Raw genomic sequence first — 144,179 nt, 5'->3', positions numbered from 1 at the left:
AATTTTTTGAAAATGCTTTTTCTAGGTATAACAATCAAGGTTCTCAAACTTTTTTCGACTTTGTTGCTTCAAAATTCCCCCATAAATCCATGGAGGAAATGAAAAACGACTACATAAACCTCTTCAAAGAAGTTGAAATGGAGAATTCTTCGAAAAACAAAGACGTTGTTGTTGTTGATGCTGTTGATGATCATCACCAAGTGTCACAGGAAGATAACTCATCAGACAAGCCGCCTCAAGTCGAAAACACTCGTTCACGTCGTCGCCGAAGGGGAATTCCATGGACTGAAGGAGAACACCAGTAATTAAATTCTATTTTTTCATCATTTTTTTTAAAGTTATGACTAGCTTATACATATACTTCTTTACAACCTTATTTCTATGTTTTCACACATTTTTACATTTTTCTTTTCTGCATGTTATATTTGATTTTATTATTTTTGAGTTCCGTTGTTGCTTCTTGCATGGTGAGGTTTTAATTCATTTGAGTTCTGAAGGCTTTTTGTTCTCGAAACAAAAAAATTGATTAAAAGAAAAATCTTCTCAGCGCGCATGGGCACTCACATATATATATATATATATATATATATATATATATATATATATATATATATATATATATATTCAAAACAACTATTTTTTTTCGTCAAGAATTTTGTTTGTTATTTTGCGATTGATTTCATTTACTTCTAGTGTCTTCGTGTACATATCATTAATTAATACTTTCAATTTAGATATAGCAAAAATCTAATCTTTGATCATTTTAAATGAATATCTTGAATAAAAATTAGTGACCTACTGCACAACATGTATAACTGAGTTATTTTGTTGGTGCATATAAACTTAAATTTTTTAAATTAATTTTTTTGTTATAAACTTTATTCCAATTTATTATTTTTTCAACAATAATTGTCATGGTATATGTAGGTTGTTTCTTATGGGACTGAACAAATTTGGGAAAGGAGATTGGAAGAGCATCTCAAGGTACTACGTTGTTTCGAAGACAGCGACTCAAGTGGCTAGTCATGCTCAAAAGTATTTCTGTCGTAGGACTAGTAGAACTCCAGTGGAGCGTCGTCGCGCTAGCATCAATGACATTCAAACTGTCACCCTTACTCCTAGGAGGACAACTACTGTGACAACAACTCCAACTCCTATGATCAATAATAACATACTTGCTTATAACAACAATTATCAAGTTGGCTCTTCATCAATGCCTTTTCACTATTCTAATAACATTTTTGGTGGTACCAACAGCTCCAATGAAAAGTTTGGGAGATTTCATCGGGGTGAAGCATCTGGCAGCAACTCGTTTGTTATGGGACAAAACAACAATCTCCCAAGGCCAGTGTCACCTCGCCCTTTTCTTTCCATGTACTCGCGGGGTGATAAACCCCAAGTCTAAACAAAATTGGGCATCCATTGTGTTCTAGTTTTAGAGTAAGCAAAAGTAGGTATTAAGTTTTTGCGTGTTTGAAGGTTTGGGAGACTCAATGTTACCTTCTTATATGTTGTCAAGACATATAGTGTATGACCCCTTTTAATACTATGAATAAAATATGATAATTGTTCCAAGAAAAAATGAGCTTACTCCGTTGATTGTGATATCTATACCCACTATATCAAAAAATTTATCGAGATGGTGACATTGCGGTGCAGAGCAAGGATATGTCAGTTGAAATTGTGTCATCACAACAATTGATTTTGATGTGATTATGGGTATGAACTGGCGAGTATCATGTCCAAAGGAGAATGCAGAGTGTGGTATACCGGGTTCATATATGAACCTAATACGTTCAACACGTAAAATACACATTTGTGGAAAAAAATCTATTAAAATTAATAGTAAATAAGAATACATAACTTTAAAAATACAATAGATTCAATGCTAATAACCTTAAAACGTGAACCATAAAACTTAAATCTCGGATGTCATGTTACACTTATCATATCATACAATGATGTTTGCGTTTGGGCGACATGATATAATTTGTGCTTACGAGCAAAATCATATTGTTTGTGAAATAAAAGTTCAAAAGATGAATCAACAAGGAGATATTTGCTTGCGTTGAAGGAAATATCTAATTGGAGGCCTTATCGACAGATAGCTGGATTAGTAAAATATCATGCCAGGGCCCAGGTAGTAGGATGGTAATTTACTATATTACGATTGTAATTGTCATAGTTAGGGAAAAATTCTCACCTAAAAAAACAACGTTTGCCAATTAAGAGGTATAAGCCGTCGAGTATAGCAGTCCGAGCCCAAAATGCATTTGGATATGAGAGAATATTCCCGCGCTTAATCAAAATTAGTGTATATACCTAAAGGGAAACCCTTGTATTTAGCCGCAAGATTATACTTTTAGGATCCACTGTCAAAGTTTATCCAACGGTTAATATTTTACAAAACGAACTTACCATAAACTTAAAACGAGATTAATAGCAACTGGTAAAGTTGCTACCATGTAATCAGGAAGTCACAAATTCAAGCCTGAAAATAATAACTAGCAGAAATGAAAGATAAGGCTACTTACAATATCTGCGATCTCTCTGTTTTGTTTGTTACATACACTTAAAACTCCTTCGATTTGATAAAAAAAAAAGGCCGGAATTGTTGTTGTTTTCGATTTCAATAAGACGATCATCGACTTGGACAGAGATACTGATTTGTTTAATCGACTTCTTCCTACCATGCCATGGAACTCTGTTATGGTTAGTTTTCGTTTACCTACTTAATTCTATTACCTCTAATTAATAATTAAATCACTTGATTTAACATCGATTTTAAACAAATTACAGGACAGGATGATGAAGAAACTTCATGAACAAGGCAAAACAATTAAGGACATTGAACAAGTACTGAAACGAGCACCTGTAATTCCCCGGGTTGTTCCCGCCATTACAGCTGCTCATGCTTTAGGGTACGTATATGTATTTATATTGTAAGTTCCTCTGTTTTTTCATTTTGTAAAATCGGATTTACTCAAATTAAATGTGTGTTATTATTTCAGGTGTGATTTGAGGATCATCGAGACGATTTTGAAACATCTAGCTAGGAATACATGATTGATGAGGAAGGGAAACTTAGAATGTACCCCGGATTCTAAGTTTCTCTTTCTTTAGTTCCTTCATACTCATTAGTCATTACTAACTCGAAGAGCATCTCTATTTGAAAGAAACATTCGTTAAGAGGCAATGAGTGTACTCTTTCACCAAGTAATTTTTGGTTCCTTCGATGAAAATTTTCTCAACTATAAAAAAATACACTCAAACCTTGTTATAATAATTAATAATCATTCATTATAATAGCGTTTCGGTATAACAACATGGTTTTAAAAAAAATAAATTAAAGTGTTATATATTATCTCTCTGTAACAACAATTACATTCATTATAGCAGTAAACTTTTTGTAAGATTATCTTCCTAATAACAATCATAGCCAAATATTGTGAAATAATATTTTATAAGAAATATATTATATAAAAAATTAGATATTAAAATATTTATAATGCTCATTAGGGGTGTTCACCATTTGGGTAAAAATCGATCCAAATTTAAAAAACCAAACCAAACCGATTAAATAAAATAATTTTTTATTTGATTTAGTTTTACATTTTTAAAAAACAATAATCTTTGGTTTGATTTTGGTTTTGTTAAAAAAAACGAAGAAATAACCAAATTGAACACTTTTTTATACAAATATTATAGCACACTAATTTAAAATAGTAAGGTATAATACTTCACTATTTGTACAACCATATTATTAGCTCATCCATCATTCAGTAAGTTTATGTTGTTTAATACATTGGACTAGCCAATAATATAAGCAGATAGTTAAATATAATTAAAATTACGATATAAGAAATATATGATCCAAAATGGCACGAAGACAATTTATTTATTTTGAATGAATTATTGTCTTTTCTTCTCTTTTGAATGAGTCTTTTCTTTTATTTTTGTGTATGGTTAATAATCGAATAACCGAACCAACACAAACCGAAACTGATAACAACCAAACCGATGGATGTATATTTTAATTGGTTTGGTTTTAATAATTTTAAAACCGATTAAATTGGTTTGATTTTGATTTTGACCAATAACCGACCCATGAACACCCATTATGCTCATCATTGATATCATGCACATAGCAAATTTCAAGTACGAATATCTAAAAGAAAAAAATTATATTTAAATGATGTCCATGTTATGGCCACAACTGGATAAATTGGTTAACTAATACATTCCTTCTTCTTTGATACACAAAATTATAAACTGATTATTTGCGTACTTTTGTTTCTAGCGACTAAACAAGATCTAAAGGTCAAATGTCGTTATTAGGGGTGTACATGGACCGGGTTGGTTCGGATTTTTTACAAATCAAACCAAACCATTTGTGTCGGGTTATTAAATCTATAAACCAAACCAAACCAATAAAAGTCGGGTTTTTCGATATCAATTTTTCTCGAGTTTTTCGGGTTTTTCGGATTTCTCGGGTTTTTTTGGGTTTTTTCGGATTTTTTTGGGTTTCTCATTGTATCAAATAAAAAGCACAGAGCAGTGCTTCTTAAAAAGAGTTCTAGTACAAAATATCAACATATAAGATGGAGGCACAACACTGTTTGAAGTTTTAACTTTATAATATAACTTTATAAGATAAGTTTTTTTTGTCTATTATTTAGATGGGCTACTCAAGTCCAAATCTAAATGTAAGAAAGAAAACAAAAATTATGAAAAAATTTAAAAAATATTTATAAATTACATTTTAATAAATATTTTTATGTATAACATAATTTAAAATTGGTATATCTATAATCGGGTCGGTTTGGGTTCGGTTTGACTTTTTTTAGTTAAAACCAAACCAACCCTATAATGGTCGAGTTTTTTTTTCAAACACCAAACCAAGTCAAACCAAACCACTAGTCGGGTTTTTTTTCCGGTTTGGTTCGGTTTATCGGTTTGGTGCGGTTTATCGATTTGTCCTGTACAGCTCTAGTCGTTATACATATATAACATCACTTCATTATAGCAGCCATGATATTTTCAGACAAACATCGCCACTATAACTAGATCGAGATTTAACTGTACTAGAAAAAAAAATAGAATAGAGAAACTAACACTACCCTAAGAACTTCCTATAATCATCTAAAATGAGTTCCTACCCCGTCTCCATGATTATTATATCAAATTAATAAGGACTGACGCTATAATTATCATTCTAATCCTTAGATTTCAATAATCAAATTCAAGAGCGATTGAAAGAAACTTTTTCGGGAATTTTCACGAGATAAGTCCCTTGATTAATTATTGTGATTAGAGGGTTAACTGAATTTGTGCAGCCTATTGAAGGGCGTCATTAACAATGGGTGATTCTTGAATTTGTCAAAAACATAAACTTTGACCTAAAACCCTAGTTTTCTCAAAAAGAGTGAAAAATTATGAGATATGATCAAAGTTCTAAACTTTATTATTAAAATTGATTGTAGTGTCATTGTTGAGTGTTGTTGAAACACGTTTGAAGTGTTTTAATGAGATTTGAGGTATGTCTCCATTAAAACATAATATAAAAGTGATTTGAACTGTGGCTTTATGTATGTGACGGATAAGCTAACATCGAGCCATCATAATTTAATTCTACATGATATATAGTATATGTATTTGAACGTTTTTGCCATATGAATGAGATTTGCTGAACTTCCTTTCTAAAGTGATAATTCTCTAAAGACATTTCATCCTATGAATGGGTTATTAATTATAAAGTTGACTTTAATTTTTTAACACGTTTTTCTGAATTAATTTATGACTTAGAAATTGTTAAATAATGTTGAAGTAGTTAAATGCTGAGCTGAAAAGTTAGTTGGAGATTACTGAGTTGGAAGTTAGTTACAAATTAGACTTTGAGTTTGTTAGTTTTTTATACCAGAAATCAGTTACAAAGTTAGCTTGAAAAACAAGTTAACAGTGTTCTATATAAGAGCATGTTTAATGCATTGTGTACACACAGAAAAAATAAAACTCTATTCTCTCTACTGCTGCTTCTTCTCTTCTTCATCTTCTTTACTTGGTAGATAGTTGGTTGCAGATTGATAAAAATTAACATGGTATCAGAGCGTCGATCGTTGTAGTTAAAGCTCAACAGTTGAAGCCATGGATAGTTCAGAGGAGTCGCAGGAAGAAACCACTCAGATTTCATAAATAAACTACACTCATCCACTATTTTTACAGCCTTCAGATACACCAAGGGCTACATTGATTAGTTTAAAGTTGACGGGGTCAGAAAATTATACATTATGGAGTAGATAAATGGCACTAGCTTTGCTGGGAAAGAATAAGATAGGTCTGATTGATGGAAGCTGCACTCGAAGCATGTACAAGGGAGAATTGGCAAAATAATGAGATAGATGTAATGCTCTAGTCCTCTCATGGATCAGTGGAGTGGTTTTGCCAGAGTTAATCTCTAGTATAGTATTTGCCTCGACTGCAAAGAAAGTGTGGGATGAGTTTAAAGAGAGATTTTACAAATCAAACCTTACTAGGATATATCAATTGTGGAAAGAAATTTTCATGATGACACAAGGTACAAATTCAATCACTGTCTATTACTCTAAGTTAAAGGATTGCTGGGATGAACTAGAGCTATTAGCACCTCAGTCTTCTATTTGTGAGGGTACAGAATCAGGTGAATACATATTGCATTTGAATAATCAAAGATTGCTACAATTCCTAATGGGATTAAATGAGACTTACAGCCATGTAAGGAGTGATATTCTTCTTAAAACACCAATTTTAAGTGTGAATCAAGCATACTCTGTAGTGGTATAGGAAGAGAGTCAAAGGAAATTAGGAGTAGTTGATCTCACTCGAGATTTCTTGAGTTTGCTAGTTGCGAGTAGAGATGGTAATTTTAGATCTAAAAAACCTATGAGTGGTGGAACTATATGTACTATTCCTGGTACTATATGTGATCACTATGGATATAAAGGTCATTTAAAGAAGAATTGTTATAGGTTAGTTGGCTATCCTCTTGATTTTAAAAGTAAGAAACATCTAGCAACATAAGGAGGAAATAATACAAGGACCAAGTAATCCAGGAAGGAACTATCCACAAGTACATCATGCTGCTATAACTGAAGCTGGAGGTGAAACAAGCTTTTGATCATCAGGTGGAGGTCATTATCTTTCACAGGAGCAATATCAGCACTACATGAACTTGAAAGGAAAAACACAGGAACAACAGTCACAAGATCACACAGGTGAATATCATTGAAATTTTGCAGGTATATCATCTTTGTTATCACAAGTACAATAGTGTGAATGGATTGTAGACTCAGAAGCTTCTCATCATATGATACCACTTAGGAGAGTGTTGAATAATCTTAAAGCTGTTGACAGACAACAAAATAATACAGTTCAGGTTCTTACAGAAGATAAGTGTAATATAACACACACAGGAAAAACAATTATTTTTAAAAACCACAAACTTAAAGATATCTTATATGTGCCTAATTTCAAGTTCAACTTGTTATTAATATCTAAGATAACTAAGGAGCTTTGTTGTTCACTCAACTTTTATCCAGAATTTTGCATATTTTAGGATCTCTACAGTGGTAAGGTGTTGGAGATTGGTAGAGACTATGATGGATTGTACTGGCTGAAGAAGGAAGAATCAATCACAGCAGGAGCAGCAATAAAGGATCAGTCAGACTCAACCTTATGGCGTAACAGACTTGGCTATCCTTCTATGGAGGTATTCAATAGCATTGGTGACTTAGAAATAAAAATATGTAAAGAACAGCAATAGCTTTGCATAGTAAGTCATATGTCTAAACAAAGTAGGCTCATATTTCCCCTCAATACATCTAAAACTATTGGTTGTTTCCATCTATTACATGTTGATGTATGGGGACCTTTCAAGTTCTCACCTATGATAGGAAGCACTATTTTATGACTATTGTAGATGACTTCAGTAGATACACTTGGATTTGTTTAATACAATCTAAATGTGAAGTGATTGTTGTGTTGAAAGATTTCTTGTATAAAGTGAAAAATCAGTATGCTGTCAATGTCAAAATTCTGAGAGCTGATAATGGGAAAGAGTTCATCAATTCCAGTTGTCATGAATTATTTTCCTCTTTAGGGATTGTGCATCAAAGTAGTTGCCCGTATACCCCTCAGCAAAATAAACTTGTGGAAAGAAAACACAGACATATTTTTTAGGTTGCAAGAGCCTTAAAGTTTCAAAGTGGGATCCCCCATAGGTTTTTGGGTGATTGTGTAAAAATAGTTGTTTATCTTATCAACAAGTTACCATCCAATGTCCTGCAAGGAAAGTTACCATTTGAGGTCCTGCATGGTAAACCTGCAATCTTAGATCATCTTAGGGTCTTTGGTTGTTTTTGTTTTGCTACAATGTTGCCTAGAGGGAACAAGTTTGATTCTAGAGTAAGAAAGACTGTCCTACTTGGGTATGAAGAAACACAAAAAGGTTATAGACTTTTTGACATGAAAGCTGATACTTTTCTGGTTAGTAGGGATGTCAGCTTTAGGGAATCTATATTTCCTTTTAAGGGGGCTAATACAGATCTTGATGACATCTTTTATCCTGCCCCTGCACAAGATATACATGAGCATGCTTTGTCAATTGCAACTGATAGAGAATAGGCTACGCAAGAGGAGACTAATAAGACTTTGTCAGTAGAAAAAGTAAATGTTGTTGAATCTTCAATAGCAGAGCTAACTGAAGTTGTGATAGAGGGTCAGACAATACTGAAAATGTGATAGATGATACCACATTTCCAGAAGAGGTTATAGGAGCAGGTCCTCTTCATGGCATACCAACAAAACCAGAAGTAAGAAGAATCAGTACTAGGACAACCAAACCTCCTATATGGATGCAAAATTATGTAGTATCTAAGAAAACAGCCAGTCAGGCATCTGTGTTTTCCATTTCTGATTTCATCTCCTATACCAATTTATCTCCTAACTATCAAACATACTTAAGTGCATTTTCAGTTGCACTTGAACCTCAATCATTCCAAGAGGCTTCTAAAGATCAGAGGTGGGTTGAAGCAATGGAGTAAGAGATACAGGCCTTGGAAGGGAATCATACTTGGAATATTGTTGATCTTCCAGCTGATAATCAAGCTATAGGTTCTAAATGGGTATACAAAATTAAGTACAAGTCTAATGGTGAAATTGAGAGGTTTAAAGCTAGACTAGTGGCCAAAGAATACAACCAAAATGAAGGGTTGGATTTTCATGATATTTTTTCACCAGTGGCAAAGATGGTGTCTGTTAGAACTGTGATTAGTTTGGTTGCATCTAAGCATTGTCTTATCTCACAAATGGATGTTAGCAATACATTCTTTCAAGGGGAATTATATGAAAATGTCTACATGCATATGCCACAAGAATTCTGTAAAAAGGGAGACAAGAAAGTCTGCAAGCTTGTCAAATCTCTATATGGATTGAAACAAGCCTTAAGGCAGTGGAATATCAAACTTACAGATGCACTAGTCAATGCAGGGTATTCACAAAGTGCATATGACCATTCTCTATTTATAAAGAAGGTAGGGGTGGACATTGCTATTACACTAGTATATGTGGACGATTTTTTGATAACAGGTAGCACACCTGAACTGATAGAAGATGCTAAAAGGACCTTGGATGCTCACTTCAAAGTTAAGGACTTAGGAACTTTAAGGTACTTTCTTGGCATTGACGTTAGGAGGTCTGGGAAAGGAATACTCCTCAATCAAATGAAGTATTGCTTGGAGTTAATTTCAGAAGTAGGACTCAGTGGTGCAAGACCAACTTCTACACCATTAGAAGCAAATCACAAGCTCACAACAGTAGATTATGATGCTCATGTGGAAAACAAAGTTGATCCTGAAGTTGAAGACTTAGTTGGATATCAAAAATTGATTGAAAAATTAATCTATCTCACTATCACTAGGCCAGACATATGTTTTGCTGTCCAGGTACTTAGTCAGTTCAAGCAAAGGCCTAAACAATCTCATTTAGATGCAGTTATGAGAATAGTGAGATATTTGGAAGGATCACCAGGTCTTGGTCTATTCTTCCCATCCAATACAACATCAGAGTTAGCTATATATTTAGTGAGCCTGCATTCTTGTCGTGGGACTCCAATAATTGACTTTAATAATTTATTATATTTTTGAGTTGCGTCTTAAGTTACTTGATCTCGCATGGAGGCTCCATAAATACCATATATGTATCATGTTTTTACATTGGTTGACTTATTTGTGTGCACTACTATATTAGATGGTAGACAATTTATCACATCATTTAGCTTATTTTTTATTTTCTTACGTTAAGTACTTGTGATGGACAACTATATGAACTATCATATCTATTAAGGTGTTTTTTGACGTGGTCATCTACATCAAATGCGTATTGCATCGGAATCGAATTTGAAGTGTGATAGTATATGAATCCTTAATATTGTAGAAGATATTAATTAAAGCAAATTTCACTTCCTGGTGTAACCCAAAAAATAAAATATTGACAATATAAATCCTCAATACCATATACACTTTTTTTTTAATTTCCCCAAAAATAAAACTTGCTTACTAAATTGAAAAAATTATCTAAATACACAATTTATTTTATCATATTCGTTAAAATTCTCTATCATTTGAAAAAATTACAAAAATTCCTACTCTTTCCTATTTTCTAATATATCATTGTGCGCGATGTATCGGTCCGAATATATGTATCAAGACGTCAGATACATCACTTTACACAATGTATCGGTCGGATACATGATGTATCAGGACGTCGGATACATCACTTTATGTGCATATATCCGGATTCCACCGAATAGAAGGGATTTTGAGTAATTTTTAAAAGAATAGGGATAGAGTATAATTGAGAAGAATCACTATGAGATTTTGACAAAATTTACTAAAAAATTCCAGAAGCGTCCATACAAGGATTGTATAATGAGTGTAATCTTTTGTCCAGCTCGGACAACAACCTTATTTTCAAAATTCATTTGAATATTTATAACTGAATGTAATCTTTTCACCATTGAGAATTTGATTTTTTGTCTGCTAATCCAAAATTCTCAGCTATAAAAGAACACAATTATTTTAATTCTTACACAATAATTGATTGTACAAAAAGAAGCAGATATGGAGGTCACTCTCAATGGCACACCACAATCTCAAGTTGAAAACAACCGTCCACGTCGACGACGGGTGATTCCATGGACTGAAGAGGAACACCAGTAAATTCTACTTTATTTATTTTTTCAGATATAAATAACTTACACATAAATCATTTTCTAATTTTATTTTTATTTTTATGGTTTATCACACATTTTTACATGTTAGATATCTCTTTCTTTTTAGGAAAAATTACGTGAATTGACAAACATTATTAGTTTATTATTTAATATAGCTATGATTTCATATAATTACGAATTGAGACTACAGTTTAATGAAATTTGCTATTATACAAATCTAGAAGAAGCAAATTTATATTTTCTTTTTGTATTTATATATTTCGGGGCTCATATACAAATGTGTGGGGGGGCTCATATACAAATATATAAAGGTTTGTATTTGTATACAAAGCGAATTTAGTGGCTCATATACAAATCACTAAAACAAATTTGTATTTGTATATACAATATCTTTGAAAGCCCAATTTGTATAATGCAGCAAGATATACAAACTGAAAAACCGAATTTATATAATGCAGCGAGATACATAAACGAAAAATTGGCATAGCAACTCAATCTATAGCTATAAAACGTAATTAGACAAACTGTAGTTAAGGAACCTAATTATATTTCAAGTCTTTGCTATTTTTGAAACTTCCTCTTAATTTTTATGAGTTTGAGTTTATTATTACTCTTTATACAGTAAGTTTTAAATTCATTTAGTTTTTTTTTTTTGATACTGATAGATCATAAATTGAAACTCATTAAATTAATTATATGTTAGAAACTCTATTTCAGTTTCCATTTTTAATTATGTGGTATTTATATATAGGTTATTTCTCATGGGACTAAAGAATCTTGGAAAAGGAAATTGGAAGAATATCTCAAAGTACTATGTTGTTTCGAAGACCGCGATTCAAGTGGCAAGTCATGCTCAAAAATATTTCTCTCGTAGGAAGTGTACGACTCCAGTGGAGCGGCGTCGCTCTAGCATCAATGATATTCAGACTGTCACCTTTAACCCTGTGACACCAATAACTGTGCCCATAGATCATCAGGTCAATAATGACATACTTGCTTATAACAACAATCATCAAATTGCCTCTTTAACACTGCCATTTCCTTACGCTTACACCTTTGGTGGTCCAAATTTAAACAACGATAACTTTGGGAGATTCAATCAAGCTGGAGCATTTGACAATAACTCGTTCGTTATGGAGCAGAACCTCAACAATAATAATAATTTCAACATGTATTTTGAGAGATTTAATCAGGCGGAATTATCTGATAACAACACATTCGTTATGGAGCAGAACCCCAATAACAATAATTTCAACTTAGATTTTGGGAGATTCAACCATGCTGAAGCATTTGACAACAACACATTTGTTATGGAGCAGATGCCCGATAACAACTTCAACATAAACTTTGAGAGATTCGACCAGGCTGAAGAATCTGACAACAACACATTCGTTATGGAGCAGAACCCCAATAACAATAATTTCAACATAAACTTTGGAAGATTTAATCAGGCTGAAGCATCTGACAACATGAATACATTCGCTATGGAGCAAAACCCCAATAACAACATAGGTTTTGAGAGATTCAACCAGGCTGAAGTAGTTGACAACAACACATTCGTTATGGAGCAGAACCCCAATAACAATAATTTCAACATGAATTTTGGGAGATTCAATCAGGCTGAAGCATCCAACAACAACACATTCCTTATGGAGCAGAACCCCAATAACAACAACAATCTACTTAGGCCAGTGTCACCTCGTTCATTCCTTTCGATGTGCTTGTCTTCTCCTAGGATGAATAACAGTGGACACTAATCAAATAGGGCATTTATTTAGACATATTTGTTGGATGAAATAAATTATAAGTTGTGTTGTAGTTTTGGGTGAGAAATAAATTTTCAAGGGTTTGAAGAGGGGGGACTATTTGATAGTCAAGGCATAATATATGAGTTTGTTTGATATATTATGAATAAAGTATGAAATTGACAAATTTGGTGTTGCTCTCACAAGTCATTAAAGACCAAAGGATATTCCAAGAAAAAAAAAGGTGTTTTCTCTCCTGATTGTTATCTATACCCATTATATTATCTAATCAATTTGAAATGTCTACATTAATCAATTTTGACCATAGTATTTGAGCAAGTTTCATTCATCAATATCATTTTAAAACTTTAACCGAATATAATTTGTCCAATTCAATATTTTTCTAACCCCATCCAAATTAAAAATCAAAATATTTTCAATTTTTTGTAAATCTCTTTGTTTATTACATTCATACTCTTTGCCTATGCAGACAACATCAATATTTGAAAGAATCTATCAAAGAAAAAAAAAAGGCAACGAGTGAATATATATTGTTTTTCTATTATAGATAAGAAAATAAATATTGAATTGGACATATATATTCTATTAAGTTGTAGTATGTTATTGAATATAACTAAACTTGGACAAAATTGATGAATGTAGATATGTAATTTCTAATTGATTCGATAAATATTTCATACATGCAGAAATACTAATAAAAGAAATTATAAATAAAATTCTCAAATGCATTTAACACATAAGCACTTGAAAATAGGATAACATAATTAACATTTTACCAGTAGATCAACATTTGTGCATTCACAAGTAAAATTAAGTGCAGCAGATCAAACTAGATCTAAACCATAAAAACACTTTAAAAAAGAACATGCAACATAACTCAAATGTAACCACAGACAACTTCAACAATTAGGATTCTTCGTCAAAAAGTAAATATCATTAGGAATAATTGCACATATATACTAACTATCAAATTCAGTAAATACAGATATTTTTAACCCAAGGACACGACTGTAAATATTTCATTCTATTGGTCTTATTATTGGCCTTCTCTTAAGATCACATGTAAAGCAAATAAGAAAAGAACAACAATATATCCAGCGTGATTCTATAAGTGAAGTCTGGAGCTAGGACAAATTTATAGGCAAAAACTGGAACAATGGTCCACAAAATTAGATATTTTAGTTATATATTTTCATTTTTCTAAACTTGATATATTATTATATGTTGGCACTCATAATACAAGAAGACTAAATGATTCGGTTGAAGAGTTATATACTTTAAAGACTAGAGATCAGTTCCCTCTCTATATGCATGTATATGTATTTTATTTTTAAAGAATATAAATAAGTGAGCATAAAATATAATATACAATCTTTATTGCATATCGATCCAATTTTAAAATTGACTGAATTAAATGGATCAAAATAAACAGAGTTAATAATATAATAAGCGGCTTAACCTTTTCAAACCTAAACGAATTGGAGGAGTGTTAAAACCACACGAGTTTACAGGCAGTTTTTGGACCTTTGGTTTTTGCTTACACGTAATTGTACTATCAAACATTTTTGTTGTGTTTTCAACTAAAATTGAAGAGTCTAATGGAATGGCCTGAAGTTATACGACTTTCTCGTATTAATTATTCCTTTTTTTTTTTTGATAATTAAAAAGTTTCATGTATCATAATTATGGTTTTAATGAACCACCCTACTACCGTTACATGTTTAAGCTGTGACCAAAGTTCCAAGAAGTGGACGATAACACAACAACAACGACGACGACCCAGTGAAATCCCACAACATGGGGTCTGGGGAGGGTAGAGTGTACGCAGACCTGACTCCTACCAAGGTAGGACGACTGTTTCCGAGAGACCCTCGGCTCAGTAAAATCAAATAAGAAAGAAGATATATAAGAATACGGAGTTCAAAGCGATATAGAAAAGCAAGATAGGGCAATCAAAGTACAGAAAATAATGAAAGTAATAAATGATAATAGATATCAGACCATAGGGAATTATAGTGCGCTAATACGCCTACTAATAAGAGTGAATAACCAGACTATGAACTAGCCTTCTACCCTAATGTGGGTCCTCCACACCCTCCTATCTAAGGTCATGTCCTCGGTAAGTTGTAACTACGTCATGTCCTGTCTAATCACCTCTCCCCAATATTTCTTCGGCCTACCCCTACTTCTTCTGAAACCATCCAAGTAGACGATAATGCGTTAATATATTATTGGTTTGGGTGTGTGTGAACAATGTCTCACTATAATAGTTAAAAACAAAACAATTAAAATGGTATGAGATTTTTTAGAAAAAATTGCACAATTATGAGTTAAAACACATAATATTATCGTTGAATTATTTTAACCGAACAATTGGTTGGTTTGAGATTATCATAAAAGGCTTCTCTCTCATTCTAGATGAAAAAGGGAGGTGTCATTGTTTTGCTGACTCCCACGGACCTACTAATCTGGGAAGGATACCATTAATTACTATAATTGTTTTAAAAGCATAATTAGTGTCAATATTATGATACTTTACTCTGAACAAAGTACTCAGCAACCATCATTATATTGATTTCCAACGTAAGTAGACCTGTTTAACTATCCACCGGGAATATGACCAATAATTATGTCATCACCCCTAACCTGAAAAGCTACATTTTTACTTCTCCGTTCTTAAATACATCTCTTAAGAAATAATAAATAAGATAATAATTTTATCAAATCTTCTTTTAAACATAATAAATTGAATATTTAAAAAATATATTGAGAAATGACTATAGTTAATGATATGGATAAATTAAAAATCAAATGATGAATTATCAAGATTGAACAAGTAAAAATGAATATTTATTTTTTTAGTATAGTAGACAAGTAAACACGGATGGAAAGAGTAATCCTTACATTCAATATTTAATTTTTTTTTAAATCAATTATTTTTTCCTTGTTTGACTTTCAACATTGATAACTTATTCCCCAATTTTTTTAAGACCTACAATTATACATCAACTAATTAATATTGTGCAAAAAAGTCTAGAGATTGTTGCTCAAATGGTAAGCACCCCCTCACTTTCAACTTGAAGGTTATGAGTTTGAGTCATCAAGAGAGCAAAAAAGTGGAAGGTCCTACGGAGGGATAAAAAAAATAAAAATTGTGCAAAATACTTATATTAATCATTTTTCTTAATTATCCAAAAAAAATTATTTACTTTTTAAGAAATATGCAAAATTTAAAATAAATAAATAAAAATGAACGATGAAAGTCTGTGCCGTTTGATTTATTAAATTATACATAGGGTAAAGAAATCCTCGCAAAAGAGGCAGGTTCTGATAGTAGGGGGCAAATTTAGAGTGTCAATTACGAGTTTACGTAAATTTAATTTTATATATATATATATTAAAAATTAATAAATATTTAATTGTGAATCCAATTATTAATATATATTTTCTCTGTCCATATTTACTTGTCCACTATATTAAAAATAGATGTCTAATAGTATTTGTCCAATTTATGAAATCAAGAGATAATTTTACACTTAATTCCTAATTTACCCTCATCATTAATTATAGTCATTTCCCTATTATATTTTTCAAGACATTATACTCACTCCGTCCCATTTTTTAGTTGTCATGATAAGGTTTTACACAATCCTTAAGAAAATATTAATTAGGAGCGTTATTTGACTAACATACCCCTTATTAATTTTGTAATTTTTATCTATCTATATGCCTCTTAATTCTAGAATAATTAATACTAACGATAAAGTTGGAAAAATATAATTAATTCTGTATTGATTGTTGATAATTATTTTTGAGATAACTATTTTACGTATACATGACAATTAATATAGAATGAAGGGAGTATTTATTACTATATTTAAAGGATAATATGATAAAATTATCTATTTATTTATAATTTTTTTAAAAATGTGTAAAATTAAAAGTGGACAAATATTGTTTAATAGAGGAAGTATTAATTTGAGATTTGAAAGTATAAATTCTGAATTCGTGAAACAATTAACAGCCAATGAGTTGAACTACAATACTCCACCCCCCGGCCCCCACCTCCAATTGGATTTAAATAAAGTCGCCGGCGTAACGTGCTCCTTTTGATTGAAATAAAGAGGCCTTTCCGTTTAATGGAAGTAAGATCAACCACTTTTTAATTAAAGCATTTGTCTCGAGAAATAATAATTACTAATAGAAAATACTACTACTGTACTAATAGAAAATGATTGAATAATAGAACCAGCAAAGAAATGGCTGCTACACTTAAATAGAAATCTCACCAAAAATGTAAATAAATGGGTGAAATGTATTTGGTACAAAATATAAAGGCCGCCAACACTGCGTGCTCATTTCCAAACAAATTCGCCGTCGAGTATTGGATAATGACAAATTAATTCAGGCTGACTTTTTCAATGTCATTCAATATATAGAAAGTCAAATAAGATAAGATTTTACATTTTTTTTTTTACATAATCGAGGAAAAGTTTACAGCAGAAATGCATTAAAAGAATTATTAGATGAAATGAGAATTAAAAAAACACGTGGCAGTGGTTTAGAGCCTATCTGGAACAACAAGAAAGTTGATTGAATTTAGCTGGCAAAATTGGTTGAATTCAACTGAAAATTTGCAGCTCTCGTCCAGCCAAATCACAGCTCATTTCCCTACAATGGATAACACAGAGAGCATGTGAGCCGTTACCCTTACAACCCTACATTTCATTATTCTAATTCCCATTTACTAATAATTAAAAATAGTAGTTTGAACAACTATCTCTCCTCTAGGAAGCTGCAAATAAGAAACCATAATTCATGACCAACGAAAATATAAGCATACCAGATTTGAATGGAAGCTGCAGCACATCAAGTATTAACGTAGTCCATACTGCCATTGCGCTGACGTTTGTTGGAACTTGAAAAGCAGCATATTTGAGCCCATGATTTCTTCTTCTTCTTCACGGGCTGAGTCTTCAAATGCCTATTGGCAACCATATCAGCCATGTATCGAACAACGGCCTGACCATCAGAGCAACTAAACATTAGTGATCGATCCAATCATCATAAAACAACAAAAATAGTTACTAATAAATATTCAGAAGACACAATATATAGTAAAATGAAACAAAAAATTAAACCTGTGCTCCCTTCTCAACGATGTTTCCTGGTGGGACTTCCAAAGGATTTCCATCGGTTTTAAGGATCCGCAAACTTGAGAGCATCCTAAATGAGTCTGGAAGAACTCGTATCTGGTTGTTACTCATGTCCAATTCTTCAAGCAATTCAAGGTTCCCAATGGACCTTGGTAGTGATCTCAGGTCTGCAAAATTGTTGCTTATGTTCAGCTTTACCAGTGAAGTAGCAAAACACAAGCTCTCAGGCACTGATTCGATTTCGTTGAAACTAACATTGAGCTCTTTCAAGTTTGTAAGGGATGACATAGTTGTAGGCAATAACCTGATGTTATTGTACCGCGCAGTCAGAATCTCCAAAGACTCAATTCGTCCCACTGCTTCAGGAAGAGCTTTAAGATGATTATAGTCTACACGAAGCTCTTTGAGAGAAGTACATTGACCAATAGTGTGAGGAAGTTCCTCAAGGTCATTAGTTTCCACAATCAATTTCCTAAGACTTACTAAGGAGCCAATTGTCTCAGGGAGTACTGATAGCATGTTAGAGCTCAAATCAAGTTCTTGAAGGTGAGCTAACCTAGCAAAACTCGCGGGCAACACCTTCAAGTTATTTCCATTGAGGTCAAGATAGACCAAGTTAAGAAGATCTCCAATGCAATCAGGCAGTTCAATAATTCTGTTTGAGTGCAAATCTAGCTTTTGCAATGATAAGAGCCCCCCTATGGTGGTGGGTAGGACAGTAATTCGATTCTCAGACAGATCCAAAGTGATCAAACTTGATAGCTTCCCTATAGAATCTGGAAGCCATTCAACCTGGTCCGACAACTTATTCCGAAGAATAAGCTCTCGACTTCCTTTCTTGGATGACACTTCAATCATACTGGCAAGCTTAACCAAACTTAATTTCTCACCTTCTTGACCTACAACAAACAAAGTAACCAAGGTCTTCTTAATCAAAAATACGAACTTCGAATCAACACAACAAAACAACTTCTTGTATAATCAAATTCTAGAAAACCAAATTCACTAGAAATACATAACCAAATATGGTGCAGCAAATAGATGTAACATACCACTAGTTGCCGGCTTTAAGGTGGAATCAACAATTTTAGGCCCTGATGAAGCATCCCCAGATCGAAGCCCAACACCAATTCCATCCACGAGAAACGTGGCGTTTGCCTTATTCAAGTAACTATCATCTCTACTATACAGTTCAGACGCTTTAATAGGCTCTTTTGCGTTATAAAAGTTGGACGATGAAGTAGTCGCAGTTGTGGTTGTCGGAGGATTTAAACTGCTGCTGGCGGACAAGGAAACTGAACTTGCCAAAGATAAACCATTCGAATCCATTGAAGAAGAAGACGGTGCATTAGCCTGAGAATTAGAAGGCAAACATTTCGTAGCTCTCTGAATCAAATCGTCGAACACAGTGTGAATGTTTTCGAGATCTAAAAGTTTCAACGCCTCCTTCTTCTGTTCTTTACTCTGAAAAAGAACAGCGTTTCTCTGCATCTCTTGCAAAATTTTGAACAGCTCTTCCGGAACACCTTTCCTTTTATTTTGCCTCATGATAGCATCTATTTTCAACTGATCCTCTTTCTCTAGGTTTCCAATTAAAGCTCTTGCAGCTTCAACCTCATCAATCGATGGCCTTGTCGGTAGAGATCCATGAATTCGCATAATTTCTTGCACAATTTCGTCATTCGACATTCCTGACGACCCCATTTCAATAATTTTCTGAAATTACTCGAAAATAAGAAACACCCAGATGAATTTAATTCAACATAAATACAACTCCGGCAAAACAAAAATTAGACTCGACTACCCTTTTTTCTCCTTCTGTATGTATTATTCAAAGCAAAAAACAAAGACGAATTTTGCTTTCTCGAAACCAATCAACAGATCAAGAAAAATGAAAACCGCAGCTCAGTTTTGTTTCTACAAGTTTCTAGAAAGCGCCAATCAACGACGACAACAAATTCAAACCTTTACCCACATGAATACATGCACAGTAAAGCTTATTTTTCGCCGTATTTTCCTATATGGAAAACAACTGTTTTGAAAACACGGAAAAAACACTCATAAAAAAATAAAAATAAAAACTTTCCACTAACAAAACTCCAAAAACTACTTAAGGAAAGAAACTGACAGACACTATTTAGTGGGTTTTCTGTCCAAGGTACAATCAACAATGTTTCTGAAATTGTATGTGAAATGTGGAGAACAGAGAGAAGAAGAAATGGAAGAGAAAGGATGAGTTATCTAAGAGAAAAATGTGTCTTGTTCGGTTCTGTGGAAAATCCAACGACATCCATCGTGGGATGGCAATTTATTTATATACCTACAAAAAATGCCACATACCCTTACCACAATTCTCATAAATCTATTACGATAAATTATCTTAAATGTAATGCCTCTTTTTTTTTAATAATTCATTAATTTTAATAGATTTACATATTTTAAATTTAAAATTAATTTATTTTTATTTTTAAATATCATATCAAGTCAAATTGAAGTGGAGTAAATATTTTAAAAAATTACTAATTGAATAAATAAAAAATAATTGGGTAGCTAATGATAAGACAATTATTTGATTCAATTTAAAACTACTGTAGACTCAATTATGATTGGACGGTTATTAAACGGAAATGCACTTATATTAGAGCATAAGGGAGAGATTTCCGGAAATGTCCTTAGGTGAATGTTGACATCGCGAAACTAGGGATGGTAATGGGGCGGGGTGGGTTTAGAGCTAGGCTGGGTGGGGTGAATGAGGGGCGGATTAAAGTAATTATTATTAAAATTAATGTGGGGCGGGGAGGGTTGCGGGTTTAAGGTGTCAAATAGAAATCGAAGAAAATTAAATCTTTGTAATTATTAAAAATCAAAGATATAAACTTTTTATATTAAACTTTAATTTTAACTTTTTTTAAAAAAAATAATTAAACTAGACAAATGTTCACTAGAGTTAATTAACGATTAAGAAACAATTGTTGAGATGTTAACAAAAAATAATTAATTAGCCGAGATGTTAATTAGCGAAAAATGAAACTTTTTTTATGAATTTTATTTTTCATATTAAACTCAAGTAAAAAAAAAAACATAAAAATTTATGCGGGGAAAATTTATGCAAGGCGGATTTATATAAGACGGGACGGAGCAAATTAAAAATAAAAAAAAATAATATACAAAATAGAGCAGAACAATATAAAAAATTTACGAATTAAGCTCAACCCGCTCCACATTCGTCCAGCCTCATTGCCATACCCAGGCGAAATTGACCCCATTTCTTCTAGGATTCTCTCGGGCGGCTGGTGAAACCTTTTTTAGGAGAAATAGTGCCAGTGATGGATGATGATATTGATGTAAGTGACTGCACTGACACCCTTTTGATTTGATCTCACATTTCATCCTCCCACCAAAAAATTTCGGAGAATTAATTTTATAGGTTATTTATAAATTTTTTAAAAAGAAGATTTTTATTTTTTATACGTAAATTTTTAAATATATATATATTTATTTTTTATTTAATTTGTAAATAGCCAAGTTATCTCATTTTCTCCATCAATTTAAATTTTAAGGTTCCTTGATATGTTATAAACATCATTTTTTAAAAAAAATATCTTTATAGAAGACCGTAGGTCCAAGAGTTAGTTGGTAAGGTTGAAATGGTCCTTGATGAAGGAACTTGCCAAAATTTCATCAAGGAAAAAAATCTTTATAGAAGACCTAATTCGTCAAGGAAACTTAATTCTTTACCCAATGATGATCCTTTAACACATTGTTTCTTTTTTAAAAAAAAAATATTTATAGAAGACCGTAGGTCCAAGAGTTAGTTGATCAACCGCACATGGCTCATATTATATGTTTATCGGACAAATTACAACAATAACATATCCAGTGAAATTCCACACGTGAGGTCTGGAGATGGTAGGGTGTATGAAGACCATTGAGATAGAGAAGCTGTTTTCGAAAAAAAAATATCAATTCCAAGAAAAAGAGAGCAACAATATATATATTTCATATCAGCTAAAACGCGAAGCGATGCAAATTCTACAAGATAAGAACAATATCAATAACAAAATAAAGTGATAATCAAAGGGCAATACCAATACAACTATACTCGTACGCTTAGACCTAATACCAATCCTAAACCGTCACAGGACAAGACAACACCTTGCTAGCCTTCTACCATAATATGCGACCTTCACTACTTTCTATCTAAGGTCATGTCCTCGGTGATATGAAGTTGTGTCATACCCTGTCTAATCACTTCTCCCCAATACTTTTTCGATTTATCCCTACCCCTCCGTATAGCTTCCAAATCCAATCGCTCGCACCTCCTAACTAGTGCATCGACACACCTTCTCTTACACATGTTCAAACTATTATTTAGTATAATTATAATTTTTACGATAAATCGTTAAGCGTAAATATCCAATTGAATCGATTGATAAGCATTCCTAGATTGATAAATACATCAACAATATCAAATATAGTTTTATGAGTTTGAAAAAATAGAGTGTATGCAAACATAAAACATGTATATTGTCTTTTCATGGATGGTCTGTTATTAACTAGGGCAACAAGAAGCAAAAAAAACTTTATATTATACCAAGTGTTTATCCAACTGTATTCACTAATGGAATATTTTACTTACGCGCCATTTTAAAAGCTAACACGAACAAAATGTGTTGTTAATTGTTATAGTGAAAACACATCATCATCTTATGTATGAACTTTTTTTCTTTTTCTTTTTACAATTTCATATGAACTATGTGAAATTTGTTTGTACTTATCGCAAATTCAGAAACTTTGACATCTTTCCTCTTAAAACTACTCTCTCCGTTCAATTCACTTATCTAATAGTATTGATGTAATTTATTTTATTTTGAACAAATAAAAATAAATGTTTATTTTTTTTATAAAAAAAAAACTCATCGAAGTAGAGACTTGTGAAAATGTGGAGGCAGTGGCGGAGCCACTTTGAGTTTAGGGTTCAATGGCCGACCCCTTTGAAAAATTATATTATTTATATATAATTAAAATAATTTTTTATTTATATATAGTAAATATTGAATCATTTCGATTAGTTTGTATCTCTACTCTTTAAATTTTAAATCTCATTAATGAAAATTCAGATTGTACCTATGTGGAGGACAGAGAACCAAGAAGGATCATCCTAACTAGTCACAGCCTCACAGGACATTCATATTTTCTACTAAAGCCGCAGGAATCACGAAAAGATTATAAAGTTCAAACCCCATGAATCTTTTTCAGCATTCATGAATTCAACTTTTTTTTAAAATAAAAATAAAAACAATTTGTGGAAAAAAGTATGTTGTCCTTTTTATCTACGTTGCAGATTCACCTAACAATTCCGTATTATTATATATTAATTAATTAATTAATATAGCTATAGTTTAATTAAATTATCATTCGCTATTAACTTATCATTATAATTATATGGTCTACGTCCAAAATTCATATAATTCGCCTCTCAATTGTATAAATCCAAGATTTGAATAATTCGGTTCCTAATTGTATAAATATAAAATTTTTCAAATTGTATAAATTCAGAATTTGTATATGCTTACTCTAACTTGTATATAATTATCTTGTTGATACATTTGATTTGCATAAGTTCTGAAAAATTTCTAAATGTATAAATGCAGAATTTGTACATACTTATCATGTTTGTATATTGGTAACGAATTATACAAACGGAAATACCCAGAGAAGAAACTATAATTATGGAGCGTAATTAGGCAAACTGTAGCTAAGAAGCATAATTAAAATATTTATAGTAGCTATTTGTGAAATCTTCTCTTATTATAATGTCACCATAACTAATCAAATACTGTATATTATTTTTAATACAGCAATCAAATAATATATTATATTATATTTAACATTTTTTTTATACACCCTATCAAACAATCCCTAAAATAAAAGTAAAATAATAGTGAACTCGAAGAGACGTGGTATGCATTCATTAAAGTGAGGTAAATAACAGGTAGTTAATTTTATCCACAATTTGTGGAGTGTGTTAAAATAAGGCATTTTATTTTAGTTTAGGTGATTGAGCGTTGTTTAGTTCTTTTAAGTTATATATTTTTATTTGCCATACTTTGTTTCATGAGAGTCAATTAATATTCAGAGCTAGAATAGATTAATTCATATTTAAGATTTAGATATTTGAAAACTATAAGGAAAATATTACAAGTTACAAATCCTTCTTATATTAAAATATTAAAAAAAAAACAGTTTGGTGCACTAAAGCTCCCGCTATGCGCAGGATTCGGAGAAGGGATCCTTCTTATATTAATGCAATGAAAAAAAATGCATCTTTAAATTTTGATAAAAATTTATGCAGTTTATCTCTCGAGAAGCGAAACATTACAGTAAAAGTGAACGAAAGGATATTACTTATCTCTTATCCTATTCTTGGATTTTGATATTATGACATATTGTTCCCTTTGCTTCATTACCGTATCACACTAAATATATTATTGTTGTATAATTATTGAATTAGTCTGACTTTCTCTACCATTCTTGTTGTCATTACTTTTTTTTTTTTGAGAAAATTTCATATATGTCAAATCTTTTAAGCACAAGAATTCCATATACGTATAGTTTTCTTAATTACTTATAATGATAATTTTTTGTTTGTCATTATAAAAATGATGTGCACGAATTGTATACCGAAATATACAAACATTGTGAATTGTATAGCGAATTATACAAACGTTGTACATGAATAGTAGCGAAATATACAAACGCTATACAAACACTACGAATTATATAGCGAATTATACAAATGTTGTACACGAATTGTATAGTGAAATATACAAGCGCTAAGCAAAAACTGTGAATTGTATAGCGAATTATACAAACGTTATACCCACGAATTATTTGTATACCAAAATATACAAAAACTGTGAATTGTATAGCGAATTATACAAATATTGTACACGAATTATATAGCGAAATATACAAACGAATTATAACAAATCTTAGCAAAATATATCCACGAATGGTAATAAAATAAAACTATACCCATATAGAGTAATAAACTAGTAATGTTTGCCATCTCGTATAATTTTCCATACTTTTTTCCCTTTGTTGTTTTCATCGCACTTTTTTACTTGTGTTTTTCTTCAATCGGGTTTGAAAAATTCTTTACTTGAGTTGAGGTAAATTTTTTTACAAATAATATTTTCAACTTTCTTCAAACCCCACTTGTAAAATTACGCATATGTTTATATTGTGTGTCATTTTATGGATTTTAATAGGATGAATTATCCATTCTAGGAAAAAAATGGACTCTCTATAAAATAACATCCAGATGTCCTGGTCTGAGGGAGTGAAACATCTTTGATGATAGCAGAGACGGATCCAGAATTTTGAATCTCTGGGTGCCACACTGCTTTGAATAGTAAACTATGGCAAAAACTTCAGTGTAGAGCAAGATAATACTTAATATTTATTAGCAAATTTGCATACAAAATTTAGACTTGTTCTGTTAGTTTAGTTAAGATTTTACTTACAAGAGGTCAAGGCTCTAATCTACTTTTTCCCAAGGTTCAAACTTGCATCCTTACAGCGGTAAAACTGAGTTTTAACCACTGGCACCACAAGGCTCATTATTTCTAAGGGTGCCAAGTTTAATATTATACTTTTCTTATAAATATATATACAAATATACATGTGTAGACATATTTTCAATTAAGATCACGAGGTGGCGTGGCACCCCCTCCGTGCAACATAAATCCACCCCTGGATAATAGCTATGTACATACGTATGTAGCTGCTTTTTTCTATTTCCTTTTTTTTTTGAGTAATATCGAGAAAATTACACAAATATATACTAGTTAATTAGTTAATATAGCTATATTTTAGCTAATTTACAATTTGTCACTAACATTCATCGTTAATTACGGTGGCATCATGAAATCCATGTACATTAAGACTAAACAAAGGTGGAATAGCTCCAACTAGAGCAGATAGCGTTGAGTTTGCAAACCTTGCACTCGGCATATGGAATTGAATTCATCATGTCGGAGATAGTCCATATCTACAGCTGGAGAGGCTTAGGAATATTGCTCTTAACCGAGATCTTGGATCAGAATTACCATCCTAGATGTAGGAGGTTGGAAAGTATACATGCCTGCTTTGTTGACGATTTATTAATGTATTGCAGGGTTGATCTGATATATGTCAAAACTATTACATGAAGCATTTATGAGGTTTTAGAGCTTGAGGACTTCAAGTCTATGCAGACAAGAACTTTTTGTACATTGTTGGAGTAGCAAACCACATTAAACAGAAGTTGCTGAATGAACTGGGCTTCACTGAGGGCACTATGTCATTCAGATACTTGGGAGTTTCATTGGCTTCCAAAAAGCTTAGTGTCAAATCAGTTTATGCCCTTAATTGGAAAGATCAGTATCAAAATAACATGTTGGTCATCTAGACTGGTGTGTATGCAAGTAGAGTTCAATTGATCAAATCAGTGATTTTTGGGCTCCAGGCCTATTGGGCACAAGTATTTCTTCTCCTAAGAAGGTCTTAAAGGTTAAGAGTACAAATCTGCAGGACTTTCTTATGGACAAGGACAATATTTATATCCAAGAAAGCCTTAGTGTTCTGGGAAACAATATGCAAACCAAATGTTGCAGGTGGATTTAATATCATTGAGCTTAAGCTATGGAACAAGATAGTAACACTCAAAACAATTATGAAATGTAGCAAGGAAAAAAGACTGTCTATTAATCCAATGGATACACAGTTACTTCATAAAGAACAGAGAGCTTGAAACGGTACATATACCTACAACTGCATCTTGGATAGTAAGAAAGATATTGGGTTCTAAAGATGTATTACTACAAAGACAAGCTGGACAGGGGAATTTGATGGCTGAGTTTGCCAAGATACAGAGGGGTGGGAAGTATTTTACTCAGAAGATGTATACCTATGTGATGCCAATATTTCCAAGAGTTAAGTGGAAGAGCATTACTTTGCAACATGGAGTACACCCTAGGTTCAAGTTTATTATGTGGTTGGTTGTCCAAAAAAGACTTAACAACAATAGATAGGCTCGAAAAATTAGGCATACAAGTGTCTCCTGACTTGTGTTTTGTGGTACAACAAAAGAAACCTTTGAACATCTTTACTTTGGATGCTAAGAGTAGGACTTTATGGGGTCGACTATGCAACTGGCTAGGATTTTAGAGGGGCATTTCTGACTGAAGAACAAAATTAACTTGGATCAGTACTATTGCTAAGAAGACTGTAGGACAAGCTGAAATTTCTACTAGTATGTTTGTCATGATAGTCTATGTTATATGGAGAAAAAGGAATAAGATTAGACTTCAGCGAGGAAGATTGTGCACAGACCATGTTCATAGGGAGGTCGTAATGCATATCCATATCAGAGGTCAGCACAAGGCAAAAGGGCAACCAGTACTTCAGTCCCTGATACAACCCAGGGAGAACCACACCCTCAAAGTTAGCTATTAAGGTGGGAGAGCCCAAGGTTACATAAGTCACATATCAGCTTTCCATTTAACAGATATAGTATTTTTGACATTAGAATTATAACAAACCACCACGCTTCGCATCCGTCGTCCTCGACGGCTCCACTCTTAGCTTTTACTTTACCACAAGTAGGTAGCTCTTTCCCAGGTATTCTGTGGCACGATGGGCACGAAGGGTGATGGTTGACACTGATACCAATGATACACAATCAATATCCTTCGAGTATAGGCATTTTTTGTAATGCAATAACTTAGATTGCTTGCTTTGTATGTCGTATGAGTAGGAAAATAGATGGATAGAATGAAATAGCAATTAGTCTCATTACTGCTTTGTTTTGTTACGAACTATTTTGGTTATAAATGAAAAATCTCAATTAACAAAAAAATAAATAAAAATCAAACAATCAATAAAAAATAAAACCAAGACAACTGATCTTAACATAACTTGTCTTCAAACCAAACTACCCAAGTCTAAAACAATTCATTAAAGAAAAAACAGTCAATTATAAACGAGGGATTTTAGTCGGATTAGTGAATTAATAATTTGACGATTTTAAATGTATTGTCATGTGGAGAACTGTCGTAAGGTGGCAAACCTATATTAATAATTTAACAGAGGAAAAAACCACAGCTTATACAATGTAAAATCATTTATTTTTTTTACTGCATCAACCAAATTGTAAAACAAGCAACATCAAAAAGTTACAGTTTCTCCCTCGGACAAATTCTTTTTTCCAATTTTCTTAAATACAAAATATGAAGTAAACATAGGTTATTTCTCACTAACCTAAAAGAAAATACAGTCGAACTCCTAATGGCTAATGCAATACGCCACATATAACATATTTCTTAAATTAGATAGAGGCTTTTTACATCAACTCCTGCCTAAAGTCTTAAAATTTTAGGCAACCATATCCTCTTTGGCACAAATTAAATTTGACTTTCTAAAGCTCTTAAACGTGATGTAGTAGCATGTAGCATAGCAATTTTTAACTTTTTATAGTTTGGGGATCAAGAAGATATACCCTTCTTGTCACTTACGTGGTTTCTGTTTAAAAAAAAAAAAAAAAAACTGAAAACGAAGCAAGGTCAAGGACACGCAGCTTCAGATTTCATTGCCAATTTTGACTGCTTTTACAAGTTTAACTCCCTTCTCTCATCACATTCATCCTTTTTTCCTTTTCCTTGCTATACCAGTTTCACCATTGTTGTCGACCATAAAATAAACACAACTGAAAAGATCTAGTCTACGGAGAGAAGTCGTGACATTGTTTCACGTATAAACTCGAAGGTAGACAAATAAAGGTACCCTCCTACAGCAACAAACATACTAGCTGCCGAAGGGACTATCACATCCTTCTTGTTGGCCAAAGCTGTAAACAACCAGAGCATAATTCTCTCGCGTGCATCTTCACTCTGGCAAAATAATGTCCTGAATCGTCGTCACCCATGTTAAGTTACCAGCTCAACTCTGCTTTGTGATGAGCTCAATGTCGGCTCCAACTTCAGCAATCTTTGTGTCTTTAGATGCCTTTGCTGCTTTTGCAATATTAGCAACGTCAAAGTCCATTGCAATTCTTTTAACACCACCCTCAAGCATCTGTTAATGAGGTATTATGAATTAAATAACGGGCAAATAAACAGATTTTAGGATTGAGGCATATTTCCTTACTTAGAATTCAAGAAAAGAGCTATGAGAACATACCAGTGATCCTATGGCAACTAAAGCCCGAAATTTTGCATCAGCTTCAACACTTGCCTCTTCTGCAATCTGCAGGTAGAAAAGATATTCCCACCCAAAGTGCATTAATACTCTGTTTCTCAGAAGTAGACAGTGAAATGCACGGGAGGGGGGAGACAGAATTCGGAAGGGGAAGGGGAAGGCAGAAGCAATCACTAAATGGTAAAAACCTCAAGTGCAGCCGAAAGAACTTGAGACTGTCCCTCTTCATCCTTCTTTTCAATTAAGAGTACAGCATAGCTACAAATTCAATAAATTACTGGGTTAGAACAAGAACACGAAAGAACTTGTGGAAGCTGGATAATATGAGAATAAGAGCATGCAGAAATAGGTATATATAACCATCTGCAGAATTACTTCTGCTCCAATGCATATCAAGTCCGAAACATCGTATGACCCATTTTATAACCTTAGTTAGTAGTACACAAGTGAAAATAGCTAAAAAGAAAAAGCAAAAGGATTAGATTATAACCAATTCATCCCCCAGAAGCCTAAATGCAATACAAAATTTCCGTGCATGTTCTACCTAATAAAAGGATGAATTTATAAGGAGGCCATCCAGCATTTCACTATGACTGCTTGGTCTAGCAGCAAATCTGGAGAAATCAAATATTTTTATAGCTGGTGTTGATGATATAAAGAATAGCTTTTGGATTTGACTGGTTTTTCCCTGGCATCTTTCCCTATAAGATACCTGAGCTTACCATTGTCTCCAAAGAAATGGAGTAAACTGGAGTGTAACCACTGCTAAAGTTATGTTCAGCCTCTGCTAGGCATTTATCATATGTTAGAAGGCTACATGTTATCAACTCAGTCCTTTTTTCACTACACAACTACTGGGCTCAGTATTCATCTTACCCTAGAGTGTGTTAAAGACAGTAGATCGGAATGCAGGGAGTACCTATGGGGGGTATGGGGGACTGAAAATAAGGGATAAGAAGAAGACTGCTCTGGTAGCCTGGGAGAGGGTCTGTCTTCCCAAGAAGTTAGGTGGTCTCAACATCAGGGATTGTAAGCTACGGAACATTGCTTCTGTGTTTAAACTTATGCGGCTGTTAAATGAGAAGAAAGATGTGCTTTGGGTGAAATGGGTGCATGGAGTAAATATGAAACATAATGAAGATATGCAGATCCCTTCCTGTGGATTGCAGTTGGTACAGAAAAACCTTGCACAAACTTAATGGTGATATGGTGAACTCATACATTGATAGGAAGTACTCCTTGGCTGCTATGGCAAGTACTCAGTACTGAGTAGCTTTGCTTGAAACTAGGTCTGTTTGGAATCTGGCAAGGTGGATATGGGGTGCAGTGACAATTCCTAAACACAGATTCATTCTCTGATTGGAAGTGCAGGGACGAGGCTTCTAACTAAAGATAGACTGCTGAAGATGGGAATTCATTGAGAAACTGATACCTGCTGCTTATGTGACTGACACCATGGAATCTGCTCATCACCTGTTTGCTTGAAAGTGATTGGACTACTACATTAAGGGACGACTTCACCTGATAGTTTGGGTTGGCTCTACAACAGCATGATGTTGCAACATCTCAACTCAAACTAAAGAGCAAGCATTAAAGGAGAATGAACAAAGATATTGTAGCTGCTGAGCTGGGAGCTTTAGTATACCACACTTGGATAGCTAGAAAATGGAAGACGTAATGGGACCATACTGTGCATAGAGATACTATCATATAGCAAATACAACTAGAACATAGAGAAAGGATTGACATGTTCAGAACATCAAAAAGAGTTAAGAAATATAGTTTTTCATTGACAAAATATGTAACTGGTTTTGTTTTTTGAGGCCTCACTTCTGTGATAGCCCTTCCTGGAAGGAAGTCAAGGAGTGGGGTGTGCTTTAGATGTAATTATTTGTTTTTGTCTATGGTAATATTGCAGAGTTATTATCAAAAAAAGGATGAATTTACAGATTAAGAAAAAAAAAATGCAGAATAAGCTCCTTTTTCTCAGAATTTTTTTTACCTAATCAACTCTGACTACACTTTCATGGGGTCTAGCAGAAAAAAGAAGAAGCTGCTCTTAATATATAAATGTAGACAACAAACAGAAACAGAGATGAGCTAAATGCACAACAAAATCAAAAAAAACTAAATTCTATATTTCTGGATAGCGTCTTGTTTGTGGGGGAAATTCTGAGATGGTTTGGAATTGAGTGGGTGATGCAAGGCACTGTGAAAGAAACAATGTTTAGCTGGCTGGACCTTTAGAAGAAGAAAGAGAAGACGAAGGGACGGAATGTTGCTCCGTACTAATGTGGACCATATGGAGAGGAGAGGAATAAGAGAGCTTTTGATAGAGTAGAGAAAGATTTTGTTCACTTGAGAAAATTCTTTTTCCCTTGTTTTCTTTTGGTGCACCCATGAGGTTCCTAGTTGAATAAAAGATTGGGCGACTTTCATAGAAAACCATGTCCTTTTGCAAGGTGTTCTACGTGCCCTTCTTATAATGAATTAGTTAAACTAAAAAAAAGATAGGATACTACAAGTTCACATTAAAGGGAAAGACTTGGAATTTTTAAGTGTAAAACTAAACTATAACAATAAATACGAATGAAGCAACAGCAGACATGAATATCCTCAAGGATACAGAAAAACTTTATCATAGATGGTTAAACCTCGGACAGATATTTATTGAGCTACTTACTTGAGTATCAATGTTGAATAAGCCAACTGAACATTTTTATTGGAAGATAAGTAACAAGTGGAATAGGCATCCAGAACCTACAAGGACAGCAAAAGAAAAACAAACACACAACTCACTGTTATAACCTGTACAAGTCACATAAAAGCCCCAAAAAATTGCACAAAGCAAAAAATGGTAAAGGAATATTATCCACATATTCAGAGCAAGAAAATAAGGAAGCTAACAATCAGGTTTTCAAGTTGAGCAGAAGAGATCAATTCAGCCTGGGCACAAGAAATCCCGGAGGATCTACATCAAACAGGAAGCAGCAAAGATTTTTTATTTTAGATTGGTGGGAAATAATCAAAAAGACATCTACGCCAGTGTCCTCAATCCAATAACCTCAAGCATTTACCAGCGACCACCACAGAAATACAAGGAAAACACAAAGGAAATATTCTCAAAAATAATTAGATATCATATTCCTTTATCAAAATATTCTCAAAAATAATGCACTCTGAACAAATTAAACTTTCACTGACAGAATTCCTATCAAGTATGGTCGCCATAGCATTCAACATGGAAAAATCACTACCTCTCCACGATGCTTTAACAGCCAATCATGATAGGATCCATTCTTAAAGAAGTTGGTCAAAGCACGAACACTCGTAAGAAGATTTGCAGGAAGTGGAGGACTGGTTGTAACCTTCTTGATCAACTCCATAAGCACATCTACGTAAATTAGAGAACAAATCACTATGAAACCCACATGGTACTAAAATTGGTAATCACCACCATGCAAAATTATTTAGAAGATCTGGCATTTCAACTGGCTAAATTAACAAGGGAAACTCAAGATTCACCCCTCCCCCTTTGCATGTTAGGCAAGGGGCAGAAGACAGCATTCACCATTAATAACTCACTCACAGCTACAGACTAATAAAAAGATTTCAAGCTGCGATCATATTGTAAAGAAGGAGATCACTTTCCAATTACAACCATGAAAGACTTGCACAAAACCTTTTGTTAAAGTAGTTCATGACTCTAATAACACTTCCACAAAAATAACAAGCATGGTAGTCATAAAGAGAGCAAATTCAGTACCATTGGCATTGTTGGCATGCTTGGAAAGTACAGCAGCACCATCAGCGTGCAGTATGATCATCCTCAAAATATCGATTACTGCCAACGAAAATGAACAAATATCAGAACAATAAGATTAGAAGACAACCTTGATTAAGAATAATCAAGTTAGGATTTGCACAATCGCAACCATGTTTGAGTTCCTTCATAGTGAAGGACTAGCAATCTAGCATAGCATCAACCACTTTATAGGAACAAGTGAACAACTTTAATATCCTATATATAGCAACTGGAAAAATATTGAAACTTCCACAATCTCTTTTGAATTGCTTCTCCTCAACAACTTCCATTTCTATGATCAAAGACGGAAGAATTTACATGATACGGTTTGAATAATCCATTATGGATTCAATAAATCTAAGTAAATTGTAGTTTTATTTTCCACTAATTCTTTATTTTTTCTCCCATCAATACTTTTTAAGTAAACACAAATTTTAGTAAATAAGAAACACTTTGAACACATAAGAAAATCAAATACAAGCAATCCAAACCCAAAGGTTTTTGCTTATGAACTAAACTAATCTGTTTACTCTGGTAGAGATGAAATCTGATTATCTCCTGTTTAAAAGGATGATGGAGCATACAAGAAAAAAGAGAAAAAGAAGCTGAAATATAAGAGTACAATTTTTACTTATGTCATCTGACAACCACCTGAAATTGCTTAGTTTTGGCACCTACAACTCCTTACTGGATGAACCATGCCAAAAAGAATGCTACGGGTTAGAAGGAATTGATTATCAATTTCAAGGCCTGTTCTGTTGGAATCTTATACCTGCTTTAATTTGAATCTCCTGGTTTAATAATATTCATAATGAAAAGTGGTGTTTAACTGATGAACATCATTTCCATAATTTAGACGAAACAGGATGTCCGTGCAGCTAGTTTTTGGAACCAACTTTTGGTTTGTTGTGGGTTCATTATTTTGAAATTTATAGCAATTTCAGATATTGCTAACAATATCAATAGTATATTTCAGAAAAAATGGTCACCTGGAAATAGCATCGTCAGCGGCCAAGATTCTAGCACCTTCAGCACCATTACAACATCATCGTCTGAGAATTTACTGCTATGGTAGTGTGATGTGTCCTTCAAAACATGAATGATAGAAGCCAGTCTGGACATATCAGCCTCAGTCAATACCATATGTTTTTGCTCCTTCAGGATGATTTATTGAACAAACGTGAGTAATGAAAGAAGAAAAAGAAAAACTGACCCTTCTCAAATCTCATATTTTGAACTTTATAGCAAAAAAAGGTATATTGACATTTCAGTGATCATAAGGACTTCAAACACTATTTACAGCAAATTAACACTTGGTCAATAAATAGTAAGAAGATGAGCCAGTCATCTCAAAATGCTAGTTTTTTTTATTGTTTTTATAATGTTAGTTAAAATTTTTATCACAGTGCAATAATAGTTGCCTAAACAGGGTATAGAATTATATACATCTTGTGAATGACAGGACAAGAAACAGTTTGTACCGATTACAAACACAACTTACTGAGGCAGATAGTAAAGTATTATTGAACTCTGAAACTTTCTTGAAGATACCATCAAATTGTGCTGCATCAAAGACAAGCATTCCTTTCTGGAAAGAAAATGAAAGAAAAATCCTGGTATCAGCAAAACAAAACAAAAATATCTTCTGTGTTTTAAAGTAGCAAAGTGCTCTTTCATCAGTTCAATACTTCATACAAGCAAGTTCAATTTTTCATAGTTTTGCATGCAAAATAATTGACTAAATGGTGTGGTTGGTCTCTTTTCTGAAATGAAATACTATAAATAGCCAAACATATGACGATTGCTTCATATTATTTTGACACTATTCATTTCTCCACACTAATCTTCAGAGAACCACAACAGGGGAAAACCCATTCCATATGTTTGTATCATTAAATTCATCCATATATAACAGACTGATAGTGTACAATAAGCCCTTTTGTAGTGTATGATAAGTTTACACCAGCATAATGCATAAACCTTTTATCATCTACTAGAACAGCCAACAATCCTGACCGAAAGACGAACTGAATTGTGCTAATGTGATCACTGAATACGACAGCGAGTCAAATAAATCTATTAGCTATTTCCTATCATAAAAGATCTACAACTTATATGTGCAGCACTAAAACCGCATATACTAACTGTATCACACAGAACATACGAATTCTACATAGATCATCTTTAATACGTTTTGCTGCACTTGTGCCTACAGTTTTATAACTGGATCTACATGAACATTCAGTACAAGGAGACTATTTGACTGGCCGTAGAATGTGTCCGGTCAACTCGTTCGGTTCCTTTGTAGAAAGATTACCTTGGGGACATGCTTAAAAGTAGGTTTTGCTGCTGCAAGTAATAATGACAAAAGTAAGTTTATTTAATAGATACTGCAAAAAAGGCAAATTGGGAAACAAGTAATTTTTAAAATACGTCAAACTTACCAACTGGCTTTGAAGGTTGACCAGGTGTATAAGCGCTACCTGCACGTAAGAGATAGGAACAAATATGAGACATATTTTAGTACCATGAAAACAGAGGGAAAAAGCGGTGGCAGAAGCAAAATCAAAATTAAAGTATTATTCCATAACCAAATAAATATTTCTTACTGCCAGTGTAGGGGTCACGGAATGATGGATCTGGAGTAAACTGTTTCTGACCAGTATTTTGAAGAATGAACTCCACAATTTGTTCACGGTAAGAAAAAGGCAGATTCTCTTTGAGTAGCCACTTGTCAGCAATGTCATATGGATTATCTGTCAATTAGACAAAAGAAGTTTTGGATGTCAGGTCACGAAGAGTTGTCTAAGAAACAGCGAAGTTATACCCCTATAATTTCTAAGAAATTAGATAGAGATTGATGGCAGAAAAGAATGCATAATCCTCAAAACATAAAAATCCATTCAGAAGTCATGCAGGAACAAGTGCAACTACCCTAAAAAGTTAAAACAGAAAAAGGTTTATAAGAATGAAGAAAGGATAAACACACACTTTGATTTGAGAGAAGAAACACATACACTTTCAATTTATTTACTTAATCGTATCTTCAAAACAGCCCCGCAAGTGCAAGGCTGACTCTTTTACAGGGGCCAAACACGTGAAGATACTTTTTTATAATGGGAAGCAGTGAGACTCGAAACATGACCTTTGCTTACTCTGATACCATATTTAAGTGTGGTTTAGCTAAATACTATTTGTAAATGGTACAACCTACTTTTGAGTGTCAAATGGACGAGTTCACCTAAATTTGGGCGGGTGAAAATAGGCTAAATCAATGAAAAGGTTACTTTGGCTGAGATGAGAATTGAGATGAGTCAAAATGGGCTAAACAACGGGGCCATAGAGCAACCCGCCCAATTGTGACCAAATTTTAGTTTCTTTTCTGATAATTTGATAAATTACCAAACGAAACTAATAAAACTTTTTGTTTTTTATTATGGCTATATCTAACATATCAAAGAATAAACTTAAAAAATATATACTGACAAATTTCTTTATTGATTAATATGGTTGCATATTTACCCCAAATCAATCCAACTTTTAGATAGGTTGACTTGGATTATGCGAAAATTGACCCGACAGCAAAATATCCCAACCTGCTTTGGGCAGGTCATATTTTCATGGGGTAATTTGCCCACCCCCTAGACCTACTTAAAAACTCCAACCACAAAATACAGTAAATTGTTTTTTTAAGTAGGTCCAAGAAGCCCTTGGTTTCTTCAATTCTCTCTTTTTTCTTCCAGCAAATAATATAATTAAAAAATTCCGATGATTTTTAATTCAATAGCCAAGAAAAACCTAAATCATGCTATTAATGGTTTCATGCCTAAAACTCACAACAAGGCCGACCCCTAAAGCCAAGTAGATCCATGGAATGATAAATGGATAGAGCAAGGCCCCATAAGGCAGCTCTATCCAGACATATACTCCCTCAATCAACAACAAAACTCAACAATTGAAATGGTTTGGGGTGAACTGGGATGGAACTTGAGTTTTAGAAGAGCTTTAAATGATTGGGAAATTGATAGACTAGCAAGCTTTTTTGGAACTTTAGACCAGTTCAAAGGAACATCATCTAAGGCAAATTCCTTGATATGATTAAGGAATAAGCGAAACAATTTTACAGTGAAAGCAGCATACAAAATATTCACAACATCAAACCATCAAAGTGGGACTTGGCCTTGGAAGGTGATCTGGAGGGTTAAGATCCCCCACAAAGTTGCATGCTTCTCTTGGTCACTAGCTAGAGAAGTTTTACTCACACAACATAAACTCATGAGGAGAGGTTTCAATCTTTGCTCAAGGTGTATTCTATGTGGTAAGGAAGCAGAGACAATCTCTCATCTCTTTCTTCACTGCAGCTGGACTGACCAGTTGTGGAAGATTTTCTTAACTTGCATTAGCTGGACTATGCCGGGAAGAGTATCTGAGGTATTGAAATGCTGGAAGAGTGATACCAATCCCTCCAATCAAAAAAGGAGATGGAAAATTGTCCCAGCTTGTATTTGGTGGACTGTGTGGGGAGAAACAAACCAAGTTTGGTTTGAAGACAAAGCCATTAGTATACAAAAACTAAAGATGAAATGTTTAGGGCTTTTCTTTTTTTGGTGTAAACATAGCTTAATGGAAGAGTTAGAATCAATTTATGATGTACTAGATTCCCTATGAGAAGATTAAGGACTAGGAGCTTAATTCTTTGCTCATCAGGATGTAAATACGGGGGATTACACAACCTTTGTGTAGTTTGTTATTACAACAACAACAACATACCCAGTGAAATCCCACAAGTGGGGTCTGGAGAGGGTAGAGTGTACGCAAACCCTATCACTACCTCATGGAGATAGAGAGGCTATTTTCGAAAGACCCTCGGTACTTTGGGTAGTTTGTTATTAATACACAAAAATGTTACCTGTTATTTTAAAAAAAAAACTCACATAAATATAGATTTTATATTTTGGTTCATCATTAAAGTAAATGGCATGTGAAAAATGATCGGAAGGCAGTAGTGACAATTGCAAATACATTCCCCAATTGGATAACACATTTTCCAAACCTATCCATAGTCCTCATTGCAACTGCATTGACAATGCCTCGCTAAAGTCCATAGTATCATAATAACCCCGCCCAAACAAAACCATCATAAAAATCTGATATCTATTCAAAGACCCTTTGATACCATATAGTCTCCCATATAAGCCAGCTAAAACATCTGCAAAATCCCTTACAAAAAAACATCTGCAAACTCAAACAAGTCAAGCATGCAAGGTTATTCCAAGTGACGCAGAGCATAGACAAACATAACCATGGATGCTAACTCTAGAAAGCCCAGAGTAAGATGTGTCCAAGTATTATTACAACTTCACCACGCCATGCCAACAAAAAGCTGAGAGGAAGACCCAAATTCCAAATCCTACAGAAACATCCCCCCTAATTAACTCAAAACAGAAAACTAAAATACCTGAGCGATTGCAGGGCAATTTGCGAACAGGTTCACCATCTCCAATATCAACATCAAACACTGTGTCCAAAAAAAAAAGGTTCAATGGTGATTGGAAGTAAAAAGATGATATAAAAGCCCAGTGTGAAGAGGGTAGAACAGAATAAGCCGTGCTGACCATGATCATATTGGATTCCATCAAGAAGAGGGCGTGACATGCCATCATCAGGCCCGTCAACCACTTCACCAATCTAAATTGATGACAAAAAGTATAAGAACAGAGGACCACAATTCAATAGACAACTTAATTAAATAATAGATAAATGAGAAAACAACAGCATGCATGTGAACAAGGGCCAAGGCGTCAAAAGTATGTAGACAGGCTAGCAACAGAAAGTACTCGTGCAATTTTGACTACACAGAAGAATATAAATCCTCAACAAATGCAACCCCTGTATAATGCAGACAGTGACATAAGCTAATACAAATTAACTATAAGGATGTTCATGCATATTCAGACCAAAATTTAGCTATAGAGCACAAGAAACAATCAAATATACACTAGCAGAGGATCACACCTTCCCAATTCCCTGGGTATCCCCAACGAGAAGGAAATACAACAAAATAAAAAGCCCAAAAGACTAGGAATGAAAATGACCGAAATTTTTTTAAATAACCGTGGTGTACAAACCAGCTTTCGAGCACCTCGACTAATTCCACGGAGTACCTGCAAACCTCCCACCAGCAACGCGTACCAAACAACTATGTCCACCTAGACTGGGATAGATGGGAACAAATCACCTAGTTTTTTTTTGTCTCTGTTGGGATTTGAACTTGAGACCTCATGGTTTTCAATCCATGTCATTGACCACAAGGCCATACCCTTGGGTGCAAAAATGACCAAATATATGGAGGATATATCATTGAAAGCAAAATACAAACACAAATATTATTATTACTTTATCCCACTTTTGTTCCATCATATTCCATGCATATGCCACTCCATTGTCTCCTTCATGGACAACTTTCGTCTGACCATCACTAGTACCTGCTCAACACATCAAAAGAAAAATGTTACAGAGAGGGGAGAACTTCGATCCAGTATTCACTTCCAATAATAAAGGTTTCAGGCAGTGTCAGACAGATTTTTCCTGTTACCCTTAAGTTCTTTTGAGCAGGTTCTAAGTTTTGAATATTCAAATAGAAGCAAAAATAGTCACATAAGCAACTACTAGTTCTTTTCCTTTTCTACTTTTGATGGGTCACTTATCCAACTATTACTCAAATTCCGGACACTTTTTTTTAATTGGTCCAGCAGTAAATTAATGTGACAACTTATGAAAAATGATGAGACGATTCAAATCATTGATACTTAGGACAATAGCAAGGGACAATTTCAAATATATACAATAAACTAATTAGTTTACAACATATATAGCCATGTTTTATTCACATAAAAAATAGCCAAAATCATAGAAAATATACCGTGATTATACAATATAGCTTGCCAAAAGTCAAAGAAAGTATACATAGACTATACAATATAGATTACTTATACATGAGTTATACACTGAATATACATTATGATACACTCAAAAACTAAATATAGCTTGACTATACATGAAATATACACTGATTATACATGCCTATACAGCGAATGGCCATTTTTTGGTAATTACTTTGGCCGAATGGCCATCTACTGTAATTATCCCCAATAGCAATAGGCATTATCACATTCACACCTGGGGTTTGTAAGGCCTCAAGCCCAGGAAGCTCTTCCAACTTCAACCCTCCAACTCGCTTCCTAAGATAAAATGAAATGTAACTTGAATTAGACCACCAATATATAATTTGGTATCCAAACAGCAATGCATCTGTGAGCATCTTTTAATTCAACGGCCACACGTAAGAGAAAATGAACAGCAAGAAAGATATTTAGTTTTGACAAACTTCATGCACAAACCAAACTAGGAATTTAGAATTTCCTAAAAGAGCAAGCACCTTTAGAATCAAAAAAAAAGGCAAAGGAGAAAACAAAAACATAAAGATAACATGACTATTGTAGACTTGTGACAGTGATTATCATAAACAAGCTCTGCATGCTGAAGTATTTCATCCTACACTATTAATCACACAAAAGCTTTACGCCAGAGGAAAGGAATACAGTAAGGACTAATCAGAATCCACAAGAATATGGCAGAGAAAGACGAATAAGAAGAGTTTAGATGTCAAACCTACTGAGCGTGTACTGTGAGAGTTGGGCAGCATATGACTCAAGTTCTAGCGGGTCAGCAATCCTATCCTGATGGACAGTCCAAATGCGCACAACACCATCAGAGCATGCGGTCACAATGTCGCCATTGTCTAAGAATTTGGCATCCCAAACACAGCCGGGATGCTCTAGGCTTTGGACACAGACTCCATCTGCAACACAATGATTTCACGTCCACCATTAGAGGGAGACAATTGGATAAGAAATATCACAATGTAAAAAATCAAGGAAATAGAGGACATTTACAGTTGCAGTTAGGATATATCAGTGGCTACTATGACTTAGGTATTTGAAAGAGAGTTTTTCCTAAACTCCTTCAATGCAACTGTCCTTTGCCAAAGAAACTACATTAAAATAAAAATGGGGGCACGTGGGGTCACAGTAGCTACTAGCAAGCATTCACCATTCAGTACATTAGTATTTTTCTTTATACAGTCACTTACACAATAAATTACACAATTAAGGATATGGTGGTCATGATACATTTCCCCCCTTTATAGATAAATGACAGAATGAGAAGGGAGCTTTCAATTATCCCATCAGTGATTTAATGAACTTTGAAATGTTATTATGTAATAATCAGTGCCTAATTGAGGAGACCAATGCCAGTTTTAGAAGAGCAAAGAGGAAGAAAGAACAAATACAGCAAAATCAGAGGCTAAACTCCAAAGAGCTTCACTTGAATAAGCAACTACCAGAACAGTTACATCCACTATTACGATCTTCACAATTTACAATAAATGGTTTTTATCAGCCACCATTTCTGAAACAAAACTTTACTGGTTAAACAGACAGAACTGCATAAATTTGATCTTAGCCAAAAGGCTGAGATAGGTATGGCAAGAGTTGCATATACAAAAAGATCATTGGGAAAAAATGTACACAACTACAATGGATGAATTACAATATTACCTTTCCAGATCTTTGCAAAACGATCCTCACTGCCACTGAGGATAAGCCCAGAGGCATGAGCATCGACAGAATAGACAATAGAAGTGTGACCAACCATCTCCAGTAGAACTTGACCACTAAGTTCCCACAGCCTTATGGAACTGTCAAAATGCACAGATTAGAAATAACACTTTGTTAGGAAGGAAAAGGACCAAAAAAACTTACAGGAAGATTAAACTAGGGCTCTGTGAGATAACCGAATAACTTCAGAATCTTAACCTTGCACCTAATAAACTGGTGGTACAAACAGTGAACCCTACAGGTGAGAATAGTAGAAGGAAAAGCACAAAAAGTAGAGAACCTACAGAAAAAATTGATCCTTCATGAATGACACCCAGACATCTATGCTAAATCAAGTGCCAACAGGGATCTCATGAGTGCAATAAAAGTTGATCAAAACAACAGACATGGTCTCAGTTGTAAAAACTCACTTTCTACCCCTTCAAACAGTCTCCAATTCCTCTCCACCAATCACCAACCTAACTGCCAATAGAGCTATATCCATATTCTCCATCGTAATCCTCCTTTTGAAGGTCCAACTAAACAATTTGCTTTACAGTTGCCAGGATTGAACGTCGTACTTAATAAACATTTAGTATTGACCACCACAACTTGCTCACAACCACAAAATTCACTCAAAGAGTGGCCCACATCTTCTCCTGAAAATTTGAAGATGTAGAATACCAGTTCAAATATTAATATTCTTTTCTCAAGTTTCCCGTTGTTGATCCCCTTGTTGTCAAACATCTGAAAAATATACATTCCTTGACATCCTAGGATTCCAACCTGATAGAGTTGGAACCCTGTATCCTTTCTCTTTAATAGCATGTATATAAGGGTTTCATCGAGAGTAACTGCTTCCTTTTTCTTTCATTCCCAACTGTTCTATCTGCTTATAGATAAATTCCATACAGTTTCTGAAGTTCTTTTACCTCTAGATCTTGTAAATTCCTCCTGAATCTCAGATCTCACAAGGTTTTGCCATCTTCAAACATGTGCACTTGATTGAATTATCATGTTCCACTTACTTGAGATGCTGAAAAATGGTTGGAAAAGGCAACGCTCAAACTGCCGTCCATCTCTACTTCCAGAAATTAACTCTTACCTCTCTTCCCTAATTTGAAGTTACTGTTGCCATTGAATTCTTCTGACCCCTACCATACTTTCTGTAATCACAACTCTCCATAAAGCTTATACCCTGTTGTTAACTTGCTATATATCCAAGCACTACCCTAAGAGTCTCTGTTGAATATCCAGTAAAGCTCCTACTCGTTCATATGTATATCCATATGCTTATTGTAATACAAAGTTACACGTATACACCATGTATTGATATCAATTCTCACTGCAAGGATCCTATGTTGCTCAGTTCCTTCAAAAACCTTGTTGCACCTGTCTCGATCCAACACGATTTGGGTGTGCTGTGGCGTGTGTGAGATCTGCACCGGATTTGGTAACCTAGTTTGGGCGCTTCGACTACACCTATGGTGAATAAGTATAAGTTGTTTGGTTATTCAGTTTGAGTTTTGATTTATATATACACATAAAGTACTAGAATACTTTGCGATTACACAAGATAACTTATGAAAAAATATTAAGTGTTCACAAAAAAATTATTTATAGCAGCTTTAATTTAATAACTGCAACTAATTGTCGAAAAGTACACTTATATATGTTGTAACATACATTTATTAGTCATATCCAGCACTTGTACCGGTATTCCAATCCATACCCTTGAATCTATTAGTCGTACTCGTATCCAACACTCATACCTGTATTCCAATCCATACCCTTGAATCCTAAATTTATGTGATGAAGAATCCGACTTCTAGATCTAAACATGTACCAGATATCAACACCGGTATCCAAGCAACATAGCAAGGATCTACTGACACAACCTCTCCTCCCATTGAAAAAGCTATTGAGATTTCAAATAATTAACGGGGCATAATGGCAACTTTATCACGAGAGGTGTGGTTATATTCTATACAATGCCCTGAATATCGCCCAATCATTGCAACACCCAAAAAGGAAGAATATGATATAATTCCCCAGTTCTTCCAAAAAAAAACACTTAACATGTCACTCTTGGCGACACATTACTATGTGCAATTTATCGTTGCTGTCGTTTCCTAACCAAGACGAAACCAAAGGAATGAGAGAGGTTATCTTTCCAGCTATACACACAGCTTACTCTATAACAAAGTATGCCAACTCAAATAAGACTCCTTTATTACCTTAACAAAGTATGACAACAATCCTCACATCCTGTTAATCAGTTGACAAGATGAGAAACAGACTACTGCTTTAACTCTCCTCTCTTGTCGTATTATTTACTAAAGTATTAGACATATCAAAATTCCACTGAGATCCCACATCAGAAGTACTTGTATTTTGTACAAAAGGTCACTAAGTATAACACACTAAAGATCAAACACAACTGTACAGAAAAAGAGATGACAATATAAAGCAAAGCCTCACCCATCATGGGATGCAGAAAGAATTCCTAGACCAGGCACTGCGGCAAGGCCTCGAACAGTGTCTGCAAGATGCAACAATCCATAAGCACATATTGCAGGCACAGCATGAAACTTTTGAAAAGGACAAGACTGACAAACAAGCATAAGGAGTTGCACGGAGTACAACACAAATAAAGAAAGCAATCGGAAAAACAAATGCTTCTACACATAGAAAGATATATAATAAGATAGAACGATAATGACCTAAAAGAGATACAATGATTAAACTCTGATGGGAATAGCCTAAATGTCAAATGCTACTTCTAGAAATCACAACTTTTTAATCATGAAAAGCATCACACCACCCATATGTGTTTCCTTTTAACAAATGCTTTCTTAACATCCATACTTAAAGAGAGACATTAACGAAACTTAAATAGATGAAGAGGGAATATAGCACATGTGCTTTAAGAAGAGATGAAAAAGACGAACAAATACATAAATGTCACAAAATATCCCAGAGCCACATTCATATGAATAAAGCATGCATCAAACCTGTATGCCCAGAAAAAGTGTGTATACATGTTGCTCCCTTCCAAAGCTTCAGTGTTGTGTCACTTGAACCTACCAACATAATCAACATCATTCAGGCACAGGCTATTTGATATAAAACCTAGTTTATATAGTGTCAACCTACATATTATCTTGTGATGCTAAAAAATGGATAAGTTTCAGTAGAAATGCAAATTACTTGATATTTAGGTGAATTGATAATGCAACTAAGTTTTAGGATCTTCAAAATTCGAAAGAGTGTCAAGATGAACTAGAAAAATTAGAAATGCCTAAAAATGTAAAATTTCACTTGATACCTGTAACAAGCTCGCCTGAGGGCAATTTAATAACTGCTTGGATTGCTGCTTTATGAGCTTCCAAAACTTCAACCTCTTGGCCCTTCCTCCACCGTCTTAATGTCCTGAGATAAGGAACGTGTAAACAAACATGAAAGCTTCCGACAAAGAAGTCCATTGACACATTTATAAAATTATATGCATGCCTCCCATAACATGCAATGGACATTAACCAGCTGGAAATTTAGGCACAAATGACCCGCAAGCAAACCATTTAACAAGGGGAACACCATGAAGGCATGCATCCAATGAAGTAGTGAGGTATTTGAGCAGGGGAATACTAGACAGGCATGCATAACCACTAATTTACACAACTAACGGCCATCGACCTTAACACATTGCAAGAAGGATGCTAGGACAAGACCTGGGCTGTATATTGCAAAGATCGGAAATACCCAAGGCACTCAACAAACATGAACAGAAAAATATGTCAACCGTACTTGGATTCCTTACTCTAAAAACATCCAAGTTCCAAATGCTAGTTGATCCACTGTTAATAGATATAGTTTGCAATTGTCAAAACCTCATGGTTCCTAAAAGAGAATCTTTTTTTCTAATTAGTTCCTAAAAAAGAATCTTTGACCACACTCTACAATCAATTTTTTTGTATGACCAAATGAGGTAATATAGGCAACATTGAATTACTCATATACTAACAAAAGTTCGAATTCATTCTAAAGCCCACTCTATCTCCACTTTTTTCGGTAATCAATCATGGTGTTTGGACCACCTTACTCGCACCTCAACTAATTTCACGGATACCTACTACCGCCCACTAGCACAGGTACCTGGTAACTCCATCCATCAAGACTTGATCAATGGGGAGAAATAACCTAGTGTTTTTTTGTCTCTGATGAGCTCACTTTAGCTCACTTTATCTCCCCTTTAAGATCTATTTCTGTTTACGTGCCGTAAAACTCAACTATTGACTTAATGCCCATTGTCATTGCATACACTCTAACCTGACCCCATAACCCACTTTGTGAGATTTCACTTGGGATGTTGTTGTTGTTGTTGCTGCCGCCCAGTGTCACTCAAATGAGAAAATTAGTATACACTAAGAGAGTAATATAATCGCTAATTCAATGCAGGAAAAATAACAAGAAAATTCTCTTTTTTCAATCGTACAACTAGAAGAACAAAGGTCAATGGATTAGATTAGTAAGTGTGAGGAACTGTGCTGTCAATAAATAGCATATTCAAATGAAGTAAGAAATTTGACATACCAATCAACAGATGTTGATAGAACGTCTGAGCCATCCAAAGCAATACCTGTAACTTGCAACTTATGACCCTTAAGTGTCTGAATTTTCTCTCCAGTAGACAAATTCCACACCAAGATAAGAGTGTCCATGCCACCAGATACAAGTCCTCCCTCAGGTAACTCCTCACTGGGAGCAACCCAAGCCAGTGGGCCAACAAAACTTGTATGCCCTAGCAGTATCTTTGACGTAGTAAAACTGCGGTGATTAGATTCATCTGGAGACCAAAACCGAATGGTTCTATCTCTAGATGATGTTGCAAAACCAACATTGTCACAGATACATATACCCCGGACCTAGTTTTGACAAAGGAAAATAATAATAATTTAAAAGTTGATCCAAAAATTATTTCCACATTCCAAAGATAACACTTTCCATCATGTTCCTGTGTGTGCAAAAATATATATACGTATATATCAACAAGAATAATGAGAGCATATTCTAAGTCAATCATTAGTAGTATTAGCATTCAAGAATCCAATCAATTGTGCAACCAATAACTGAACTGTTATGAACAATAAGTTCCTCGGGGTGAAATTCACATGTAAAGACAAGAATTATTAATTATTCAGTGCTAGTAATGCAAAAGAGAAGAAAGAATCATACATCGTCTTCGTGACCTGTAAGCTGACACCTTAACTGATACTCGCCACAATCGATTTCCATTGTAAACTAGGGTTTCCGACTAGAAGAATCTACAATTGAATACTCAGAAGAAAAAAAAAGAAACGGAATCACTACTGAGTTCTTTCCACCGTCTTTCCGCCTTCTCAGCGATTTTCCTTTCGATTTTTATTATTTGTAAGTAGAACTAGTATAAAAAGGTAGAATAAATAATAAAATAGAATTAATAATAATAAATAAAGATAAAATAAGAAAAAAAAATTAAAATAACGATCCCATCACATTAAATTGATCGTTACACAAAATAGATCTTTTTATCGTTATCTAATGATGGATTTAAATGATAAGATATAATATAATTAAATAACAATTAATTGTAGTAATTATATATTTGAGTGGAAATATATGTAATTTTTTGATTTTTTTTAACTGTGGTGTTGAAGGACAATTCCGAACCTCACTAACTTTTAGGATATTTGCTAGTACCTCACATGGACATGAGTATTGGTAATTATTTTTATCAAAAAATTTAAATATATGGAAAAATTATCTATTATTTTTATCTATATTGAAACTTGAGATCTTAAAATTCTGGACCCACTTCATTGATTATATTGATCATAAAATCAAATTCTCGTGCTATAAGAATGTGTACTATTCGATCGCTATTATAAATATGTGTATTTAAAAGACACATAATATTTATTTATATAATTCGACATAAATATTGATTGTTAATTATTATTATTTTCAATTTAAAACGTGAACTCGAGCCAACTGTTAATTTCACGACTGAGAATTTTAGTTTTCAAGCCATTTTCTACATAATAAATATGTTAAAGTTTTAACATGTTTCTAAATTTAAATCTAAGTATAATTGTTATTTCTCTTATGAATACACTTGATTGTGGATATCCATTTATTACTCTTATAAGCAGATCTACAAACAAATTTCTTAAACAACTTACAAGCAGTTCTGCAAGCAGAATCTTTAAGCAACTTACAAAAACTCTGCAGGTCCGTTCCTTAAGTAGCTTACAAATAGTTCTGCAAGCATGTTTCTTCAACAGCTTATAGGCGGCTTTGCAAGCAGGGTCTTATAAGTAACTTTGTCGGCAACTTTAATTCTTCTATAAATAGAAAGTCATTTCCGTTCATTTGAATAATCAATGTAAAATTGAATAAGAAATCAATCTTTCTCTATATATTTTTCTCTTATGCATTTACTTTATACTCTTTTGTTTTATAACAATTTCAATTATGTTGATGTTGTCTTACAATTTTGTAGACCAATCCTGTACTCATTTGTTTGCATAAGAACTATCACATGGTCTATGTTTCTATTGTTCTATAGCATATATTCATCAAGGCTCTCGCATATGAAATATATCAAATTGCATTATTATTTTTTTGCAAAGTTATTACTTCTTTTATACTGATACGCTCAATATATATCAAATAATTCTAAAAATATAACATAAGTTAAAAATTCAAACAAAAAAATTAACATACGTAATAATCTATGTCAAATTTCAATATAATGTACATATATATGATTCAAAAGAAAGTAAGACATAAGTCTATAATTTTATTCAATTCTACTTTGATTAAGAAAATAGAATACTAACAAAGTTATTCTAAATGAAAAAATAAATAAAAAAATAGATAATATTAACAATTGCATGGAATCACAAGAAGTAAACATTGAGAAATAAGAAGGAAATTATGAAATATAAATAAGATAGAATATAAATATTTTTTAAAAAACATAGAATGAGAAAAATAAAAATAAAAGATAAATTAAAACTAAAAAATATAAATATATATAAAAAGAAAAAAAGAAAAAGTAATCAGCTTGTAATTAATTATCAACAATTAGAGGTGTTCACGGGTCGGTTTGAATTAGTCAAAATCAAAATCAAATCAATTTAATCGATTTTCAAAGTATCATAAGTTCATAACTAAACCAAACCAAGTATAATAAGCATTTTTCGATTTTGGTTGTTATCGGTTTCGATTTGATTTAGTTTTGTTCTATTATTAACCATACACAAAAAGAAAAGAAATGATTCATTCAAGAGATGAAAAAAGATAACAATTCATTCAAAATAAAAATAGTTAAAACGACTGACATTACAAAATCTCCGATCACTGAATTTATTGTGAATAAAGCTTTAAAATTCACCATTTTGGCATAGAGGAAGAGAAAATGACATTCCTAGTCCCATAAAGAATTATAATAGACACTCACATACATGAAATCAATAAGATAAATGTTCGTGTGTTGAACGTTTTTTCTTTCATAAATAAATTTGATGAAAACATATATAAGATATTTAAAATTATTTATAAAAATAATATATTATGTATGTATAATAATAAAATATATGTATATAATTCATTGGTTCGGTTTGGCTATTTCTTTAATTTTTTTTAACAAAATCAAAATCAAATCAAATACTATTATTTTTAAAAAAATCTAAAATCAAACCAAACCAAAACCAAATAAAATTGGTTTATTTAATCAATTTATTTGGATTGATTTTTATCCAATTCGTGTACACCCCTACCAGCAATTCACATCCTCCCTCCCAAAAAAAAATTGCAATAAGATAAAATAATAAAATAAATAAAATCAAATAATCTATCTATCTATATTATTATAAAAGCACAAATATAAATGTTGATTGACCAAAATATTCACTAAAAGTTGATTTACTTATTTTTCCTTTTAAGTTAAAATTTCCTCCATCAAAAAAACTATCAATGGGTATAAATGTACTTATATACTATGACTAAACAAAACACATTTCTATTAGGACTAAGTTTATTGCATGATACATATTATCCTATTAATATTAGGAGCTTAATATTAAATCTATTTCAAGTAAACTATGAGTAAGAAATTTCTACACGTTTAATAATATTGGTCGACCAAAATATCCATTAAATATTGAACGACTTTTATGTCCTTAATGAGTAAATATTAATAGTCATAATTTTAATTAACTTCAAAATCCTATATATTTGCATAATAATTAAATAACAATTATTTTTTAAAAATAGTAAATAATTTTTTTTCTTTTCTTTTTTTTTAAAAAAATCAAACTCAGGTCAGTGGCCCTTTTATCAACAAAAACAGACCAAGATCAGAAGTATGTACAAAAAGGGTAAGTTCAAAAGTGACTTTTGTAGAAAAATAACAAATGCCAATTTTGTCTATTGTGAAAAAATAACAAATGATAATTTTATCTATTATATAATTTTTTAATCAAGGAAAAAATATTCAATCAACAATTTATGAGACCCTACTCCTGGATTCCGGGTCGAATCGAGAACAAATTTCAATTTTAGTGTCGAATTCCGAGTCAGAAATTGAGGTAAGATACCGGGAAGGGTGTCAGGGTTGGGTTTCGATTTAGGTGCCATGGTGGAATTCCGTGTCGGGTTTCAGATCGAGAGTCGAGGTCGGGTTCTATGTCAAGTATCGGAATAGGGTCCCATCTCAAGTATCGGGGTCGAGTGTTGGGATCAAATCCAGTTCGAAAGTCAGATCTCGTGGTCAGAAGTCGAGTCTCAGGTCAAGTCTTGGACAACTTTGGATCGGGCCCTAGATCGGGAGTCTGGGTCGAGTCTTGATTCGGAAGTTGAGTCCTGATTTAGGTGTTGGAGTCGAGTCTCGAGTCGGGTGTGAGGATGGTACTCTGGATTAGTCATTAGGGTTCATTTTTGTATCATAATTAATTTGGAGTAACGTGCAAAGCACGTTCATAAATACTAGTCTGTCCTATATTAAAAACATAAAGACCCTTAAAATGTTAATTGAACTTTTACCCTTCATTAAAAGACTCATCTTTAGACAAAATCGTCTTTTCACCATTTTCCTTCAATTAATATACCATTATTTTAATGATATTAAATATTAACTATAATAAATCTAATTAAATAATAAATAAAGAAGATTTTCTTATCATGATTATATTCCTACACGAAAAATCCTTTTCTAACTAAAATTGTCAAAAAAAACATCCAAAATAATATGAAAAACTTTTGTTAAAACTTCCAAAAAACAATTAGGCAAAATGGGAGCCCAAAAAAAAGTCACATAAACGTTAAAAATCATCCAAAATAATATGAAAAACTTTTGTTAATACTTCCAAAAAACAATTAGGCAAAAAAAGCCAAAAATAGTAACAAAAACGTAAGCAGGTCAACAAAATTGTAATCAAAATCCTAATCCAATTCCAAATACTTATTATTTAGTACTACGAATACTACGGTAATCTTAATCCAATATTAATTTCTATTCTTTTTTATTTAGGACTACTCTACGTCTATAAAAGGTTATCTAATATCATAAATTTATTCATCAATATTCTTACAATTTGTTTGAATTCATCGATTGGTTCTGCGTCTTATTCCAAAATTTTGTTCACTTTAATTCAATTTTCAGATTTCTTTATTTTATATTATATCTCTCCTGTTTTATTTTCATGTTCTTCTTCCATTCTTTTTCCATATTCTTAATTTGGACATAACAATATTAATTGCTATGCCAACTTAAGTTGCTTAATTCAAGTTAGATCCTGTCATTATTTATGTTAGTTGAGTCTAATATTGACATACTCATGTATTCACAATATCTTATAACTAACATAGTCCTATATTCACAATTTTCATATATTCAGGGAAAGTAATATTTGAGGTACGCTAATATTTTTATATCATCAAATTTTATTTGTTATTAATTTATATATTATTCTTATTATAATTTACGTGAACAATTTATTTCAGATAACATTGCAATGGATTCTAAAAAGGATTTGATTAGCAAAGATAATATTACAATGGATTATAAAAAGGATTTCATTAGTGAAATCGTTCCAATTAATACCTTAAGAAGATATGATTGTTACTTGATAATAAAAGTGTTAGTCATCGAGGGCAATAAAATAGTATAAAAGAGGAACAAACAAAGGTACCCAAAAGACTATGACATTAGTTGGTGAAGAGGTAACAATTATTGTTTATTTGTATTGTATTCTATATTGTGTACATATTACATATATATTGTAATCATTACATTTTAAAAAAATAAATTACAGGGCACAAAAATTAACGGTATACTTTTCAATGAAAATATTGTAAAGTGGGAAAAAGAGTTGGTAAATTTTATTACATCATAAATTGACGCATCAATGGTGCTAATCCTAATTTTCTTTCGTTAAATAAGGAGATTGAGATTTGATTTTTCAACACTATTATAGTTTAAGAATGCAACTGTCACTTTTCTACCGTTTCTTTTTCAAACAATTTTGTTTCATTCGAAGATGCAGCATTACGTATCAAGGGAACAATCTTAGGTAATTTCTTTAGATTTCATCAACTAATCTAACATTTAATATAAAAATACTATGTTCCAACTAATTACTTAACAAATTTTTATATGATTACATACTTAATGTTTTGTAGATGTACTTGGTATTTTTGTGAGTTCGAAGACCTTTATCGGAGGGAAAACAAAATGAAGAGAGATAGTACTTATGAATGAGAAGTAAGTTGATCTATGTTTAACATATTCATCAAAATCTTTTTAAAAAATATTTATGAAAAATTGAAAAAAATTTGCTCAAAAAAGAATCTTTTGTATATAAATTCATCATTTATTATTGTGTGTTTATTTGTAACATTCAGGTGTGATTGAAAAATAATCACTTTGTGGGGTGAATCATCAGAAATTGATGACGAATTGCTACAAAAGTTCAATACTGACAGACATATTATAGCATTCTATATAATTATTGTGTTTATAACAAATTCTATATCTTTTCAATGAACTAACTTTTAACTAATTTTTTGAAGCAAATTTCGGATTAATTTTTAAATAATTTTATTTTTCTTGTATATAATTTTATTTATTAACACCAGACACATGTGCAAACCACGTACACTGAATTAGTACAATATTAAAAGCACAAAGGTCCTTAATGATATTGTTTGCATATTTTGTCCTTCATTAAAAGACTGTGCAATAGACAAAATCGTCTTTTCATATTTTTTCAAATATTTGTCATTTAATTATTATTTTAATATTTAAGACTTTGAAAATAACTAAAATGATAGCTATTTAGGACTTTGGAAATAATTAAAGTTATAGCTATTAATTTTTTACTTATTTGTAAAAGATAAGAACTCCTAATATTTAGTACTTTAAAATTGTGTAGAATTTTAATTCTTGACCATTCCTTATTTAGACTATATTAAAAGTGTTGTCATTTAAAACTTTGAAGTAAATTACAATCTTTTTATCTTATATGATTTTTTTTCTATACACAGTTAGATTTTGAAGCAAAGAAAATCACCAAAAAAGAGAAGTCTCCTTTAGAACTTTTGGCGGAGACCTACTTTTATAATTTTAATTTTTACACGTACAATTAATAAGTATATTAACAATAAGTACAATCAATAAGTATAAGTAATTCTATTTTTGGTTGTAAAATTCGTTAATAACCAAACAAAAAGAAAAACAAAATATTTTCTCCGCACCATCTTATCTCTATTTCAAATTGTAATTTTGTCGAGGACTTGAAGCATTTATGATGTTTATAATTATACAAATAGTAATTTTTTAAAATTTAGATTTTGTTTCGAGAATTGGAGTAATTGATATTTCGGTATATCATGTGTCGAGAATGACTTTCGGGAGTGTAAACTTATTGTTATTATTTTAAGGGCAAAAATCCTGATTTACTTCTGAACTTTATGATATGGAACTGATATATTCTTCATTTAAATACTAGCCTATATATATTCCTGTCGTTATTGAAATGAAACATATATATCTCCACCGTTACAAATTAAAAACAGCTCACATATACTCCTTTCATCTTAAGAAAGTGAAAAAATTATTTTTTTGATTTTTAATTTTAAAAAAATTCATGTATGGGTATATATATTTTTTGAGAAAGTAAAATATAAAAAATTAAAATTTATATACCCATACATGTAAAAAAAAAATTAGCAAAGTTCAGGGGTATATATAATCTTTTTCACACATAATTTTTTTTGACTTCTTTAATTATTATTATTTGAGTTTCTAATTCTTATTTTATTTTTATTTTTTCATTATTTGGTGTAAATATAAGAGAAATAAAAAAAATGTGAATGGAAAAAAGAGAAAAAAATAAGAAAAAAATTTAAAACTATTTTGCAGCTATATTGTAATTTAAAACTATTTTTTTTGATGCTATATTGTAATTTAGTTTTTGTATCTATATAAAAAAAAAATATGTGTGAGAAAGATCAAATATACCCCTATATGTATTATTTTTTTTTTAATAAAAAACTTTAAAAATAATTTTTTTCACTTTCGTTAGAAGAAACGTGCATATGTATGGCCGTATGGGTATATATATTTTTTCAAAAATAATTTATTTGTGAAAAAGATTATATATAGGTTAGTAAAAAAAAATGTATTTCTAATTTAGTAAAAAAATAATTTGTAATGGTGGGGGTATATATGTGCCATTTTAATAACGACAGATGTATATATGAGCTAGTTTTTAAACAAAGGATATATCAGCTCTATATTATAAAGTTCAAGAATAAATCAGGCTCTTTGCTTTAATTTTAATATTTCTATCAAAAAGAAAAGTCCAATTGAGGTAGGTTTAAAAAGTAAAAATAACAGTATATAATATTAAGTAGGAAACTTATTATAATATTTACGTATTCCAATTTAAAAGGTTTAAAACTTTACTAATATCTCTTTTTTTTTAATCCTCCATTGATATCCATGCTTCTCACCAGGTGAATTGTTTAAGCTATTTTTATGTCGTTCTGTAGCATCATATGGTAATTTTTTCTTGGTTTAGTTGGTCGTTTCTTTTATTTTTAATTCCTTTATATAGTTTTGAAAAGAATTATTTTTTATTAGTCTTTTACCATTCAATTCAATTTTTTTAAGAAAAAAAAGATTGTGATGGTACTGTTTTAGGTTACTACACGCTTTCATAATGAATCTTTATAAACTTGGTACTTTTTGCTGAAGAATCTTATTGATTTATATATAATTTTATTGATTGATGGAATTATTTTAAAATAGTAATAAATAATAATACCAATTGTTATAATATCATTTTTTTCTTGAAGTATTTTACTATCATATATTTTGTAATTCCAAAAACAGCCTTCAAACAAAATCCCTAATTTATTTCCCTTTCTTTGTTTCCCCTGCTTCTTCTCCTTCCATCTCTGCCATTTGTGAGGTTTGTTGTACTTGTGTTACAATCTTTAGATTTCCTTTGTTAATCAATTTTAAATTGCTTGTTGACCCGCATTCTTAGCTGCGCATGCACGTTTCAAAGTGCTATTTGTTGTATATTTTAAGAATGTCACCATAATTCTTGTTCAGAAAACAATTTTGAAAGATGGATAACAAAGAGGCTTCGCACGCCATTGATGCACTCACTCCCGCGGCTTCTTCATCTGACCACTCTATTTCCACACCCCAGTAAGTCTCTCTCTACAATAAGTTTTAAATATTACCAGAAAAATCACTTAATACCGTAATTCTATGTGGATGCAGGAAGATGGATAACCAAGAAGCTTCAGAAGCTATTGATGCACTCTCATTGACAGCTTCCTCATCTACACCTTCCACTTCAGCTTCACAGTAAGTCAATATGCTCTCGGGGTAATGTTAAATACCTGTAATCTTAGTTATTGAGTATTGGAATGAAAACACACTGAATAGCATGAAACAGATATAGAGGATCCAGATAGATGTTCCTCTTAGTTCAGAATAGAGAATTTGTTGTTTGATATTAATGAAAGAGGATTTTATTTTTGTTAGTCTATGAAAGCATTCCTTTCGGTTTTCTAGTCTTGTTCATATGTGATATTGAATTTGTTGCATACTGATGTTTTAGGATGACGTTGGAGGAAAAGTTCAAGATTGTTAGGAGTATAGGGGAGGAGTGCATAGAGGAGAAAGAGTTGATGGATCTTTTGGCTAAAAAGCCACAACCTGTTTGCTATGATGGTTTTGAGCCTTCTGGTCGAATGCACATTGCTCAGGTACGTAAACCTGAATTCCACTCACATTTTAACTGCAGCAGTGAAGATGATAAAAATTTGCTACTTGCCAAGTTTCTGGTTTGCAGAATGTGTGTGGCTTATTTTGTTTCAGAATTGTCCCATGATCAGTAATCTACTTTCTGATGCAGAGTTTTTTCACTTGTGAATAAAATAAAATAAAAGGAATAAATAAATAAAGAAACTCATGGGTTGACTTCAAGTGGTTGCCAGATTTGGGGAGGGGAAGATTTGTCTTTGTTCTATGGTAGGGTGGGGAGTCAGATCAAATGAACGGTCATGCTCCACTTTATACTATTAGAGTAGTTGCGAACATTACATGCCTAGTAAGCCAAACAAATTCGGATTCTGCTGTGCGAGTGTTGCAATTTTATCTCAATTCTACCTGTCATCCTTATTGGTCCCAAGTATTTTAAGATGCTGAAAAATCCAGTCCCTGCAATGGTCAAATTCCTATTTTTTCCATTAACATAATACCTTCGCATGAGGGGCCTATCAGGAGCCACCTATCCAAAGCATAGGTTCTTGTCCTACTTTCCTTTTCTTTCTTTTTTAAGTCGAAAAGTTTCATTGTTTATGTTTCACTAGAATTTACTTTTAATTTCACCTTGCAAAACTAAGAGCTTGACTATCACTTGTAAATTATCCAAAAAGCATGACAGGTACAGGAACTACTAAAGGTACTAAAGAAACAAGAACAACTACTAATTCATCAGATAAGATATTCCCATAAAGTCGAAAACTAAGTGATAAAGGTTTTGTGGAATCTTCTAAGATGTTAATGGCAACCAACTAATTATTAGACTCTGAAAAGGGATGTCAAATTTTCAGAACCAAATAAAGCACCAGACAATTAGATCACTGCAACCTAAGTGATACATTGTCGAACAAACATCAGGATAATCTATAATTTTTGCCATTCTTTCTTTTTGTTACATTTGTGCAGGTCAACTAATGAAATTAGTGGAGGGGCTCCTGTGCGGTTATGTATGATTGTTTTTTTTTCTCTTTTGCAATTTCTTTGCTAAACAGGGAGTTTTGAAGGCACTAAATGTCAACAAACTGACTTCGGCTGGCTGCAAGGTGAAGATCTGGATTGCAGATTGGTTTGCCCAGCTAAATAACAAGATGGGAGGTGATTTGAAGAAAATTGAGGTTGTTGGTCAATATTTGATTGAGATATGGAAGGCTGTGGGAATGAATCTTGAAGGGGATCAAGTAGAATTTTTGTGGTCTTCAAAAGAGATTAACTCCAGAGCTCATGAGTACTGGCCTCTTGTTATGGACATAGCTCGAAGGAACAAGCTTCCAAGGATTACAAGGTAAAGGCTAAAGCATTTGAACCTCTCTTATTTCTTCTAAAAAGGAGCAGTGGTCAGTTATTGCTTACATACTTTTTCTTCATTATAAGGTGCTGCCAAATTATGGGTCGGTCTAACCAAGATGAGTTGACTGCAGCCCAGATTTTTTACCCGTGCATGCAATGTGCTGACATATTCTTCCTTAAGGTAATCTGTTTTTATAACTAACTATTTGGAAATGTTTTCTTTCTTGTTCAGTTAGCTGGATATGTCAAAGGGGAATCTTAGTAGCTCAGTTAGTTGGTTGGCTACCTGAACTTTCACTTTGTTGGTGAGGGTTTGATTTCTCACCAACAAAGATGAGTTGACCCACATTCTTAGCTGCGCCATGCACGTGCCAGAATGCTATTTGTTGTATATTTTTGAATGGCACCATCATCTTTTTCAACCACTCCTAAACCCTAATTATTTCTCTCCGCAGCAAAATCAGAGCAGATTTGAAAGATGGAATAACTAACGTTTTTTTTAAAGACAAGTGAGGCTTGTTCGCATGGTTGAGCACTTCCACCATCAACCGATAGATTGAGGGTTTGAGTCATGTTGGAGGATAAGTGGGAACACTATTTTTCCTCCTAGGGGTGGGGTGGGAAAAAAGGAGTGAATTTTTGTAAAGAAAGGATAAGTCAAATATAAGCGACTTTTGTGAGACTTCATCAAAAATAGAAGCACCTTCACTGTCTTTTTTAAGGCATGCAAAGTACTCCTCTAATGTCAATAATCTGCTTCTTGCTTGTCTTGAAAAACCCTGCAATGCCATTATGTTTATTGCTTGTCTAGGTTATCAATGAGTAAAAAATGCATTGCGAGCTGTTTCTATGCATATTGCTGGTTTGCCTTGAGTTTCTAGTTTCAATAGCATATGCTTCTTGATATGGACAGATATGAGAGCTGCGTACGTTTTGTTTCATTTATTGCCTGTACTATTATGTGTGTTTTTGTTCGATGGTAATTATTTGTTTAAATTATGATTGTATTAGATAAATAAGGAATTTTGTTGTTTATAGGCTGACATCTGTCAACTAGGCATGGACCAGCGAAAGGTTAATGTACTTGCAAGAGAGTACTGTGATGACATCAAGAGAAAAAACAAGCCTATCATATTGTCCCATCGTAAGACATCTCTTTTTTTTTCTAGAATTCAAACTCTTTTTTACTTAACTAACTCTTCTGTTTGATATGTTTGTTTCCTTATGATCTTGACATGCAGATATGCTTCCTGGTTTGCAGGAAGGTCAAGAGAAGATGTCCAAGAGTGACCCTTCTTCTTCCATTTACATGGAGGATGAAGAGGTATTTTCAGATTTTACCTCTAGGCTATCTAGCTATATATTGTCACCTGTAACACTCTGCTACAATTGTTTTTAGGTGTAGAGTGTCAGTGTTTGTAATAGATTTTTCTAGCCTGTGGTTTCATTGCCTTCGAGGTTTTAGTGTAATGACAGTATGTTATTCCTGTGCCATGCATGAACACCGAAGGCAGAAGTAAATGTCAAAGTAAAGAAGGCTTTTTGTCCACCAAAGGTTGTAGAAAAGAATCCATGTCTGGAGTACATCAAGTATATCGTCCTTCCTTGGTTTAATGAGTTCAAAATTGAGCGAAGTGCTGAGAATGGTGGTGACAAGTGAGTCAGTTCACACATTTTCTCATATCCATCTAGCTGATTTACTAACAACAGTACACTCATTTATTCAATTTAGCTGATTTTTCATTTTGTTCTTTTTCCCACACTAGGAACTACAAGAATTTTGAAGAATTAGCTGCTGACTATGAAAGTGGGAGCTTGCATCCAGCGGACCTGAAACCTGCATTATCAAAAGCAGTCAATAAGATATTACAGGTTGATACATTGATACAATTCATTATCCAATCTCCTCTGTTGTCCTTGTATTAACTATGAATTGATAAATTTACAAATTTTGCCCTTTTTGTTTTCATTGACTCTGCATTTTGATATTCTACTTTTACTTTAGTAGCTCTAATGTGAAAAGTGATATCTTGATTGTTGGTGTTACTACCTCATAATTCTTTGAGTTTGATATATACAATTAATATAGTCCCAACACCCTAGAATAACTTCTTTGTAGCGTACCTCATTTCTTACTTGATAAAAATAATCAGTAGTCAATCATATCGGCAATTTAATATCAACTAATACTAAATTAAAGATATTGCACACTTGATGCCTAGTACTGTCTCACATGATACACCACAAATTTTATTTTTTGTAGTTCAATATATTTATAATTCTACCTTTCTTCAGTTGTGTGCCTGACCTAGTTTTTAATGTGATATGCAGCCGGTGCGTGATCATTTTAAGAATGATCAGAAAGCCAAAGACCTTATGAAAAGGGTAAAGGTATGCGTTCTTGAATTTGCCTAAATGTTCTGTGTTGGGATAAAATGGCTCATCTGTGTTAACTAGACTTTGTCACTTGAGGGGTCAGGGTACAATTGTTTGGTTCCAAAATAATTGTGAAAGTGAATATATTTTCCGAATTCTACCTTGAAGAAAGTGCGACTGCTGTTTGTTTAAGTTGCTCTGTTTATCAAAATGAAGATTATTGAAAAAGCAAATTATGATTGAATAATAGAAAAGATTATTGAATTTTTTCATGAGTTTTGAGAAAGGTAATTCTACTTGGACTATCTTCAAGTTGTGGGTTGGGTTACAGTGATCCCCTTGTATCATTCTTTCATCAGTTATACCCACCTTAACCTGGACTAAGCCATAAATCTTTTTTTTTTGTTGCTCATAACGTTAAGCCAGAGCAGAAATTATGATGCTCTTGTTTCTTATATCTACTGTTTTGGTCCCCTTATCTTTTTCACCTTTTCCTTCTCCATGTGATTGCTTTCCTTACTAGTTAGTGAGGCTTCTTGATACAAGAAAAGAGTAATCTGAATTATGGGCTGATTTACAGTCAGATTTACCCCTTTTTCAAAAGGAATGATTGATTGTTCAATTATATGGCTTAAATTGAATACTTTGTCTCCCCTAGACTGTTGAGAGGAGTCCGGAGCCAAAAGGACAACTTTTTATTGCAAAAATTCCAAAAGGGCGATTAATTTGAAGACGAAACCAAAAGGGCAAAAACGCATCCTACCATGCTACTTGCCCTTTGTCAGTTGATGGACGTTAGTAACTGTTAAGGGTAAGTCCCATGGCAGGATGCGACTTACAAGTCACATAGTGGCCTGCGACTTACCTTTAAGTTGTGGGCCCTGCACCTCTTCCCCCCTGCCCCCCCCCATTCCCTACCCCTACCCCCAGCCCACCTCTAACCCAAAACCTTTTTTATAAATTAGGTTTTACATTTTTTATAAATTTGTATAATTATGTTTTAGTTTATATGAGGTTTGTTCAAAACTCTAACGAGCTAAAAATGTTCAAAAAGATTGGGACTTTAAGGAATTCAAGAAAAAAAAATCTATAGCCCATCAAACCCCTAAAACTCTAATAAGCTAAAAAGTTTAAAAAATAAAAATAAAATTGCAACTTTAAGGAATTCAAAAAAAAATAATCAATAGCCCATCAAACCCCTCAAAACTCTTAACAAGAAAAAAAAAGTTTAAAAAGATTAGAACTTTAAGCAATTTAAGAACAAAAAAATCAATAGCAAATTTCATACTTTGGAAAGAAACAAACTTCATATAAACTAAAACATAATTATACAAATTTATAAAAAATGTAAAACCTAAATTATAAAAAAGGTTTTGGGTTGGGGGTGGGTGGGCAACAGGGTGGGGGTAAGGAATGGTGTGGGGTGGAGGTGGGAAGAGACGTAGGGCCCACGACTTAAAGGTTAGTCGCACGCTGCCATGCGACTTATCCTTAACAGTTGACTGACAGACAAAGGGCAAGTCGCATGGTAGGATGCGTTTTTGCCCTTTTGGTTTCATCTTCAAATCAATCGCCCTTTTGGAAATTTGGCAAAAAAAGCTACCCTTTTGGCTCCGCACTCCTGTTGAGAGTACATATCTTCCCGTGCAAAACATACAATTTCTAATGAAAAATGGCAATGACAATGACAAAGCGCACAATTTATGAGAAAGGCAAAACACATTTGTGCCAATCACAGAAACTCTGTTTCTCATAGTCCAATGCGCACAAACATTTTAGTCCAGTGTAGATATTCTTTAAGCAAACTTAAAAGATAATTTGAAAATTGAACATTCAGAAACAATAGCACTACAGTATATCATTTTTGTGGCTCTTGTCTATATTCAACAGGGTGAGTGTTCAAAACTAGTTTCATGGCAATTTTCTGATATCAATTTTGTTGTGCAGAGTTTCAAGGTAACAAGGTGAGGTGTAGTTGAATGAAGTGTAAGTGGATTGAGAGATGGTGATGGCTGTCTGGAAATTCCATTTGTTTTTTCGTCTCTATGCTTTAGTGACTTGGTTTCAAAAGAAATTAACATCATAGGCACCCATCATTTTTGATTTAGTATTTTCTTGTACTTGTGTTATTGAAATGCCTGAATCACAAGTTTAAATTTTGTCGACTGTAATTTCACAGAGGAAATGCCTCTGTAACATTTGTTAGCTACAGCCTTCCAGATATTATTTTTATTCAGCTTCTAAGTGTGTCATTTCTCATCCATTTGATTTTACCGTACGTAATTTTATATAATATATGTGTTTTAACTGTGTATTTCTTCTTTATAGGAAAAATTTGTAAAAAATGAATTGGCTGAGCTCCATTACTTTTACAACAATATACCTATTGTAATCCCCATAACTGACTTGACGCAACCTTATTCATACCATTTGAAGGTAGAGTGGCACTTTTAATCAAATAAATAAGTTTTAGTCAAAATAACGGAATTTTTATAGTGTATTTTTTTAATTTCATTTTTAGATTTAATAATGATTTATTTTAACTGTGTATTTTTTTCTGCTCAAATTTGTAGAAAGACTTGGGTGAAATTTCATGATGTTTCCATCGAATAAAATTAATTAGCCTAAACAATGGAATTTAAGGCAATTTGTATAAAAAATTTTCAAATTTGGTTTGAAAAAGATTATTAAAACCATAATATATATTACTAATAGGAGAGGATAAAGGCACCACATTAAGTTATGTGGCATTCTAACAATAAGCCACTTGGCATTTTAGGACAGACAATTTGTTAGGTTACTTATTAGTTATTATTTAAAATAATTTTTAAAAAATTTCAACCTATATTCCATATATAAATAATTATATTTTCTAAAAATAATACAATATAAACAAAACGTGCAGTTAACATCACTATTTACACAATTTTTTCTTGAAACATCAAGTAATTAAATTATGGCCAAAGCACTTATTTATTAAAACCAAACAAAAAACGTTCAAAATGGATCAAAAAAATACACAAATAATTTAAGCCTATTTTGTGGAACTACTTGTTTTGTGGAACTATATTTCTACAAAATACTTTTGGAAGATAAGTACAAATAATGCTACTAAAATTTAGGAACTTGAATATATATAGCAGAGGCAAAAAATGTCATCCGTCAGCATCACAATTTTTTTATTTTTTTGTACAATTAAAATTAATCAACTATCGGTAATTATATTAAATAATAAATTACAATTTAAAAACAACATAGAATTTAAAACATTTTTAAAAATTAACGTGAAAGCAGTTTAAAAATTATCCATTTATAATTTAGAATAGATTTTTAAAATTAACAAACAGTAGATCCTTCAAAGAAACATTTTACATGGGTGAAATCAATGTTGAAGTAGATTTTTAGGGCTCTTACTTTTAAAGTCACTCAAAGATTTAATAAAAAGGACCAAACAAGAGCAAAGAAGTGCCAAGAATCTACAAGGGAAGACAACAAAACTACCAATCGATTTCATAATTCAGAAAAAAAAATGTTTATTATATTTGAAATAAGAGAACGAATTCATGTTTTAAAAAATAATTTTATATGTAATATTCCTTTTATAATGAATATATATATATATATATATATATATAGAGAGAGAGAATTATTTAATATATATATATATATATATATATATATATATATATATATATATATATATATATATATACTTTTAAACTCATTTTGAATTTTCTTAGAAAGGTCATTGTTTAAACTTGCCATTACAATCTTTCCAATTATTTTTTTAAAAAAAGTATTAATTAAACCACAAATTTGAATGATCTATTTTAAAATTAAAATTTAATAAAATTTAATTTTTTTATTTAAATAAAACATGAATATAAAAGTTGAGTAATCAACTTAATACTACCATGTTCCTTTTTTCCTCTAAAATTAATTTTTTTAATTACATTTTAAATTTAAATAGGCAGTTTTAAAACTTCCCATTACATTCACTTATCACAAACTCAAAAAAGTGATTAACAAAAAATTAATAAAATAAATTTTTATTTTGAAATATTCCACCTGATTTTTCCATAGGTTTTATTTTTTAAAATAAGAAGTATGAAGTTCAAATTAGTTTTTTTTTTGTTTAAAAACCAATTTATTCTAGAAAACAATTAATCACATTTAGTAGGAGAGGTGAAAACTATCAAATCAAGTGTCAGTTCCACAAAAAATAATATTTATCATTAAAATTAAAAATTTATATATTAAAAAAATAAAAATTTTGAATCAAGTATGAAACTTAATTTCATTTATCAAAACATTCTAAATTAATTTTAAAAAAATAAGATAATTTCAGAAAAAAAAGTATTTGCATTGTTTGAATTTGCGTGAAAAATACATACACATATTTATATAGATTTTAAATAGTAAAAGTTCATGTAGAACTCTACAATTGTGGATTTAAGTTTTAATTAAGCTCATAAATATTTTTTTTCTCTTTCTTAAAGTCAGAATTTTTCATATTCAAATATTATTAATTTTTTAATTCAAAGCTTTCATTACGGATATTTAGTAACTAAATTAAAAAATGTCAAGTGATTTTCAATAAAATCTATCTATATATACTAAGAGAGACAAAAACTATTAAATTGAGAGGGAAAAAAAAAGAGGCAAAAACTATCATGGGTCACTACCACAAAATATAGTATTTATCATTAAAATTAAAAAATTATATATCAAAAAAATACAGATTTTGAACCAAGTATGAAACTTAATTTCATTTCATCGCACGTTTCAAGACATTCCAAATTAAATTTGCTACTACACTCTATTTGTATTTTTTAATACAAAGTTATAATTTGTATATATATAATAAAGTTAGATATAGACAAGGTGATGTAGCACCTCTCTATGATCTTCCCACATTCTCAAGGATTAATATCATGTTTATTGTTATCTCTTTGTATGCCTCTATGTAACAATATAAATAGAGGTCTTGAAGATTTTATTATACAATTGAAGATTTGGGAAACACTTGAAAATACTTGGAAGAATAAGAAAACTTTCCTCTCTTGTCTCTCCTCATTTTTTGTATACTTGTATTACTTATGATACATTTTTCATAACTATTGGATATTGTTAATATTTTTATTTTTGGTTTAAAGTTTCAGTATGTATTTATACTTTTGTAATAACTTTGAATAGTGATTGTTTTCTATGTTGAATTGAGACTCTGATATACGTGTGTTTTTATCATACATTTATCGTTTTTGTATAGAGAAATTTTTTATATATTTTTGCTTTGCCTTTTTTTTTCTCAAATAATTTCTTTATAATTTTTCATGGTTATAATTATTTTTCTATCAACTCTCCTGAATTTATAAATTTTTCATCAAATAAGTGAGATAAATTTATAATATATTAATCTCAAAATATTTTTTAAAACAATTCTCAGTTTCTTTCCATCTTTTCATTCATAATACTTAACAATTTATTTTTTAAATTAAAAAAACTTGCATTTTTTCATTCGATTTTTAAAAAGAAGAAGGAAGAAACTTAACAGTACAAAAAAGATCAAAAGACAAATGCTTTTAGAGAGAAAAAAATATGTCAAGACAGAAATAATGACAATTTCATCACCATCCAGATCACCATCATCTAAAACTTGACTTGTATTAGAAAGGTTATGCTAACACATTCCTATTCAATAAGCTAAATATATTCATTAACAATTTCTCTAGATATTTTTAAGTTAATGGATAATCTTATATAGATTGGCATAGATAAGATTATATGATACCTCTCCATAAATTAAAACATCATTACACCCTCCGTCCACTTAACACTATAATTGTGAAACAAATTGATACTTAATACTTATAATAGAAGGTTTAATTCAATTTATTTTATTAATATGTCATAAAATTCTTCTACTAATTTGGATTAATAGCTTATATACCGAGTTAATGAAGCATGTATATCTTGCCCACAACCTTTTCTAAAATTCCTCAAATAAATTGAGCATATTATTTTCGTTATGGTATTACTTTGTGCATTTATGAATCTTTAAAACTTAAAAAACTTCATAACTTGATCAAAAAATTTGAACACCGCTATATTTACGCCTACTCACTAAATGAATATCCACAATTAACGAAACATCTTCATTTAATCTGTTTATGTCATTAATTCATAATATTAGACTGGTGAATATGAATAGAAAACTAATGAAAATTTGTTGTGTTTATATTCTTTTTTGGGTGATACAATGAGTTGTGTTTTTTTGAGAATTTTTTTATATCATGTTTTCATTCAATTATTTCTCGAGTAGCAAATACTAAATAAATAGGTAACTTGGATGGATAAATATATAGTCAAAGATTTGCCAATAAGTTTTTTTTATACATATTATTTCATATTTGCTTAAAATATTTTTAACTATAACAAACAAAATCATAAATTGTATATACCACATAACTCAAATCTCAATAAACATAAAGAAGGGGGAAGGGCGTGGGGGGAGATTATTTTGAAAATGAAGTAGTTAGATAATATACATATAATTGTCCATAAATTAAAGAAATGTGAATAATAAAATAAAAAAATTAAAATTAAAAATTCACGAGTAAACAAAATAAATATATTGGTTTTATATTAATAAAAAGAGCATTTGATAATTATATTAAGCCAAGTGATAAGCTAATAAAAATCAATATTAACAATCACATTGTTTTAAATAATGAACATTGAACAATATAATAAAGAACAATATGAGACATAAAAATTATTTGATAATCACATGGTTCATATAGAATTGTTGGGAGAGAGGAGTAGAGAGTACATTCCATTGAGGAACAGTACAATAGTTTAAGTAGACTCGAAAAAGATATCAAAATCTAAAATAATTAAAATAATATTTTAATATCAAAATCTAAAATAATTAAGGTTGCTGAATTGGGTGTTTAGATTAGGAATAATACTGCTTGTTTCTAAAATTAACTGTATGTGTGTTTCTTGAAAGCGAAGAGCTAGAGTTAAAGCCACATTAAGCTTATGTTTAAGTTGTAATGTTTTTATTTACATCAAGATTTAATTTTTTCATGAGTTTATAGCAAGTAGAGCTGTTGTTTTTGGTTTTAGCTAACAGAATAAGATTTTGTTCATGTTTTACAGGGTAGGCCGGTTGGGGACTAGGATTAGGGAGGCCTTTGTTTGGCACGCATACCAAATCCCACTGATGCCTAATCTGTGATGGATTTATGAGATGTGAGAGGAAGTTCAAATTTAAGCTCAACACAAGGATCTTTTTGGTACTTGTACTCTGCTTTTCGCAAGATGCTCCAAGTATTTGCTATTACTTCTTCATTTGTCCTGCCTAAACATAAGGCATTTAGTGGATTTATTTAGATGGAGTCTGCTTTTAATGGCAGTACAATAACTAATTGCCTTCAGATATGACTGTTTTGGTTGTAACTTAATTGGTGTAGTGTGGATAAGTAGTTGGTCTATTAGAAGCTTGTCATGTATTGATGCTCATCGATTCAATGGGACTATCAATTGGCTAGCTCTTTCAGTTTATGACATCACAATTGGCTACAAGCATCATTGCCCTTCTTTTTTGGACAATGCTTTTGGGACATATGCTATTGCTATTGCGGATATACCAGAATCTGAAAATTGCTGTCTGATTTTCATTCACAAGAAAGTGACTGTCTACGGCCAAGTGTTTAGAAAACTTCCATCACTTTGTACATATCTTACAATGCACCGGGTAAGCAAGTTAAAGGGGGTAAAACGTTTTCTATCAAGTAGTTCTCCATTTTCAGAGAAAGATCAGATTTTATTGTACCAAACTTGGACATTATCATTGAAGGGAAGCAATTGTTAAGTAGTTTGTATTTATAGTAATATGGTCCGCCTCCATTTTCTTCAGATGGGAGTTCCCACATCGGTGGCCAAAGGGAACTTTTGTGCCAATATAACGCCAAGCCACTTAACTTAAATAATTGAGTAAGTATTAATATATATATATTTAAAGGACTTGGAACAAATATTGCCACTGAAAAGCATTGACAAAAGTAGCCTCAGCATGTATCAGATTAAGATAAACTTAACATGCATAATGGAGAGTAATTTGAGTATTTTTATTTATTCATGTAAAGAATAAACGAATAACAAATAAAAGAAGTAATTGATATACTTTATAAAAAGAATCCAATAAAAATCTTATTATTCATGGTATAAAGGCCGAGGAGTCCTCTAACCATGATATATGTTTCAGATTAAGTTTCATATATTTAACATCACAAGCTATGATAATTAGATAAATGTTCAGTTCTTAGGCAAATTTCAGCATGCTGTAACCTTCTGCATCTTCAATGGCTTGGGGGTTTGATGATTCTTTGTAAGATAACAGTCCTGGCCCGACGAATATCCCTGCTACACACATCAGCTTGCACTCCAAGATCTTCAACATTCTTCATAAAAAAATCCAGCTTTTTCCTGATCTCTTCTATAGCAACCTTAACAGCATTTTCATCAATAGCAAACTCAACTTTCTTCAAGAGTGATTCAATCTCGATTTCCAATCGATCTATCAGCACCCTGATACTGTCCAAATCCTTAATTGTGATAAAAGTACCTACATGCATTGTGTTGACCAATTCTTTCTGCCCTTTGACAGCGTCTTCATAGTTCTTGAGAAGGGAATCTATCCATTTGCCCATTGAGCCTAATGGAAGCGATGCTGCAGCAGCCAGAGCAGATGCTACCGGAGGTGCAGCTATAGCAGCAGCTACTACTGAGCAAATCAAAACAGCTGCAAATGTAGCCACAAATATAATGTTTGACACTTTCCTCCAAGCATGGATGTACTTAAGCTTCTTATCAAGCTTGTTCTTTTTTAGCTGCAGCTTTTCAAGCATCAGCATTTGCTGTGTATAAACAGACTGGAAAATTTGGAAAAATTCCTCTGTGAAAGGATCCCCTGCAGCTCTGAAATTCTTCAGCTCCTCTAAAGTCTTGGTGTATCTATTCCCTTCAACCCCACTTTCTTCTTCAAATTGTTGAAGTGCTACAAGAATCAGCAATTGGCTATCCCGAGCTCGTTTTAGGCATTTCTCTAAAGCAGCCAGGAAATCCAGAGTTTTGAGGCTATTGTCAAAATACTCCTCAACTAGCTCAAACAATTCTTGATTCTTCCATATGTCTTTCTTGCAATCCAATATCACCTTCACAACTTCCTGATTCATTTCCAAAAGGCATCCAGTTACTTCCTTCAAGGAATCAAACGTAAGTGCTCTAACTTCAACCCCATCAGCAAGGGTATTGAAAACATGACTGGTTCGAGCTTGTAGATTCATATCAAAGGACTGTAAGTCCGTGTCAGCCCTGCACGCATCTTCATATGAATTCAGCTCAATCTTATACTGCAGATTGTCGATTGCTGCTGAAGTTTCATCAGGCTTTTTGCTCATGTGTCCTCCCATATTTTGTCTCAAAGCTCAATTTCAGTAAAAATCTCTACACAAGCTGCAAAAGTGCAAAATTTTACAAATGAAATTTCACAACTTAAAACTATGACAGAAGCCCAAAACAGATAATCCTCTTTAAGCTAAACTCCAAATTCAAAACAAACAAAAAAGGTCCAATCAGAACATCACTTTCATACATATAACATCAAACACAAACAACAAGAAGCTGCAACAACTTAACAAAAATAAAGAGCAAAAACTGAAATATGCAGTACCCAGAAATAGAAAAGATCCAATCTTTATCCTAACAGAATCATACTTCATACATTCCCCAACTTTGCAGCAAGAGATAAATCAAGATCACAAATGGGCAACTGAGATACATGTAAACTTTCAAGATTTTCAGCCAAAAATGACAAGCTCTAAAATTATGATGCTTTATTCAAGAATCTGAGTTTGGAGAACAAAATAATGAAAATAACAAACAAGAAGGTCCCAACCAAAAAAATCACTTTCACAATACAACATCAAAGCAAAACAAACAAGAAACAGAAAAAGATCCAATTTTTATCCAATAGATTCTTACATCATAGATTCCACCGACTTGTCAGCAAGAAATTGACCCAAGATCTCAAATGGGGCAGCTAATAAAAGCAATTTTCAGCTAAAAAACGGATAATCTTTCAAGTTATGATGCTCTGATCAAGAATGGAGTTTGAAAAATCAACGAGGGGTAAAGAGCAGGTATTTATAAAAAAAAGGGGAAGACAAAGATTAAAGGCTAGGGATCAAGGAAGAAGCTTATAGAGAAATGAAAGTGTTAAGAGCCAAGCAAAATGCTTTGGGGTTGACACAACACAAATTAGAACAAATAGCTTGCACGCATGAGTTTAATTAAACAAAATTTCAGATGGAAAACACGGGAAGCAATGTTCTTTCTGGTTCAAGCTTATATTTTCAGTGTAGATACGTATAAAAATTTCATATAGAATGATGAAGGAACCTAGTAAGAAACTGTGAAACTTCAGCTTAAAGAAAAGCAAAAGTAGAGTCAAGGAAGAGAGACTATAGAGGAACTGTTTATAAGTTTAAAAAAATAAGTTGGACTATTTTAATTTATTTTTTTAGCTTATAATTATTTTTTTTTGATAAGCTAAGTAAAATAGATTTAAATATTTTTTGTTATTTTAAGCATAAAATAATTTTAAGTTGGCCAGTAAAATATTCAAAAAAGCTAAAAACAACTTATAAGTCAATTCAAACGGGCTCCAATGTTGTAGTACTAGTCGACCCTTATAGTTCTTGTTAAATGTTGTTTATTTGTATTTCAAATACCACACTATTTTGTTGTTGTTATCGTTTTTGTTGTAGACTTTATAATGTTTTTCTTATTAACTATTATATTTTCTTCATCTTTTACTTGAATTTGATACACTTAAGTCGAGGATTTATCACGAGGTAATAGTAAGGTCTACCCTTCCTAGACCCCACTTAATTAATAGAATTTCACTGAGTATATTTATATATTGTTGTTGTAATTTTTTGGCTCGAGTTTAATATATATATTGACAATGTACATTTTAAAAAATATATTGGCAGGTCAGTTAAAAAATAAGTGTAAATAATAAATTAAGTATTTGAAAAATGAAACAAACAACTAACTACTAACATGTTAAATTATAGGGATGGACAGCACATTTTCTTGTATATTGACTGGTTTCATTAATCTAGAGGTTAGTTGATGTACTCAAGAGTTAACCTTGACAACGTCCAATGGATTCCATGACCAATTGTTCTGAGAAAAAGTAAAATTTGGACCATATGGTTTCAATATTAATCTGACCAACTATGGCGGAAAAGAAAAACGATAATTCTTACTGAGAGTAGAAAGGAAATGAAGAAACAAAATTCTATAAATTTTCTTTGGTGAAATTGGTATGCCATGATAAAATCGAGCCACTTATTATAGACTCATTCTCTATAGATGCAAATTAGTGCTTTTTAGGATGTTTGATATGCTGTTCAAAATGTTTTGAAAAAATATTTTTTTAAAAAATAATTATTGTTATATCTTAAAAAAATAAATTATTTATCATTAGATATTTTATTATTTTTATATCTTTTATTTTTAATCATCTCGCGTATTTGATACCATGAGAGTATATAATATACTGATGGTATTAAAGAGGAATAGTGATGTTGACGTTTCGGCCATGAGTCTATTAAGGATTAAAAAATTGGGTTAGATTCAATTTGAATAAATAGTTTCACAATTGATCTATTTTATGTAATTTTTCTTATTTTTTTTCTCATTAAAAATAGAATAAATAAATTTCAGAAGCTTATTCTAGACTGATGATCTCATTCCCATTCCAAACACCCTACTCTCACCCCTTCCATTCCCACCGCCACCACCTTCGTGGCAACCTCACCCCCTTTACCCCTACCCTTACCTTATCTGACAATTTATCTAAATTATATATAATTTTTTTGAGAGATTATTCAAGATCATAAAATAAAACTTTCTCATTCCTCCATTAACTGATGTGGGACAATAACAACATCCCGCAGGTCTGTGCTATCAACATAATAAAGGGAACCCAACAACTGGTTTACCAAAAAATGAAATGAGTCTGATTGCAATATATATACTACTAAAAATTAGATGACCTAACTCAATTTCAAATATTAGCTCATGAATCGAAATACACAAAAGCATTCATATAAACCTTCACATCCAAATTTATGTGGATATGTGGGATAAACTGAACACATTTTCAGGTCCCAACTCTGGCACTATTTTCGTTAGTAAAATTAAAGAAGATGGTATATAGAAACCGATTCGGTAGTTTCACAACAGATTAAGAAAGAAGATGATGAAATATTTTACTAATGCATGTTGCAAATGGCTTCGTTAATTCACAATGTAGCAAAGAGTTAATGGAGGGAGAAGTTACCGATAATCTCAAAGTGTTTAATCTTCAATTCAACCCTATATACTTGAGAAGTAGCTTTGGGTAAATTATGATGGGTAGCAGTAATATTTATAGGCAAATTAGTTATGTGGAAGACCAAGCTAAGACAAGTGACTTGCCATGAAAGTCATTAGTTGTTTCTTTTTATCTTTTGTTGTTTAGATAACAGTTGTCATTTTTACAAGTGTCTACTGTGATGTTTGGGTTTTAAAATTTGTGTACGTAATGCTTAGGTAGAAGGGTTTATCATAAATTTCCACAATTAATAATTATGTCAATGAAAATTAAACGTATGGAGTATTTGGTGTCAAATGATAAAAAAAGTTTTTATTACCATGCGATCAGATGACATTAATGCAATTATTGCTAAGTTTTCTACAAATACACCTCTTCATTGTGACAATAATATCACTATCCACAATTCACTGCATTTTCACTACTACCAAACTTTGGGCACCACATAACATTGGATAATAATTACTCGTTTCAATATATGAATCAAGTTTATTTTATAATAATACTATAGACAGATTTGACTTTTAAGATTCTCATTCAACTTTAAATTGTGAAGTCAAACATAATATTTATTAAGAAGAAATTTAGTCAATTTTCACACATAAATTTGTACTTTACATCGAAAATACTATGTTTATAAATGAATAAAATGATGAACCGCCTCAACAGACGTTAATTAATGTAAAATCAAGAAAATGTTGGACTATTAATTAATGTCAAATTATACATAAGGAAATTACAAGACATCGCATACATAAGGAAAGTATAAGACATCGATAAAATCATAAAGCGGAGATAAGTCTCAATTAAAATCTCGAATAGAAAGAAGATTCAAAACAATTCTTCCGAATAAACGGATATACATACTTATGAACGTCTAAACATGCCTCTACTAGTCTAAATGGGGGCATAAGATGAACTCCTAGCTCACTCAAAATATGCAAGTAAAAGTCATAAGGAACAACGAGATATAATGTCTTGTCCTCAAAACATGAGGACTCACCAACACTGAGGAATAATATCTCAAAATTCTAGCAACGAGTAGAATTTAAGTTTGAAGCGTATTTAAGTTCAGTTAGTCAAATAAAAGTGTGTTGTTAAGGTTGTCAATAATTCAAAAATAAAACTCATAATTCACTCTGAATTTAGGATTATTTTCAATACTTCTATCAAAATATTAACAATACATTGTGAATACATGCATTATTTTTTTAATTCATCCTACTAAATAACCCCAAAGTATATGTTGAGCACTACATTGTGGGCGTCCCTACTTTGCACCCACCTGGCCCTGTTCGTTTGTCTCCTTGTCTGTTTTTCGTTGCCAGGCCCAATCTATGATATTGTTTCGGCTTCTTTTATGATATTTCTCTTTTTGGGAAGACTTGGAAGAAGTTTGTATTCTGACACCAGTATTTTGATAAGCCAAAATAATGTACATTTTTTTAGTTCGTAAGGATCTTATATTTCATAAATAGCTTAGTCCTAAAATTTAATAGGAAGTGGTATTTTTAAAAATAGCTTAGTTCTAAAATTTAATAGGCTGAAATAGCTACAGTTTAGGTAATTACATTTTGTAACTGCAGTTATACCAGCTGTTTGTATAATTCACATATTCATTTATATAATTCGCTCCTAACATACAAATCTGTTTGCATAATACGCTGGCAATATACAAATAGAGTAAATATATACAAATGTTGTATTTATATATTTTAGAAATTTTTCAGAACTTATACAAATTAAATGTGTTAATATTATAATTATATACATACTAGGATAAGCATATACAAAATCTGGATTTATTCAATTAGAAAATTCTAAATTTATACAAACAAATTATGAATTTATACAATTGAGAGCTTAATTATACAAATTTTGGATGTACCCCTGGCAACTATAGCTATGTATATTAATCACTGAAAAGGTTAGTGGGGAGTAGGAATAAACTTAAACTATAACTATGTATGTTAATTATGAATTTTTACACAAATAAATTCTTTTAGACTAATAATTACTCCTTTTAGAGATTTTTTTATTATGGTGTATAACATAATTATCTTAATTAATAACTAAAATCACCCCATTACCCCCTCTCTCTCTCCTCCTCCCTCTCCCTCCCCCCCTCCTTCTGCGTGCTGTTTTTTTTTCTATCTATTTTATCTCTCTTCTCTTTCTCTTTCTCCTTTTTTTTAAAAAATTAATAATTAATTATTCAAACTTAAACAGTACCGAAATATTTGAAATTCATATGTAATACTTATAATATATTTGTATTAAAAATATTTTAATTATATATTTACCACATTATTGAAAGATGCCTATGATATGTATCATAAATTGATTTCAAAATCTATTATGATTATTGTTTATTTTTTCTCTTATTAATGGTGCTAAAATATATTATTTTACTATAAATATTTTAGTTATATATTCACCACGTGCATTGAAACATTCCTATAATATATTGAATTCAAAATATATTATAATTATTTTTTATTTTTTCTCTTATTAACGGAATATATTATTGTATTAGAAATATTTTAGTTATATATTCACCATGTGAATTGAAATATGTCTATAATATATATAATATATTGAATCAAAATCTATTAATTTTTTTTATTTCTTTTATTGTATTAGAAATGCATTATATTTGTTTTTTTTCTCTCTCTCTTTCTCTTTCTTTCTTCATCCTTCTTTTCCTTTTTTTGTCCTTTTTTCTCTCTCTTTCTCTTTCTCTCTCTTTTAAAAATATTAATTAATTAATTCAATACATTTTTAACAATGTAGATTAATTTAAATAGAACTGAAATGTTTGAAAATCACACATAATACTTATAATACATTTTAATTAAATATTCCCCACATTTTAATTATAATATATTGAATTTAAAATTTATTATAATTATTTTTTATTTTTTTCTCTTATTAACAAAATATATTATTATATTAAAAAATATTTTAGTTATATATTCAGAACGTCCATTGAAACATGCATATAATATGTATAATATATTGAATTCAAAATGTATTGCAATTTGAATTCAATATTATATATTGTTATGAATTCGATTGTTGTTATTTCAATAAATATATTATTATATTAAAAATGTTTTAATTATATATTCACTATATGCATTGAAATATGCCTATAATATAATACATTGAATTCAAAATCTATTATAATTATTTTTTTTCTCTTATTAACAAAATATATTATTATCTTAAAAATATTTTAGTTATATATTTACCATGTGCATTGAAATATGCTTATAATATATTGAATTTAAAATCTATTATAATTATTTTTTTATTTCCTTTATTGTATTAGAAATGCATTATATATGTATTTACATAAAAAAATTATTTAATTTAAAAAAAATAGTAAAATCAACATTCTCATAATATTCAATCTATTTTTTTTAAAATTAGAATAATTAATTATTACGTAAGGGAAAAAGAGAAAGAGAAAATTAGAGAGAGAAAAAAATGGAATAAAAAAATAGAATAAGGAGAGAGACAGTGTGGGTGGGGGGGGGGGGGGGGGGAGAAAGAGAAAGAGAGAGGGAAAAACGGAAAAAAGAAAAAAAAAGGAAAGAGAGAGAAGGGGAAAAAAGAGAAAAATGATTTTATTTTTTTTACTATTTCGGATTAAAAAATACTGTTATTTCTGATAAAATTAAAACATGTATTAAAACTCATAATTAATATTATATATTATATTATTTATGTAAAAAAACCTATTAATTAATTAGTATATGTTTGCTATCCGTGACATTTTCCCCAAAAGAAATCAAGATCAATCCCTTAAGTCCAAGAGGTCAATCTTGAAAGTGTCATGGGCCAATATCATTTCAGGCTCAAGCAATTCACACCGACTCGGCCCAATTAACAACAATTGGAAAGAGTCCTGAAATAGGCGCAAATTGAACTCTTCTCAGCCCTCAAGTTCTTGCCATTACCTGGCGCCGCTTTGGCTACTCTCCAGCTCTTCCGGCAACTCGCTTTCTCCTTCTCCGACGAAATCAAAGTGTATGATTCTCTTTTATCTACGTATTATCGTTTTTCTGTAAGTCTTTAGTAGACAATCACCTTTTTTTCCCAGCGTTTTTAGTGGTAAAAAACGATTTTTTGGTGAATTGGATTGTTATATTCTGTTTGCTCGCATTCTTTAAATCTGTGACTGCCTACTAATTTGGATTTCATAAGAATTAATTTTCTATAAAGGCCTTTTTCCTAGTCCTGCACACGTGAACCCATCAAGTTACTGATTGTATGAGTATTATTGCTGTTTTTTTTAATTGAGAAAGTCACGTGATTTCATGCTTGAAGTGAAAGGGATCACTGATTACGAAGTTATGCGTGAAACAAGTTTAAAGATAAGGAAATTTTCATAAAGATTAAAGTAACAGCTGAGAACTTATCATAAATTATAAGACTCTAATATAATTCTGTAATTCGTGATATGATTTTCAGTATGTGCTGTTGTCTCGTTGGATATATCATCTTTTTCATAAATTGTATTTTATCTTTCTCAAAAAAAGAAGAAGAGGAAAGACCATCGCAAACATGTGCATACTTCAGTATTTTTAACTGTTCTTTTTCTTGAATAAGCATTTTCATGAGTTCATTGATGATATGATTCAAGGAGCTTTCTACATGATTATGTTTCACAGAAAATTTGCGCAATATTTCAACCCAAATCAACATAATGGGAATGGAATTATATGCTGAGCAGGCGGGTTATGCTGAGATGGAGATTGCTGAGATTACGGATAATGATTTGTTCAAACTTGTTAGAGGTGCCCTTAAATCTGCTCTCCAGGTTGGATGCTTGGATACATATTTAAGGAAGATTGTGTTCTTATATAATTGCATTGGGTTGGGTTTGGTGGTGCATCCACTGGATGTGAAATTAAGGTTGAACTGTATGACTCAGCATAAACCTTGATTTTTTTATTTTTGCCTTAATTCTTTGCTAGCCATGGTTTATTCTGGCTAAATTACTTATACAAAAATAAAAGGGAAAGTGTCCTTCCTGTTAAAGTATTTGATTGAAGACGACATAGGTGCTCCAGATTGATTGATCTGGATCAAGTGTTGACTTCCTTGGAGATTAAGAGTCGAAAGTTTGGACGTTATCTCATTGTTATTCAAAATACTAGCCAGCCAAACATTTTCATTGATTCTTTTTGCTGAAATTATTGGTTTTTTTTTTGCCCGTCTCCATTTTGTTTACTTTCCTGGTAAACATGTTCACAAGATGTGTAATGTCTGAACCTTCTTAATTGCTGTTATCACTGGTGCATTGCAATGCAACTTTCTTTATAATTTCCATATATTTACTATAACACTGTAAAACAAATTTTATAGCTGAATGTTGGTGTATTAGGGTGACGCAGACAAATATGACCAGCTTCTTGGTGTTATGCACCATGATGAACGCCTTAGACCTGATGTGGCCCTACTGGTGGTATGTTTTACTTAGAGATTGCATATATATTGGTCATATTGCAATCACTTTTTGTGGTGGTTTCTTTTACTTTGTATTTTAATTATCGCTTGATTTTGGATTTGCATTTCAGACATGTTTAAAAGCTCTGTCAGGATCAGTTTCTTGTCTAGACATTGTTCACCATAAATCTCTTATTTCAACTGTAAGTTCTAAATAGCTGTATTAACTCTTTCAATCTGTGTTTTTGAAGAATACAGGTTGGCACTGGTAAGATCGTATACTTAAAATTTCTTATTTGCTTGCAGATTTTAAAAATGAGCATGTGGAACTATGGAACTGATGTAATGGATGCTTTGATGGAATTTGTTATATCCTTGGTATGTGGCTCTAGTGCTACTATCTTCAGTGTTTTGGTCATTAGTGTCTATGATCATGACTCTTCTCCTTCACTGTAGGCTACATCCAGTGGGCAGTATGTCGATTTGTGCTTGGAAATGCTTGTGCGCAATTTTATGCCTCCTGATACCTTCATATCATTCTTGAATCAGCCACGTGGCATTCTACGGAAGGGCCAAGTCATTGACCGTGTTCATTCAACATTAACATACATTGCAAAGTTAGTTCCTCTCTCACCCTTGAGACTTGAGAGATTAATAACGGAGAGGATGCCACACATTTTCACAAAGGAACCAGTAAGTGCAGATTCATACTTTCTTTACAAAGAAAATTCTTCCATTATGTAGCTTATTGCAAGTGTTCCAATCTTACTGAATTTTGTTTCAATTCGTTAAACCTGCATTGCCAGACTTTCTTTTGCGTTGTGTTCCTTATTGCTGGAAGCTCCTAAATTCTTAGCCATGTTTCCTCCTTCCCCTTCCCCCTCCCGCACAGTTGATCTTGACATATGTGGAGAACATGTTAAAACTAGAGAGTGGAGCAATTGGTGATCTTGTTGGGAGAACAATGCTTGTGGTGATTATGGATAGACTAATAGATTTGGATGTAAGTTGTTTGAAATCAACCCTTCACTCAGGCACTGTGTAGATTCTAAAAGGTGTTGCACTAAGTTAATTTGGTTCTTGTCCTTGAGTTCTTAGGTAGATATAGCATGGGATGATATCTTACAGGAAGATTTCACCAAAGGCATCTTTGATATGGAGCTGGAAGATCTGGAAGGGCCAATGGATGATGGCCAGCAAGATGGTGATGAGGTGATTTTCATCTTTTAACTGATATTCTTCTGTATTTTAGTGCTGGCATTGCCACTAAACTTGTTTCCTTGACTTTCTTTTTTTATATAGGGGTGTTTCAGAATCATGTACTTGTGTAAAAAAGTGATGCTCTGTCCATAATGTTGCATTATTCTGTTTACTTCTCTCCTTTTATTTGATTGGAATTTTATTTGTGAAAGAATTTGGAAGGGAAAAAAAGGAGATAGTTTGAGGGGGGATAATTTTGTACATGCATGGAGTAGCCTTGTCTCTAGTTTCTTTTTGGTGCATCCATAAGGATCCTGTATTGTGTTAAATGATTGGGTGAAATTTTGTATGGAACCATGTTTTGCCTAGGTTTCTTTAATTTTGGGTATAATACTTGTGTAGAGGGATTCCCCAATATCAATAAAATCATTAACCTTATAAAAGCGATTGGTCTTAATCTTGAAGAAACGTGGTATAGATAAAGATTACATGATGATTCAGAAGAGGGTTTCCTAGAATCTTTCTATTTAAATCTGAAGTGACTGTCAACCTTGAGAAAATTTGCCTTTTTGACTCTCTGCAAACTTTTACCAGAGTTCAAGTGGTAAAAAGGACTATTTCTTCAAATCTATTTTTCGCTAATAAAAGGTCAGTTTGCCCACAACACTATTTTCGCCCTTACCACATTTCAAGTATAGACAAATTTCCTTTTTCACGGTGTTGATCAACCATTTTAAAAGTTTTATTCAATTGGATTTGGGTACACTTATCTTCAAAATTGTCATCAACTAGGGTGAGTCACAAATACCATCTATGAGAAGATGTTTTTTCTTTTTGTTCTAAATGGTCATTCTTTCCTGTTGTGTTAAGTTCTATCCCTTTTTTCCCCGATGAACTAGTCTGTGGTTGTCTTGTATCAATACAATCGTTAGGAATATCGGAAATACTGTATGTATTGTATGCTAGACTTTCAGATGATGATTGATTATATTTTATTGTTTGTTTTTCATCCATCTTTTTTTTTTGGTAAGTTATTTGTGGGTTCACTGTGAGGATTGAACCCACGACCACAAGGTTAAGAGCCGTGCGGTCTACTAACTGAGCTCATCCGTATTTTTTATCTGGTATTTGTCATCTGCCCTTTATATACCAACAAAGTCTTTACTTCCAGCTCCGAATTTCTTGGATGGAACGGTATTTTAGTGGAAATCTCAATGCTCAGAAATTGGATAGCTTGATCGTGCTTACCTTTGAACACCTTAACTTTTGCAAAGAGAGTGGACGCTTGAGTCAGGTAAAGTGGATGCATCAGTGTGTAATTTCTAACTCCACTCCTTGCTTTTCTTACTTTTATTTGTCTTTCAAATGGTATAGGTTTTTCATACTCTTCTCCAGTCTTTTCATCAAACTGTTTTGACGGCATACAAATCTAAATTTGCTCAGGTAACATGGATGATTATCATCCTCTGCTACTTAGGCTAGTCTTTCTTTTCCCAGCACTTCTAAACTTGATGAACACCTTGTTAGTTTATTTTTCTTACTTCAATGTACTTGTTACCCTTTTGAACTTAAATTTGTTGATCCTGTTATTGCAGTTTGTGTTGTTTTATGCCTGTTCACTGGATCCTGAAAACTGTGGTAGGAGATTTGCTGATACTCTATTTCATACATTTAAGACAAGTAGATATCCGGCATGGAGGTGAGGATTAAAGAACTTTGAATCTTGGGTTTCTTTTTCTTGTCTTTCCTACTTGTTTCGCCCTGACACTTCCGTTTTGTTGATCAATATGTTTAGTCATGTATTAGGGATACACAAGTAACTGCTTGCTAAGTTTGGTATTCTGAGTGCTTAGCATAATTCTTTATGATACTGGGTGGATGAGCTCAAGACATTTTCATCTTCAAACATAATTTTGGAAGCTAAACTCAACAGTCTGCGGTCCCTGTTTATTAGAGACATTTTTTTAAAAAAGATTCTGCATTCAACTCTCCTCTCCTTTTTAATATGCAATGTTGGGGTATTGCTTTGGTCTCAATACTATTCCGTTTATGATCTGCCTCTGAATTTTCGTGCACTCAAAGTCAAAATAGTATTCCTTACTAGAACTAGCAGACTTTCTGCATACGCTGCTAAGATAACATGCCATCAAATTAACGTTCCTTAAAAGTCGGTTTATCGTGCTTCCCGTCAGTTGTCTTGGATTAGACAGAAGGCAGTTGTCATTTGCTTTAAACTTGTCAGAAGATTTGAAGTGTTTTTTGTGATCTTTTGCTTAAAATTTTAAATGCAACTGAACAGATTTGATACTCTCTTGAGTGTGGATAACTTATAGTTCTTTGCTTACTAGTCCATCAGGGGGGTGGGGCGGTCTGGTAATTATATATTTTCTAGTTATATTCATTTTGTTCATGGTTGTTTGGAGGAACTGATACTTTTATTGGTCGGTTGCAGAATGAGTGCTGTTGCGTATCTTGCTAGTTATTTGGCTCGTGCGAAGTTTTTGCCCATATCATTTGTTGCTGAATATGTTGAAAGGTTTATCCAACGACTAAACATCTTCAACTCTATACACAGTATATTTTATAGTTTTGAGTTGCTTCCAGTCAATAATGAATTGAAATGCATGTCAAGTCATAGATGTCTTCTCTTTTTTTGTGTGAGGGTTCAGTTTGCTAGAATGGTGTTCCACTTATTGCTCCAACCAGGGTGGCAGCATCAATCCAAAAGCTCACAAGGAATTCTATGCTGGGTGCCAGGTACTTGACAGCTTTGTTCTAGTCAGAACCTTCAATAGTCTGTCCCACTCCCTCACACATAGAGACCTTCATTCTTTTTTATATTGTTTGAGGAGTGGGGATTTTTTCTGTATCTTTACGTGGATCTATTTAAAGGCTTTCCACATTATATTCCTGATGCAAATTTTATTCATGTATCATTTGCGTGCTAGGAAGGGAAAAGGGAACTGTTAGAAAGTTAACTTCTTTTTTCCGTGAATTACAGGATTAGAGAAGTGGTCAAAACTTTTCAATTAAAAAGACTTCTTTTTTTGTTAAAGAATTGAAATGACTTCTTTCAAATTAAGTCTGCAAATATGTAGGGAACTTGAAGGAAGACTTACCTTGGAAACCAACCAAAGCGAGAACATAGTTTTTCATTCTTTTTTTCCTTTAGCACATCACTTTCAGAAACTTTCTTGACATCCCAATGAATTGTTACTGCTTCTGTCCATTGTATTGCAGGCCCTGATGTATGTACTTTGCTTTCGCATGAGATCAATGCTTGCTATTCCTCGCATCAGATCATGTATATCAAAGCATATAGAGGATATCCTGAGGCATCCATTGAGCCCATTAATGGTAATGTGTTCATTTTCTTAGTATTATGACTCATATATATCATTTATTTTGTATTTTCTCTCTTTTTATTTTTTTATTTTTATTTCATTCTGATAGAATAATTGCCCGGCAAGCTTAGATAACATAGGAAAAAAGGGTCACTGAGGATTCATACAACTGTCCCCAACTTATTTGGGTCTTAAGTGTAGTTTTTGTAAGCTTAGATAACATAAAGAAAGAAAAAAAAATTGACACAGTAAATGTTTATGAATAAAGGTACCAAGAAAGTACAAATATACAGCAGACTAAACCGTCACCAGAAAAAGTACATATGCCCTTCTCTTCTACGAAATCTAAATATACTCATCCATGTTTTCCATAACACTCCTTTTACACCAAAAGAACATATTCAAAAGACATCTATTTTTGATCCTGGATGCATGTTGTTTTGTCCCTTCAAAGCAAACTCTGTTTCTCTCCTGCCATATTGTCCATAAGACAGATAGGTGAATTGTTCTCCGTATTGGCTGCTGACTCTTAGCTATTGTCTGATGTTGCCGTGTCTCCAGTAGACTCCATACATTTGGTGGCATAACCCAATTAATATTGTACCTGTTAAGGAATAGCTCCCAACACTGCCTTGCCACTTTGCAATGAATGAGAAGATAATGGACTGTTTCTAACTCTTCTTCACACATGTAGCATCTATTACATAAAATAATGCATCTTCAGTAAATTTATCCTGTGTTAGACAAACTTCCTTTGTTGCCCCCCAGCCAAAGCATGCTAATTTGACAGGTCTGCGTGTAGAAATCAGCTACCTTTCCATTCATCTTAGTGGAGCATCCATATTACATTGAAAATTTTGAATTGAAGCTTAAGGATATTTCTACCATTTCCCAGATTTACAAGTTAACTGTATTCATTCCACAAACTACTAACAGTCTCAAGACTGAGTGTCTTATAATTTTGTATAGCTGGAGTAATTTGTTCCCTGTAAACTCCCCAGAGCTTTTGGACTTTGTTAGCTCCTTATCCTTAGTATAGGCTCACACTGTAATGGAGCTAACAAACTCACTTTTGTTCTGACTCTCTTTTGTACTATTTGCATCTGCTTGATGCCTTTAATGAAATAACTCCATCTAAAAGAAATGGTTCAATGTTAAGGGAAATGACTAGGTGCAAATGTATCAGAGAACCAAGATAGGGGATTAAAATAGTGGACAAGATCCATTTTATATCTCATAGATACCCTACTGGAATAGGCTACAACCATTTTTGGGGCACTATTTGTTTATGATATCTTGTTGTGTACATTATTCTCTAGTGTTCTGCCAATAATATATTATCTTTTTCGGGAAAAAAGGGGGTGGGGTGATACAGGAGTGATGCGACTCGTAGGAGGATTTTTTCAAAGTGAAAGAAATTCTGTAGTCCATCTTGTAAGAAAGTGAATGCCAGCTTTGAAGGCCTGACTAATAGGATGAGTTGCAGATGTTACAATAATGGATGCACAGTCGTTCATTATTAGGCAAGACTAGCAATGATCTATAACAAAAGACACAGATTAACTGAGATGGTTTAAACATCTCGGCTTTCACCTCCAAATACACTGATTTGTGTGTGTCATTATGATGATTAAAGGTGTTTACCAAAAGCATGTGGAGGAAAATTTTAATCGAATTCCTTCTCAAAATTTTTAATAGAATTAGAAACTCTTGGAATGCATGTGGATTAGTGAATAACAGAACATAGTGGAAGCAAAGTATTCATATAGCGGATACCAACTAGGTGATATCAAGGTATGTAGTCATTTTTCCATCTGCATTAGGTCCTGTGTTTGAATGTGCTCTTTTAAGTTCGGTTAGATATTTATGTTAGTGTCAGAATAATTATGAGATTTAAAAAATCACTAATTTTAGAGAACCCTAAGTTGTTCCAAAGACGAATAATTGAGTGTTGGAATGAAAAGGGCCCAAATAAAGTGGAGTTGATAGCCTATCCCAAATTGGGATTAAGGGGTAGTTGTTATTGTTGTAAAAATTCCTTGTGTTTTTTCTTTGATATTAGTGGACTCAAATTGAGGACTCATCCAAGGCTTGCATGTGCTTATTGTTTCTGTTAGTGGATTCTCTACTTCTTTGTTATTCTAGTGTCCAATGAATATTTTGCCAACAGGTATGCTTGCCATCAATAGTGGAAGAATTTCTTCGGTTGGCAAAAGTGACTCATCTTGATGTGCCGGATAACTTTGTATCAAGTAACCTGCTTGAGTCAGACCTTTCAATGGCATTTGGTGGTAGAGAGAGGCTTGACATGTTTTTCCCATTTGATCCTTGTCTGCTAATGAAATCTGACAGGTTTGTTTCTACATTGGCATTTTTGATTCTCTTCTTCATTTTAATTAGTTGGTTGAATATTGCAGTTCTTTGCTTACCTTGGAGTGAAAATTTCCTGGTGATTGTTCTATTAATTAGTGTGTTCTTTTGTCTCATCTTGCCATATGTTTTTGGAAGATTCATCCGGCCAAATTTTGTGTACTGGTCAATGGTTCGGAGCTCTTATGACAACGATGATGATGATGAGGGTACTAGTGATGAAGATGAAATTGAAATCTGTACAGCAGGGAACGGGATAAATATAGCTAATGGAGTTGCCCGAAGTTATGATCAGGATCTCGATGAATTTGGTAATAAAATGAGCAAAATGTCCATAACACCTAAAGTTGCACCATGGTTTGGAGGGGAATTACGATCCATGCCTTCAAGTTTGACACCTTGCGCCGATTCCTTGTAGAGATTGATCTGCACCATTTGATGACACCATGAAAGAGGAAATGCTTGCCCTTCCATGGCAAAGAGTCGGACCATGTCATGACGTGTTTAAAATGCTTGTCCTGGTCCGTGGTTGGTCATGGCAAGACACTGAGATTACGTGATATCTTCATGAGGCCTCCACTCCTACCTGAATACATCCCGTGAGATTTTAGAGGTCAAGTTTTGTATTCATAGCTAAATTTATTTGTAATATTTAGCAAAAGTTGGTTTGATGATGATGATGATGATCAAAACTACATGTGGAAATACCCATATTCTCTTGTATTTTCTTCTTGGTGTTGGTACATTATGGTGCTGTGTGCCCAATATAAGAATATATTTTGAATTTAATGAAGGGTTCGACACAACTTGCTTATTATAGGATGCGATACACCTAAGAAATTCTTGTCCGTCCCATTTTAGTTGTCATGATTTTCTTTTTGAGAGTCAAATTATATGAACTTTGACTAACATTTTAAGATATGTTTTTTTATTATATTGTTATGAAAAAAATTGTAACTTATATAGTACCTTTCGTATAATTTTTGAATCTTTAATTTTTTTACTTTATTATATTGAGTTAAAGTAATATAATTTAATTTTAAAAATTAGTTAAATTGACTTTTGAAAAACGCAACATGACAACTAAAATGGGATGGAAAACATGACAACTAAAATGGGATGGAAGGAGTACTTGTTAGGGAAAACTACATAAAATGGACTCTTTAAACAAACTATATACCACTCCATATCCTTTCTCTAAATATTTTTTTTATATATCCCTTTGGCCAAACTAATTACCCATGTGCTCCTTTTAATTATTTTTAAATTCGTACGCTGATGTTATGCAGATGTCAGCCACCTCTACATGATATCGATAGGGTATCATATATCGATGGAGTATCATAGAGAATTAAACTTAGTTCTATATGATACCGACATGATATCAACATACCGACGAGATATCACAAAAAATATATTTACTAATTAGTTTAATAAATAAGATTATAATTTTAATAATTTTCTCTTAATTGTTTTATTTTTATTGTTATGGTATCATTGAAGATTTTAAAAGTGTTTCATTAAAGATTTTCAATATCATTATAATATACGAATATACTGTGGTACTATCATGTAATTAATATCGAATGACTTTGGAAATCTTTATGATACCATCACAGTATATATTACCTACGATGGTATCATTCAACATTGTATGAAACAATCCTTAATGATTATATGAAACGATCCTTAATGATACCATGCTAGTATATGATGATTTTCATGGAGATGTAGCTGAACGATTGTAGTAGACATCAATGATACCATGACAGTATATAGATATACTGTGGTGGTATCATTAAGGACTGAAGCAGCCTCAATGATACCATGTCAGTACATTGATACTGCGACGATATCTTGTTTACGACTCTCATACCTTGAGGGATATGAATTATAAAAAAATATTTATTTATAATTATTTTATTTTTACGAGGCATGAACTTAGTTTTTCCTACTTGTTACAGATTGTTTTTCCAATACCTACATTTCATGGGATGAAACATGTTTAAAACAGGTATTTTAAAGCTTATGTGGCAGTATATGGCTGAAGTGGACAAAATCTATGATTTACACACACATTTGGTGAGTAAAATTAAGAATTTTAGTTTATTAAACAAAATAAAACAGAAAAATGAATAAAAGAAGGGAAAAAGAAAAAACATAATCCCCACCCTTCTTTTCTCTTGAGTTCTCTTCAAATTTTTATCTCTTTGTAAAAGGGTTTTTGATTTTTTTGGTTGGAAGAACATAGTTGATATTGGAGGTGATGTGATGTTGCCCATGCTGGAGGAGCCATGGCAATTGGCGTGTGGCACTGTGGCTTTGAAGAAGGGAGGAGGGTTTTCCTTTAATTTAATATTTTTCCCTTGCTCTTTTTATTTACGAAATTAGAAGTTAGAACTACGTCAAATAATGTGAAAATTAAATTGTTAATTTGTCATAGAATCTTACATGGATGCTGTTTTGTCATTTACGTGAGTATTATACAAAATCGGAGTGGTTTAAAACACTTGTTTTGAACATGTTCAGGTATCTAAATGAAATATTGTGAAGTACCAAATGACAATTCATAGGAAGTACAAGTGTCTTCTAGCTCATTAATTGCCTTTTTATTTTGTGTGATGCAAGAACTTGTCCTACTCTTCATCTTTAAAAATTATTGCCTACGTACAGTTAACTTTAATCCCAACTAAAACAAAATAGCGATACAGGAAACGTTTTCTATGGAAAATGATAGCATTATGCTCTTTACATGCCTCTTTTGCACGTTTTCAGATTGTAGGCTGAGACGGAAAAACAATTAACCACGATCGCACTGGAAAAATGAAATACTACTAAATAAACAGACTACACAGCGATGCAAGTTTAACAAATGAAGGGCAATGAAACAGTGCTAACTAAGACAAGAAGAAAGAGAACTGTAAGAAAAGCTGTAAAGTAAAACTATACTAGAATTAGACTAACATTTCTCTGCATAAATCTGAAAATAAGGACAAGTTCACACCTAAATAGCCAAGGGCTGCCTTGGAGCACATGCCATAGCTGGCCATATTCGTACAGAAAAGATGACTGCCCAGCAGTGGACCAAAAGTGTCCAAATTGCTCAAACATCAGGGCAAATATGACAATACTAAAAATACAACTTAACGCCTAAGGACTAAACCGACATAAAGGAAACTATCCCTTTAATTGCTCTTCTAACAAACTTAACGGCTAACTACAACCTCCGCAAGCATGCGGTACTACTATTATTCTAAGCTGCAGAATCCTTTCTCACATCACACAGCTTTCCAAGGGTTGAGGGAAGGGATTATCACCATGAATTCTGGGAACATAAGAAGAGAAGCATTCCTATTAGAAGGTTCTCTCATCTCCAGGCCAAGTTAGCAGCTCCAGAAGGGCTACCGTTCGAAGTTTCAACAAGCTGATTATGAGGGCTGACAGGCCCACCGCTAGACTCACTTAAAGTTCCGAGTGATGGAGGACTTCTGGCTGCTGATTCTCCAGAGACAAATGTTGCTGGTGTACCAAAGGTGTCTGAATTCCCTGACTTCACCTGCCTCTGTTCTTCTGTGCTGAAGCTACCAACAACAATCTGCAGCAAGTAAGAAGGTCAGGCTCCCATAGGCAGACCTAGGATTTGAAGATGGGTGGGAGCACCACCAAAGGCATATGCACGTCAAAGTGATGTCAAACAAAACCTCTTCACCCGAAAATCTTATTTAACACACAGAGAACCGATGTACTAACCAATGTCACACACCACTGCTTCATCCGAAAATCTTATTAAACACATAGAACGGATGTACTAACCGATAAATATGGATTAAATGAGCTTATCTGATAAAGCTTGTTAATAAATTAAATGAGCTTTACTTGATAAAGCTTATTATGTGGACTGATGGTTATGAGCACCACTTTGCACCGTGAGGTCAGGTTGCCTGATCAAATCTCGCCACTACTGCTTTTTATGCATTTTTTTTAAAAGCATCTTTAACATGTTCATCTAAAAATAAACAAAACAAGGAAAGCAGAAACTGAGATTCGAACCCAGGTCCGTCAACTCAAAAAGAGGTGCTAAGCAGCGATTTCAATCAGTGCCCCCAACTTAATTTTGTGCTTTAGGGTAATAATACATATGGTGATTTCTCAAGGTATATATGCAGAATTTTTCCCGAATTTAATAGGGTCCCATGAACCCCCTCCCACCACGTGGGTCTGCCTCTGCAGGCGCTCCTCGTTTAAAAAGAAGAGATGAGATGGAAGTAGAGCCAACTTGGACATATTTGAATACAAGGACAGTATCTTTGTAAAAATTCTATGTCAAACCTGAACGGGAGCTGCTGCTGTAAGGAGCCCAGCCACACCTCCCCCCAAAACTCGACCATCTGGTCCAGCTAGTGTCACAGCCAAACCACCTGCTCTGCTGCGTTGACCACCAGATTCCGAGATTACAAAGGAACCAGACAGAGTTAGGATCTCGAACCGTCCCTGCACCAGTTAACCAACATTTTTTTTTAAGAATGTGGTACTATCCCATCTACAGACCCAAGAGAGGCATGCGATGGTACTGGATAATTTCCAAGTATATCTAGCCAAAAGTGTCAAACACTTGATACATTTGATCGAGGATTTACATACCCACTCTCTATTGTAAGAAGAAATATTAACATGGAAATACACACCTCATATGTTACCGTTCCACCTGAAGTTGCTCCTTGCCGAAGTGATACATTAGATATCGAACCATTGGCTGACAGAACGCACACTGCTTTTGAGGTACTTTGGGAGAATGACATTAGTTTTGCCACTACATCCTGAGAAGCCAAAAAGCTGGAAATACTGAGTTGGATATTCAAACATATAGAGATATGGATTTCTAATATCAAGTTGATTTGATGAATTAAGAAAAAATTCACACATTAAGTTGTCACTCCCAATCTAACATTTCAACTCCCATTTTCACTCCACAATATTGAAAGAAGACCTATGATCCATTGTAGTTATAGTAATACATTTATGTCACAGATAAAAAGATATTCACTCTTTACCTTTGCAGGAGTACTTTGAATTATTAAAATCTTTGTGCGGATCTAGAAGCCGGATTCTTCCTCACATTAACTTTGAGATTCAGGGGTATGGATCCTAGTGCAGATATGGGTGTTGGGATATGGCAAACAAATCTATAAGTAAATGTATAGATTATTAAACTAAAACTACTAAAATTTAATTTTTATAAACACTTAATATATTATTCATAAGACATCAAGTGTAATAGAAGTTGACCAAATCTGGTGTAGATCTCATACCCACACCCAAATTATGTCAGGTCGACGCATGTGCGGCAGAGATTTTGAAGGGTTCAACAAGCATCATCCATATTAACCCCGAAATAGAAGTTAAAACTACTTAAATACATTTCTAAAAATAACGCCTACAAAGAGACGCAAAGCTCTATAGACTCACTTCCTGTATTTTCTTATTTAGGGGGAAAGACAAGTATAAAGACACATGACGTTCTACTGCGTGTAAAAGGTCGCATCTGTTGTTCTCTTTCTTCAACCGGATACGCTGCACACTGTTGCTGCATTACTGGAGAATGGCAAATATGGATCCAATGGCACTAAAATCTAGCCTTATCAGTAATTTCTCATGACTACTAGGCTTTCATTGCAAAGAGAGAAGTGTTCATCTTCTCTTCACACTTTTCCCTCGGCGACATCTATTTATGGGGAAAATGATTTGTAATGTCACTTCAATTTACATAGCAAAAAAGGTTCATATTGTAGAAACTTCTCATGCTCCACCTTGGCTTTGTTTCTCAGCATATTTTTTGATGCAGATACCCTAATGGTTTCTAAATCTGCTTTTACAAATTATTATTGAATTAAGACGTGTCCTCCAAAATGGTAATAATTTAGAGATGAATATAGTTTATTATTTGGAGATAATTATAAGAGCAATATTTATTGGCTTCTCTAAGATGTACTGTTTGAATACATAATATTTTTTAAGTAAGCCTAGACTGTGTCCCTTTATGACTATAGTCATGACATTATCTTTTTATTAATTCAATATTGCATAAGGTATGGACATATGTCCTGGTGGAGATTGATTCCTTCTCAATTTTAAGTATTAGAAGATGTGATTCTTAGGTTTTCTTTGGTATCCAAAAGTCATGGCAATAAAATTTACCACTTCTTTTCACCTATGTACGAGTATGACTATACATGACACAAAGATAAACTGAACAAGCCAGTCCTAGAACATCTGACCAAGCTTTCTTGAGAAAAAGCCAGATTAATTAGAGTAAAGAAAGATATTGAGAAAATATCATTTCCTATATAAAGAGCATTATATACTATATTCTCGGTGTTTCACCCTACTGACAAGATAATTAAAGAATAAGAGAAAGAGCAAAACACATGCTGATCAAAAGAGAGGTTAAATTAAGACCACACCTCCCCAGCTTTTATCGTGATAACATGCAGCTTAAATCCAAACCCTGCTGCTTCTGATCCTGCAAGTTGTATATCAAGAGTGACTTGAGATTTGGCAGAAAGAACATACCAAAGCTGTTAAACTCCAAATTACAAATTATCAGCTATTAAACTCAATTAATACCAAATTCAGATTCGGCGAATAGCATAAGAGTGGAATGAGACTTTTTCTGCTGAATTTCATCTCAAAATAGGCTAACAAGATAATTAAAGAGCTAAATTTCACTGCAGCTCCTTTAATTGGCAGGACAAAATAAATCTTTAATACTGTATTTAATTTCCAAATAGCAATGCTGTCCCAATGAAGAAATACACAGTAAAGTAAAAATGCATCTCCTTTTTCATGCACACAAGAGGAAAAGGTTAAAAAGAGTAAAAATGATTTCTTTATACAAGAATGATATCACAGAGGTTACTACTATAAAAGATCATAAAGCAGGCAACATTTTGTGCTACAAATTTACCAAAGGATATTCAACATTTTGCAGAAGAAAATTCAACTGGATACAGGGGGAAAAAGATTTCCCTTTAAATATATTAAAGTTGCAAAAAATTTCAAAGCATATATTCAACATTTTGCAGAAGAAAATTCAACCCTTCATCTTATAAAGTTGCAAAATTTAACAAAAATCCAGAAGAAAAGCAAAACTAGTCCCTGGTTAAGTAGTATACTTCATCCCAAATTCACACACATCGAGCCGAAAACTAGTTAAAATATCAAACAGGTAGCTAATATTTTAAGTCTTTTTTAATATGGTATAAAAAAATTGTAGCCCTAATAATAAAAGTAAAGCAAAGCTAGTTGCCAACACAAATAAACAAATACAGAAATACGATTATTTAATTAGACATGTGCAGAAGTATAAAAGTTCACTTCCTATATATATTTACCCAAATCAGCAACTTGTTGCTTTCTCCCAGAACCAGGCGGTCTTCCCCTAGCCTTTTTCACCGCAGAAACCACCGCTTCATCTCCCTGCGACGAAAATCCACCGCCGCCGACCTGAGACGCCGATGGAGAAATCATCCCAGGGTTGGCGGAACCCTCCGGAGCATACTTCCTCGGCCTTCCGCGTTTTCGTTTAGCAGGTTCAATTGAACTGAACGGAGCTGTGGTAGTGACGGGAGTGTGACCGGGAACTCCGCCGGGGCGAACTAGAAATGGCGGCAACCGAGAAGTCGAGGAGGAGATTTGAATCATAGGGTCGTACGTCGCCGTACCATGGGCAGCAAAGGGTGATCCCAGGCTTTGCATTGATGCGTGAACTCCATTGGATTCTTCAACTGACATTTTTTCCCCCCTGTTTTCACTAATTTTTACAACTCCTGTAGTAGTATTGTTAATCTACTCTATTTATATTTTCGAAATGTCTCTAAAAGGAAAGAACAACAGACAAAATTGTGTTCAAAAAGGGTAAAAACATAAATGAAGAATAAAATATCTTTTTTATTTACTCCTAGAGATTTTATGTGCTATTTAGGTAAAAATGTGATCATTTTGTTAAAAAAATAATAAAATAAAATTTTTTAATGACTTTTGTTATACTTAACTAACTTAAATGCAATAAAGTGAATGATCATCTCTCAAATCCATCATCTTTCACGTTCATGCATAATTTTATAATTTTATTTTTACGAGAAATCTTTATTTCTACGATAAGAATATTGGAAAAAACTACGTTAATCCATTCATTTTATAAGTGGCTTAAAGATCAAAATCCCTATGATGACCACTGACTTTCTTTGATTAAATGAAAGCAGAATGACAATTGAAAATGTAATACATCTAACACCAACCAAAATGACCTTTTCTTTGTGGGGGCACTCGAAGCATATTTCCTATCATTCATGTAAACAATTAAAATATTCATTGATTTGTGGTTGTGGTCCCCCCAAAGTTACCAACGTCAAACGTAGTGAATAGTAAATATTGTTCCTTTAATCCCACTATTTCATTTTCTGTCACAACATTTTCATTCAATCTATTACCAAAAAAGAAAAAAGAAACTGGCAGCAATATTTATCTGTAGTAGAAAATAATTTAAATTTAAACGTCTCATTTTATTCTCAATGACATGATTGTATAACCTAAGTCGTCATACCTTCAATGTCTCATTTTATCCTTAATGACATAATTGTATAACCTAAATTGTCATACCTTCATATAGATGAAAGTTCTTGGGAAGAACCATTTTATTATCTCTAGAGTAACTTTTATCTGTTGAGCAACAGACCATCGACTCACAAATGTCCTGGCATGGGTCATACGACACTGAGGGAGTAACATACTAACATTTACAAAGGTCATGGGTGTTGAGAGTTTTTTCACGAAACACATTATACTTCGATCAACACGTCTATATGTATTGGTTCACTTTCCTTTTTCTTCTTCGTGGACGGGGGAGTTTGGTCAGTTCAATTTCAAAATCTCATTGAAAACAGTATAGCCATGAATTTAGGTGCTATTCCTGATGGCTGTACAACAGATATTCACCTTACTATCTTCACGGACACAGAAAAAATATGGTACTAGTAATTACGTATATATTTGATTTGATCAAATAAGTGAAAATCTATGTTTCTCTAGGCAAAATTTTACTTGTACGAGATGAAAATAAAAACTCAAGACAAGTACTCGGTCATAGCACATCTCTGTGATATAAGGTGTACAACAAAATAACGTATTTCGCTATGACCTATCCTAACATATAACTGTACTAACAAAAAGCCGCTGCATATTGACAACATATACATACGTAAAGATACTTGCACAAGAAGAAACAACATGTTTCAAAATAATACTAACTTTTCCTACAACTCCTTCGGAGCCTTTTATGTCTCTGTGCAGATGAGTCTTTTGCTTGATCATCATCCATTGTATGACGTGAAACGCTCTCACCCATGTCTGCTTAAGAAACCAGGAGCAGAAAATATGAGAAAAGAGACAACATGACCTAACAAGCATTATCCTGTAAATGGAACATCTGCAGACTGAAAGTTCAACAACATTACAATCACTCAAAACTGTGAACCTCAGAACCTGTATAATAATAAATCCTCATTTAGCTCTCAAAATTTACGTTGATCCAGTTAACACAAGTCTAATGCAAAAGTAGAGGCAAAAAAACCATCGAAAAAATTCCACCCTATTAAAGAGCTGGAATGTTTCTTTGTTTCTCACACAGAAAACTGAAACCGTCAGCATGAAATATCCTAAACATGTGTATATGTTTCCTTTTACCTCAAGTGATGGCAATGTATGTGGACTTTGGTACTGTGTACATGAGAAAACTAAAATTAATGAAAATTATCAATTCCAGATTTTTTGCCCTGCAGACCTTCTCAATGAACATTGATATCTTGCAATCATACATCAGGGAGGTTTTCAAGATCCCATGGCAACTCACAACTATCACAAGGGATATACAAAATGCTCTCCCAGATTCTGATTGAGTTATTCACCACTGCCTTAAGAGAGGCCAATCAAGTGACTGACAAACTTACTATCTTGAGCTTACTCTCTGGAAATGAGAAGTGTATACCTCTTGATAGCCTCCAGAGGCAAATGAGAGGTTTACTACAACTGGATAAAAGGAAGATCCCTAGCCTTAAGGTTGGGAAGAAAAAGCCTCATGAACTGTTTTTCTGATGATATATGTTGATTTGCACATTTTTGTGAAGCTAACTTTTGTAAGGAAACTGCTAAAGAGATCTTCAATCTCTTAGAAAACATAACAGAGGCTATCTGTATAACATTTCTAGTAGAGCCAAAATCTGTTTTTCTGGCATTGAAGTGTAAATGATTGGGTCTGTCCAATTCCTTAGCCTCTTTTGAGGTTACGCTTCATATACCCCTCACACATGTATTTTGCTATGTTCTATTAGTATACAAGGCAGGGGTCTAGACTCTAGTCTAACCTCCCACCAAGACGGTGTCTTTAACTAAAAACAAAACACTGATATCATGGGTCAACCCTCTAAATAGAACTTTAATGACCATCTAAAATTATATATCCTCGAGCTGCTTCACCTAAACTTGGAAGCTTTATCTACTTACGCACAAATCACTTCAACATGCACTTCTCACCAGGAAAAAGAGTAGCTTAACTATTATACTAGTATTATTAGACTACATTTACAGTCATATACAATGTTACACCCACTGTTCGTAGGAAACAGAACTTGCAGCGCTGCAAGTAGCATTTCATTTTTTTCTTTATTATTTGTTTTTTTATTGTGATTTTCACTGCTAAAAACACTGATGGCAACAGAATATAATAACCACTCATTTCTAGCTGCAAACCAGAATAACTAAGGAAGTGAACAATTTCAGTGTCATACTTTTTGATGTCCCCACAGCTTGTCTGGAGAGCTTGCGCTTTATCTCTTCAGGATCTTCAGTGGAACTGTATCCCACACGCTTGCTGGATATCGTTATCACTCCAGGTTCAACTTCCTGCTCTGGTATCTCGCATTCCCCGTTAAAAGGTTTCATGTAACAGAACCTATAGTAATGTCAAAACAGGATTTACAGAACAAAACATTTAGTGAATATGAGGCAAATACTTCTTCACAAATAACATGATGACAATTTTTTGTACATGAGAAAAACAACAGCAAAAAGAATTAGCTATTATAATGACCTAGTGAACAAGTAGAACTTCACTGTGGAGTTCAGACAAGAAAAGCAAACAATTTAGCAAAACTGAACACAACCAAAATAACGTCTTGTAATAAATTATATCTTCTATAAAAGATCTCTTTCCAATGGAACAGCATATTATCTTTGAATTTCATATTTACTGTTCTTGGATGTGCATTACAAGGGAAATATAATTATGGATCTAAATATGTGGGTACCTATCAATATTCAGAAATATACAGTAACACCTATCAATTAACTTGGCTATTCTGGGATTAGTTATACTCCTATTCAGGAAGAATCTAACATACATAGGTCCAGAAGTAGTCTCTGTTAGAGCGTGTGTGAATGGCTTCATCCTGTAATTCCAGAACTTGTACACGGTTTTATATAGACCTCGAGTGTAGGTTTGAGCATGGTCTTACCTGTTTTAGAAGGGAGTCTTTAGTATTAACTTAATGAACCAATTTCCTTGATATATAAACTTGTTGAACTATTTCATTGGATGGAACTTACTAGATGCAATTTTGGCATAGTCTGGGGCCATTTTCTAATATTAGTTCAGGTAACAGTAATGGTAGGTTAACCTCTCAAAGCATATATTTCTTCAAAGGACACCTTCAGTTTCTTATTTTGGGTTAGCAACACACTTGCTTACATGTGGGTTTGATTTTTCTGGATAGATGATGGTGAGACTTGACCGCCAGATTTTTACCTACTTCTACCTACTCTGACACCATCCGATACCATACAGAATGATGTAAACTGTCTAATCTTAGTTTATGTTGTTAGAGAGGAAACATTTATTTTGAGCTTAAATTTTTAGATGAGATGGTCACACACATACTTCAATAGGGTATTAGGGCAGGCAAAGGTCCTAGGTCCTGGGATCAAATCTCACTATCATCCATCATCAAAAAGAGAATACATATTTGTTTGCTTTTAGACTGCCACTTGGATATTGGATCTGCAATAGTCTTGATTAAGAGAGCAAAAAATATCTAAATGCATTGTTAATGGTTTCAAAACTATCAAAAGAGTTCTGAAAATTAAAAAATAGCATGGCATTTACATGTAATCAAATGTCAAAGTTTGCAATTGCACAGTTAACAAAGATCACAATAAGAGAACAATAAATGATGATCACATGAAAACACTCTTTACAAGAGAACAGTTCAGCGCCTTGGGTGAGAGAAAAAACTTGAGGTATGGATGACATGAACTAGAAATAAGACTTATAGGGCTTTTTGGAGAAATCAAGATAAGATTCTTAGTATTAACTGAGAGACAGTATTTTTAAAAGTAGAAGGTGCAAAAGAAGCAACAAGGTTCATGGGGCTTGAACCAAAAAGCAAGAAGCAAAGTGCGAATATTAATCCAACTCTTCAAAATTGAAATCCAAAGAAAAGGTGGTCGGTTCTTTGAAGTGCATGGCTTCACCCATGAAGCAACAACCCCTCACTTCGATTCACTTCATCGCTTTAAGCGATAAAGCCATAGCTTTTAATAACACTGCTAAGCAAGCTCCTTTTTATGTCATATTTTTCAAGTGAGTCAGGGAAGTCAGATAAGACTCTTACCACTGAAGTGGTAAAGTCTTGCTGTTGAAGCCATGGCTCAACATTCTCCACTTTCTACATTTGTCACACTGCACCCAGTCGTTGTCAGGTTTGTATACACCACTACCCGCCTTCTGTAAGAGAGGAAAACACATGTTAAAAAATTGGTGAGAATGCCATCTTTGACAAAATGAACCATTAACCCTAAAACCTAAAATATCAATAGAATGACTTGAGAGAAATAGGAGAAATCCCTTTTCCCTGCTTAGATCAGTCTCAGAAATGCCGGCAAAGCTACATAGTGACTGTACTGATATTTCAAAAAGAGAATCATACAAAGAAGAGGATTAATGGTACTTCTTTCAATAATTTTTCTTGCAAGGCATCAAAATGAGATGAAAGTAAAGGCATACTGCTGCCTATGTAGGCAGTAGTTTGGATAATCATACTCACAGATTAGTGGATTACAGCACCAATTTCAAATTCTAGAAAATAGTTTTGAGGTATTACGCGTGAAGCAGAAATATTTGAATGCTTTCCTCATGCTTTATTTGTAATCAGATAGACCACATAAAATAATTTTTGTGCCACACGCCTCCTTGTGGGTATGGAAAATAAATCACTTTATCAATCTCCAAAAAGGTGAAACCAACAGCGCCATCAGTGATGATTCCTGTGCCTGAGGCAACCTTAACTCTAGCATCACTGAAATGATATCTTTTCTTCAAAGGTTTTATATTGCCTTGCTTATCATTGCTTATCTGGGTTTAATTGTCCTTTCGGATCCAGCTCTGCTAAAATTTTATTTCATTCTGGTTGCATGATTATGACCACCATTTTATCCTTCAAAATACTCCCACAGAACTCATTTAATTAGTCCTCATTCAAAGTTGTTAGGGTGGTTTTAAGTTATTAGATTGCATCCTCGATATTAAACAAGTCATCCCATCAAAACTAAGCAATCAAATGATAAAGTTGAAGACCATATCAGCTTCAAATCCATGCCAAATTACAATAGCCCATCCAGATAAATATCAAGATTGAGATGAGAGAGGGGGAGGGAAGAAGTAGCTACCACAAATAAAGTTAAAACTAGGCCAGTGTAGTGAGGAAGTACCAATTCAACTTTATCAACATGTTCATCCAAGTATTTGTCTGATTTTTCACCCAGCCACTTCTCCAATTCAGCATACACTTCACAGTCCTGGAATCCTTGTTTATTGTTGTGCACCCAAACATAACCGTTATCTTCAGCCTGTGCCATGAAACATTATTTTGACAATGAGTGTGACATCATGTTATGTTTTATGTACTTCTTTTATCATAAAGGTCTTCTAAAAAGTAAAATGAAAGGTTTTTTGCTATAGCATCACCTTCTTTATAGATATTGTCAGTTAATTTTCAGTTCCTTTTCAAATTTCTAGTAAGGAAAAACTTTTATCGATACATCAAGACGGCAACTATGCCAATGTCCAAAGTGTAGATGATCCCAGATCCAGATACAGGATAAATGCGACAGTAGGTTGTAAGCCACCATAAAAATAGTTAAATTACGATGAAAACTGACAAATCATAGCCCACATCAACTGGTTTAGAATTAAGGATAGCTGTCTTATTGATATCAATTAATATACCTCAAGAGGGTGTTGTCAGATACACAAAAGTATTGTACTACAAGGATATTTTAAATTCGCAAAATCTACTGAAACCATCAAGGGAAAATGGTATTCCCTTTCAACGCCAGAAAACATACTATCATAAAATCAAGAAACTCTAGAGTAAAACATTGATAGAAAAAAAAATCTCATACGGTTGGTACTTGGTAGACATGTTACTTCTCACAGAAATTCATATCATTAGAAATTGATAAGTGACTCTAGGAGTCTTCCAGCTCATTAAAGATATCTCGTGTTTCATCATCATTAAACTTGGAACTGTCTTCCAGCTCATTAAAGATATCTCGTGTTTCATCATCATTAAACTTGGAACTGTATATGTAATGATTGGTTTAATTTTGGTCCCTTTTCTCTGGCCAGTAATTTCTCAAGCCTTCCATCTGCTCAAAGTTTAATTATTCTACGTGACCAACAATTACCACCATGTCGTCTTCATAATTTCTTAGGCTTCTTTTTTACTCTTTATCTTACTTATTTGGAAACATTATAATGTAAAATTCACTGTATTAAACATCTTTGATAAGAAGTACACACAGACTTAGTTTAGTAAAACTCTGGTTCTCTAGAGACTAAGCAACAACAACATACCAAGTGAAATCCCACAAGTGGGGTCTGGAGAGGGTAAGGTATACGCAGACCTTACCCATACCTCGTGGAGGTCTCTAGAAACTAAGCAAATGGATAAAAAGAGGACTTATGAAATGAAATGTGAGAGTTACATCTATGAAGAATTAAACTAACTTTAATGGAAAGTTAAATAATTTGGGTATATAAAGTTCACCATTAAAGTTTCAAGCACTTAACGTGAAAGAGGGCAAATTGTCTCATGCACCAAACATAACGTATATTGCAAATTTCCCTCATTTTCAATAGTTGAATCACAACATTGCTTTGTAAAAATATCCTAGGGCTTAGGTGTGACCTCCTAAAAAGTTAAAGGGGCTCAAAATCTATATTCTAACAAAAATACTAACTCAACCATGATTTTACGGAACACCACAAAATAATACAACACATTACTATAATTCTTTATGAATAAAATTGTCTAGGATATAGAAGTATATAATGGCAATGCTATAGCTAAGTAAATTCAAAGTGAAACCAACATCCTTAATAATTATAGGCAAAATGATATGACTTCAAGTCATAAAGATCAGAGAAGTTTCCAACATATTTATTGCAAAAACATCATTAACTTGAAAAAAGAAACTGAAGAAGAGGAAGAAAATGTTCACCATTAAATTTGTGACATCAATAACACCAATGACACCACGACCTCTATCTCCATTATGCATCATACTCCCAACTCTCTTGTAAGCCTGTAATAGAATAACCATGTTAGCTGCTATACTATAGATTGTAAGCTAGACAAGTGATTTCCTAGCCAAAAGTGTACATAAATCCTTATATATTCACCCAATCTATTGTGAAAACAAAAATTATCTTTTTCGTCATATATTTTCTAGGAATCTAAAGGCTAGTATCCTGATCTCCTTGAGTCAATAGAACCTCTTATTGACTTCAATGTATTTGGAGTGAACACACTGTAATCAAGATACGGATTCAGCAATCTAAACTACTGATACAAGAGGTTCTGTTGTCATAACCATATGTTGCTTCATGATAGACTACAATTTGAACTCAACAAGAGACTCAAACTGGGGAAGAAAACGAGTAAACAGTAGTCCAATTCAACCTGGATTTTTCAAGTAACTAAAAATCATTCAATATCAAGATTCAAGCCATCTTGACCTTCAAATCAAGTATATGCTGAAATATACATACAGGAAGGGATATTAGGGGGAGTTAATAATCAAAAGTCAGCTTCAGCACTCCGAAATCCATACAATCAAGTAATACTGTCTAAATGGAAGCCATAATATCACCCATCAAGTAATATAGTATTAGAGAACTACATATTTACAATCAGGACACAGAATTAGGAATCCAAACTATTGAGATAAAGGCTCTATTATCACCATGAGCCATAGCACCAATAATGGGCTTTGAACTCAACAAACGAAAAATTGGGGGGGAGGGGGGTAGTTGTACAACATATCCTATATTTTTCAAGTATCTAACGAGTAATGATCGATTGATATCAATTCATTGTGACCTTCAAATGAAATACATGCTGTGTTCACCTTTTGTTCTTCGTAGCTTGTACCTTCTTCTCATTATCAACCATAATAGTTTCTTCAGAAGCACAAGTCCCTATATTTTACAGGCAAGTATGTTGCTTATGTAACTTGATCAATCTTAGAATGAAGTCCAGTTTACTTAAATTGGCCTGAAGACTACTGATAACTACCCATTATACATTAAGAGGATACTCCTTAAAAAGAAGGGAGAGAGGTTGGATACATGATATGTTTAAGTTCTGGTGAAGGCCTTAATATCATCATGGGAAAGCAAAGGATATAAAATCAAGTATAAGATCCTTGTTTAATCATGATTGGTCGGTTATGTTATATCCCATATTCTTTGTTTTTTTTTCTTTTCACAATAGGACATTTTTGGGATAACGGTAACAAGTCAAGGGCAAAGCTATGTTTGATTTTGTTGGATACATAATTCTTATGACTAAATTGGGATGTGGAAATATTGGAAAAGTTTAGGGGTAAAATTGGAATTTCACATGTGGAAATACTATAAAAGTTTAGGGACAAAATTGGAATTTCACATGTGGAAATACTATAAAAGGTTAAGGGCATAATTGGAATTTCAACTTGTAGATATTAGAAAAGGTGAGGAGCAAAATGGTAATTTCACATGGGAGCCTTTAAATCATCTAACTCCTAGAGATTTCTAGACATTTTGAGAGACTTGAAAACAAGAAATAAGAGGAGAAACTAAGGCAAAAACTAAAGAGAGTTTCGGCCAAAGAGGAGAAAAATTTTTCCTTGAAATTTCATCCCAAAAATTATAATTTCTTGGTATTTCCACTAAATCAAGGGTCCTCTATGACATGGTAAATTTATTTTGGAAGATAGAAGGCTTGTTTGGTTGATTTGGAGCTTTGATTAAGTGAAGAAGTTAGAAGGAAAAGGTAAGAATTAATCCAATTTCTTTGTGTTATGAAGTTTGTTGATGTTGTAGTATGTAGAGATGTGTAGAATTTATGGAAATATGGAAGTTTGTATGGTGAGTTTTACATATGTATAAATCCATGTATATGAAGATTTTGGAGGCAAGATGAATTAAATTTTTGTGTAGTATTTTAGTAGTAGTTATGATAAAAAAAAATTATGTTGGAATTGGAAGTTGAATGAATTTATTTGAAGTTGGAAATATGGGTTAGGTGATGAAGAGGAAAAAAATAATTAAGTTTGTATAGTTTGTTAATTATTGTTGTGATTCTTGGAACATAAGGGAAGCTTAAATGGTTTAAGTTGGTATTAAAATAGATTGTAGGGAATTATGTATTTTTAGTATGATTTTATAATATTATGGAAGTAAAGTTGTTCAAGTATAGATTGTTGTGGTTGATTATGAAGTTGAAAGAAGAAAATGAATTTGATTATGAAGTTGAAAGAAGAAAATGAGTTATAATAGTTTTATTGCATTTATGGAATTTTTGGGTGAAATATGGAATTGATGAATATGGAATAGCTTACTTGGAATATTTTTCACCTATGTTTGAATGAGTTTAAATTAGTTATGAACATGAAATATTCATATTTATTTGGAAATGCAAAGTTGGGTTGAAAGTTATTGCATTAGTTGGAAAAAAAACCAATTTATGTTATGGTGCGTTTTAAATTGATTATTGATGGTATCGGTGTTGTTGTTGGCTTGTTTGTTGATATGGTGGCCGAGTTGTAATCTCGGGGTTGTCATATATATATAAGGGAGATGCTGCCGAAATTTTTGTATACAAATATTGGTAGAATTGAATTCTTAAAGTCTTGTGAATAGTAATTGATAAATGTGACCAATTGTAGATTTTGGAGGAAACGGGAGTTAAATTTGGACAAACGTGAAAAGCCGATAAGGTATGTAAAGCTTTACCTTTTCTTCACTTGGCATGTCGTAGATGTAATAGGAGTGGATACGAGCCTCGGGGTTCACTCTATTCTTCGGAATCGACGCTCAAAATTTCTCCTTTTCTATTCAGTAGAATTGAATTAGGCATTTATGAATATTTTTGGAAAAATTGTCTAAACTTCTAGATTTAGCACAAATGAATTCCGACTACCTTGAAACTCTTATAAATGACGTTATGAAGTTTAACGCACGTAATTTATATACGCCACCTCATTTGACCGAGGTGGGCCTCACAATTCTGAATTTTTCTTTGTTATTCTGTTTCGCTTATGTTAGGTGGAATTTGAGAGAAATTCTTTGCTACTCTTCCGAATATTATATGACTAATTATTCCATTAAGTTCTATAACATATTTTGAAATATGGAGACGATTCCAGAAAAATATTTTGACATAGACTATCGTGAGGTTGGAAAGATTTGCGCTATTATTATTATTCAAGTTCTTTTTATATATGATTTGTTATCAAAACCATGCTATCGAGTCTGTATAAATATTTTAAATTTTAAATTACATTTAGTTTCTCACTACTCCACTCGTGTATACTGTAATCACTCTTTCACTGAGCCTGGGCCAGGATATGTTTTCGTGCGTATTTCTCTGCATTTTTCGCCGTGCCCCGATGTGAGGGGGCAGGTATGACATGTACATGGGTTGTGGTGTATGTTATGCCACGGAGTTATGCTGTGCCATGTACATATATGATATGATATGATTTGATTTGATATGATTTGATATGGCCATCTGATATGATATGATCTGTTACGGAGACATTTCCTACTCTGGTGTTATGATGTGCTGTGGCGCCAATGACGAGAGGACGACCACATTTTGTTCACCGAGTCCCACGAAATGGGGCCGGATATGGCATATGTATTTGCATATATGATTTGTGATTATGATAAGCATTTTGATATTCTGAATATTTAGTCCGTTTTCTGCACCCACTATTCAAATTATGGTTTTAATTATTACAACCCATGCTTTACATATTCGTACTGACCCCCTTTCTTCGGGGGCTGCATTACATGCCCGCAGGTACCGAAGTTTGATTTGTTGATCCACCTGCTTAGGGCATTTGTTGCATCGTTGACAGTGCTCCCTTGTTCGGAGCTTGTATTTTGGTACTGACTTTATCTCTGTATATTTGGATATGTTGGTCAGGGATACGACGGAGCCTTGTCCCGTCATATGACTATGCTATCATCTGTAGAGGTCTGTAGACAGAGTTATGTTGTGGGTTTCGTATATATGGTTTGGGTTTTGTGTGTTTGTGACGGCCTATCAGCCCTCGTGCCTATATCTACTTTTATGATTTGTTTAGCAATTTCTTATAATCACTACCTATGTTTATTCGGTTAAAATGGCTAATTTGGGATAAGAGTACGTTTGGGTGCTCAATTAGGGCACCAGTCGTGGCCTATGGGGTTGGGTCGTGACAGGTTAACAGATTATGAAGCTTAGCATGTAACCCAGTTCTGCAAAATCTCTATATCCAGTTGTACTATTAACTCTAGTTTGGTGTGCCACAGCATTAAAGAGATTAGTTAAGACTCCTCATGGTGAGAAGAAAGTATTTGCTAAAAGCAACAATTTAGAAGGCCACGCTATATAAGGTCTTTAAACTGGATAAATCAACGAATGTGTTGTCTTCATACAGTGGACAAGATACGATAAAATCACTTCACAGATCCCAATGTAACATATAAACAAAGAAAGTAAAAAAAAACCGTAAAGCACAAATTGTTATGTCCAATTCATCCTGCCAACGGTGAACCAATGAAGAATATTTAAATAAAACCTGAATATAATCCAACCAGTCAATTACCATTTTACTAAGAAGATTCCAAAACAAGTTAATTTTCTGTAATCAGACATGACAAAAATTCAAAAAAAATTCAGTGTGTGCATTTAACTGCAGTGCTACTCAATATTCGTTAAGCTAGCTTCTAAAAAAGATTGCTAAGGAACCCTTTCATATGTTTTAGCATTTGAACTTAGATTTTTCATGGAAGTTCACTAAAATCATCTTTGCTGGTTGTTATAGATGTTTAACTATCCAAACCTAGACAATGAAAGCTAAAATACATTGAAGGACCAGCGTCATCACCTCATTGGTCGATTAAGCATGCATAGGATTGTGTTTCCCAATGTAAGAAACAACGAACCCGTGTAAGTATATAGGCAACAGAAGATGACATGCATTATCATGTTTGATATGGAAATGGAATAAGGAACTGCAAAGGCCAGTGTTTCAAAAAGGGGTCAAGCTGTAAATATGACAGCAATTTAATATCCCAGGGAAACTAATGAAACAGTAGAATATCCATTGATGCATACTAAAACTTACCAAAAGCTTCAGATGTTAGAACCAAATGCAAAACTAAATTGAGACTGAACACTTTAAAAAATCATTAGCTAAATCTTCCTTCGTTTTTTATGGGTAATCAATCTTATTTTCGTTTCAGAGAAGTGGAAAGCTAAATCACAATGAGATTATAAACAACTGTAAGCAATAAAAGAAAGCATCTCCTTTCCGAAACAATGAAGAAGGCAAGAATGGAAATCCAACGGTTACCTCTATTAGACGTCCATGCCAATACAGAAATATTCCACAATTTGCTTCTTCCCATTCCAATTGATTGCAACCCAGCGTAAGCTGAACTGATTTTCCCATTATAGTACCATTTTCCACAACAGTCTTGTTCAGAGATCTTGCTAATGGTCGACTTTTGACCTATTAAAACATTAAAAAAAGAATCCGTTTCCAATCTTATTAGCAGTACATTGGGACACAAAAGCCAAATGTATGTATAAATACCTGTGATCCTTGGACATATATTTTTATACGTGGATCAAGAAAGATCACTTCCAAATAAGATCTAAGTGAATAATCCAAAGGAACCTAAAACCAAAATTGCAACTTAGAAATATGAAGAGAGAGAAAGAGAGAAAGTGGAATATAAGTTATAAAAGAAGGTAATCAACCATTTGAGTCATCTGGCCTGGACGAGCTCTGACCCGTCTAGAACGAATGAGAATATCGCCCTGATGGAAGGAGCTCCCACCAGTTATTCCAGACTCCCATTGCAGGCTATAATTGGGTCCCCACTCATCCAGATTCCAGATATATATATGTGTTCCTGTGCCATCCTTACTGAATAGACCTACTTTTTGACCAATGAAGTACTTATCGAACGGTGAAAATTCCTTAATAGCTTTCAAGTTGTGTTTGAACAAAGTCTCATTTTGCTTATCCAGCTCCATAAATTGCCCATATCTGTAGTAGCTTACAACGGGTATCTCCAGATTCTGCAGCATAAGATTGAGCAGATAAGCTCTACTGACAAATTACAAGCAAAACACGAAGTCTAACAAGTTCATCTGGTGCGTACATCTTTTCCTTCATTGAGTGTCTGGGAAAGGAAAGCAATTGATCTAGAGTTAGTTGTCTGTGTCAGAACCAATGCATCTTTCCCAAGTTTCATTGCCCCAGTCTGCACAAAGAACACCAATGGAACAGTAAAGATATCATGGTATCAAAAGCTATCGGGAATCGCAGCATAAGGTGAAACCTAAAGAAACTCAAGCAAAAGGAGATGCATCTATATGCCAGCACTGCATTGCAATCCAACATTACTAAAAATGAGGAAGTCATAATCATTAATTACAGGATTCAAACTCCAAAGTCCTTATTGTTAACCATGAAGCTTGTTACCAACAAGCACATGGTTTATAAGTCAATTGCATGTATACTTTGTGCAGGATCATGTTTTAGCTTAGCATTTACAACTTTTTGTATACAACTTGTATGCAAGTTGCCAAGTTGGTACCACCATATTGTTAAATTATTATTATTAATTTAATTAAATTGTATCGATAATTACTGGAATCGATATGGAACAAACTTTTTATTTCATCTGGTAATTCAACAGAGGTGTGCATTTAGTCGGTTAAAACAGTTTTTGCTAATTCATTTAACTTATACAATTTTTATGTTTGTAGATAGGCAAATAGATCACCTACTACAAAAGTTTTTTTTGCCTTAAACTTGTAAAATGAATTGTCATATTCCTTTGTTTAATTGCAAGGAGTTTGTTCCCCTGGCGATTATCTCACTTAGGCCTCATTAGTTTGCACTTAATGAAATTCAAAAGTTGAATAGCTCAGACCTTAGACCATTAAGTGCATTTGTTTACATTAAGATTTAGACACTTAATTGGTCTGAATAGGTCTTAATCATTAAGATCTTGAACAAAGTCTTAATATCATTAAAAGGTATTTTGGGTAGATAATTTTCACTGTCACTCTGTCCACAATTACCAACCACCATTACTAACCATCTATGACATCACTATCAGTCTATCACCACCACTCTTGAACAAAGCCTAGTTCAATTTGGTTTGGTATTGAGAAAGAAACCAAACCAAATGGGCATATAAATATATAAGTTTATATACATTTTTGAAAATTTATTTAGGATTTTCTTTAGCTTATATGTCAAAAAGATATTTGTGATTTTCACATTGGATGTTTAATAAAACATACTTTAAATAATGATTAATTTATTATCAAGTGTTATTAGAAAGTGCCAATTATTTTTCTTTCATATTCAAATTTCAAGATATATTTAATTTATTGACTAAGTTGAACTGACCAAACCGATATAGGTGGGAGTAATCTTCGAGCTGGACAAGAAGAGAGAAGCGAGGCCGAGATGGTTCGCACATGTGAAAAAGAGGAGATAGATGCTCCAGTGAGGAGGTGTGAGAGGCTGGCGGTGATAGATTTTAGAGGTAGAGGCAGACAGAGAAGAAAATGGGAGAGGTGATTCGGCAGGACATGGCGCACCTTCAACTTACCGAGGATATGATCTTAGATACGAGAGCATAGAGGTTGAGGATTACGATAAACATTCAATAGTCAAGCATTTTCACTCTTCCCAGAGGTAGAGCAGAGTCTAGTCTAGAGCACTCATCCGTTCTTACCAGTATTAGTCCTATTATGCTAGCATTATCCCATTCTTCAATTGTATTACTACTTTTGGTTTTTACCTTGGTTATCTTTACTGTTACTAATGTCAATACTTTTCATTCTTCAATATTTTTATGTAGCTTTTGTTTTTTCCATTACTTTCAAACTTGTTCTGAAAAACAACAATTTTCTCGAGTCGATGGTCTATTGGAAACAATCTCTCAAAGGTAGGGGTGAGGCCTGCGTACACCCCACACTCCCCAGACCTACTTGTGGGACTATAGTGGGTTTGTTGTTGTTGTTGAATCAAATTCTCACCCTATCTCTTTTAAGAAAGTGGGGACAAAACCATGATGGACAACAGATAGGGACCTCGAGAGTTTCACATCTTGTGCATGCAGATATTAACCTACCTTAAAACCAATTCCAAATCTCCCAATACGATTAGGGTCATCTGCATCAGGTTGCTTGTGTCCAAATGACACCATCTGAAGCATCTGCTGATGGTTCATTCCATACCCATCGTCTATAATGCATAGCATAGGAATTTCTCTGCCAACCGCTCTTGAAAATATCATGTCAATAGAAATTTCCAACCTGTCAAATATCCAATAAAAGCAACCTGAAATGAGAAACTATGCAACTTAAATGCACAAAAAAAATGGTAACCTCTGCCTTTCCCCACGCCACACCTTTCTAGCACAGTTAGAAGAGGGAGCTGCAAGCAAGGTAGAATGATAAAGTAAAAGGAAAATGGGAGTACAATAAGAAGAAGCATTTTTCTAAAAAATCATGGTAACAGTACCGAAAGGCAATGTAGACAAAATAAAAATAAGGAAGCCAGTAAAGAATCGTCAACCAGGAAAGTAACTTGTGTACCTACTTAGTTGCTTTGGCGTCTCTAGAATTGTCCACAAACTCCGCGATTGCTCCAAAACTCCAACCAGAATGGGTGTGACCTAGAGTTTTCAAATAACTAGGATTTGCATGCACAAAATTACTCTCAAGGGAAATATTGTGTAGATTTGGTTTTTCAGGTCTTCCACTAGCTTTGGCTGACAAATCACAAGTTTGGGCACCTATAACAGCCTCCTCCCTGTAGGGAGAACAAACATCCTCAATCACATGAGAAGTTGATCCAGAGGCCTTAATTACAGGACATTCGCTTGGTGTTCTCCTCTCTCGGTAACAAGCAAATGTACATCTGAATCCTGAGCCTCCTTTGGGAGGAAGTATGAAAAATTGAAAGCCATCATGTTTTCCAGTAGCAACCTTCAATAGCAAAGTAATACAAAAAGATATGTATTGGATAGATAAATAGAATTTTAACGTAAAATGAGCACCTAGAAATAGTATGTAGGAAGCAAAAAAAAAATCTGCACTTTTCTTCTTTTTTTTTGGGGGGGGGGGTGAGGGAAGGGGGGGGGATTAATCAATGCAATAAGGTACATTCAGGATTCTAGAAAAAGTTACCCTTTTGTGTTTCTGAAGGAAACCAAGGAATTCTTCCCACTCCCTTTCCTGATGAGAATTTTCTGGAGAACGACGTAACAAGCAGCGGGATAACTCAGAGAGGAAGTCCAATTTTTCTTGTCGGACAATGTCTGTTATATTCCAAACAGAAGGCCTGACAAGCATTTCAGATAAGTACACATCATGATTTGCATCAATGGAGCAAAGAAGTGAGGAAGGGCAAAAACCCTTGGGGCAAGTAATGCATTACCCAGATGATAACTTTAAATCTTCAAAAGAAGACCCCATGATTTAGATTTAACTCAAGAAAAGAAAGAAGAACAGTAAAGCCTTGTTAATGTAGAACATGAAATTAATCAATCAGAAATTAAGTTTCTGCTTTTAACACAACTTATCATGATATCCCTTCTGCGCCACCATGAAACAATCTTTTTCCTCTATTTTTCGAATGGATACATCTTTTTCATAATTATTTTGATGGATATATGGTACCTTACTGCATACTTGTATTGGATAAACAGATTGTATTTAAATTGCATCAACGGCTACAAGGGAAAAGTGATTAAAACCTCTCCACATGCTTTTGCATAATGTATGCATCATTTTGCAGAGGAAGAAACATTGGACCAATTTGTAGATAGGACAGTATTGATAATTGAATTGCATGGCACAGAAGATGGTCACGAATATGATGGCATGGTAGTAGCAGAAGAAAGAGAATGATGCCCGCTAAAGGGAGTAATTTGAGGATTCTGCAGCATCACTTAGTTTTAGTACTGGATCATGCAGTTGTTATTGGGAAAGAAGAGATTGGACTTACAAAGGAGAAAAGGAGAGAAGAAATTTTGTCGCCAACAGATCGAAAGCTACATCTTTAATTTATCATAGAGAAAGAAAAAAAAAACATGGTTGCCCGTGACAAACAACTCTACCTCAACAATAACTAGCTTCCATAGGAAATTGGAACAAGAAATTACTTTATTATTGTTATAAATTAGAATGAGAAAATCGATGAACGCAAAATAGAGAAAATTACTGCCAGAAGGAACTTCCATGTTTTCCGTTGAACAAACTGCTGAATTTCTTATTTTTCCTCAAGAAAAGAAAATAGAAGTCTATTCACGACTAAAACTGGAAACTTATAGCAGCAGATAAACATTATATCAGCACATAATGTTCCATAACAGTCACCGTGACTTAGAAAGAAAACATGCATGAACTATTCAGAAGATGAAGCTAAAGCAGAAGAGCAGGGAAAGCTGGCATTGCATACATATTGACAGGTGGATTGAGACACTGTGTTGAGCATATGATTTTCCTATCCTTTTTCACCATAACATACTGTTTGAAGCCATCTACAAAAATAATTTAGTCAGATTGGCGCTGGAAAAAAAGTAAATGAAATAATGGGTTAGTATTTTGCACAAACATCCAAAGCAATCAAAGCAACAATAAATTTCAAGAGGAAAAAGGAGGAAACAAAAGGGAGGAATTTGGAAATAAACTGCCTCTTTAAATATAAAGGGTCAAAGAGCCCAGTTTAAACTTCCAATGCATTGATGATACAAAGCAATATTGAATATCACATGATCATTTATTTCTTTTATGAATAACATCATCAACGTCTCTCACCGTTTAGTACTGGTACACAATGACATCCATAATTTCTTAATGCCTGACCATGGAAAAAATAACATATAACATGATAGCTGATGACGGCTCAAAGATTATAGCAAGAGAACAGATCATCAAACTAACTTCTTCTCTTTTGGATTAACGAAAAACATTTTACCTTCGCATGATAACTCCTCCTCCACGCCAAGATCTCCCATCATAAACCTAGAATAACATACCATATAGCAACCATGAGGGCATTGAATTTAGGAAACAAAATTTCAACCCTGATGTGTTCAAACATTCATAATATCATAAAAGGCAAAGTTAACTCTACAAGTACACTGTAGAGCTACTTTATGTAGATGCAGAAAAGATAAGCAAATAAAGCCCAAACTGCACGAACTAGCTTACAGATTTGCTCGTGTTCGGAATTCACAATAGTATCTCACACTAAAGAGAACTCCCAAACTTGGAATTGATAAGGAAAGAAGGAGAATAATTTGCTGCTTTCATTTCTCACATGCATTCTTTTTCTATGATGTTGCTTGGTGACCCAGAATTTGAGGTGGAACCACTCAATATTTGACTTATTTTGATTCAACTTGTTCTTTGAAGTGACCAGACAAGGATAAATTTGCTAGTTTTCTCAAGTCCGGCATGAAATGATGTCTTTTTGTAGGTAACCAGTTTAAGTGGTTTCCCTTTATATGCTAATACCTTTTATCTTCCCCTTCTGTGATTTGTTAGCTTTTGCAACCCAATGTTTTCATTTCAATGTTCTTGTAAGAGCATTTTCCCCCTTTTAAAACAATATCTTTAGGAGTTGGGGGGATATTAAAGTATCAAATCTTCGCGTAACACCCATTTTTCAATACCTTGTACCTGATGATAGATGGCTTGAGAATAGAGAACTAGATTTACTTCCAATTATGTCCGATCAGAAAAAAAATATTTTATGCATCTGTGTTCTTAAACAAAGAACCGATTAGAAGGGTGAGCCACCAAGTCCAGCAAGCCAAAGGAACCCCTGAAGAAGCTAAACAAGAAATGGGCGTTATTTGTGTCAATTCCAACTAAGAAGGTGCTGCTTCCATTTTTTTTAATCTCCGGTGACTAATACAAAGTAGTTGTGGATCAAGTGATCAATCAAAAGCAGAAGAAGTCATTCTAAAAGAAATGTCACTAAAATCAAATTATGAAGCTCCTATATTACTAGGGAACAGATAAAATATCTCTCTAACAGTGGGAAGAAGTGACTTCTTAACAAGAATGTACGTCTAAAATATGGTTTAACAAAGTATTTTCAAACAAAAAAATTATGTTGCATAACGAAGTATGAGATAATACCCGAAGAAAAAATTTAACTAGAAAATATAATTATAATGAGTTCATCAGGAAAATAAAACAAATTCACACATAATAGACTTGATTTTAAGGTAGATAAAATTATAGACTATTAAAATGTGGCTTTGGCTTGAGAAGAAATAAAAATTATTTCACTTTTGGGTGAACGTAACTGTTATAAATAGGAAGGACAAAGAGTCCGGTTAGAGATTTATCCTAAGGAAAAACAAGAAAAAAGAAAGGAAGATAAGGGGTCTATAGAAAATTGGAAGGCAGGTCCCGGCCACCTCTGTACAGGACAAGATTTCTTTTTTGGGGTGTGTGTGTGTTGGGTGGGGGAATATGTATGGACATAATCCTTGGACTTCCTTCAATTTTAATCATCAAAGCTACTTCAACCCCAAAGAACTATACCCCTTTGTGAGACTTTAAAACTTAATACAGCAATATTAGCAACAAAATATGAACAAGATAAATTGCCAAAAAATGAAAAAAGACTGTCAGACATGGTAAGCTTGAACTTTTTCATGAGATGGTCAGCAATAATAAACCAAACTGTCAAACAATAAAGGTATATCACTAGATAATCTAGTACAATTATTTCACCAGACTACAATAAATACTCCCGCAAAACTTGACCCTGAACCAAACTTCCCAAAGGATATAAAAAAGAAACGCGCTTTTGACACAGGGGAAAAGTTAAAAGTCACACAAATGGAAAAATAAACACAATCTGTCCATAATCAAACTCTTCCAAGCAAACCTTACACCGTGCATTGTAAAAAAACTACTAAAACAAAGCAAGTACATAACCACATTTTTTAGTTCTCGTTTCAACCGAAGTCAAAACCCTAGTAACAAATTGGACTGTCCAAAAAAACTATTTTCAAGTGTTTGAGCAGCAATATTACTTCTTGAGGAAACGACGGGCATTATGGAGTATGAGGCACTTACCGGCCGGGGATTTAACGTCGGAATATCGGCGACGGCAGAATGGAATGTGTATCAATCGACTCAGAGACGCATGCAACTGGCGGATGTTTGGGTGGAAGGTGAAAAAGGCAAAACTTAATAATGTGATGTTTCACTAAAATAGCAATAATTGTTTTCATTATTAAAAATAAAAATAATAAAATATCCAACATTCTTAAAAATATAAAGAATCGTCTCTGCACGAATAGCAGCATCTCTGGTACTTTTTCCAAATAGGAGCGGAATTTTTATTTTTTTTAATATATTAAAAATAACAAGTAAAAATAAAATAAAAAATTTAGAATAATGGATAGATAAATCTAAACAGAGGGAGCATTTTAATTTTGAATACAGAATATTGGAGGCAAATTTATGGCAAAAATCAAATCGTGGAAAATTCTCGTAACATGTGTCATTGTACGTTGTGTTGGTGAAAAATATGATAAAGTGCCCATTTGGATGGGCTTAAAAAAAAAATTTATGTATGAAGTGCTTTTAGAATTTTGAAGTGCTGAAAGTTATTTTTATAAATAAGCAGTTGAGTGTTTGGATAAAAGTGCTTAAATGAGGAAAATAATGTGAATTTTAGGGTTAAAAGAATAAAAAGAATAGTTTGAAAATTTAGTTAAAACATAAGGGATATAAAAGCAATTTCCATTGTCAAAGAAAATGACTTTAAGCACTTAGGAAGAAAAAAAATTAGGAGTCCGTTTGGATTGACCAACTTAAAGCCCCTTTTTAGTTTTTGGACGTGTTTGCCTAATGCTAACTTTAAATCATAAAGTTTTTAAATTCAATCAAAAATGAAAAGTTAGGATTCTTAACTTTTTTTTTCTAAGTGCTTAAAGTCATTTTCTTTGATCATGGAAATTACTTTTATATCCCTTATATTTTAACTAAATTCTCAAACTATCATTTTTATTCTTTTAACCCTAAAATTCACATCATTTTTCTCATTTAAGCACTTTTATCCAAACACTCAACTGTTTATTTATAAAAATAACCGCACTTCAATATTCTAAAAGCACTTCATACATAGAAGTTACTTTTTTTAAGTCCATCCAAACGGGCTCATAATATTATTTTTCTTTTAAAAAAATTCAAGTCCACTGCAATAAAATATTCATTGATCCTCCAATAGTATTCGATCCTGACTTGTCTTTTCTAGCATACATTAACTCGACAATTTTATATGATTCGAAAAGCTCTACTTTTCATGTTAAAAAACAGTTATCTAGCTGTACTAGTGAGATTTGTTTCTTTCACAACACTAATCTAATATTTTATATGAAGCCAAAATAAATTTAAAGTCCTTTTTTAGTTTTTGGACATATTTATTTAATGTTAATTTTAAGCCATAAAGTTTTTAAAGTCAGTCAAAAATAAAAAGTTAGGATTTCTTATATCACATACTTAATGACTAAAATTATTTCTAAAAGAAATCTTTACTAATACGTTGAAAATTATGGGGCAAAAATCAAAGTCTTTATGCAGTTTTACAGAAAGTAATCTGATAGCAAAAATCAAATCCAAATGTGGCTTACCTTGACTTTCATATTACCAAATGCCTTTGTACAGAAATCTGAAAGCCACAGTAAATCATTTATAGTAGCAGATTGTATTACCAAGATCTTGACCTACATTGTTTCAATACCAAAATCCTTCAAAGGTATACGTAGAACAATTGTGCTGATAATGTGTATAAATAAAATGACAAATCAAATTAAGAAGAGGGAAGAGAGAACAAGTAAGTAATTTTATTGTTTTCTTCTCCTTTCTATGTATGATCCATACTTACAATAATGACCATTTACAGACCTAAAAGAAGTAACAATTTATAATGGAAATAAATTGTGGTGGTGGATAAGATATAATGAAAATAAATTGTGGTGAAGAATAACATGGACATATATTATTTTACAACAACTCATGATTTTTTTACTCCTTTAAGCAAATAGTTTTTCCAAAATTAAATTTCTTTTGTTAATTATGTTTTTTTTCTTTTTAAGAAATAATGTATCTAAGCAAAAGTATCCAAAAAAATAGCCAAATATCTCCTAACCTATTCGTCAATTTCAACTACACACTAATACTTTACGGGTCCTATTACCCCTCACTATTTGAAAATGGAAATGATTCCACCATAAAAAGTCATAACTAGTTATGAGTCTGATGGTGATTTACACGAGCTCGATAAGTATATTTATCATTTAATTTTTTTTATTAATTATTTTTAACTTATTTTGTTCCCTTTCTTCCTCATGAACCAAGGCAACACTCCTCAAAGCAAAACTTCTTACAACAATGGCAGAACTCGTTTTTTCTTCTCAAAAATCTCCAAGTCCGTCCCTTAAAATCACTACATTGACTCCCTCAATTTTTCGTTTTCCACCATCGCATCATTCTCGTATTCCGAATCCTCCACTTCTTCCCTCCGAATTCTAAATTATTCAATGAAGGTTCAAGCTCAAATCCACCAAAAATCATACCTCAATTTTTGCTCACAATCCCATTAAGAATCACTTCATTGGCTACTTCGTAAAACCCCCCAATAAAACCCCTTATTGTTGTTCACTTTTTCAGATTTTTTACTGCTTTATGCAACTGATTTGGTTAATTGATTGATGAATTTTGTCGATTCAATACATGTGGATCGAATTAATGTGAGCGAAAATGGGTCAGATTTTGTGAGTGCTGAAAAAGATGGGAGGATTAATTGAGTAAGTTTTGTTGGGGGGAAGGGTTGAGTTGTAGGAAGGTTTTCAATAATAATAACTAGATTTCGTATGGCGCAGTGAAGTGGGCATCTCCAATGGAGTTTGTGAGTGGAGAATTGGGGTTGAAAAGAGGATGATGACTCAGACATGGTAATTGTGGAGGAAGTACAGGTAGAGAAATAAGAAAGAGAGATAACTAAGGAAAAAAAAGAAAAGAAAATATATATTCTATAAAAAAATTATAAAATAACATTTAGTGTTATTATTGATTCTCACTCTAGAGAGTGAAACACAATCTTTCACTACTCTCTATGCGACATCACCACTTAAAGTTAAATTAATTTCACTTTTAAATAGCTCAGGTAATACGACCCAGTAAATTATTGATGTGTAATTGAAAACTGACGAATAGGTTAAAGAGGCATTTGACTATTTTCTCAAAGTATCCACGTAAAACCCAACAAAATCAGTATATTTTTTTAATTAATACTATATTTGGACTCAATATCTAAATCACCCCTATGAGATTCATATTACCAAAAATTGTTATTACAGCTCATATATTTCCTTTATTACAATAGGAACAAGTATTAATTGTAAGATTTGTTATATCTTACTAGCATTAACTTAGATGTCTAATAGTCTGTTTGGATTGACTTTTGGCTTATTTTTGTTGTTTTGACTTAAAAATAAGTGCTTATAAGCATTTAACTTTACTCAAACACTTCAAAATTGTTTAAAAACTATTTTGACTTAAAAACACCTAAAATAAGACAATTCAAACGGGCACTAAATCAATCATCCGTAAGTTTCATATTATTACCAGAAAATGATCGTATTATTTTTGGATGGACAACAAATTAAAATGTTTGCATTATCTTCGGCATATTTCCCTATTTTTATTTGTACGTACTATTACTAATTTTTAAACCCAAAATTAGTGTTTAAGCTTCATACAGTTTTTTGACGAGTGAAAATGCTTAAAATCCTTGCTTTATAGAATCAATAATCATGGCTGAATTGTTTATTTTTAGCTGAATTGTTTTAATTAATTTTTTATTTTTTTAATTTTTGCCTGTGTTGTTCAACCGTAGGTTGTTGGATATTAATGCACATAAAGAATCATGCAGAGCAGTATAGGTAACTATATGGATGACAATACGTCATTTTCTTTTATTATGTAAGACAACTTCAGTCTTTGTTAAGGTTTGTAACTGTACAATTTGTTTCTGACAGGCCAAAGAATTTATTTGCCATGGCCTCATAGAGATGCTTTTTTCCTTAGATTTTATTATTAGGCGTTGTTTTTTTTGATTCAATCATCGTATTATTAGTTGTTGTTATTGTTCATTAATTTTTCCATTATTTTCAACATGACATCTTCTATATTGTATTTCTATCATGTTTTATATGCTTTACTTGAGTTATGGATTTATCCGAAACAATATTTCTACGTCACAAGGTAGGGGTAAGACTATGTACACACCACCCTCCGAAAACCCCACTTGTGAATCTCATCACCCTTCCAAGACCTCACTCGTACAGTTGGTCTCAAATTTTTAACATCGGATATTATGAGGGAGAGTACAATATTACTATGAACTATTGCTCCTTTTGCCTTGTCTATGTCAAGGTAAAAACAAACTTCCAAGTGAATAAGAGACGCAAGTGAAAGTGAATTTTTATCAGAGCCAGTAACCATAAAGTTTCAGGATATTTGCATCATCAGAGGCAAATATCCAGCGTCACCTCTGATTCAAGTTATCTATTTAGCTCAATACAAAAACAAAGAACGGATTAAAAGATCTTTCTAGCTGGTTTCGCATTTGTAAATGCAAAAAACACAGATTTTGTGGAGTTAGTGTGATTTACCAACAGATCTAATCTTGAAAGGTCGCCACCCGCCCTCTTTAAGAGTTCAGCAACAAATTACATGATTGAACAGATAATCAAAAGGAAGAGAACACACTAACTTACTGCTTACACAGATCTATATCTCCACCAAAGATTTTCCTCGTGGCAAGCATCAGTCAAAATGTCATGCCAGCATCTTGGAACTTGTACATTGTGTCCCCGGACCCAAGTTCAAAACAGAGCAGTGTGTCAAATCCACAGCCGAGAGCATTCCACATATAGCAGCTTCAAACAATCCACAAGCATGCTTTCTTACCGTTAAGCTTCTTCGACTAATCACCCCTAAACTTAAACTTGAAGAACTTGACGTGGAAACCTATTCGGCTGCAACAGATTTCACTCTCATCTTTCCAGTATCCTTCAACCCAAAATGAGGCTCAGATGGGAATACAAACACCGTAGAAGCTGCAACGGAAGGTTGAAAGCCAGCTGAATATCGTACTGAGGTCAATGTAATTTTAGGAAGCTGCTGAAAACCGGACACAAGCGGTACAAGCTTATAAGTAAGTATGTGCTCAGACTTTGGCAAAATAAAAGTCGCATCATTATGAGGCCCTGATAAAACAAAACTCTGCGAATCGGCTAAAGAGAATTTCACCTCCTGAAGAAACTGTGTTCTGTTGGTAATTTTGATGGAGTACGTAAATGGATTTCCAAGAATAGCATGAGGAGGACAATCTACACTCACAATCAGTGGAGGTTGCTCCACATTTACATCAGGCAGAATGTGTTTCGTTAGAACTGCAGATGTTGTGCTACAGGAAGCCAAACTTTCTCCATCTCCATGATCCCTTCTCCATCTCAAACACACAATACCTATGTTTAGCTTAGGAAGATTAACCTCAGGAGTGACAGCAAAAACCTGTTTAAACTCTTCTCCTGCCACAAGCAGCACGTGTTCTTCTGGGTCCTTGCTCTTAGTTTTCACATCACAGGTGCTAGCATCAACTGCCTCGATGGACATGGACAACAAGCGCAAAGGTACCTCAGTGCAGTTCTTAGCACTAACAACTAGCATACTTGTTTCATTCAAAGGCAGAGATGGTATTTGGTCAGAATCGGAAGCTGGTTTGGTCTTTGACAGCAGCAGTGGTTCCCTTCGAAATGGCAACATAAAGCGATGGCTCATCACAACAGCAGTCTTACCTTCAATTTGCAAGCTTTTGTGCACATGAGCTCTCTGTGAGCTAAGTTCCGGACTTTGAGGAAAGTAACCCAGTGACACATAAAGCATGATAGGCTTAGGACGGTTCCATCTAATTTCTAATTTGCAGGACCATGACTCTCCCTCATCCAAAAAGGGGACCGAAATCAATCCAAAAGAGGGCTGGATTTTTTGAATGTTCTCTGAATTAGCAAGATCTTCACATTCTAGTCCAGATATTCCAACAAGTTCTACATGAAGATTATCTGATGAAAAAGATTCTGCCTCCCTTGGACTAAGCAAGCCACCACCTCTTGTATCAACAAGGTTAATTTTCAATTCACCAGAGTGAACACTATGGCCCTTTGAGGTGATAATCACAGGAACAATAAAACTCTCTCCGACCAATGCAGGGCCGGACGAATCTAACTTTAGATCCACTTGTGGGTCTGGTTCTTCAACTTGGACAGCCTTCTGACCAGAGAAAGCCAGACCAGGATCCTTCATTGGTATAGTTTGCATTATGTCTTCAAACTTCCAGAGGGGCAAATCACTCATGGAGGCAGGACTTTCAGCTCGACAACAGATAGTAAAATGTTGACCCCATCTTGCAGTTACATAAATGCATTCCAGCTTTCCACTTTGCTCTGCATCATTCAAATGTTATCCCACTTTAAGGTGCAATAAAAAGGGATATTTTAATTAAAAACTGGGGAAAATAGCAAAATATTATAACTAAAATGGTGTGAGTCAGTATCTCCTCAGTGAAATATTCAGTTTTGATCAATGGCGGTCGCACTGGATTTTTCTCAGCTCAGAGAGGTCAAAGACAATAAGATTCCCTCTCTCCCTTCTTGTTTATATCAGCAACGGAAGGACTGGCTTCTGGATAAAGCAGTACAGTGGCAGTGGATTAAGTGTTTCAGTGTGAGCAGGAGCTGGAATCAGGACTCAATGGGATGAGGTGGAATTTGGAAAGCCTAAACAGTATGGTCCCTAACAATCAAATGGAAAAACATAGAGAAACCAAAAAATATCAACCTGATGAGGGAGGCGCATAGTCAAGAAACAAGATCCAATCTGGACATATTACACATCTGTCATGCGCACACCGGCGACTGCAACTGAAAAGTCGGAAAGACTACAGAGGAACTTCTTAGTTCTTAAAGGGCAGCCCGGTGCACTAAGGCTCCCGCTATGCGCAGGGTCCGGGGAAGGGCCTGACCACAAGGGTCTATTGTACGCAGCCTTACCTTGCATTTCTGCCAGAGGCTGTTTCCAAGGCTTGAATCCGTGACCTCCTGGTCACATGGCAGCAACTTTACCAGTTACTCTTAGTTCTTATGGAACTCAAATGACGAGACATAAAAGATCCATTTGATAAATTGGGACATGATCCATTATGTAAGAAGGGCTCAGAGTTAAAGATTTGATGGTCTTATCAGAGTGTTATATTGGAAATTGTTTCTGAGGTCTGGGAACAAGAAATAGGCGTCATAGATGATTTCTTGGTTAATTATTAGGGAGGATGTTCTGTCCATGGGATGAATATATACAGTTTGACGTGTTCTCCAATTACACATGAAATACTTCATGCTTGGAGTTGCAACAAGTAAAAGTAAAGTAATCAGCTTACCAGGTTTCACATCGTATGTGAGCCGCAGCCATTTGTTTGTGCGAAGTTCCAGGGTGGGAGCTGTCTCCACTCGGCGACCAGGCTGCAAACAGGATATTGCAGCTAAATGGGATCTTTGAGCATTAACAATGACAAAGTTACACTCCGACTGATTAAATTGGATTTCCAGTTGATCAATCTCAACACTAAGAGGCAGTTGAGATAGAAGGGAGAGGGTAATCACTGTTTCTGCACCAGGCTTGACTACTTGTTCATGAAAAGCAACTGAAGCAAGAAGTACTGCTCTGAGGGGACTGACGAGATCAATCTCAAGATAAAGGGGATTATCAGCTGTTACTTTGAGGCTGCTGTTTTCTTCAGTAGATGCACTTTCTGATTCTCCTCTTATTACCGAAAATACTTCATTGTGTATAATTTCTCTCCGGGCAAGACTTGCAGGCCCAGCTGGGCCACAGTCTCTTTGACCAACCGCATTAGTAGAAACTGGTAGAGCAGCCATTTCAAGGGAGTACTCAATGAAATCTTTCACGAGAGCAGTTTTCTTTGAGCAGTCTCTAAGGTAACCCAAGACATTCCATAATAGAGTAACCCAGCCTTCCTGTCGATAAAGACTAGCAACATTCTCAAAAATTTCTTTTGCATTACTATATTCATCTACTGTGAAATATTCTCTAGCCATTTGGAAACCGCAGTAGGCAGCCATCCGAGAGGCTTTATCATTGTTGTATGCTTCAAAAGATTTTTTAAGGAGAGCAATAATTTCATAGGAGTCCTGCAATCTCTTTCCTTCAGCCAGAGCATAACGGGAATATTCTTCATCACTAAGGCTGCAAATGGATATGTGCAGAAAGTATGGAGAAGTAAGAAAACAAAAATTCCTGAACTAATTTACTACAAGGAAATCACCACACTCACGCTTGCATAACAAATGCGTCTCCAATCTCCAGTAGTTTTGCAAACTGACCCACATAAGAAGCAGCTATCACAGAATCGGCATTCCCATCAATCTCACCAGAAGTTTCAGACATAGATAGCGCAAGTTCGAGAGAAGAACTCTTTTCCTTCAAGTAATGAGCTGCTAGCTGTTTAAAATAAAGCTAGATAAGCAAGCATATGAATGGACTCGCATGATTCTTGAGTTATAAGGATAAAGCAGGTAAAGTATTACATAAGGGTATAAGGTTCAGCTACATATGGGGCTTCAAGCAAAAATTAAAAATCAGAACATGGTTGCTGGCAGCTTGTTTAGAGAAAGAATGCCAAAATTGCTCCTTGAGGCCTAAAGTTGATCGATCTCATCTCCCCATTCATTGTCATCTTAGTGAGGGAACAAGAGACAAAATCAAGAAACTAGGAGGTTATTTTTCATTAATAATGAACAAATATTCACAAATATTCAACTACATTAAATCAGCTTTTGTCCAACAATTAGACGATTCTATAAAGAACTGGTGAAACCTGCATCTGCTGTGCAGAAAAGTGGAGCAGTATGGTGTAAAAGAAGTTCCATATTACTTGGTTCTAATTTCTCAAATTAAGACCGTCTCATACCTAATAGCAATTCCAAGTAAAAGGAATGTCATTTGTGTTTGATGTGAAGGTCTGGAGGAGTTAATTAGTAATGCCCATTTCCATATCCAGTTCAAAAAAAATAAAATCTTCTAGGAGAGTTAAGGACTTTAAGTCTGTTAGTATATGATGGGAACTTTTAGGGGAAGATGACGACCAAGAAAGGTATCTGGATTATTGGAGAAAGCGGCTAAAGGTTATTTCCATCTTGCTGATACATAGTTGTGATTTTTTTTTGATAACCAAGAAATCCCTGAGGGCCAGTGGCAGACGATTCGAAAATCAATGGATTAGTAAGTCCATCCCTCTACCCTTCTCCACTTATTTACTGGGCTTTTGTCTCTGGCAGGATTCAAACCCGTGATGTACGCCTAACACGCACATCACAAGCCGCGCTCTTACAACTAGACCATAGCTCTGGAGGATCTTACATAGTTGTGAATTAAGAGCCTAATGATTGTTCAACTTTAAGGAGCTATAGGCTAACTATCAATTATCATCCACTTTTTCCTACTTACTCTGGTGGTTGACATTCAAGAAAAGAAAATGTAATTTTGACGATAGTTAAATCTTATTTCCATATGTACTGCTCTATAGGTGTGACATTACAATAAATGAAGGTGATAAAAGGAGAAGATATAGACCTCAATCACATGGAAGGAGTTATCTCAAAAGACTTCTTGATGAAGTAATTGTAAGTTGTAACGATCTCAAAAGACGTACAATCTCTATGGAACAATCTGAACTTGTCCAAGGATCGAACATAATGTAAGTAACGATTCATAGACATGCAACAACAACAACATACCCAGTGAAATCCCACTAGGTGGTTACACTTAAATTAGATTCATAGACATGATACTAACTAATTATGATTGAGTTTTGTGGTTACACTTAAATTAGATCCTATGTTTTCCATGAGTCTTTTTGTTTTAATAGACTTGTCTATTAGTGCATGGATAAGTGGGAGATTTAGAAGACCACTAGTTTAGAGACTCCTAATGAAAGGGGTCTGAAAGGAGCAGAAATGATACATAGGACTCATATAGAAGACTCCAACTAATTTGATTGAGGCTTAGTTGATTAGTCATTTGGGTACTAATCAAACACGCGAACCACAATAAATGAATAGCTTGAGAAGGAAAGCTTTCCAACCTGGAAGTAATAAGCTGAATGGAATTCCCACTCAGTTGCTCTATCAGTAGCGTCTGAAACCAAAGAAGAAACATGCTGAGCAGTGACAGAGCTTGTCTCTAGTAATTCAGCAAATACTAGAAATTGCTGGCTTAACCATTCCCAGTGCAGGAAAATAACTTCTGGTGATCCAACAAGCTTCCTGTAAGAAGCATAGTGCTGACGGAACCAGGCAATTGCTTCAGCAAGTTTTCCACCATGCAGCAACAATGTAGAAATCTTGAAATGCAGTTGCTCTGCCACACATTTGATCTCAATCAACCGTTGAATAGGAGGCAATCTAGTTGATGTTGCAACCATCTGTATCGTTTATAGGTCTCTATTTATATGAATCAAAAGATGCATAATAATGCAAAACGTGTTTATGCAACAGTTTAAGGCTTAAAGCAATTAATCTGCTACAACACAGGCAATCTGCTAAGTTGTTTCATATTAATGGAACTAGTAACGTATCTTGTTCATATACAAGTTGGAACTGGTAACTACAATTCATCCACCCTTTTATGCAACTATTCTTAAGAGAAGAAACATTAAGAAAGTAAATCAATGAAAACCTGTGCAACTATAATTAAACACGAGAAACGAGACACACTTATCTATTGCGGTCAGCTATTCCCACTACATGGATGGAAATATACCCCGCTTGGTTGCTTCGTTGGATTTTTATTTGGATAAGATGGTTCCTTTGGATTTAAAAGATAAACACAAAAGAAATAAAGGAATCATGCTCAAGCAATAAACTTGGTTCTGTAATGCAAGGTGAAGCTCTAAGAGCTCAGATCCAATGGTTATAAGTGGGCAGTAGTGACTATACATCTAAATGAACTTCAGTCAGAAATACACCAACACATGGATGAGAAAGAAACAGAAAAAGTTCTCCATAAAGTTTCACCAATGTATCTCTTCAACATTATTAGAATTCGCTCAAATGACCACACCATGCAGACTAAGGGATAGAGGGGTTCTCGGAAACTCCAGCATTTTGTCTCTTCCCTTTATAGTCATTTGGAACTTTGACTACACTGCAATCATCCTCCTAAAAAAAGGAATGAAAGAGCAAAAAGAAGCTAACATTCTGTTCTCTAAAGTTCTTTACATCTCATCTCTTGGTAATGCAAAGCACTTCACCTTTGTCTAAAATGGAGTAAGACTCTATCAAGAAGTGGTCTAGAAATTCTACAGGTCAAGCAGACTACCATATATATACCTCTCGCACTGCATTATAGGCATCCTCGTACAGCCGTAATGCTTCAACCCAATCTCTGCAAAATTCTGCATATACAGCAGCCTGTCACAATGTTAAGAACAGCATAATCATGACATAAGCAAAATTCCAGGGAATAATCAAGAAAACATAATAAAGGGCACAATAACAAGTTTCTAGGTTAGTATTTAAATGATAAAATGTGAAATAGTAATATAATGTTGTATTATACCAACAAGGTTAGGTAATATGGATATCATACGACAAGGACAACACATATTAAACTTCAAAGAGAACCCTTACTTTGAAACAGCACCGAATATTCAGCTCAGCAGAATGGAAATTTTTCCTTTCAAGACGTGCTTTAATTCTTCTTCCTTCATCCTTGTAATAAGAATTAGCTAATTCTGAAAATGTGTTTCCCAACCTGCAATAGGTATCTCAAATAAAAAAGACAACCGGGTTCTGTAATTCAAATTTAGCTATAGTGTGAGAAAATAACTCCATACCTTATCAAGGACTGTTGAAGTTCTGATTCGCTTGGAACAAAGATGATAAGATACTTGGAGTCAAGTTCTGCACGCTTTCTGAGAGCAATCATACGGTCTTCACTCAAATCATCTGTTTAAAAGAAGTATCACATGTGGGTCAAATCCTCAAATTGTGAGAAGATGGGAGAAGAATGGGAAAAGTTGACATAGGGAAAGACCTCCCACCAAGAAAGAAAAGGGAGCAAGTCAAATATAGTTTAATCATTCTACTCGTTCTTTATCCAAATTTCATTCAACCCTCTGTCTCAAACACCAGTAGCGGGGAAAGAAACATTACAACCCATGACTTGGTATATTCCAGTAACGAGAAAACTCACAAGCCTGAGTGCCTCTGAATATGATGAATATAATTGCACCCAACTAATTCATTTGCTTAAACGTACTGTGAAAATTTCAGGTCTAGTCAATAATTGCTAAATGTTGCTCAGGAGGTTAATCTAGCAATCAAATGAACAGTAAAGGTATTGGAAGTCAATTAAGCATTTCCAGTATGAAACCCAAATTGGAGCAAGTGTCAAAGTCTATTCCTGTTCTATTAAAACTCTTCCACATGAAAGCGTATTTGTTAAGAGTTTGTGATTAAATGGCAGGTAGTCTGATCATGCAAAAAATCCATAAGAAGATAGATAGATCATAGACAGAGGAATTTGTAAAATACTCACCCTTAGAATTTGATGGAGCAACAACCATCACGACCAATTTAACGTTCCTTCCTCGTAATACACCTCTGTTCATTCAGCACACGATCTTAAGCAACTCTTTTAATGAATACACGTCTAAAAAATCACTATAAAACGTGTTTGGTATAATGGAAAATGTTTCTTCCCGAACAGATGGAGAAACAGAACACTGGAAATGATCCAAATACTACATTTTTGGTGGAAACTATTTTCCTCCATACCAGACGCATTGCGAAAAGTAATTGGAAAAGGACAAAAGAAGCGTACTTGAGGTTTTCAAGATCGGTGCAGACCTGAAGCCACTGAGCGGGATCGCCGGAGACGTGATCGGAGCTAAATAGAGCGGCTACAACTGCTGGAACTCTAGTACGATGTTTAAGAAGCCAATCTTTCTTTAGAATTCCGGCGACAGGTGGAGGCGGAACAGAAGCGTCCTTTGAAGGCTTAGCGAAAATTGAGATCTTGGAGAAATCAGGCAATGCAAGAGCATTTATAGGTGGCTGCTCGGAGTGAAGGTGAGTTGTGATTGTAGCGTGAAGTTCTGGACACCCTACAAGAGATACTAATGCTACCGGCGGAGTTCGGAGTTCTTCTGGATACTCCTCCATTGCTTTCAATACTCCGATTCTGGATTCAGCGAGAATATGGAGTTGCTGATAATAGGGAAGAGCTCTGGAAATTGATTTCAGAGCAGAATTTACAGGTAAATTGATGAGATCTTGGGGAAGAGATGGGTGAGTTGTCGGACCGAGTTTGGGGACTCGGCTGGGTTTGACTCGCGTTGATTTCAGTTGGGTGTTGGGACTTAGGAATCATGATTTAGGTGTTGGGATTCCTGACTTGGGCCGGTCCATATAAAGCGAACCCAGCCCAATGAACTCCCAAGTCTCTTGTTCTAAATTATTATAAAAAACCTCACTAGTTTATGGTCTATTTAATTGTCTTCAGTTTATTCTTCGAAATTATCTTTTGAACCACATTTTCTTCGTCAGATACATGTATCTGGCACACTTGGATACTTGTATCTCAAATACATGCGGGTCAACTTAGGTGTAATTTATTCTAAATACACTATGTCTCTTTCTAGTGTGATTTATATGTATTTGGATACACTGACCCTCTTGCTCACCTCTCTCATATCTCGCTCGTCTCTCTCCTCTCTCGCTCCCCTTTTTCCCTATCTATATGTATTTCAAAATGTATCTAGAATCAAATATACGCATATCGCCTGAAGAGTGATGTATTTGACTTGCAATCTAGTATGAAATTATTAATTAGGAAGATAATATGTAATTATTTTAAACTATAGAGTAAATTAGTTGTTATATAGGGAATGTTTGTGTAATTAGATAGTTTTTTCAATAAGTAATCATTCCCTTAATTCTCTCTTTTTATATAAAATAGGTGGGAGATCAGTTTTTGAGGCGACAATTGAAGTTTATAGGGTATAACGTTTCAAATATTATTAGAAAATAGTCAGTTTTAATACGAAAATAACATCTGATTATATTCAGAAACAACTCTAATACATAGTGGCTGGTTTAAACGTTGACAAGTGTGGAAGTGGAACTCCACCATAATGTGCTGAAGTTTGAAATTTCACGAAATTTACAAAATTTGAACTTGCAACGATTTTTTTCATGAAGTTTCACATTTGCTCTAGGAGTGAAATAGTGATAAAGTTTTAAATAGAGACAATGAGTGAAATAATGTTTGAATATAAAGTTTTAAAATAAGTCTCATGGATGATATGTACGTGAAATAATGAAAAAACTATATAACCAACCATAACTTTTTTGAACTCCACAACAATGTTTTGAAAGTTAAAATTTCATTATTGTATTCCAGAGTTCGAATAAACCATGCTATAAACATTACAATAGAGAATTTTGTTTTTAAAATTGGGTTAAAACTCTAGCATAATAAATTGTTATTTCAACTTCTAAAAGTTCTGAACTCCAGCGCACAATGATAAAAGCTTCAAGCTCTAACGAATCATAAACTGAAGTTATTCCATGTTTTAGGTAAGTGTTTTTTTACAGGAATTTTTTTCGCATTAAAAACTGGTGAAACGTTGAATAACTCTGCAATAGTGGCTAGAGGTTGATTAGAGGTCATGAAGGGGGGGTTCAAGTAGCTTTAGTTTGATTCGAACAATATTAACGGTGAGACTTGAGAATGTAATTGTTCTCCTCAACTATGAAAACAATCTGTTGGACAAGAAAAACAAGCATAGAAAAATTACTATCTAGGATGAATAGGCATCCACTGATATTGGTTCACAAAGGAACCTGACCAAGAAAAAAAGAGACACTACTACCAACTAGTATTGCACACAATGAGAGGTACCAATCTGATGGATCAAACTATACCAACTACATTGAGTAGCATTCACATTCTCCAAGCAAAATCTGTGCACATGGCTCATATAATCGCACGGGATCTTTGCATCAGAGACCTTCTCCAGTCCTCGAAAGTAGCCCTGCGTTCCTTACTTTCGACCTTTATTTTCCCTTTCTAGTAAGGGAGAGAACAAGGTGAGAGACTTACTTCCTAAGGAACAACAAACACACTGGAACATATATTGAAAAGCATAAAAGTGACGAGAGGAAAAGGTCCCTAGAAAATAGCAGTTCATAGATGGAGATGAAGACCTGGATATTGATCCCCTATCCCTAAGGAGATCGGAACACCAAAAAGAAAAACAAATAAAAGACGCACACGTCAAATGGACATCAAAGAAAAGTGTACACCTACAGACCAGGATGACCCAGGCCTATTTAAAGAATCATATGTTGATTCTACTAAATCTGATTGCGGAAACCATCTTCCGACAATCAGTTCAATTATATACTTTAATCAATCAGTGACTTGAAGTCCTGGCAGGATTGTCCATACAGACTGCGAAAGAGCAGTCCAGGCACTTCCTCATTTCTGATATGGTTATCTGAACTTCTTGGTATCTTACAAGTGATTCCCTCGAATTCTTGGTGGCCATGACTTTGGAAGACCTGAAACAGAAATGCTAATAAGCCTTAGCAATGACTTTGGCGATTAAACCATGCAGTGTATATAGTTTAGAATAAGCAAGTCATTTGAGAGACACTACTAACGAAAATCCGTCCAACAGAGAATCAGTACCTCTGTTTGCCTCCCCATCTGACGTTCAAGGTCATGTTCCAAGTCTACCACACAAATAACAGCGAGCCAATTCCTTGAATTCATCCTGCGATTGAAGCAACATCAAAAAAACACATCTTCAAGGTAAATTCACATCAAAGCCAGATAAAATGGAAATTTATGATTTCCTTACCGTGATACATCCAGTTAAACCATTCAACCTGCCATTTGGTCAGAGCCACTGCTTTGAGTGAATTGCGGTGGACGAGCTTGTACTGCAGTCTGTGATTGACGAGGAGACGGCATTGTGACGCCTGAAGAAATGGGGTAATCAAGCACCTTCACTACAAAAAGATAATTTAACTTTTTTACTTTCACACAGACCACATAATAGACTAATAGAGATCATAGTGACAGAAACAGAGACCACATTTGGGACAAGTGTTGAATTCATCTCTTTACACAAATAGTTAGACCCCTCAACTGGGGGAATCGGTGCTAAAATGAACATTAGTTTTGTTTTGGGTTGGGAAAAGATATATTTGCATATGCAAACACAAAATGAAGAAACAGACACCAAAAAGACACTTTCTGATTGCACATGGACACAGGAAGTAACTCCTACAAAAGTAGTACCTGAATGATATGGTAGTTGCATCAGAGGAACATTGTCTGTCGTAGTTCCGCTAGCATTAGGTCTCTGATATTGCACCATCTGAGGACCTGGCATCAAATGACCACGAAACGCATATGCAGGACTCCCTGGTTGCACCCCAAGTTGGCCAAATTGCAATGTGTTTGTGCCAGCAGTACTTGGTATCCCATACATCTGAATGAAATGCAAAAGCAAAAGTTATAGCCGTGGAAGGAAAATGATGCATAAAATATTCACAGACGTGGATGGGGAATGATGCACAAAATCACATTCACTAGCCATTCCTCAAATTAAGCAAACAATCCTTGTAAGAAGGAAAAAAATGAAGAGAAGAAAAGTGTGCTATTTAACATCCAACTATGCAAAGTAGACTTACCTGTGGGTAAACATAGTCCGGCCCATATGCAGGAAACCTACCAATACGTCATTCAAGAATGAAAGAAAATTAGATAATCAATGAGAACAGTAGGGTGTTTCAGATAGTACTAACATATTCATAAGCATTTCTAAATATATCTGATACCACAAATTCTAATCAAATCCAAGAACCGCAGGAACATCAATATACAAATATATAGATGTTGACACATGTATCAGTAAAAGACATTTAGCCTGGATTGACTTATTTTTAAGCAGCTTATAAATAGAAAACTGCTTATAAGTTAAAAAAAAAAAATAGGTGCAGGTCAACTTTTTTTTTGACTTATAAGCTGTTTTCAACTAATAAACTGCTTAAAATAAGTTCATCCAAATAAACCCAACTATTTATTGGGGCTTATTTTAAACACAAAATGACTTTAAGTTGGCCAGCCTAACACTCAAAAAAAGCTGAAAACAGCTTATAAGCAGCTTATAAGTCAATCCAAACGGCCTCATTGTCATAGTAAAAGCATGTCTCATTATTATTTTTATTTTTTAAATAAATAAATTGTCTTATTGCCTTCACAATTTCAATTTCTGTTTGGGGGAGCATGCTTGTTAAAGAGAAAAGATCCATCTCTCGCCTTCTCTCATAAAAATTAATTTGCAATACACGACAGTTAAGGTGATAAAGATGATGCTGTGAGATTACAATGCTAAGTCATTAATTTATAAGTCTAGGAGTTGCAGGGTAACTTTTAGATAAAATAACTGTTAAGTAACTTGAAGTCTGATATGAGTTAGATGTGATTATGTTTGCAAGAGAACAAATATATACTGTGTCACATTTTAAAATATGTTCTTCCACCCAAGAAGAAAAAAACTGTATATATATATTTGGCCCACTGAGTTTGCTTAGTATATCAGCTTTTGACTCCCAGAAATTTGATGAACTAGCTGAGGTATACTCTCATCTAATGAGAAGCACACTAACACTATCAACTCTTAGATACGAATATATCAATTCAATGATAATGAGGAATCTGCCACTTCGATCACCTGGAAAGGACAATTGAAAAACATAAAGCAGGTGATTCCTTTCATTTCATTTTTTTTCAAAGAACAAACATCGATTCTGGTGATTATTAATAATTATGATATCAGAATACAGTTTTCCTCACTTGAAGAAACACCAATACCGTGTGAGCGACCTAAAATTGGAACTTTGCATGCAATGGGAAACAGCAGGGTTCTGCTTGGGTAGTCATTACTGACCTATATGGAGGATATGAGAATCCAGGCTGATAGCTGTAAGGAACTGGTAGCTGATAATAGGGGCTCCCCATATACATACCCCTCGGGGCCTGTGGATTTCCCAGATAGGGCATTGAAGATCTCAAACGTCCTACAAGAATCAAAAATTGAAGAGAGGAGAAAGATATGAGTAATTGTCAAATGTTGATGGTGCACCAAATATGCTAACTGTATCACTCCAAATTTTGGTTAATTGTTAGCATTACCATTGTTATTTATCTTTATTTGGGTTATTATTAGCACTACATTGTTACTTTAGTATACTATCTGAATTTCCAAAAAAAAACAGAAAGTATCCTATCTGCAAAGCTAGTAGACCAGCTCAGCCACACCAAAAGAAAGGGACATATCTTGAACAAGGTCTGTATAAGCTATCAAAAATTAATGTTATTGCTGGCTCTCCTGTCTATCTCTCCATAAATCAGATGAACTTTAGTCTTCCCCATCTATGCGCCTTCCCTAAATGCCTTTGTTTAGTAAGGTGGGAAAGAGAAATAAAGATAACATCACAGATATCAACTGACATATTTTTCCCAGTCACTCCCCCACATGAATGCCTAGGCTTAAGGTGCAAAAAAAGGAGGAAAAGAAAAAGAGAAACAACAACTAGTTAGCAAAATGATAGTACATTATCAAAGAGAAAATTAATGCATTACCATAAGGTAAAAGTCCTTGAGGTCGCCCAAGTGAAGCCAAGTTGCAATTAGCCCTTCTACCATCAATAATTGGATTAGGATTTGCGCAAGCCCTCCATGCAGCCTCAGGATCATGGAATGTCACCTAGTTTCCATAGTAAACTAATCAGCATATTATCAAACTATGACAATTGATGATCAGAAAAATTGGTTTTTGAACATTATCAAGATTCAAGCATGTATGCCGTCACCATAAAAAAAAGTAAATACTCTGAGCTGGTACATAAAGAATTGAGAATGTTTTTTTAAAATAAACGTGATGTTCGGGCCAACCTTCCAGCAGCTTGACAACTCCCACGGGATACCTGCCAACTCCCACCCAGAAACGGGTACTAGATAACTATGTCCATCCAGGCTGGGACAGCCACCAAGACTAATTGAGAATGTATTTTTGGAACTGTAATTTTCTTTTAACACAGATATTATTCTTAATTAAAAATCAATATAGTATTGCTAAATTACTACCCAATTTACACACTAAAGGGGGGCCCTAGAGTGTCATGCTATGCATGACTTCTGCCATGTAGCTAGAGACAATTATTGCCAGATAACACACACAGAATGTGTTTACATGGCCAGCTCATCAACTACAGTAGTACATCCCCCAAAAAAACTGCACAAGAAAACATCCCCACTAGACTGTCATGTTACAGACGAGTGTTTTGCCTCAAAATTATTTCGAAAGAACAAATCTTTGAACAATTATACTGGTAGTAAAATTGATCTGAGAAATTAAACAGAAAAGAAGTGATGATAATTAAATAAAAAGACTCACAAAGCCATAGCCTTTAGAGCGTCCAGTATGTTTATCAGTGATGACAACTGCTTCGATTATATCACCAAACTGTTCAAAATAACTTCGAAGTGATTCACTCTTGGTCTCCCAAGCCAACCCACCAACAAAAACCTTTGTATAAGTGGTATCCCCAACCCCATATGGGCCCCTACCCGCAAAGGGCGAACCGGAACCCCCACCACTACTACTACCACCTGGACTCATCTGATACGCCATGGAAAAATCAAACAAGCCCCAAATCAGAATTGAAGAAAAAAGATGAAATCTTTATATTCCGATCAAGAAAAAGGAATCTTGAGTTGTAAGAAAAGAGAGGATGAGTGAGGTGGCAGTAGAGGGTAAAAACTAGGAAAACCCCTGGGAATTGCAGAGGAGGGATAGAAAGAAAGAGAGAGAGAGAGAGAGAGGAAAACGTGTGGGGCCAAAGGGAGTACGCGTTTTCGTAAAGACGGATGATGATGAAGAAAGGAAGGGTGTTTTTGGCATTTTAACATGTGTCTGCGGAATCTTCCCGACAATTTAATTCTATTTTATATATTTGGAGAATACGTCGAATTCGTTCCTATCCATTCATGTAACGCTAATCAATTTTTATATTTTTTAACGGCTTCTCAGAAGTCAGAACTCCCCCATTTTTGTTCGGTGATTTAAATTCATCACTTTGAAAAACTATTTCCTCTCAATACAAGGTATAATAGAATTAGTTATATAATAAAATAAATTATATTGGAATTAATTATAATGAGATTATATTTATTTATTATATTTCAAATATTTTGTTTATAAAAATATTTTGACTTTATTTAGTTTTTTATAAAAAAAATTACAAGTTTTAGTTATTTTATTGTTAAAAATAAAATTTTCATCTTATTTAGCTTAAATATAAAACTTTCATCTTAATTTTGTTAAAGTAAAAGATAATTTATTATTTATAGCACTTTATTTAAGCACATATCACACATAAATAGTAAAATATTAAATTTATCTTTATTTTAATTGATATATAAAATACAAGTTTTCAGGTGACTAAAAGAATATATAAATAAAAATATATAATTCAATAGTAGATAAAATCAAATCTAAATAAACATAAGAATTAGTTAAATAAATAAAAAATATATTTATACAGTGTAATTTTTAATAGAAAAATATGAATAATTATCATAAAAATAATGAGTAATGAAAATTGTGAATGTTATGATATATGTTGACTAAATGATTAATTGACAAGCTAATGGTTGTTAGGAGTTAGTTAGACTAACTAAAAGTACTTAGTAATCTGTTAAGAAGCAGTTAGAAGTTAGTTAGTAGCTGTATTCATACTCTTTCATGTACAAGTATAAATACATATATGTACAGTATAAGGAAAAGATGAGATATACTGATATTTTCAATATTTCCCTCTCTCTAACTTTACTCTTCTATTTCTCACTCTCTCTTCTCTATCTACGCTTCTATCTCTCAGTTGTCTCCTCTGCTCAGCTCACTCTTCATCTCTGGAAGAGTGTGCTTGAACACCTTCAATGGTGTTCTAACATGGTATCAGAGCCATACTATGGCCTACGGTGTGTTGCGACACTAAATTGCTCAAGATTCAAAGCCTAATAGTGGAGTCTGCAATTCGCAACTTAGAAGAAAATCAAAGCTCAAGGTGTTGAAACATGGCTGTCACAACTGAGGTAGAAGCTGGATCTGCATAAATGAACAACCCAAACACAAATTTTGCAGCTGAAACAGACCACTTTAGAGTTCTGGTGATAGACCACAACCATCCACTCTATCTTCAACCAAACGACACTCCAGGAAGCTCCTTGATCTCCTTGCAACTCACAGGTTCAGAGAATTACGCAATCTGGAGTAGATCCATGCGTATTGGACTTCGAGGTAAGAGCAAGCTAGGGTTTGTGAATGGTAGATTTCCTAAGTCTAAGTTTGATCCTGAGTATATTGACATTTGGGAGAAGTGCAATGCGGTTGTCCTGTCATGGATCATGAACGATGTAAGACCAGGACTGCTTAGTAGTGTTGTGTATAGTGATGATGCCCACAGGGTGTGGTGTGACTTGAAGGAGAGGTTTGATAAGATCAATAGAGTGCATGTGTTTCATCTTCATAAGGAGATTTAAAGTCTAAATCAAGGAGTTTTGTGAGTAACTGACTATTATACTATATTGAAGAGCCTATGGAATGAGTTTGACTCAATTATGACGTGTCCAGGATGCTCTTGTGATGAGTCCAGGAAATTCAAAGAACATTTTGAGTATCAACGACTACTTCAGTTTTTAATGGGACTGAATGAGTCCTACGCAGCTGCCAGAGGTCAAATTCTACTTCAGACTCCCACTCCTAACCTAAACAAAGCTTTCTCCCTTATCCTAGATCATGAGAGTCAGAGAAATCTGATAAATGCAAGTTCGGAAACTTCCAATCATAGGACTATTGAAAGCACAGCCCTATTCAGTTAGAAAACTCATACTCAAGGGAGTGGCAACTTTGGACATCAACAAGGAGGAGGAGGTGGAGGTATTCAACCAAATAGAGGACAATATGACTCTCAATATAAGCCACATCCACAGAAGCCTCAGAAAGCTGTGGTGGTGTGTGAAGTGTGTGGATATAGGGGACACACCAAAGAACAATGTTTCAAGGTTAAAGGTTATCCCGCAGGCTGGAAGTCAAAGAAGAAAGGTGCTACTTCCTATGCAAATCAAGCAGAGGCCTTCCAACCTGATGTTACCAGTTCAAATCTCCCAGCTCCAACAGGCTTCTTCACACAAAGCCAGTACCAGCAGATCATGCAGATGCTAGCAAAAGGAACTGAAAATGCAGGGGAGCACTCAGTCAAAGCAGCCTCTGCAGGTAGTATCTTATCTACTTTAGTATCCAAATATGTGCCTATGGAATGGATAGTTGATACAGGAGCAACAGATCACATGACTTCTAGTCTTGATGCACTGGACACAATTCAACCTGTGCCTAACTCTGATAAGAGAGAAGTATAAATTCCCACTGGAAATGTAACATCCGTCTCACACACTGGGAAAACAAAAGTGTTTGGAAACCAAAGTATCAGCAATGTGTTATTTGTTCCAGACTTCAAGTGTAACTTATTATATGTATCACAACTTACTAAGGAACTTCATTGTATGGCTGCATTCTTTCCTGATTTTTGTATCTTTCAGGATCTCTCCAATGGACTGGTCAGGGGGATTGGTAGAGAAGAGCAAGGTCTCTACATCCTCAAGGAAGATTTCATCAATTCAGTCACAGCTGTTCCTGTTCCTTCAGCACATCAATCAAGTCAAATTGAGTCCATGTCTTTGTGGCATAGAAGATTAGGTCATGCACCTATAGATATAATAAAGAAGTCCACAGGTCTTGACCTTGTACAAACAACTGTGGATTTATCTTGCATTATTTGTCCTTTAGCTAAACAACCTAAACTCTCATTCCCAACTAGTTCTAATGTGTCTAAGTCTATGTTTGAACTTGCTCATTGTGATATATGGGGTCCCTATAGAGTACCAACTCATGCTGGAATGAAATATTTTGTTACTATAGTAGATGATTTTTCAAGATATACTTGGGTGTTTCTTATTACCTCCAAAGCTGACACTATAGTGGTGCTGAGAAAGTTCTTCTACAGGTTCACAATTTTTTTTCTACCACTGTTAAGACCTTTAGATCTGATAATAGTAGTGAATTCTTCAGTCATGAATTCCAATCTCTACTGTCCACCCTTGGGATTCTTCATCAGAGTACATGTCAATATACACCCCAACAAAATGGTGTTGCTGAAAGGAAACACAAAACTATCTTAAACATGGCCAGGGCTCTCAGGTTTCAAGCCAGCATTCCTTTGAAATTTTGGGGTGAGTGTGTTACAACTGCTGTCTATTTGCTCAACATACTACCCTCCAAACTACTTCATTACAAATCCCCTTTTGAATTGCTGCATTCACAGCCTCCTTCACTCACTCACATCAGAACCTTTGGATGCATGTGCTATGCTGCTTGTCCAAATATTTCAGACAAATTTGCTCCTAGAGCTATTCCTACAGTCATGATGAGGTACTCTATGTCCCAAAAGGGCTACCTTCTATATGACCTGCATTCCAAATCACTGTTTGTCAATAGAAATGTAGTGTTCAAGGAAGATGTCTTTCCTTTCAAAGAGTTACACACTTCCTCAAATCCCTTTTTTTCTGTTCTCACTACTCCTCTACACACTGTTGAACCCTCATCACCCTCTCTCTCTTCCCTCATTTGCCTTCAATCCCCTCTAATGTCTGTCCTGCTGTGCCTCCACCCTCTATAGATCTTTCTTCTCAACTCCCTGTTCTTCCCACTAGGAAGTCATCTAGACAAACTAAGCCTCCTATGTGGCTTTAGGACTTTGTCACTGCCACTCATAACACCTCCTCCTCATACCCCATCTCTGCACACTTGTCCTATGCTCATCTGTCCCCAGCCTATGTCCACACTCTTGCTGCTTACTCTGCCATCTCTGAACCTTCATCCTACTCTGAAGCTTCTCTAGATCTCAAGTGGATTCAGGCTATGCAGCTTGAAATTTCTGCCTTGCAAGATAATCATACCTGGTCTGTGGTGGACCTGCCTCCTGGTAAGACACCTATTGGCTGCAAGTGGGTATACAAGGTCAAGTACAAGGCTTCAGGTGAGGTTGAAAGATTTAAGGCCAGACTAGTTGCAAAAGGGTACAGCCAACAAGAAGGTTTGGATTACAGTGAAACTTTTAGCCCTGTTGCAAAGATGGTCACTGTCAGGTCAGTTATTGCTCTAGCTGCTGCTAAAAGCTGGTCTATTCATCAAATGGATGTCCATAATGCTTTCCTCAATGGTGATCTCTTAGAGGAGGTCTACATGACTATTCCTGCTGGGTTTGCCAGACAGGGGGAGAAGGGTAAAGTCTGCAAACTCCACAAGTCACTCTATGGCCTCAAACAAGCTCCCAGACAATGAAACCTAAAGCTAACAGAAACACTGCTGCAGTTGGGATTTATTCAGAGTCACTATGACTACTCCTTGTTCACTAAGCAGGATGAAGGTGACATAGCCATTATATTAGTCTATGTAGATGATCTTCTGATCACTGGGAGCAGACAAACTCTTATAGACAGCACAAGGAAAGACCTGCAGAAACAATTCAAGATGGAGGATCTAGGAGAACTCAAGTTCTTCCTAGGAATTGAAGTTGCCAGATCCAGTCAAGGTATACACTTGTCTCAAAGAAAGTATGCCTTGGAATTAATAGCAGAATCTGGCCTAGGGGGAGCTAAACCTGCAGGTACACCACTTGAACAAAATCTGAAACTCACATCTATAAAGTTTGATGAATGTATTCCTCCCAAAGAAGAACACACAGATCCTATGATAAAGGACCCTGGCAGATACCAAAGGCTAGTTGGAAGACTTCTCTACCTTACAATGACCAGACTTGTCCTAGCATTCTCAGTACAGAAGTTAAGTCAATATATGCATTGTCCCAAGGAATCACACATGGCTGCAGCACTCAGAGTGGTAAGATACATCAAAGATGCCCCAGGCCTTGGACTCTTCATGTCAGCAGTCTTTTCAAATCAACTTCTTGCTTATTATGACTGAGATTGGGGTGCATGTCTAGAAACTATGATATCTGTCACAGGTTACTTAATTAAATCTGGTGAGGCTCTCATCTCCTGGAAATCCAAGAAACAAGAGACAGTCTCGAGAAGCTCAGTTGAGGCTAAGTTCAGGAGTATGGCAAATTGTGCAGCTGAGGTAACCTGGCTGATTGGCTTGTTCAAAGAACTTGGTATCCAAGTTGATCTTCCTGTTAGAATGATGTGTGACAGCAAATCTGCAATACAAATTGCAGCAAATCCAATTTTCCATGAAAGGACCAAACACATAGACATAGACTGTCACTTTGTAAGTGAAAAGATTTGTCAAGGAGTTCTGAAAACTGAGTTCACTCACACTGAAGATCAACTGGCTGATCTGCTCACAAAGAGCTTGGGCAAAGCACAACATCAAACACTCCTAAGGGGGTTAGGAGTCATGAATTTGTTTAAACCATAAGCTTGAGGGGGAGTGTTGACTAAATGATTAATTGACAAGCTAATGGTTGTTAGGAGTTAGTTAGACTAACTAAACGTAGTTAGTAATCTGTTAAGAAGCAGTTAGAAGTTAGTTAGTAGCTATATTCATACTCTTCCATGTACAAGTATAAATACATATATGTACAGTATAAGGAAAAGATGAGATATACTGATATTTTCAATATTCCCCTCTCTCTAACTTTACTCTTCTATTTCTCACTCTCTCTTCTCTATCTACGCTTCTATCTCTCAGTTGTCTCCTCTGCTCAGCTCACTCTTCATCTCTGGAAGAGTGTGCTTGAACACCTTCAATGGTGTTCTAACAATATATGGTATTAAAAAAATATAAAAAGTGATGTATAAAAATGATTAAAGGAATATCTTTGTTAATTTTATCTATTTTATCCAGAGATAAGTTATTCAGAAATTATTATACCACTCAAGAGGAGGAATAACTTGTCTTGGTACTAAATATTAACCCTAGTATAAGTTATTCCGAGGCTTGCCAACCAAACAACAAATTAAGTAGCATCATAGTTTAATCGCAGAATTACTGATATTATTCTTTACACTAAATAATTTATAAAATTAAAAGTGAGTGGTGCTTATCATCCGAGCAACTCCTTTAAAGTTAATCAATTTTTTTTTATTTCATATCCTTTTTCTTTTCCTGTTATTGAGAAAAATTATCCTCTCACTCAAACTATTTTGGAGAAACTACCGGTGCATTTTTATTTCCCACAATTATTTGATTTTCATTCACCTGTTAAATGAACCAAGAAAAATATGAAATTAGTTATGAAATATATAGGTTTTTTTAAAACTAATATATTGTTAGATATTTTTTAATTAATTAATTATTTTATAATTCATCGCTAATTTATAGCTAAATTAAATTAATATAAAATTTTTATTATTTAATTATGATTTATCATTAATTACTTATTTTTTAACCGTGGAAATCTAAAGAACTATGTCATCAATCATAAACAAGTTGGATTGATTATGAAAATCAATCATAAACAAGTTGGACGTCTAATTAGTCTTTTATTTCACAAAAAGTGAATGCAAACTGTTTGGACCAAAAGATTGAATTAAATTTTTGGGGTCCATTTTTCATTAATTTTTGGGTGAAACATAATCATTCTCACACAATTAGTATAAATTGTGTAAGATTTATAATAATTGTTCTCGATTAAAAGTATAAATCTTACATTTTCAATTAAGATCACTTTATATCATCATTATATGAAATGAAATAAAATAAAATAAATATCACCAATATGACTTTCTTTTTACGGAAAAAGGCCAAAATTACTCTTGAACTTTGAAAAATAGTTTATTTATGCCCTTCGTTATACTTTAGGGCCAATTATAGCCTTACCGTTTTACTTTGGGCCAAATATGCCCTTGAGTATAATGGAGTGCCACGTGTCGGTCTCTCAGTGGCCAACTTATTTCCGTTTTTAAATTATTTTTTTTATCTTTTTTTTTAAAAAAAAATTTAATCTTTTTTTTTTAAAATCTTTTTTTTTAAAAAAAAACTATATGTTTTTTAAATCTTTTTTTAAAATTAAAGATTAAAAAAATAGATTTTAAAAATATATAATATATTTTTTTAAAAAAACAGATTTAAAAAAATATTTTTAAATATTAAAAAAATAGATTTAAAAAGCATATAATTTTTTTAAAAGAAAAACAGATTTAAAAAATATTTTTAAAGATTAAACAAAATAGATTTAAAAAACATATAATTTTTTTTAAAAAAAACAGATTTAAAAAAAAAGATTAAAAAAATAAATTAAAAAAAGATTTTAAAAACAGATAAAAAAAAAGATTTAAAAACGAAAATAAGTTGGCCACTGAAAGACCAACACGTGGCACTTCATTATATTCAAGGGCATATTTGGCCCAAAGTAAAATGGTAAGGGTATAATTGACCCTAAAGTATAACGAAGGGCATAAATAAATTATTTTTCAATGTTCAGGATAATTTTGACCCTTTTCCGTTCTTTTTATCGCGTGTTTCATCATTAACTAAACATGCATTTGATATCAATTATTAGTAGGTTTCGACGCAATTTTTGTCACATTAGTTTAGGTCTACATCATCTCATTTTAACATCTTTAGTTAATATAATTTTACGCCGTTGAATCATATTTGTATTTGTAGGTTGACACGTAGCATATAGTTTCGGTGAGTTTCTCAAATTTTATCTTCAATGTGTGTGTATTTTTATTTTTTTTGTATTTGTAGGTTGGCACGTAACATATCAAATTCAGTTCAAGTGAGCTTCTTAAATTCTATTCTCAATGTGTGCGTTTTTCAACAATTGTTGTCATTTTTAATTTTATGTATTCGCATATGATTGCACGTCTATTTATTAATTACGTCTTTGCAATACTTATCTTGTGTATATGTTGAACTTTAATTAATTAACAACATATATAATATTCACCACCATATAACAATGATCTTATAGATAAGAGCTTATCGTGTGCTTTAATAGGAATCATCCTTTTTATCATATAATATGCATAACCTCAATAGTATTTATCCATTTTACCTATCTGAAAATTCGATCTTATGAATGACATTCTTATCTATCATTTTATTTTCTTAATTATTAAAAAGTCTAGATATAAAAGTTATTTGTATTTTTTTTAAATAATTAATTCATGCTAATAGTATAATAAAATATAACATGTCATGCGAAAAATTAAAATTAAAAAATTATTTTAAAAAAATTGAGACGGAATAATTTTTTGTATAGGACAAACTAATTGTAGCGAAGAAAGTAATATGATTTTCCACTAATAAAATACATAGATATATTTATAACTTTCTCTGGACTTCAATGTTTCGTTACATTAATTTCCCCAAGTATAATGAAAGAATATAGTGTCGTTGGAAAGCTATTTAAAAATTATGAAAAATGACTAAATTTGCCTCTGGACTTTGCTAAATGATCCAAATATATTATCCATTAATAGTTGGGATTAAATTTTACCTTGCCAAATTAGATTAAATTTGTACTTGTTGGCTAATGACATAAAAAAAATTCTTCACGTGAATCTTTTTTATTTATTTTTCATAAGGGCATTAAAATTAAGAGGCAAATTTAAATATTTCTTTCAACAAATTAGTTAACAAATCAACTATCATTGATTTTTACATGGCGTTGGTGCATGTCGTGATCAACGGAGCTTCCAATGGGAAATGTTCAAACAAATTAGTTATACTTTTGACCTATTTTTTATTTATTCCAATTCTTTGAGGAACTCAATTATGACCTTGAATTTTTTTCAACTCAAACTGGGATGATAAAATCAAATCCAACTCATTTATTTATTAGCTTAATTTATTTCAGTCCAATTTATTTTAATTTATTAAAAATCGGGTTGATATCTAACCCAAATTGGCTCATGAGAAATATTGTTAACATATTATTAAAAAAGTTTTTTTTTTTCAATTTGATATGTTATATATAGCCATAATAAAGAAAACAAAATTTATTAAGTACTAAAATAGTTTAAAAGAACAAATAGAATAATTAAGCTTGGTAAAAGTTGGGTTGGGTTGGGTTGGGTCTTGACCCATTATATAATCCACTAACCCATTTTGACCCAAATAAATTTGGGTTGGGTTGGGTCTTGACCCAATTATTGTCTTAACCCATTATGACCCGCTCAAACTTGATCCAACCCGCCCAATTGTCATCTCTACTTAAAACAATGGAATGGTCCCTAGGAGCGGAGCTACACCCAGTTAAGGGTGGTCACATGAACAATTTTTGTCAAAATGTTTTTGCCAGTATATACGTTAAATATTGATATTATCGGATATATATATACTAATTGTTGAACACCCTTGACATAGTAAAGAAAGATAGCTTAGTGGTTAAGGGTGTGCAAATATGTCTTGAAGGCTCATTGATTTTTAGTTCCGTTTTATCCTAAAGTATGAACAACATTTATATCATAAAATTAAAAGATATTTCGATACATTTGACATATTTTTTAAGATTAAATGGCATTTTAATACCTTTTTTAAAAAATTTATCCAAAAATATGAACACTTTTAACGAAAATCTTGAATTCGCCAATGAATTGGTCCCTCTAATTTGATCACTAAATAACAGAACATTTGAAATATTACGAAAGAAATGATTGCCCAAGCTAGCATTCATTTAATCCATTATGAGTTGTCAATTAACGTTGATGAAACTACGAGTTCGATGATATCGTTGAAATTATATTAGTTTAATGCCACAAATTACTCCTAACATTTATAATTTGTTTTATATTTGTCATTCTTTTACCTATTGATCGATGAAATTTTTCATCATTACTTTTCATTTCAAATACATCTCTGTGACTAAACTTTTTTTTCATCTTAGAAAAAAGGGTCTAATTTGACTAATACAAAAAAGTTAGTAAAAGTATGTTATATTGAATCATTTTCAATTGTTTAAAGGCATACTTTAAAATTACTGTAGATGATATACATAATTAGTTTATATGATTAAATTAACTTGAGAGGGGAATATTTAAAATTAATATTGAGAATGCAGGTCAAATTTATAACAAATAAAATAACCCCATTTCCGGAAGAAAAAAAAGAGGAACTTTCAAAAATAGCAGAGACTTGAAACATAATTTGGATCTTTAGCTACAGTTTGTTTAATTACGTTCTACAGCTATAATTTCAGTTGTTATGCCAATTTTAATTTGTATATCTCGCTGAATTATACAAATCGAGCTTTCTCATTTGTATATCTCGCTGCATTATACAAATTGGACTCGTAAAGAGATTGTATATACAAATACAAATATCCTTTTAAGATTTGTATATGAGTCTCTAAATTCGTTTTGTATACAAATATACAAATACAAGAGAGAATACAAATTTGTTTTAGAAATTTATATATAAGCCCCTAAATTCGCTTTCAGATT

At 33.5% G+C, this 144,179-nt stretch overlaps 10 protein-coding genes and 1 long non-coding RNA gene across 21 annotated transcripts; 4 read left to right on the top strand and 7 right to left on the bottom strand.

Moving 5' to 3' along the window:
* Positions 1 to 89: 89 nt before the first annotated feature.
* LOC129873749 (transcription factor DIVARICATA-like) lies at positions 90 to 1,405 on the top strand. The gene is made up of 3 exons (XM_055948913.1): positions 90 to 167; positions 210 to 301; positions 928 to 1,405. Exons 1-3 carry the CDS (start codon positions 90 to 92, stop codon positions 1,403 to 1,405), a joined length of 648 nt encoding a protein of 215 aa, XP_055804888.1.
* Positions 1,406 to 17,329: 15,924 nt separating this feature from the next.
* On the bottom strand, positions 17,330 to 20,458 carry LOC129874104 (plant intracellular Ras-group-related LRR protein 4-like). The gene is made up of 4 exons (XM_055949331.1): positions 19,241 to 20,458; positions 18,174 to 19,087; positions 17,876 to 18,054; positions 17,330 to 17,703 (listed from the first exon to the last, which is right to left on the bottom strand). The coding sequence occupies exons 1-3, from the start codon at positions 19,890 to 19,892 to the stop codon at positions 17,902 to 17,904; spliced, it is 1,719 nt and encodes a 572-aa protein (XP_055805306.1). The 5' UTR covers positions 19,893 to 20,458; the 3' UTR covers positions 17,330 to 17,703; positions 17,876 to 17,901.
* Positions 20,459 to 28,790: 8,332 nt separating this feature from the next.
* Positions 28,791 to 47,316, bottom strand: LOC129872270 (uncharacterized). 3 transcript variants are annotated; one of them, XM_055947191.1, is made up of 22 exons: positions 47,130 to 47,316; positions 46,488 to 46,819; positions 45,223 to 45,326; positions 44,909 to 44,977; positions 44,376 to 44,436; positions 41,856 to 41,995; positions 40,906 to 41,095; positions 40,414 to 40,475; positions 39,631 to 39,719; positions 38,850 to 38,922; positions 38,693 to 38,752; positions 35,844 to 35,990; positions 35,679 to 35,717; positions 35,552 to 35,583; positions 34,736 to 34,822; positions 34,224 to 34,389; positions 33,196 to 33,273; positions 32,687 to 32,823; positions 32,113 to 32,189; positions 29,618 to 29,687; positions 29,412 to 29,477; positions 28,791 to 29,306 (listed from the first exon to the last, which is right to left on the bottom strand). In XM_055947191.1, exons 1-22 carry the CDS (start codon positions 47,187 to 47,189, stop codon positions 29,172 to 29,174), a joined length of 2,274 nt encoding a protein of 757 aa, XP_055803166.1. In that variant the 5' UTR covers positions 47,190 to 47,316; the 3' UTR covers positions 28,791 to 29,171. The 3 variants fall into 3 exon arrangements, with proteins under 3 accessions (XP_055803166.1, XP_055803168.1, XP_055803167.1); XM_055947193.1 differs by having other exon boundaries at positions 28,791 to 29,242; XM_055947192.1 differs by having other exon boundaries at positions 35,552 to 35,580.
* Positions 47,317 to 52,300: 4,984 nt separating this feature from the next.
* LOC129874092 (tyrosine--tRNA ligase 1, cytoplasmic-like) lies at positions 52,301 to 62,205 on the top strand. 4 transcript variants are annotated; one of them, XM_055949318.1, is made up of 13 exons: positions 52,301 to 52,510; positions 52,620 to 52,701; positions 55,561 to 55,659; positions 55,735 to 55,821; positions 56,078 to 56,225; positions 57,276 to 57,565; positions 57,655 to 57,751; positions 58,609 to 58,714; positions 58,812 to 58,894; positions 59,081 to 59,226; positions 59,337 to 59,442; positions 59,902 to 59,961; positions 61,894 to 62,205. In XM_055949318.1, exons 3-13 carry the CDS (start codon positions 55,577 to 55,579, stop codon positions 61,912 to 61,914), a joined length of 1,227 nt encoding a protein of 408 aa, XP_055805293.1. In that variant the 5' UTR covers positions 52,301 to 52,510; positions 52,620 to 52,701; positions 55,561 to 55,576; the 3' UTR covers positions 61,915 to 62,205. The 4 variants fall into 4 exon arrangements, with proteins under 4 accessions (XP_055805293.1, XP_055805294.1, XP_055805295.1 ...); XM_055949319.1 differs by lacking the exons at positions 52,301 to 52,510; positions 52,620 to 52,701 and adding an exon at positions 54,902 to 54,956; XM_055949320.1 differs by lacking the exons at positions 52,301 to 52,510; positions 52,620 to 52,701 and adding an exon at positions 55,325 to 55,414 and having other exon boundaries at positions 58,628 to 58,714; positions 58,832 to 58,894.
* A 5,929-nt stretch (positions 62,206 to 68,134) lies between these two features.
* LOC129873387 (UPF0496 protein At4g34320-like) lies at positions 68,135 to 70,461 on the bottom strand. 2 transcript variants are annotated; one of them, XM_055948471.1, is made up of 2 exons: positions 70,414 to 70,461; positions 68,135 to 69,468 (listed from the first exon to the last, which is right to left on the bottom strand). In XM_055948471.1, exon 2 carries the CDS (start codon positions 69,423 to 69,425, stop codon positions 68,313 to 68,315), a length of 1,113 nt encoding a protein of 370 aa, XP_055804446.1. In that variant the 5' UTR covers positions 69,426 to 69,468; positions 70,414 to 70,461; the 3' UTR covers positions 68,135 to 68,312. The 2 variants fall into 2 exon arrangements, with proteins under 2 accessions (XP_055804446.1, XP_055804445.1); XM_055948470.1 differs by lacking the exon at positions 70,414 to 70,461 and adding an exon at positions 69,997 to 70,404.
* Positions 70,462 to 76,327: 5,866 nt separating this feature from the next.
* LOC129872292 (uncharacterized) lies at positions 76,328 to 85,560 on the top strand. Its single transcript, XM_055947227.1, has 16 exons — positions 76,328 to 76,435; positions 77,080 to 77,228; positions 77,796 to 77,876; positions 77,989 to 78,060; positions 78,164 to 78,235; positions 78,314 to 78,550; positions 78,750 to 78,860; positions 78,956 to 79,069; positions 80,229 to 80,351; positions 80,432 to 80,500; positions 80,653 to 80,756; positions 81,510 to 81,593; positions 81,727 to 81,814; positions 82,298 to 82,414; positions 84,572 to 84,753; positions 84,910 to 85,560. The coding sequence occupies exons 2-16, from the start codon at positions 77,115 to 77,117 to the stop codon at positions 85,187 to 85,189; spliced, it is 1,848 nt and encodes a 615-aa protein (XP_055803202.1). The 5' UTR covers positions 76,328 to 76,435; positions 77,080 to 77,114; the 3' UTR covers positions 85,190 to 85,560.
* Positions 85,561 to 87,725: 2,165 nt separating this feature from the next.
* Positions 87,726 to 92,667, bottom strand: LOC129873214 (AT-hook motif nuclear-localized protein 10-like). Its single transcript, XM_055948259.1, has 5 exons — positions 92,163 to 92,667; positions 91,233 to 91,291; positions 89,457 to 89,588; positions 89,101 to 89,262; positions 87,726 to 88,366 (listed from the first exon to the last, which is right to left on the bottom strand). The coding sequence occupies exons 1-5, from the start codon at positions 92,560 to 92,562 to the stop codon at positions 88,139 to 88,141; spliced, it is 981 nt and encodes a 326-aa protein (XP_055804234.1). The 5' UTR covers positions 92,563 to 92,667; the 3' UTR covers positions 87,726 to 88,138.
* A 1,131-nt stretch (positions 92,668 to 93,798) lies between these two features.
* On the bottom strand, positions 93,799 to 113,682 carry LOC129873393 (uncharacterized). 2 transcript variants are annotated; one of them, XM_055948479.1, is made up of 15 exons: positions 113,556 to 113,682; positions 111,433 to 111,479; positions 110,914 to 110,995; positions 109,641 to 109,794; positions 109,051 to 109,439; positions 108,581 to 108,764; positions 106,589 to 106,690; positions 106,182 to 106,505; positions 106,015 to 106,098; positions 105,772 to 105,930; positions 100,384 to 100,467; positions 98,590 to 98,727; positions 97,494 to 97,606; positions 95,613 to 95,776; positions 93,799 to 94,179 (listed from the first exon to the last, which is right to left on the bottom strand). In XM_055948479.1, the coding sequence occupies exons 2-15, from the start codon at positions 111,473 to 111,475 to the stop codon at positions 94,073 to 94,075; spliced, it is 2,127 nt and encodes a 708-aa protein (XP_055804454.1). In that variant the 5' UTR covers positions 111,476 to 111,479; positions 113,556 to 113,682; the 3' UTR covers positions 93,799 to 94,072. The 2 variants fall into 2 exon arrangements, with proteins under 2 accessions (XP_055804454.1, XP_055804456.1); XM_055948481.1 differs by having other exon boundaries at positions 93,799 to 94,176; positions 113,556 to 113,681.
* Positions 101,989 to 108,262, top strand: LOC129873394 (uncharacterized). Its single transcript, XR_008762718.1, has 3 exons — positions 101,989 to 102,197; positions 103,093 to 103,143; positions 107,864 to 108,262. It is a non-coding gene; the product is annotated as an uncharacterized LOC129873394 (long non-coding RNA).
* Positions 113,683 to 117,955: 4,273 nt separating the features above from the next.
* On the bottom strand, positions 117,956 to 127,181 carry LOC129872383 (uncharacterized). 2 transcript variants are annotated; one of them, XM_055947371.1, is made up of 9 exons: positions 126,450 to 127,181; positions 126,165 to 126,229; positions 125,461 to 125,572; positions 125,255 to 125,378; positions 124,955 to 125,035; positions 123,709 to 124,047; positions 121,900 to 122,066; positions 120,985 to 121,811; positions 117,956 to 119,995 (listed from the first exon to the last, which is right to left on the bottom strand). In XM_055947371.1, the coding sequence occupies exons 1-9, from the start codon at positions 126,788 to 126,790 to the stop codon at positions 118,521 to 118,523; spliced, it is 3,531 nt and encodes a 1,176-aa protein (XP_055803346.1). In that variant the 5' UTR covers positions 126,791 to 127,181; the 3' UTR covers positions 117,956 to 118,520. The 2 variants fall into 2 exon arrangements, with proteins under 2 accessions (XP_055803346.1, XP_055803347.1); XM_055947372.1 differs by having other exon boundaries at positions 126,476 to 126,575.
* A 1,173-nt stretch (positions 127,182 to 128,354) lies between these two features.
* LOC129872384 (uncharacterized) lies at positions 128,355 to 133,586 on the bottom strand. Of its 3 annotated transcripts, none has more exons than XM_055947373.1 (8): positions 133,102 to 133,586; positions 132,288 to 132,411; positions 131,593 to 131,722; positions 130,334 to 130,370; positions 129,939 to 130,131; positions 129,496 to 129,646; positions 129,324 to 129,408; positions 128,355 to 129,193 (listed from the first exon to the last, which is right to left on the bottom strand). In XM_055947373.1, the coding sequence occupies exons 1-6, from the start codon at positions 133,336 to 133,338 to the stop codon at positions 129,519 to 129,521; spliced, it is 849 nt and encodes a 282-aa protein (XP_055803348.1). In that variant the 5' UTR covers positions 133,339 to 133,586; the 3' UTR covers positions 128,355 to 129,193; positions 129,324 to 129,408; positions 129,496 to 129,518. The 3 variants fall into 3 exon arrangements, with proteins under 3 accessions (XP_055803348.1, XP_055803349.1, XP_055803350.1); XM_055947374.1 differs by having other exon boundaries at positions 129,496 to 129,616; positions 133,102 to 133,562; XM_055947375.1 differs by lacking the exons at positions 128,355 to 129,193; positions 129,324 to 129,408 and having other exon boundaries at positions 129,495 to 129,641; positions 133,102 to 133,563.
* Between the last annotated feature and the right edge of the window lie 10,593 nt (positions 133,587 to 144,179).

Source organism: Solanum dulcamara, chromosome 11, assembly GCF_947179165.1.
Source record: "Solanum dulcamara chromosome 11, daSolDulc1.2, whole genome shotgun sequence".
NCBI lineage: Eukaryota > Viridiplantae > Streptophyta > Magnoliopsida > Solanales > Solanaceae > Solanum > Solanum dulcamara.
This window is presented reverse-complemented; position numbering and strand designations above follow the sequence as displayed.

Coding starts and splice junctions, on each gene's coding strand:
- LOC129872384 (XM_055947373.1), bottom strand. CDS start 133,338: ATGGCGTATCAGATGAGTCCAGGTGGTAGTAGTAGTGGTGGGGGTTCC. Junction 132,412..133,101: donor GCTCTAAAGGCTATGGCTTT/GTGAGTCTTTTT, acceptor TATGGAAACTAG/GTGACATTCCATGATCCTGA. Junction 131,723..132,287: donor TCAAGGACTTTTACCTTATG/GTAATGCATTAA, acceptor TGATTCTTGTAG/GACGTTTGAGATCTTCAATG.
- LOC129873749 (XM_055948913.1), top strand. CDS start 90: ATGGAGGAAATGAAAAACGACTACATAAACCTCTTCAAAGAAGTTGAA. Junction 168..209: donor CTTCGAAAAACAAAGACGTT/GTTGTTGTTGAT, acceptor CAAGTGTCACAG/GAAGATAACTCATCAGACAA. Junction 302..927: donor TGGACTGAAGGAGAACACCA/GTAATTAAATTC, acceptor TGGTATATGTAG/GTTGTTTCTTATGGGACTGA.
- LOC129874104 (XM_055949331.1), bottom strand. CDS start 19,892: ATGGGGTCGTCAGGAATGTCGAATGACGAAATTGTGCAAGAAATTATG. Junction 19,088..19,240: donor CTTAAAGCCGGCAACTAGTG/GTATGTTACATC, acceptor TGTTTGTTGTAG/GTCAAGAAGGTGAGAAATTA. Junction 18,055..18,173: donor TCGTTGAGAAGGGAGCACAG/GTTTAATTTTTT, acceptor TCTGATGGTCAG/GCCGTTGTTCGATACATGGC.
- LOC129872292 (XM_055947227.1), top strand. CDS start 77,115: ATGGGAATGGAATTATATGCTGAGCAGGCGGGTTATGCTGAGATGGAG. Junction 78,551..78,749: donor ACATTTTCACAAAGGAACCA/GTAAGTGCAGAT, acceptor CCTCCCGCACAG/TTGATCTTGACATATGTGGA. Junction 79,070..80,228: donor GCCAGCAAGATGGTGATGAG/GTGATTTTCATC, acceptor CTTTACTTCCAG/CTCCGAATTTCTTGGATGGA.
- LOC129873387 (XM_055948471.1), bottom strand. CDS start 69,425: ATGGGAGGACACATGAGCAAAAAGCCTGATGAAACTTCAGCAGCAATC.
- LOC129872270 (XM_055947191.1), bottom strand. CDS start 47,189: ATGGAAATCGATTGTGGCGAGTATCAGTTAAGGTGTCAGCTTACAGGT. Junction 40,476..40,905: donor TCACAGTACACGCTCAGTAG/GTTTGACATCTA, acceptor ATTTTATCTTAG/GAAGCGAGTTGGAGGGTTGA. Junction 35,584..35,678: donor TCAACCTTCAAAGCCAGTTG/GTAAGTTTGACG, acceptor TATTACTTGCAG/CAGCAAAACCTACTTTTAAG.
- LOC129874092 (XM_055949318.1), top strand. CDS start 55,577: ATGGATAACAAAGAGGCTTCGCACGCCATTGATGCACTCACTCCCGCG. Junction 56,226..57,275: donor GTCGAATGCACATTGCTCAG/GTACGTAAACCT, acceptor TTTGCTAAACAG/GGAGTTTTGAAGGCACTAAA. Junction 58,895..59,080: donor TTTACATGGAGGATGAAGAG/GTATTTTCAGAT, acceptor TGAACACCGAAG/GCAGAAGTAAATGTCAAAGT.
- LOC129873393 (XM_055948479.1), bottom strand. CDS start 111,475: ATGATGGGAGATCTTGGCGTGGAGGAGGAGTTATCATGCGAAG. Junction 106,506..106,588: donor CACTCAATGAAGGAAAAGAT/GTACGCACCAGA, acceptor CTTATGCTGCAG/AATCTGGAGATACCCGTTGT. Junction 98,728..100,383: donor TTGATGTCACAAATTTAATG/GTGAACATTTTC, acceptor TTCATGGCACAG/GCTGAAGATAACGGTTATGT.
- LOC129873214 (XM_055948259.1), bottom strand. CDS start 92,562: ATGTCAGTTGAAGAATCCAATGGAGTTCACGCATCAATGCAAAGCCTG. Junction 89,589..91,232: donor TCACGATAAAAGCTGGGGAG/GTGTGGTCTTAA, acceptor TTGGCTTCTCAG/GATGTAGTGGCAAAACTAAT. Junction 88,367..89,100: donor CAGCAGCAGCTCCCGTTCAG/GTTTGACATAGA, acceptor TACTTGCTGCAG/ATTGTTGTTGGTAGCTTCAG.
- LOC129872383 (XM_055947371.1), bottom strand. CDS start 126,790: ATGGAGGAGTATCCAGAAGAACTCCGAACTCCGCCGGTAGCATTAGTA. Junction 126,230..126,449: donor ACCGATCTTGAAAACCTCAA/GTACGCTTCTTT, acceptor CTGAATGAACAG/AGGTGTATTACGAGGAAGGA. Junction 124,048..124,954: donor CCTATAATGCAGTGCGAGAG/GTATATATATGG, acceptor TAAACGATACAG/ATGGTTGCAACATCAACTAG.